This window comes from Centroberyx affinis, unplaced genomic scaffold, assembly GCF_046629955.1.
Source record: "Centroberyx affinis isolate AG114_WGS23_722 - 3 ecotype Tasmania unplaced genomic scaffold, CSIRO-AGI_Caff_v1 ptg004678l_1, whole genome shotgun sequence".
NCBI lineage: Eukaryota > Metazoa > Chordata > Actinopteri > Beryciformes > Berycidae > Centroberyx > Centroberyx affinis.
The window spans coordinates 169482-295618 of NW_027282261.1; the positions used below are offsets into that span (position 1 = coordinate 169482).

Genomic DNA, 126137 nt, shown 5'->3' on the forward strand with positions numbered 1-126137 from the left:
TCCTTGACTTCATAGTACTGCAGGGTTAGAAAGGTTAAGAGACTGATATCTAATAAGGTGTGTTACCGAAAGCACAATGAGCATCTTTTGGGGAGCATAAGGAAGAGGGACTATACAGCATTAAAGCTTCATCAACACAACACAGAGCTATTTTTTTGTTTTAAATAATCTGCTGTTTGGTTTATGGCAGTGTGTTGTATTATTTAGAAACACTTTTTTTTATTCATAAGCAACCCAGTGTGAGCATAGGTGGAAAGGTGCATCTTTGACATATGCATTCTCTACATCATGCTCATACTGCCCTCCAGTGTTGAAACGGTGAACATAGTGAGAAATGCATCTGGGTTGATATGTGAATACAACACAGACATTGACATTAAATCACTGTGAGTCAGCAGAGTGCTTTGTTCTACCTTGCTACTGTACACACTTTCGCTGGTCCTTAAGTTGGTCACTAAAACATTTATTTTGGCCAGGATCACCGCATACATCACTGTTCCAACAGCCATACTGGTAATGATTACCCCCGCCTCTGGTGTTCCTGAAATAAAAGAAGGAAGGGTAGGAGAGACGGCGTTACATTAAGGTTACATGGTACAAGGTTCATATCAGTGAAAGTGACAAAATAGTGTTGTCTTACCTCTGGGAAAGTTCTTTGAGCCATAGTTGAGAGCCATCATTTGACAGAGGGCCCTGAACATGGACTTTGTGTACTGGTATGTTATCGGTTCATCCTAATAATATAAAGTGTAATTATGTGAAGGGGAGGGTGTTTGTCTTCACAAATACATAGAATATCCAAAACAAGTGGATCTGCGGTCACAACAAAGTAACATACACAGCATGGGCAACTCACCAAAAGGCCATCCAGCATAACCCAGCTGTTTTCAGGGAAGTCCATGAGTTTTTCTACCAAGAACTGAAAGCAGGCGTTCCAATGGCACACAAGAGCAATACCGATAAACATGTGCATCAGTTTTAGAGCAGTGGCTATGCCCCCAATGCCTGCCATCTACACACACACACAAACACACACGGGAAAAAGTGAGGTGTCAGCCGACCCTTCGATCGAACAAGTTCAGTAAATAAGTAGAAGGTAGTAGAAGTGAAAATAGACATGCCTCCTCCCATTTGCGAGCGTATCGCAGCAGTTTTGAGAACCTCAGCAGCCGCAATAAACCGAACAGCCGGATCAGTTTGATCAAGCGTATCACTCGCACCCCGGCGAATTCAGCCACACTGAGATCTAACTGCAAAAAATACTACACACAATAGTTACATTTTCAGTTTGAATGGCTAAGGAATAAAACAAAATTAACTAATTAATATGAAATACAAAAAAGATAATTTGTGACTCACATCCACTACAAGAAGACAGTAGTCCACAGGAACTGCTGCAAGTAGGTCAGGAAAGAACCATGTCTTAAAGTAGCGGTACCGAATTTTCACCAGGTCCACAGTCTTGGAGAACATAGTGGAGAGGATGCACAAACTGTTAATGGACCCATGTAACATAAAACTGACTTGACTGTAATGTCTCTTTAAAGTGATGGCTGTCTATTGCTGTTAATAAATGAATGATGGACTGTATTTATTCTGAGCTCACCTCTGTGTCATCAGTTGTGCCAATTAGAAAATTGAAAATTATATCAGCTACGAAGACAGTGTCTATCAGGACATTAATCGCAATCCACGGTGTGCTGTAATAGTATTCCTCGGTGAAGAAACTCAAAGTCACTGGAATGATTATCACACTGATGAAAGTGGCAAACAGTATGATGGTGAGCCACCATTTCCTGTAAGAAATCACAGAATATAGCACAGGCCTAAATGAGAAGCAGAAAACAGAAATCATATGTTTCTATAATGATAAATCAGTTCATTTTTTCCCCTCAGTGCCATTAGCCCATTAAGTGTCACTGAAACCAAGTTGTTGTTTTTTTGTTTTTACATTTGATTTAGTTGTCCTATGAGATATAACATCTAAAATAATTGGATTACAATAGGGTACTCATCTTAGGTCTGTTTGGCTCTTGGTTTTCTTAGTCTGTTTCTATGATGATTCTTGGCCTCAAATTCCCAGAGGCCTTGTGCCACATATTCTATTCCTATGATCTTTGAGAGTTCAGTTGATATTTGCACACACAAACAACTCTCAGAAAAGCTAAAGCTAGAAATTAGTGAATCAAGGCTCTAATCTGTGAGGTGATCAAGAGAGAAAACCTGGCTGGTATAGTGACAATGAATTGGGGGGGGGGGGGGAATATTTTTTTGAGCTATCCAAATGACTTTTTTTTCACTGTATTGCTAACAGAATTCAATAACAAATTGGAGCCATATTCCTGTAAAATCACCCTGGGTCCAAACAGTGTCCCATTGATTGTCTCTGTAGCCTTGGCCTTAAAGAAACATACAAAACTAAACTTGGCTGTCTAGGTTCATAGGAATAACAGGTTATTCAGAGAAATGATCATCATATAATACTATTTCTGGGACAAAAGCTACACAGCAAATTTGTGTTCATGAGTGTTGATTTTTCCATGACAATTATTTTGAGTTGATTGATTGGAGTCATTGATTGGATTGTTGTTTTTCCATTCACAGAGCTGATATTGCTCTGGGGGCAGCTGTTCAAAACTAACAGAAGTGTTAAATTAACTTGGTTTTTATACTCTAACAGTGACTATTTCGCTGTGTAGGCAAACTGAAATAGGACTGCAACGTATATATGTATATAACGTATATATGTCTATGGGCCGGAACACGGTCCAGCCATATACTGATTTGACATCATCTGCGTTTCATTAGTCATTTAACCAGCCCTCCTTCACTTCCCCTCGGCACTTGGTAATACGTAGCACCATACGTAACGCGAGTGGCCACTTGCAGAGCAGAGGGGGGCGGGGTCCGAGGGGGAGCAGAATATTTGAAACGGAATGTACTTGCCCTTAAGTAGGCCTAACAATTAATAATAAGTAATAAAAAATACACAGAACAATGAGTCATGAAATATTGCAGATGAGTTCATTTCATAAATATGTATAAATCCTCTAAATATTGTTTGTTTAATTGCATTTAATATTTATCACCTATTCCTGCACCTGAATTGACGGGACGATCACAATGCATTCTGGGAAATATGCGCTTGTTAAGTCTACATCGTTGTTGACTCTATGTTATGTTATATCTCGATCTCAGAAAGTTCAGTTGAGTTATCAGAGTAATGGAAGATACTTAAGATGGCGACGGGGATTCCCCTGAGGGGAAGTGCCGAGGGGAAGTGAACGAGGGCCGGTTGAAACGACTAATGAAACGCACACCTATGGTTTTGTTATACGAAGCCTTAAATCCCACTTTGGGCGACAGTTACTTCATGTTGAGAATCGGCTGATAAATGGAAAAATAAGAGCTTTGAGTACATAGCCTGCACTTCTTACAAGTATCTGTAACATTGTGAATGTACACGAATGATTAATAAAGGGTTAATATCGACTAACGTTATATGAATACGGAATTGGATACGAATTTTGAATCTCAAAAATAGGTGCGCATTTGCAGGGACTAGAAGAAAATCAATTACAAGTTGAGGTAAAGGCGATATTAAACTTGCTGTCCGGAATTGGATACCCTGATGTTAGCTAATTAACGATAACGTTAGAGGAATGCAGTTTCCAGACAGGTAGTGTTAAGATGCATAGAAAACTCACCTGAACGCACTGGACGGGTGGACAACCCACGCGTGTTGCTTTTCTGCCCTGTCCATCTCTGTCGTGACAGCCTTTGCCCTCCTGTTCATGTTTGCCTAAGCTAACTCAAAACGCAACATCAGGCCTATTACGATTTAAATGTAAATCGCTTTTAAATAAAAATATTCTTAACAGTTATGGTGTTCTATTGGTGAGCTTTTAGTAGCCTGTCACTTTTAACTAGGCCTGTGATGGTTCGAATATTCTCAGGTTGTCCTTGCTATGATTTTGATAGAATGGACAGCATTACCTTTAAAAAAAAAAAATACAATTCCAACCATATTTCACTAGCATTTCCCTGTTTGAAGGTGGTCTACCTGGCTATTACGAATATTTTCTGCTACTTCGCACAGAACTGGCCCAACCTCCTCCTGCTAGAGGAAACATGGCATGAAAAAAGCTCTCAAAATATCATCCATTAATATTTATTATACATGGCCTGGATGAATACTTGATTCTGATTGGCTGCAGGGGTGCTGATTAATTTCAGATAACCACATGGCTCTGACACAGTAGGTTAGGTTAGGTTTATTAAATACTCACATGGCAGCTGGCAATTCATCTGAAATACGTGAGCATCACAATAGTGTTTGGTTTAAAATATAGGCTACACATCATGGTGAAAAGTAGTCCTTATCACTGCTCTAATTTAATGCATCACGTTGAGACTTGCTTGTGAGTTGAATGATATTATTGTATACCAGGGTACTAGTTAGGCGATGGGCATCAAATAGCTTTTAAATGAAAATATTCTAAATGAAAATATTCAGTCAGGGACTCCCAAATTAATAGGTAGGAATTGATAAGACTTTGTCCCAATGAACCCCATCGGGGAAAAATGTTGTAGTTGCTCATAATTTAGTACTTAATTACATTGTAACTGAGGGTGGAGAGGTGGCAGTGAAACCTATAATCAAAGCAGTCATATATTGACTGCTTTGGTAATATATTGTGAGTGAAATTATAGTGGAATTAAACAATTCCTCATTTTGCTTGGGACCCCCTGTGCCCCTGGACCCAAATGTGGGAGCAGCTAGCCTAGATGACACGTCGCTCACAAAAACAAAGCATGCAGCGATTGTCTTTTATGTTCTATGTATCTATTTATCTGCTTATTGTCCACGTTTCTGCTTTGAGGCGGAGTCACATATGCCAGCTCTGTGTGTGCGGTCATCAACACCTTAGCTGTGATCGGGGGCCCAGTTGTCCGCCGGCTGTCCCGCCGGGCCCCTGCAGCTCCACTGTATCACAGCTTCAGTAGCATGTGGAAGACGAGGAGGGGATAAACAAAATATTTTTGTTTATATTGGTGGTTGTTTGCCAGGCGTTCATAGTTTACTCACTTTATCATGACACGACACCAGCTTGATGGACACAGGATTGCATCACAGATGTTATTGGACTGAGATCACAATTGAAAAAAAAAAATATCATGAATAAAAGTTGATATGGCAATTGGAATATTAAGAATGTGCATAACTTTGGTAGTCATAATTGCACATCATGAGATTGATGCGTTAAATTGGGATTTTAGAGGTTGGTGATTTCATACATTGAAGTCTGTTTTGGCTAGTGTGTAACCCATGATGTCTACTCTGTTAAAAATACATGTTACACTAGTCATATGTGTTATTTTATTATACGATAATGTTGACATGTAAGTGTTGGGCATGGGCCTACATGGCATAACAAATCCATTCAAAGCCCTTATGATAGTCCTAAATAACCTACTCCTCCGAGTCTTGTAATCTGTAGCTCACATGATCTACTGTTGTATTCATCATTGTCTGTCCACTCTGGACTAGATCAATGGCTCGGTCCCGATGCTGTGCTCTATACTAATTGAATAAACTGCCAAGGAGGTGACTTTGCAGGAGCTGCAGGAAGACAGCAGACCAGCACAACATTCCTTTGAAGTATCTGTCTCTCTGTTTCCATAGCAGCAGACGCAGGACCCACATCACCACTGGTGTTTTGTTGTTGGGGTTTGTTTTTTTTTGGTTGTTTTTTTTTTTTTTTTTTCCTTTTTCGGGTCTGAACCGTTCTCCCAAGGTCAGCCGCAGCGGGAGGCGTAACTGCCACTCATCCGCCAAACCCTGGAGGGGAAGAGTATTTCCATCTCAACAAAAAGAGCTCCCGACACCCCCTGACCCAGCGTGGGGCGTGAACAGAGCCGCCGCTGACGACGAGAGGCCGCGGGGCCACGGGGTTCATTCCAACCAACAGCTGTGCAGCATCCAGCGCGGCCAAAACACTGAGATGATGAATTTCTGCCCTACAGTGGGCTAGGCAGGCTGTTCCTCACTCTACGCTGAGAGGATAATTCAATTAGCTCGACGTGTACGGCGTTGAAGTCTGAAGCTGAATTTATAATGAGGTGGAACCTGGGGTTATTGTGTGTTTATCAGAAGAGCCTGAGTGGGTTTCATGCTGAATATTCCCGCAGTAATGACTTTGCCTCTGCCCTCTTTTTCTAAATAATAAAAAGAAAGAAAAACAGTTTTTGCTCTACAATGAATGGACCATAACTGTGTGTTGTTTTGATAACATTAAACATTCATAACATCTCTGTTCAGGCTTGTTTTGTATGGCAAATATACACCATGTATTGTGACAGAATTTACTGCCAGAACAGAAGGATGCTCTGTTGTTCAAGCCAGGTAAAATCTACTGGTTTTTCACAAGGATGTTTCAAGGTTGTGAGTAGTATAGAGAAGAAACATGCTGAGCATGAATAATGGCGCTTCCTCAATGACTTGCTCCTCGTGGGAATACATCAATCAATAGTGTTTATTTATGTTTACTCTAAATAATACTGCACAGCATCATTACTCATGCTGACTGAAAATGTCCCCCTCTTCTGGCTGTGCTGCGTCATTGCATCAACAATAAACGGTTGTTCAAGGGCAAAGCAAAATCCCGCCTACTCCTATTTGATTGGTCGAGGTTCTGATTCTTGCAAGTTCATTGGATACGTATACGTCAATTTAATGACGAAGGCGGAAGTTTAAGAGGAAAGCGGCACTGGTGAGAAACGTGGGTTAACTTGTACATTTTTGGCTTTGTGTCCTTGTTTTGTTTTGTACACGGTTCATTACAACGGGCGCCCCAGTGCTTCGAAACAATGTGAAGTGTTCCGTCTAAATTCAAAGGCTTTTCCCACAGCATCTACAAAGACAAATGGACTGACAGGCTAACGTTAGCACGAAAAGCTAACTACTATCACAGAGTCAGGTCGTCACAGCTCAGTGCAGTGTGAACAGCAGCTTAAAGTTAACCGTTCAAATTTGGATTTACTTAACTGCTGGCCATTGTCAGCCCAGCTCGTCCCTGACAGATTAACAATGCTGTATTATTCAGATAGTGTTGCCTTAACGTTACGTACAGCAGTGCAGAAATGAGAATGTAATGTTCTTAATTGCGAATTAGATGATTGGTGTAAGAGCCTTTCATGGTATAACCTACTTCTAAAATGTTAATGTCTTCAAAGCTGTTTATTTTGTCAGAATGTGAAGTCAATGAGTAGCTGTCACGGATTTTTATTTATTAATTTTACTCATTTATTTTTCAGTGTGAATTGCAGCTTGGTCATAAAGCCACTAGGTGGCACACGAGATCGTGTAATGAGCCACCACAATGATAACATTGTCAGGCGCTGGACAGCATTATCAGTACACCTTGGTTAAGACATTGGAAATCGATTCCAATTCTGAATCGATAAGAAAGTAAATGGAATTGATAACGGTTTGCCTCCATGGAGTGCTCAGTCTATCTGTCATACTGTGTGATTTGCAACATGTTTATGGACAAACGTCAGTTCTGAATGTGTTTATTTTAAATGTTAAAATAAAATAAAGCCCACTCAGTAATCTTGCAGAATCATATTTGTAAAGGGAAATGACAAAATACATACAATACCCAACCCTATCCGTTCAGCTTTGCCCTGTCAGCCATAAAAATGCATTATTTTGCTAAGCATACATTTGTATAGGAACACATAAGAGTATTGATGTTTTACTGTTGTCATTATTAGTTGTTATTATTAGTACATAACCCTCAGACTGTGCTCTTTTCAGCAATTACATTTACACCTCTGAACCTCCAGTTTTCTCTGCTGCTGAAGAAGCCGATCAATCATAGTTTCTCTCTCACCTCTTGTATGTGTTTTTTCCCACAGTGTGCACTTGAAAGATGGCTGCCTCTGGGAAACTGGCATCTTTCCGCCTGCCCCCCCTGCCCACTATAGGCGAGGTGATAAAGCTGTACAACCTGCGAGCTGAGAAACAGCTGTCCCAGAACTTTCTGCTGGACATGAGGCTCATAGGTCAGTCAGCTTGTTCCCCTCTTTCTTTCTTTCTCTCTCTCTCTCTCTCTCTCTCTCTATCTGCAATGCACCAACACCTGCTAGCTACTGTACTTCGCTCCCGTGTCTACTCCGAGGACACAATGGTGCGTTCATATCCACTGCACTTGGCTGCACAGCTCCACATAGGCTTGTTCGTAGGCATCGAAACCGACAGGCTTTTCTGTATGGGCGAGGCTGAGTAGATCTCCTGCTAATGTGAACAGACCAAGTCAATTGTTTGCCGCCCATGCAGAGCTCGTGCCCTAATGTGATTATCAGTGATGCAGTGCAGGTCTGATCTGCTCTGGTGTCCTTGGACAAGGTGACTGTGTGTTAGATTAATCCATCCCAACTTCATCACGCAGAGGCAGACGGGTATTGGAACATCACACGCTATTAATCTCAATTTTGATACCCGAGACACTGATGAAGACCTTCGATTGCAGAGTATGGTCTAATTTGTATGATGCATGAGTCCACCAAACTTCATAACTAATTCACAAACCGCGCGCAGCAGTATTAGTGGAACGAGCTGCGTGAATTTAGCGCCGGTCATCCATCTTTTCAGACAAAATCGTGCGTCAGGCGGGCAGTTTGAGGGATGCCCACGTGTGCGAGGTGGGTCCCGGTCCCGGGGGCCTGACCCGTTCCATCCTGAACGCCGGGGCCGCCGACCTGCTGGTGGTGGAGAAGGATTCACGCTTCATCCCTGGGCTAAAGGTACACCACCAAGCAGATACGCTGAGACTGGCTGGATGTGGCTGTAAATGCACCAGGGTCCAGAGGTCATGAGGTCATTTAGCTCCCAGGGCTGAAGCAGCTTCACCAGTTAGCTACATGAAACCAGTTAGGGTCTGTGTTGGACTTGAACATCCTTAGTCTGCCTTAGCCAGCTGCAGACTGACTGATCTCATTGCAGATATCTGTCAAAACAGAAACGATAGACTGAAAGTTTGTAAATGACTTTGTCGTTTTCGTGAACACCTTTTCGCTTTGCTCCTTTAACGTCCGTCGTATCATATCCGTCTCCGCAGCTGCTGTCCGAGGCAGCGCCGGACAGGCTGAGGATCGTTCATGGTGACATACTCACCTACAGAATGGACCGGGGATTCCCGTCTAATGTCACAAAGCCGTGGGAGGAGGGTGAGAAAATACAATTTCACAAGCTGTTATAGAATTCTACAGTGTGTGGTCAGAGTGTTAAAATAGTAAACCCGTGGAACAAAAGGGTGTGTGTGTGTGTGTGTGTGTGTGGCCCCACAGATCCACCAAACCTTCACATCATAGGGAATCTCCCGTTCAGCGTCTCGACTCCTCTCATCATCAAGTGGCTGGAGAACATGGCCAACAGAACAGGGCCCTTTGCCTTCGGACGCACCCGGCTCACGCTCACTTTCCAGAAAGAGGTGGCAGAGGTGGGTGTGCTTCACTTTAGAATTAGAATCAGAATCAGTTTTAATGTGCTTGCTTCATTTTTGCTCATACATGACTCAACCTATCAGAATTGGTATTATGGCATTTCTTATGTGGCAGCATTTCTGTTCTGTGAATGGCTTCTTTTGTATTTTGCACAAATTTTGCATTTTATCTGCAGATATACATTTGTATCTGCAGGTTTTATTTTTTGTCTAAACAGGAATGCCTGGTTACATAAAGGCTGAATAAAATTTAAAACATGGAACATCAAATTTCTATATTTGAACAAAAGCTTGTACACCCTGAGTGCCAAAACTGGTAACGCATGACTTTAAGATGCTCTTTATCCATGCAGTCACTACTGTATGAGACCACTGCAGTAGTGAATAGCTATTATTTATGACCAATTATTGATTTGTTGATCTATAATTAATCGTAACATGCAGCTGAAATACATAAAACCTGACTGTCAATTAAAACTTGATCATCTAATGCAGAGCTCCTCAGCTTCATGGACCTTTATGGTTGGCGAGGCCGCACAGTGTGTCCATTTTACAAATTCAAATGCATATTTTTGTTTTATCATTTAGGCCACTAAAATCACTAAGAGCAGGATTTAATGCCAGTGGCTTTATTGTGTCTGGTGTTGATATCCAAACATTATTAGATTACAGTGAAAAAGTCATTTTGCCTCAGCTCCTGCTCTGTCTTTAATATGTTTCCTCTGCCTCAAACTCTCTGAGGTCTCCCTGACATCTCTGGATGTGTCGGACATCAGGTCGGGATCCGCTGATTTAAAACAACATTATGTGACCTCAGCGACTAACCCAGTCTTACATGTATTATTTACTAAGTTGTTGTGGCTGCCCCCCCCCCCCCCCCCCATCCAGCGGCTGACGGCCAGCACCAGCAGCAGACAGAGGAGCCGTCTGTCCATCATGGCTCAGTACCTCTGCACGGTCCACAGCTGCTTCACCATCCCCGGACGGGCCTTCGTCCCCAAACCTAAGGTACGACGCTTCTTCATGCGCCACTCACAAACACAGTGGATGGTAGTGTTGTCCAAATACCAGAATTTTGATTTCAATACCAGCGGTATTGAAATCAAGTTAAATATCTAGACAAAGTTAAATATCTAGACATTTGATGCTGCTCCAGTTCCACAGTAAATGTAATTCCAGTAATTCCATATTTGGCACCAGTTTCATCAACCAGTTTAGGTGGACTGGGATTCAGTTCAGGACGTGGTGGACTGTTTGACGCTGTTTTATTCTCTTGAATTTTGTGCTGACTGCTGCAGTCCACTGTCAAGAGCCAGGCTGTAGCTCTGTCTATTTCAATTCTTCTTCTTTTAACTATTCAAATCCACACATATACGCCTGCTAGAAGTGATGCTGAAATAGAATTTCATCTTGCAGAGCACATTTGGTGAAAATATTGAATGTTTATAAAATTCAGTATTAAATTGAATCTTTCGTAATGGTGTTGAAGTAGTATTTTGGCTCTCATGGCAGCACCAGTGGATGAAAACACCCACACACAAACACAGTTCTACATACAAACTCTCTACACACACACAGTCACTATTATTGCACACTTCCTACTCTAAGATAAGAACGGGACCGTCCTCACATCTCCTAATGTCTCCTCCTCTGGTCCCATGTTTCCCGTCACAGCCCCTCATCATGTCTCCATCACTCATCTCTCCTCGCCCTCCCTGCTTCAAGGCTTCATTAAGACTGCGTTGAATCACTGTTGTCTCTGCGCTGTCTTTGGACCCTTTCTGGGTTGTAATGATGCCTGGTGGGTATTTGAGATGTGGCGCGATCACACTGCGCCCCGTAATGAGGGCCTGCTTCTCCTTTTGCTTCTCTTTTAGGCCCAGTTTCTTCCCTCTCTCTTTCAGCCCACATGCCCGTGTCGTTGGTGAAAGAAAGGCGTTCACTCTTACGTAACATGAAAGCGCCAGGGTTTTTTATTTTAAGGGTGAGGATTTTTAGTTGGACTAGGGGGGTCCATTAAAAAAATAAAAGTACTACTGCAAAATGTGGAATATCAGTGCTGACTAATAGATAGCTCTGTCTAGATATATTTTGAGATGGGATCAGCATGCTTCTTTTGAAAGGCTCAGGAGCTCAGGACTCCTTTACATCCTTGTACAACTGAAACCATGTTTTTCTTTTCCTGAACTAAAGGATAGGCGTTAGGTTGATGTCAGAGACGGACTTAGGGTCCCTTGAAGATGTCGTGGCTCTTTAGGAGGCCCACTGTTGGTAAATATTTAATCCCCTATGTGGAGTAAGAGGCAGCAGAGTGAATGGGACCAGCGCTGATTGTTCATTCTCTTAGAAGAGATGGCTCCCAATGATTATTTCATCACATTCAGCCGCCTTTTATATAGTCTGCGCGTTTTTTTTCTCGTGAGTCTTATGTTTGTGTGTATGTCGAAATGTAGCCTAATGGATTTGAGCGTAGCAGCCTGTGTTTTAAGTGTGCACATGTAGTGTGTGTGTGTGTGTGTGTGCGCGCGCATTTGCGTGCATGAGTAAATGTGAGAAACGTGAGTGTATTCACACTGCACGCGCATGCATGCACTTTAGATTAATCGGTGACCCGCGCATGCCAATGCAGCCCATCTTCCTCTACTAAATGTTTTAATGGGCTCTTGGGAGAATTGATATCATTAGGAGAGATGATGGTTGTTTGATGAGCAGGTCTCCTACTGCCGACTTCCAATAAAAGACCAGACAGCACATGGAGTATATCAGTGCTGTCATGCTCTATGCATTGTGCATGCCCCTTTCTTACTTGTAAGTAATGTAGTATAACTCATAAAGTGCTCTCTGGCTCTGCGTAGTTTACTGGTACACACCAGAGTAATTACGCAGAATTGCATGAACAATAAAAATGTCTCGCCTGATTTAAGGGACAAAATCATAGGCTGGCTGGAGGGGGGTTGAAATTGTGATGCACTGGAATATACTCTTTAGTTATACCTAGAGCAATGGTTTTGTCTGTAAACTTGACCTACATTTTGTCTAAAGGGATATAGAAAATACTATTAGAGCTTCAAGTATATAAACTGTTATGGATACTGTGACACTGTACATTGCGTCTAGATTGTTCTGGTTAAAAAGCAGATTGGTGTTAATGGATGTTGTTCCCACAGCCAGGGTAAACAATGTATAACAGTAATAACAGCTTGATTCTCCCTATTATAGGCAGATTATTAATTGTAATAGGCGAGTAGCACTGCCAAAGCTGTTCTCTGTAAACTCTCTGTCTCTGTCTCTCCTCTCTCGGTCTGTGTCTGTCACTGCACAGTGTGTGCTTTTCTTAGGCAGTGCCATATAGCCAATAAATCGGCTCAGTGTTCTAATTGTTGGTATTATCTTGTTCCCTCTGTAGCTTTGGGATCACTAATTGTCTTCTTAATGCACAGGGATTTGTTCAAATTGAATTACAATTGTCCTTTCTTTTTGTCTGCTCTTGGCATGTCTTTGCCATGTCTGAACCTGAGGTTCTCTATTCTGCTGTGTTTTGTTTGTGTGTGTGTGTGTGTGTGTGTGTGTGTGTGTGTGTGTGTGTGTGTGTGTGTGTGTGTGAGAGAGAGAGTGTGTGAGTGACTCATGCCTATCCTGGAATTAGCAGGAACAGGTCAGCTCAAGCCTGTATTGATGAGTTAATATTTCTGTAATTATCCCAATCTGAGAACAACATTTCTGAGAAAAATCTGTCAGTGGTTTGCCAGCGGCTTTTGATGCCTCCTCCCACTACTAACTCCAGTTCTCACAGACCTTGGTAAACAAAATCAGAGGCGGCAGGTGCCATGCTACACTTGCAGCAATTAGTGGACTGACCCCCTTCACACCAAATTTAGAAAAAAACTAGAAGTGGTTTAATATTATGCTATCAAACAAACAGCAAGCCACAAAGAGCCACAGAAAACACAATGAAACCACTGGACCTTTCCAAATAACCATGATGAGAAAATAGCATCAGTTAAAGGCGGGGGGAGGGGAAGTGCAGGTTGATTGGCTGGTGGATTTCAACCTATCGGAGTGGGCCAATTCTAGTTGACGGGGTAATGAGAAGGGAAATGTTGAATCCATTTTACATTAGCGGCTGCTGGTGCCCATATTGACGTGCTGTGAGCAGATAGGCCCTTATCCTGGCTGTTTAATCTGTCTGTCTTGTTCCTCTCGCCCCCGGACTGCACCTCTCTCTGTCACATTGAGTGACTGAGATTGTCCTTGAAGGTTTCTGTGAGCGGCGATTGGCTGCTTTGATGGTGTTCCCCCAGGCTCCGAGTGCCCTAGGTCTGTCCTGTCGCGGATCACACCAGCCTCCCTTCCCTTATTAGTCACACGCCTTCTGTTAATTCTCACATACACAGATTGAGTGATCTTTAAATTGCTTCCGCCGTTCACGGCTATACATATATATCTGAAATTATCTCTTATGGGAATAAATTGAGAATAGAAGCTGCCTATCTGCAGTGCTCATGGTTGCTATAGGCTACACTGTAGGGTAGGCTTTCTAATTTCTATTCTGGTCGGGGGGGATCGAGGACTTTTAGAGTACCATCAAGAGGAATCCGCGTCTCCAACATGGACATCCACTCATCCAGATCCATCTTCACTGCCTCTTTACATCAGAAATAGCTGATTTGCAAACAGTGAATAGTGTGCGTTGGCTTGCCCATCTCTCTTCCCCCGCCTCCCCGCCTCTCTGCTTCCTGGGAGAATGTGATTAAAATCAGCTTCTGTCCGTCACAGACAGGTCTATAAGTCGCTCAATAGACGCTCCATCACGAGCAGACCGCCGTCTCTCCCAGAGCTCCTAGCTCCTCTCCGCGTTTTGCTTAGCTAGTATGCAACTATGTTATTCATTAGAAATGATGAGGCAGAAATGGAGGAATGGAGATGGGGAAAGAGGGAGAGGAGTAGAGAGAATAGGAAAGAGATGAAATGGTAGAGGCTAAAAGAAATGGGGGTGAGAGAAAGAAAATACAAGAGAGAAAAATAGAGAGTGGGAGTAGGGTGGAGGAGAAAGAGAAAATAAAAGATGGAGAGAATAGGAGACACTGGAACTGGAGTAAAACAGTGAGAGAAAAAATGGAAGCAATTATTGTTGAGAAAAAGATGGGGAACGAGCGTAAGTGAATGGAAAGGCAGTGATATATGGCATTTCTGTGATATATGGAATGGAAGTAGAGCTGGAAAACAGTATGAATACAGCACAGCCTCCTCCACACGAGCGGAGGGGTAAAGGAGTGCCCGAAGACAGATTCATGACAGAGATCGATCTGAAGGGAGAGTGAGGCGTACCTCCAGCAGATGGTTGTCTGGGCCAGTCGTCAGCCCTCTCTGAGTAATGGCTGCATCAGCCATCGCCCACCAACCGGCCGAGCCTCGGAGGAGGAGGGCCCTACAGATGTTTGCCTTGTACACAATCCTCTGCTGAGGACCACAGGCCAGATGAGCGGAGCCTAAATTAAATCTGTTAATGCTGCATTGCGCATCTATTATGGCTGGCGGTTGTCAGGCAGAGTTTGGACTTGCGCAGTGAAAATCCAGCAAATACATGAAAAAGTGATATTTTTTAGCTAGTGATTTTTCATGTCCTCTTGGTTTTGTCCACAGCTGAACTGGCTGCAGTTGTTTCCAATATCTAAGTAATTATAGCCTTCAAATTCAAGGGGCCATTTCAGAGCTGAATGTGACCCACCTTAGTCCACTATAAAGCAGTGGCAGGCACAATGATGGATACCTTCTCTGTGACCTGAGGTGGCCCAGCTCTCCCCTCAACAGTAACACTGAAAATCTATTCAGTGGGCCTGTGCTGCCGTCTCACCTCAAGCCACACACTCTACAGGCACACAAATCATCTAGGCCTATTCCTATCCCGTAAACGGGGTCAAGCATGGTATCAAGAGTATAGGGAAAGTTATTTCAATGACTTGTGCCGGCGCGGTAAATGCCTGAAGGCTTGGTCTCAATACATCACAGACCCAAGGTAAAGAAAGCTAAAAATACCCTCCTCCCCCTTTTCCCTTAAACAAAATGCCGAGGTTGGCAGAGTTGGCTTATCAACATCTCTGGAGATCTATTGCTCCTCCTAACAAGAAGCGGTGCCGGGTTCGCTGAGAGTCAGCGTTCAGAGTTTAGCAAATTCAGCGCTGTTTAGTGAGCATGCCAAGAAAATATGCAGGTATTTTGAAAACTAATGCTAAAACCCTGGCCAGATCCCAAGAAAAGAAGGTCGGCTTCAAATGGGTAAATCGCTAGCGGTGCCATGATACACCGAGATGAAATGAAGTCTGTGAAAATCAGCCTGCTGTCACAACGGCGAGAGGGATCAATCCATAAGCTATTAATTTGAAGGGTTTGTTTTGATGGCTCTAATTTCATACACTGTGATTTCATGACTTCATTGCAGGCTTTTTAGTTGGAGCTGAAGTTGTAGATTGGATTTAGCAGTCGTGTTGATGAGTATTTGTATTGTTCATAGGTGTAAAAACGAGAGAAAATATGGACTACAAGATTATGTTGCACTAGTAGTATTTCGAAAACATAATTATGCTAACATGATTGTTTTTGCTAATGATAATTATTTCCTTAATTGATTACGACAATTATTATAATTATAATTATGCTGTGGACAGCTCTATGTTAGTGAGAGCTGCTATGCTCTCATTTACACTCTGTGTCCCTCTAGTTAGATCAAAGTGAGTTCAAAACACCGCTAACAATACTCTAATGGCTCATTTGCAGCTTTAGAGAAGGTTGGCAAAAAAAGTGATCAGTGTCCACACTATAGCGTTTAGCCTCCCTCACCTCCAGCCTACTGAAGCATCCCCCAATGCTTGAAGCTGAAATATTAAAGGACCTCCTTTGAACTGTCAGAGTGTATTGTTTTCTTACAAGCCGCCCTTTTGTCATCTCCGTAGCCTATACTGCCTCTCTCAGCAGTTTACAGCCCAGCCAAGGTCATTGCTATTATTCCCCAGCCTTGCATGAGCGCTGGGACCGGGGGAGAGAGAGGCTCCGACAAAGGAAGGTCGTTCTCACCCAGCGTTGATGACCGCATTATATCTCCAATATGAACCTTCATGAGGATGATGCCTGTCCAAAACAAAGAGCCTCGCATTAAGTACGGTCGCTGACATACTGGAGCGATTTGGGCGGCTGCTGTGTTTTCAGCATCATGCTAATGAGTTTTGATGACCGATGCCGATGGAGAGTTCCTCAGTATGGTCTACGATCTGTCTTGCTCTTTGTGCCTGGGAGCATGACTGGTGGAGTGGATTAACGCTCTTATGCATCACCTCATTGTCTTCCACATCCACCGTATCTGTCATGCCCGTTCTTTCTCTGCAGTTGATCTTTGGAAACGCTAGATTCTAGAGTCAACTACAGGTCAGTGAAATGACCTGTGAGTTTGGGAAATTCGAAGAAAGGCTACGCCGTAGGCCTAAAGCGCGATTAACCCCTGCCTGGAATTGACAAGGTTCAAAAGCTCTCACCTCCCCTCATCTAAGCCCACATTCGAGATCTGTCACAGCAGCAACTCAGGGTGAAAGCCTTTGATGGAAAATGTAGGTTAAATACACAGAGGAGCGGATCTTATTAGCGTTTCCCCATGAGAGGAGTAGTTATTTGATCTCCACTCTTGTTGCATAACCAAGAGGAGCGGGAGAACGAGAGAGAGCCTTGAATAATCCATGTTTGTTTCAGGAAAGCACATTCTCACTCAGTCGTTGTAGACTAGGCTCCAATCAACTGTAATGAGAGCCCAGATTCTCTTGGAGAGTAACTATTAAAATTATGCACTCCATCTGCAGTCTATAGGCTACATAACACAGATATTAATCTTGAGGAACATACTGTATGCTACACTGCCTGTTTTGAAACAAGCTCTGCTTAAGGATGAAGACGTCTTCATGCAGCATTATCGAAGTCTGGAGTGAAAGCAGTGAAAGAGTTTGTTGTGGCCTTAGCATTGAATATGTCATTTCTGTCTGTCTTGGCAATTCCCTTGTTTATGTTAGGCTGATTTGGAGCCAGACAAGCTTGTTTTGATGCAGGCTAGATGAAGCTCCACTGCAGGATGGGATGTTGCAGAATTTACTCTGCTCTCCCCAATGGACTGTGTGTGCTGTAAATCTGTTTACCTGTGTGGTGTTTGTTAATTTTATTGATTCTTGTTAGTGATAAATTGCAGTTGCCACCTGTTTGACCCTCTGGCCCCCCCTGTTCATCCTCTTTAACATCCATTTTCGTTTCTTTTCGTTAAACTAAACTAGGCAAATAGAGTTCACCAGCTGTTGCTTTCTAGTCCTGTCTAATTGCATGTGTTCAGCAACTAGTCTACACATGTTGTCATTATGCTCATCACTTTGAGTAAGATACACCAGACAACTGAGACCCTCCCCATTCCCTTAAACTCTCAAGAGGGCTGTTAGTATTTCACTCATGCATTTCCTTATGCTTACATCTCAATAAGGAATGGCTGGAACAGGCTGGCTACGGTATTAAAGGGAAAAGTCCTTTTTCAAAACCCATTTGCACATTGTCGGTAATGTTTTATGGATACACATTTTAGTTGGAGTGAAACCACTCTCTCTATTTTCCTGGATGCTGCGTCAACTGTAGAGGCTATGGTAACACTAGGAACAGCCTGCCTGCCTACACTCAGCACAGCTTGTACCGTCCAAAAATCTGTACATTTGGCAGGGAGATGAGTGCCATCCCCTACTGATCACACACACACACACACACACACACACACACACACACACACACACACACACACACACACACACAAACAGACTACATAGGCATGTTGCTTCCACAAAATAGTTTTATTGGTAAAAAATATAACTACTTGCACAAGCACACTGAGACAATGGTACCAGAACTTGTGAACTGTTCATTATCATAAATATGCTCTGGCAAAGTAAGAAGTGCTAAAGCATCCACAAAAATAAGCTGCAATTATCAAAATGATAATTTTTGTCTTGGTTTATGCAGGAGAGCTGTAGCTCTTTACACATTTAGGGCCTAGTCACTTTGCACTCTGGCCATTTATAAGCTAATGAAATGGTGTGCTGATGATCAAGCTGCACAGCCACAGAAAAGAGAAATCTCAGGCTCCTATTTGCCTGCTGAATCCTATCAGACAGAAATGGTTAATTTTTTTTCCCAATTGCGTGCCAATTGTGTTATGTACATTTGTACTGGTCCATGGAGCTTGGAATGCTCAGTCACTTGAAACAAACCGCTGTCAAACCATGTAACACGAGCAAAGGTGCATTTGAGTAGTCTTCTTATAAAGAAGATATGGTATGAACATGGTATCTTATATTGAACAATGTGAGGGAATTCTGATCCCTCAGTAAAAACAAGGTACGATATCTTAGTAGCCTAGATACTTGTGTACAGCAGTCAGCAGACCTACAATGAACAGGAAATCCCAAAACAAATACGTTTCTTTTTTAAATTTAGAAAATCCACTACTCAAGTTTTCCCCAATGAAACACACATGGGCCTAAATGCCTCGTGAAGTGATGCTGTGCTTTGGGAAATAAGGAATAATGAGGATTGAAAATAACCCTCGAAAGCTGCGTGGACTGTACACAAGCATCTAGTTGACTTGAGACTTAGTCTGGCAGAACAAATCACAAATCCATAAAACATCTGCTAATGTATAATTCATTTACAAACAACGCAATAAAAAAATAAACAGAAAGAACTCCAGACAGTATTAAAACTTGTCATCATGAAGCGATTTGGCACATTCTCGAAACGCGTAACGTGTCGGTATTGGTTGACGACATGGCACATTCTTGACTTTGTTTATTGCATTGGTTATGGTGCCTGGGCAGTGAGTTATTGTCAGGAGGCCAGTTCTGTTGGCGGTGGTCTGTGCTGGGCATGATGGGTAGTCGGGGTGGGGTAGAAACCTGGCCCTAAGGGCTGCCAGGGCCAGCAGTGGAGCCCGCAGAGATGCCCCCAGCGTGCCGGCAGCAGCCTGCAGGTGGCGAGCTGGGCTTAGCCATCTGCTCTCCCCCAAGAAACTGCATGTTTATGAGAGAGAAGGAGAGAGAATGCACAGCTCTATACATCTCTGCCAGGGCCTGTCACTGGCGCAGCCATTTCTGTACGGAAACAACATACCTCCCACCCCCTCTTCCCTCAGAGAAGAGTAGACACACTCAGGAACATGACTGTGTGAAAGCGTAACAGTACTACTGACATATGAGTAGGTGGGAATTGGGTGTGTGTGTGTGTGTGGTGGGGGGGCATGCTTTCAACATGCATCAATGTTCTCTTGTCAGCGATCAGATCCATGTGACATGGTGAGAGAAAGCAGGAGAGAGAGGGAGCGAGTGAAAGAAAAAAGAGACTGACAGGTAGGGAAGGAGGAACGGTGGCATAGTCAAGTGGCTGCAACTTAAGACGGCGAGACCTTCTGCAGGTGCAGACCAGTAGCATATGCGCACTGCTGACGCACTTGGAAAACAAGTCACATATGGAGAATGACTCAAACCTTTTTTAGCTGCCTGCCACACAGCTACCCAGTCGACCATGACTCAAGAACCTTTTCTCTCTCTGCCTCTGTTTGTCTACCTCTCTCTCTCATTGCACCATCACACATCTTTTAATTCCTATGAGACTAGATGCATGTCACAGACACCATAGCCGTGGACACCAAGAGAGAGCATTTCCCAAAACCTCTGTCCATGTAACAGAGGGAAGTTGCCTCATGTCACTGGCTAATAAAAGGGATTAGTGAAAGTAGCCCTGCGTGAGCAGAGGCTCTGCAGAAAGCTTATGGACCCATGGAGAGAAAGAGAGCTGCCCCCCTAAACAACCTCAGAATCACTCGCTGACACACACAGACCCCCAGACAAGAAAGATATTTGGGTGCCGGATTCCGTTTCCATGGCACTGAGGAGGTGGATGGTGAGAGTGAAAAGCACATGCAAAAAACCAGCGTGTCTTAGGGTTTAGTATGTACATGAGCATCTGTGTGAGAGTGCATGGATGATGTTTGTGCCAATGTTTGTGGAGGTGGCTGTGCTGTCTGTATACTGCTGTGTGTGTGTGTGTGTGTGTGCGCCCCTGTGGGTGTAATCTGTATGCAAGTGTGTCTGTGGGCTTCAGCGTGTATGTGGAATGGGTAGCTGTTACTTAGGGAAGACAGGTTGTTTTTGTTTGGATGGAAATGGGAAAGCAACATATCAGAGTCCACTCTGCTGAGGGATTGAAGCTCTATCAATTTCTCTCCGTCTCTCTCATATTTCCACCTGCAGGGAGAGAAGCAGGCATCTGTTTGTCTGCATTTCTGTCTCATCTCCAGCCCAGCAGCCCACATCCACTCCTCCTGACAGTCCTCTTTGAACAGTTTCAGCAGGGTAATGTTTCTACAGCTTTTCAGGCACAGGCATTGTGTGGCTATGTCTCAGTCTTCTACCAGGCATTCCGCTGTATTAATACACAGACAGGCTCCACACAGCATGCGTTAGAGGCAAAATATCAACATCATTCTAGTAGCTAACAAAAATATGACCATTTATTTCAATCAGTTCCACCTAGCATTCTAGTGGATGAGCATACGAAAAACTACAATGGCTTGCTATGAAAGGGCTTCCACCTACTGCTGCCTCTTTGAGGCATCATATTGCCGACTTTGCCGAATGGGAGTGTACCAAACGATTGTAAATAGCAGCTAAATGATTGCTTTTTTTTTCTTTCAATTCAAACCTTTGGCGAGGGAAAAATATCTACACGGAAGGCTTCCTTAACTGCTTAATCCATTCCCCAGGGAAGTCTTCTGTGATTTACTGATGAAGGATATCTGCATTTGTTTAGCGGCTTCCTCCGATTCTGCAGCGCCTTATCCTGGCGCCTTACACATTCACACTCTGTCTGTTCCAAGGCGCTGCTTAGGGAATACCTCCACTGCTTGTGCTTGCAGAACAGAAAAAAGAGAGGAGCAAGATACAAGAGAGGGAAAAACGGATTCAAAGTCATTGCCCTCCTCTCTCCTTTTTTTCTCCACCTCCATCCGGAGCAGAGCCTGGTGTATGGTATAAGCCGTGATGGTTTCCCCCCAGGCTCATCTCCCTTTAGCCGTGGCGCGTGCAGCGCTGCTTTATTACACATAGTCCTGCAGGCTGTAGCCGGTCTTATTGTCTAATGGGGAGAGGGAGCAGTACTGGTGCTGGAGCTCCTGCTGCTGTTGCTGGAGCAGCTGTTGCTGCTGCTGCTGGAGCAGCAGTTTGTCAGGGGGGGGCAGCAGGACCAGGTCCTGGGGGCCGTGTCTCTTCCCAGAGCAGGACATACAGAAGATGGACCCCCCCACGAAGAGGAAGCCTGCCGAAACAAAGGCCACGTACACGGCACCCCCAGGCTCAAACTTATTGCTCTCGGGCACACTGGAGTCCAGGAAGTTGGTGATGACCTCGTTGGTAAACCATGAAGCGGGCACCAGACACAGGAAGCCGGCAGCAACAAAGCAGCCGCCGCTGGCAATTGCGGCGTGCCTTTTGGAGCGGCGTCCGCCCCCCCAGCGGGTGCACTTGAGTCCCAGGGAGGCAAGGCAGAGGCCCATGGCGGCCAGTACGCAGCACAGCACCATGGTGGTGCGGGCAGTCTGCAGGTAGGCAGGTAGCGACAGCACCGAGTACTTCAGTGTGCAGCTGAACATGCCGGTGCTGTACCATGTGCAGTCCATCCACAGCCCCTGCATCTGGGAGATGGCTGTGATGATGTTGGAGCCCACATCTGCGCTCACCTTCCAGTTGGGCAGCAAAGTGGCCACCATGGCACCCATGATGCCCAGCAGTGCCAGGACAAAGCCAAAGATCTGCATGCCCGTGGACGCCATCCTCCTTTTCAAGTCGACGCTGCTGCCGTAGCCCCTCTCCTCGTCGGGCAGCATTCACCCAGCGCCAGCCAGGCGCCTCGACCTCTCTGCCCAGCCGCCTCGCTCCCCTCCCCTGGTAGTACACCAGCTGCCAGTCAAATCCCCAGCTCCTCAACTCTTCAGCTGCGGCTCCACTGGACTGGAGGAGAGAGACAGAAATGAGAAATTGAATTGAGTCTGTCTGCTCGCTCTCCCTCTTCCTTTCTCCCTTCACTCAACCCCACACAAGCACAGACTTTTCTTGCTGGGAACAAAGGATTGTGTGAAGCCCGAGCGATAAGAGCTGTCTCTGGCTAACTACTGGTAAGCAAAACACTGGACTTGTGCATGTGTGCATTTTCTATGTGCTGCCTCCCTCTTCCCCGTACCGGCGCCCCATAGAGCTGTTATTGGAGAGGGAGAAATGAGTTTGTGGTATTTGCAATGCTCAATAGCTATGTGGACTTAAAGCTGCAGTGCCCTCACCCCACTCATATAAGGTTATTCTACCACTTTATTCAATGCTGTATACCCAATAAACTGAGCCTATCAATTTAACATAGTTTTACATTCAGCGTTATCGTCAATTAAATAATCAGATATATTTTCGCCAATCGCCAGAATAAAACTTTGTGATTGTACAGTTCTTTTTATTATTATTTCGTCGGACTTCACAGCCAATTCGTCGTTTTTCATCCGTTGCCGCTCTGAATAAGCGAACGAAGAAGCTCAATCAATTTGTTTATTGTTGTTTATGTTGCAAGGGGGGGTAAAAAAGCGATGTTGAAATAATTCCTTACCCCGGCTGGTGCAGAGCTGGCGGTGACGCGTCACGTTGTTCGCAGTGATTCCTGTAAACACACACAGACACACACTGAAAAGACCGTACGATGGTGAGGGGGCGAGGAGGATTCAGCCCGGACCGCGGATCCATTCAAGCCATCCATTTCCTTAGCAACAGTGTATGGGAGGACATCCCAGCTCTATGGACCACACATGCTCGGCCGGAGCCTGTGAGAAATAGCCGTAGCTCTCTCCTCTCTGTCTTTCTCTCTCTGCTGGAGAATAGAGTCTCTACGTCAGAGCCACAAGTTCACTACGGCAAAAAAAAAACAACCCACCGCCTCAGTCTGGCAGTCAGCCTGTCAGTCGGTGCTGATCACGACTGCTCCCGTACTACCGCCGTCTCCTTGTTTCATGTCAACAACCAGTGTTTCGAGTCGTTACTCAAAAAGTAATTAATTACTCGTTTTTCGTTACTCGTTCCAAAGGTAATGAGCTCCGTGTTAACTCGGCTGAATACTCTCTGGGAGCAGTAATTCGTTACAGTAATGGTCGCGCGCTTTTTCGTTACACCCCCACAAAATTGACGGTTGGTGTCCTCTCTCTTACCTTCAAAAAATAAGGGCTAATTTTCCTGTGAGTCATCGAAGAACCCAAATAATGTGGATGTGCGGTGATTAACGTTAATCCTGTCATCCTTTTGCTCGATAAAGTCAAAAACGTAGCCTACTTCCACACGGGGAAATTGAAATAGCAATTCTTACACCGCTCCTTACTGGAAAAAGTCATGACAGTACTGCAAACGATTATAAATTGAAAAGTTTAGTTAAAAACAGCAAATTTCTGCTGTGCCGTCCTTGCAGCCAGAGAATAGTAAACGAAATCTAGCTAATTATCCCTGTAAATAATTTCACGTGTGCAGTATTAACATGTCAATACAGGCTGTTATTACATTTATCTAAAGCGTGAATTTTAGTGAAAAAGACAGGATAGTACTTGAAAAATGCAGCTGAACATAATTTTTTACCTTTGTAAACATTATGGACATTTTGCAGCAAAGATGTGCTGTCAGTTAGAAGCCTTGTTTGTGCATTTAGCAAAACAGCCACAACATGGACAACCAGAGAGCTTAATTGAGTCGCTTGGTACTTCTGTTGAAAACTAAGCTGCATTTATACATGATTTACTCTCACAATTAAGTTGGCTACTGAGCGAGACTTTCTTGTTTTTGTCTTTACTCACTTTTTTTCTGGGCAGAAAAATCCAAAAACTCTTCTAGCAGTATCTAGCAGTGTACTGTAATCTATAATGGAGTCCATCCCATTTCTGTGTTGAGCTCTTCTGTAACCATAATAGGGTACTGCTGCTGTCAAAAGATATGAAGCTGCCAAGATGGAAAATCTAGATAACATTTCCAAACATAGCCTCACTACACAACTGGGAAGGGTAATCTAATCAAGATGGAAGAAAAAAAAAAAGCTGTTATCATTATGACCAGATTAGCTGCTGAGACGTCTGTCCTCTGAAGGTGTCTCTGTTGATGGTCCAGAGGGCAGAGGAGCATGTGTACCCCACCATGCCAAAAACTGACCCTCCCTGGGGCATCGTCTTCATCAGGCATCAGTCAACAGGAGGCTAAACTCACAGCTGCTCCCCCCCTCTCTTCCTCTCCCCTCTGTAGAGGACATGGAGCAGGGGGAGGGAGTGGCTAGGACGGCCTTGATTCATGAATGACAAAGAGGACAAAATGAGTGGGGGAAAAAAAAAAATCAGACGCGACTAATAGACGCGATACCCTTGAAAACGCAGATGTGTGTTACCATAATTTTGCTGCATGGGCAAATCAAAAAACAGCCAGCCTCAGGGAAATAATTTTGCCAACCCCCCACCTACAATATAATGACCAGGCATTGGCTGTAGTGATGTGTGGCCATTACATGTGGATAGGTTGGTGGTGATTGATTTGTTTAGCTATTGATCTGTTTGTTTAATATAGCCCAGTGCTCTCTCCATCCCCCATTGTTTCTCCTATACACAACCCCTAAGACACGCTTTCTTAACATGAGGTCCGGCCGGCATAGAGACGGTGCACACTACAGTGGTTTTACCTGGGGTTCGGTGGTAGTGCCGACCTTCAACACTACATTCTCAGGCTCCCTTGTGGGATCCCACTGCAGCAGGAGGAGAAATTTTCCACTTTTCTGCAGACACACACTACAGTACGGCGCGTGTGACTCGTAACCGATGAGATCCTAAGTGCTGATGCTGGTGTTGTTCTGTGGGGAATAAAATAAATAAATAAATAGATTGTAGAGGAAAGGGACGAAAGGGGGGGGAAAAAGGTAGGGGCAGAGAAGCGCAGTTAACATGTACCCGGTGAGTGCAGATGTGTGACGCTGTGATGTGTGAAGACATGGCAGGCTATTATAAGCATGGGCCCCTTTATTTTATCACCTCACAGCCGAGCGCTCTACCCTTTCCGCAGCGTAGCTCCGAGGCACAGCCGGACCCGGCCACTCTCCCTTTTGCCCACATGGGGGGGTTTTATTGTTCAATTTGCATTTTCCTCTTTTATGTCCTCCTCTGTGCGTAATTGGTTTTTGTGCTCATCATCTTGCAAAGGTGGTTTATTCACAGTCGAGGTGCGATGTGTCGTGTGATAACGGCGATAAGGCTGTCAATGAAGCCTTGTTGTGTTGCGGGGCCCATGTCCATTTTCACCATGCATAATATGTGTAAACCTGTCAGAGGCACAACATTTGTGACGTGAAATTGCAGCCATTGGCTTGTTTTAAGGGTCTCTTATGTTTCCCCCATTAAGACTGACTCCTGAGTGTACAAACATGGCGTAGCATTTATGAGCTTTTAAACATCCTATCAAAACAGTGGCCTGACTCCCTGCCATTTCCCACATTGTCCTCATTTGCTGTTTATCGTGCTTGGTCATTCCAAATTTTTGGGCAGAGTTCGAGACTTTTCGTTGTAAAACGTCTCTAAGGAGCTGAACACGTCAAAGACACAGGCTACAGTCTTGGTTTGCCTGTGTGTGCGCCCAGGGCGATTCTAAGAGCATGGGAAGTACGCTGGGCTGCCTGCACAGGACGCCAAAGCCCTCCCTCCCCAACCCCTCCAGCAGCAGCAGCCCAGTAGATTCAGTGGCATCGACTGCTGCCTTCTCCTCTCCGAGAGCCTGTCTTCCTCCACTGATGTAATGGAGGTTGTCTTCTCAAGGTATTGTCATGATTAATGCAGCTCTTCCCCCTTTGGTGTAGGATCTTAGTGGGCTTTTCTCTCTTGTATTCCCCGGCTGTATATAGCCGCTTCCATCCCCCTGCTCCCTCTCAGAACCTGGCGTTATGTAAGAGCAAGTGTTGGTTGTTCAGGTGGTATAGTGGCTGCTGCCCCGGGGCCCTGCCATCTCATCTTGGTTACGCTTAGAGGGACATGACAAATTACTGCTCACACACCATTGGGCAAGGACTCAAAGAAAGAGATGTCGGAGGTGGAAATGGGCAAGGAGAGCTGGAGAACCACAGGGCAAAACTGGGGTAATAGAGTTCCCTGCTGAGCTTTGGGAAGGTCAAACACATGAAATATGGTAATGCACAAGTGTATTAATATGGATGTGCGAGTATTCTGCTCAAGTGGGTCAGAATAGGTCTTGAGCTGCGGACAAAAGTAGACGTGTGACTTTTAGATAGAGATCTGTTATGTTTTGCCCTTTTCAAATGCCCTGCAAGGGGAATCTGCAGCATAAGGCCTACATTTTTAATGCAAATGCAAGGTGTGAGTGTTGGTTTATTAGATTGCTTAGCATACCATATAAGTATGCAAGAGGAGAAGCAGGTTCAAAGTCTATGTAAATGTTTGAAGTCTTTGTTTTAAAAACCTAAGACCAAATTAGCTGGATTGAGAGAGAGGGAGATAGGAATTTTTATGAGCTTGAGTATAGATCCTTATATAACGAGCCAATTTGGAGGCCGAATTCATGTAGAAATCATTAGGGGTTATGATTTGCTTGTTTCTCCCTCTTAAATAGCATGGTTTGTCTGAGCCTGCAAAACCTAATTACATTCAGACCATCTCCGATCTCTTGTCTGCTTTGTAGGATCCGTCCTGCCACCCGTATAGAGAGAGAGGCATGAGGGATGGGAGTCAGAGTGAGGGGGAGATATTAAGGTTGTCAGATAAGGGTCAATAAGTCAGTCTGCTGCCCCAGTTCAGGATCTCCCAGCAGATGCAAAGTATTTGAGGGGGCTGGAGGAGGAGGGGGGGGAGTGAAGGCATGCTCACAGCACCTGAGTGGAGGGCCTGGGTGGCGGCGCGTGATTTAAGATGGAGGTACCTTGCATGTTGAGGTTATCAGGGGAAGGATTAATGGCAGGGAGCGGGATATATTACAGCGGTGCTACCTAGTGAAGCCGTGTAGCAAGGCCGTCCATAAATCATAGCGGCAAAGTGACTTGGACAGGCCGACGGCTGAAATGCTGCTGCCTGTATAGTCCCAATATCGACTTTTCCCCATGCTCCTCTCTTAAATCATGAAGTACGGAATATAAATGGCCTAATTATTCCAGCAGAGAGCGAAATTAAAGGCATTCCTTTTTATTGCTTCTTCCTAACAGATGGTGGTCTGATCTTGCATCACCAAGGCACTGATAGAAGCATACAGCATCCAGATATAAGATCCTGACCAACATCCCTATGTGTTGATGTGACAGGTGGAGGAAATGATTCTCATAATACAAGCCTCTGTTCCAAATCAAATGAATCTCTCGCACCTCTCAAAGCTCACGATGACACCTGCCATGGCCCATGGTTACCCTTTGCATTTCAAATGTGTCATCTGAATGTAATGGGGTTAGCGCATTAATATTAGGCCTACCTAGAAGAATCCAAGGCCCTTACTGATTCTACAAATAAACCATGAAGTCACCTTAGAGTCTGTGTTCAGCATGACACAAATTTGCATTAGACTCGACTTTACTTAACAGCTGTGCATGCACCTATAGCATAAATTCATAACTTCATTCTTCCGTATCAAAACATTTCTTATTGAACTTAAACCCGTGGGTTTGCAGCTCTCTGTACCATTAGCCTAGAGGGGCTTTTGAGACAAACAGCCTCGACCGGCGTTGTCCCGCGACACGCCACTGCGGCAGAAAAAGCGAGGCAGCAGCCAGGCATCTCTGGGCGACACGGGGAGCTATAGATGTGATAAGAGATAGCGCTGCGGTTTACAAGCGCTGCTGAGCGGCCGCCACGGTCTTGTGCGCGGGAGAGAGAGAGAGAGAATCTAAACAGCTCATTAGAGATCCTTTGCGCGTCCTTGGACCACTTTAGTTTTCCTCCCCCAATTATCTGCGCCAGCCCCCAGCCCAGGAAAACAAAAGGCAGCTGTGAATGAGGGTGAGTCACACAATCCAGAAATACAAGCTTCAAGGATGCGCGAGGAGCTCCTCAGGGCATGTTGTCTCAACAGGAGGGCTGTTGTGCTAAGTTAAATGCCCTTTCATTCTACCTGTATGTGTGTTTGTGCCAGTAAGATAACAGAGCATGCATGCGCGTTTGTGTGTTTGCATGTTTGTCCTGCCTCATATTTTTAAGTGAACGTTTAACATCCCCTCTTCTTTGCCCTCTCCTCCATTTACATACCTGCATGTGTGTGTTACTTCTGCCTTCTCTGCCCAGCTTGTATATCCTTAAGCAAAATACATTCCATTTCACTTCCAGATCTCAATTTCTCTTCCATGTGGATAGACAAGCGAGCCACCACCAAACACCACTGACGTCGCTCCCCGGAGCCCCCTTGTCAGTCACTCCAGTCAACCAGTCAGTGAGTGGCCCCTCTCAGCGCTGTCTCACCAGGGAAATAAGGCTATTACAAACTATGGACAGACGGGCGACCGCTCTGCTCTGCTGCCCAACGTCTGGCTGTGCCATTGGTCCACACACTCGAGTATCTCCCCGCTGATTGCGCTGTAGCCCCTCAGCTGAAAAGTGCAGAACTGAAAGCCGTCATGTGAGACACCCTCCAAGTCCTATATAAGAGGAAGATGATGCTTCTTTTTTTTTTTCTTTTTGTTTTACCCTCAAGCGCTGCACGTACGCAGATCCAGAAACAGAATGGGTCGTCTATTAATGCGTCGCCGGTCTCTTGATCCCGTTGCGGCCTTGAGAAAAAGGAGCAGAGTGGATGATCCTTTACAGGAGAACAAGCAATCGAGTGCGGGGCGACGGGGAGAGCGCGTGAATGTATATGTGCTTGAGAGTTAGGGAGAGAGGGATCTGAGAGAGAGGGAGAGAGAGAGAGAGAGGGATCTGAGAGAGAGAGGGCTAGGCTCTGCTGAGTCTGGCACGATTACTTCAACAGTTTGTCATATCGGCTTAGGGCTGACAGAGGAGGGATCGGGAGGCGGCAGCTAGTGAGGAACTGGAGCCAAGACTCCCACCGCCACCACCACCACCAGCCCTCCGTTTCCTCCTCCTAACCCCAGTGAGGGCTGGTCCTGCCATGTTGACCCTCCAAAGACTCCACTCCTTGCGTCCACCTTATAAATTCCTACTTCCAAACATACCCAGTGAACTGACCTTTACAGAGCCAGTGTCTAGCGGGACTAGATTCTTCCATGACCACCTTCATTTGTTTTCTCTCAGAGGGAAGTGGGTATAAGAGAATCGATAATAAACTTTGACACAGCACCTGTGTCCCCCGAGTCTACCGCCAAGCAGGACTTCAGCATCGCTTGATCTATATGCTTACGCTCCATTACCGCCCCCCCCCCCCCCCCCCCCCCAGTGGAAACAGTAGGGCAGGAGGTACGAAGACGTGGGGGGAGGAAGAGAAGAATGCCTGAGTGAGTCAGTCAGACTCATAGGTATTAACAACCTTGGTGGTGATCCAGCGACAGGAAGAGAGACAAGAAAGAAAGAGAGAGAGGCTCAGTTTCTATGGTCCATCGCACAGGTGTTACTGTGGCAACCGGAACTGGCTCGCCAGCCAGCCACGCTGCGTCATCTTGTTTTCTGCTTTTCCTCTTTTTCTTTTTATCCCAGGCTGTTTCTCCCTCTTTTTCTCTCTCTTCTCTTTGTCCATCTTCGCTCTCCTTTTGCCAGGCTGCCTTTCTCCCCCAGCATTTTTCTCCACACCTCTCGTTCTCCCTTTATTCTCCTTTCTCCCCATGCGCAACTACTCCCCCCTACCGCTTTGTTTTTTTTCATCCCCATGAGTACATTCTCTACAATCTAGTTTTAAGGTCTGTGCTAACCCTCTGCCGCTTGTATTTCCTCTTGCTGTGTGTGTGTGTGTGTGTGTGTGCGTGTGTGTGTGTGCGTGTGTGTGTGTGTGTGTGTGTGTGTGTGTGTGTAGGTGGACGTGGAGTTGTTCACTTCACCCCTCTGGTTCAGCCGCAGATCCAGCAGCCCTTCAAGCTGGTAGAGAAAGTCGTCAGGAACATTTTCCAGTTCCGCAGGAAGTACTGCTATAAAGGAATTGAGTAAGCACTATTTCACTACTCCCTCTTCCCCTCTCTCTGTCTCTCTCCCTCTTTTGTCTCACTCTCATCTTCCATTCTCTCTTTTCCATTTTCCTTTATTCTCTGTGGTCTGACAGTGTCTTCATCTCATCATTAATTAGAATGTTTTTAGCTGTGCTTTTCCGTCTCTCTACCACTCTCACACACACAAACTCACAAATGAACACAACTTTAAAGGCTTCCAGTAACCAAAGTCTGAAAATCCGAGCGTCCTCACAGCTCTTGTTCAGAACCACTAGCAACAAACGCCCCCACACACATGTGCGCGCTGCCCATCGCCCCCATGCCTGTTAGGAAGTGTACGTAGGCCCGGAAAACAAAGGAACACTGGCTGCGCGAAAGAGAGCAGCAATTATGAGTCATTGAGGTGGCATAGGAAGACGAGGCAGCAGCATAACTTATGTAACTGCAGCAGGTTGGCAGCGGCAGCGCCAGATTGGAGAGGAGGCACCAGCGCCGAAGCGCCCAGAAAGCATCTGTACTGCAGAGTGTGTGAGGGGGCTAAGCATGGACTGTTGCACACTGACTCGCAGTGAAAGCCCACACAAGGGCATCTTCGGTTTGGAAGGTCTTTAGACATAAATGCCCCCCTGTACTTGAATATGCTGGAGGGCCGTGAAGGGTGAAAGAAATTGAAGCTGGAAATTATTCCTCTTATGTTTGAGAAGTTGGTGTCTGTGTAACTATTTTTTTCCTTGTATCAGTATCTTGGCATCCCATGTCTGTGTAGCATGGCAGTGAAACATTAACAATTCATGAGTGATTCCAGCTCATTGTGTGATTTCAATTAACTTCACAGATTTGAAATAGTTGCTGAGGGATCATTTCTTGCGGTTTGAATTTTATAATGCCATTAAACTTGCATGATCATTACGATATCAAAGCAACCTGAGTTTTGCAACACTGATTATCTCGCTCTCGTCTTTTATTCCCTCCCCAGAATGCTGTTCCCCGAGGCACGTCGTCTCGAGCTGGCAGGGGTGATGATGCGCGAGGCGGACGTGGACCCCACCCTGCGCCCTACAGAGCTCTCCATCCCCCACATCAGGGCGTTAGCGGACGCCTACGCCTACCTCTGCGCCCAAGATCCCGGTCTCTTTGCCTACGAGTTCAGAGAGGAGCTGAGGCTGAAGCACCTCGGTAGGCGATTGGGCGAGCCGACGGGCGCATTTATTGACACGGCAGCAGGCGCGCCGCCACCGAGCCCGCAGCAACCCTGCTGAAACACGCAGCACAGAAGTGGAGAGAAACCCACTAATGGCCTCTGTTCATGTAGAGAGACAACAGACTGCTCTTAGCCTTTAAATTTCCACCTGGCATAAGCATGCATTTTTAAAGCCTTTTTCTCTGCGCCCAAGAGGCAATAGGTAACTCGGTATAGGCTGAATCCCGGGACAGAGACGAGAATCACAGTGGAAATAAACGGGACGGGTGGGTTGGGATAGTAGCTGGGTTGGAACAGGTCCAGGACTTTGTTCCAGGCGGGGACATCTCAATGTAAAGCGAGAACAGTTGGAGTTGAGCCTGCCTAGTGGTTTGAGAAGAATGAAGAAGGCATGTTAGTTACCAGCTGGAGCTCTTTAAGTGTGAGGCGCATAATGCTTGGCTGCGTCCTCTCTCCCGATGTCCCGATTCTTACCTCAGATCCCACTCACATAACACCTTGTCCTGTGGGACCTGAGAAAGAAGTCCAATTGTGTTTTCAGGGCGATTTAGAGAATGGGAACAAGATGGCAGTACCATATCCAGGCCATTTTTTCCCCTCCGCTATGTATTGCCTATTCACGTGGGAGACGGAGCTGAAAGGCAGGAGGAAAGTGGCAGGAATTTGTCAGCTCAAGAGAGAGTCCTATAGTATCAAAGAAAGAGGACTCTATTGTTGATGCCTCTATTAAAATAGAAATTGCTGGCCATCTTGTTTTGCATGCTTTGTGTTTGATGTTAGCTTTGTGAGTTTGCCTACTGCTACTGTTCATCTGAACTCTTAAGTAACACCAAAATTACTTTTACTTTTGTTTTTTGTATCTGCAAAATAATTAATGGGTATTCATCACATACACATTTTAATTACATTTATTGTACAGAATATAATATACATACAATACAATATATTACACATGTTAAGTAAATCTGCCCTCGCTGTTTTTATTAGAGATTTTTATCTTATCTTATGGATAAAACCATTGTTACATGTTTCATATATTATTCCTCTTTGAATGCGAGAGCAGATTATCACCACCAGAATGAAGTAGGGCTGCTGCCTGCCAGTGTGGCAGATGGCACACTGAGATTGACTTGCCAAAGGGAAAATGAACTCACTTTCGGTGCATGGTGAGTGTTAATCTCCAACCACAATCAGTATTTCATCAGAGCTACATATGCCACAGCAGACAGGTGTGCAGGACTACCGCTTTGCCAGCTGTGATGCTGTGTGTGCTGCCAGAATGTCCAGTGACCCACAGGAAACCCGGTGGTTTGGCGTTACAGGATTAATGGCAGATTGTTGTGGTGGACTACTGCTCTTACAACCGTGATGCTAAGATGTGTCCAGATTCACCAAGAGGGAAGACTGTGGTCGGCCAGGGATGACTGAAGGACATTTCCAGAACTGGACTCACCCTTCCAACAAGACCATTGTCAGACAAGAGACAGCGTGTTGGGCAATAGGCAGCTTGAGTCCAGGGAAATGTCCCTCAACCTACAGAACCTGGACACCTCTCAGCATCACGGTTGTCATACCATTAGACCGCCACAGCTGTCTGTCATCACATGGAAATCTGATTAATCACACTAGATCTGAACCAATCACAGTTGTGTTCCTCAAGTCAGTTGACAACTGGAAAAAAACAATTGCCATCCGGCCCTCATGACAGATTTACTTGAAGTGATTTGTCACAGATTCTCATATGCGATGACGAGACAGGTTACTCTATCAACATTGCCTGTCAAGGTATATCTGGACGCTTCAGCATCACACTTGGCAGACCAGTAGTCCTCCACACCGGTTTACCATCAGATGAAATAGTCCTGTGTGGCTTGATCTGGGATGTTGCTGGTTGAAAAGTACAGTATATTGGGGTCATTACATCATCATAACATTCTCCATTTAGCACAGTGGAGCGTGTCAAGATGAATTGAGATGTGGGGGTGGCAGGAGGCCCCAAGAGTGTCTGTTCAAAGGAATAGGATTGCATTGACAAAATGTCAATATTTAAATGAATCTCATGACGAACAATTGTTTTCAGTGTCAGAATCAAAAGGAGAACATGGTAGGGCTTTCCTTGTGCAAGACGCCCCACTGAGAGTTACTCAGCAAATGGAAAATGTACCAACATTTGGCGCTTGGCGGATGTTTAATTTCAAACTTGCGTGTGTTCATAAAATCCCAGCAATGCGGTAAGGCTTACTCTGCGTTTCTCTTTGTGTAACCATGTCCCACTTCTGTCAGATAATTATGCATTGTATTGAGGATATACTTTTGGTTCCAAGACCCAAGATATAGCATTGTGCACTACTTATGACAGCTAATCAACGACTGGTGGCAAGTGTAGCCCTGGGACAGAGCCTGAGATAAGACATACTGTCTTCCCAGCCCTGCTTTACCTGTCAATGGAACATTAAGGATATGCAAAGCTGAACCGACAGACTTTGAAGGACTGGTTGAAAGCACTGTTCTCCAGGCGTCATTCACAGATAAAACTTTTATTTATAAAACAATTCCATAAGAACGGGGCATTCACATTCATTGGTATGCTAGCATTAAAGGCATGTTAAAGTTGAGAGCTGAGAAGGGAAAGAATGTACTAGTGGTTTGCCTTTTATAGTACCTCAATATGTACTCTATGCTACGGCAAACGCGTACCTTTACAAAAATATCCACTGCATTTATTGCAAATTCCTGCCTGATTTCCTACCTGTACAATGTCAAGTATGTATAAGAGGATATATAAATGTTTCAAATTTACAGCACAGTTACTTTGGAAAAGATAGTATATACAGGACACATACAAACATAAAAAAGAAACATTGGGTTTTAAACATTATTGCAGTTTAAATCATTGAATTAAGCAGTCATCTCAAAAATACCTGTACATTCCAATGCATGCACTGGAAATTACAATCCTTAGAGAAAGACAACCATAATCCAGTGGGCTACATTTAAAAGAATGTGAAAAATGTCACGCTGTATTGCATCGTTCTTTACAAGTGGACCAAATCTTTTGCCAACAGTTCAAGCCTTCACCCAAAAAGTTACTTAGCTAAGATATACAAAATCAAACCTATCAATAAATAAAAATTGCATTAAAAACAATAAAATCCTCATGATGTACAAATAGAAAAGGTTATTTCAAATATATAGGCAAACAGTGTATTTTAGTGCACAAAATACAGCAAAAAGGCAGAGTTGCGATAAAGTCAATCTCCTTCCTGTTCATTAAATCCGACTTCCTCAACACTCAGGAAGTCCGGCTAGACAAGCGCAGCTCTTTGGGAGGGTCCTGTTAGTCCGTAGCAGCTTCCACTCAGTGCCTCCTTTCCTTTCCCGCTATCCTTAATGTGTAACAAGCACGTAATCTGTGATAAACTGCACCCTGTTTGGCTCTGTGAAACCAAATACAAAAGCCTAAATTGCCAACCCCGGGATTAAAAACCCGAATTGCCCTACCAAGTCAGCTAAAGCACCAGTGCGGCTGCCTGAGAAACTTACAGGTATCAGGGCAGTTAACGGCAAACTCCCGATGGACATTCTCCCCCGTTCTTCAGAGAAAAGGAATCCAGTCAAAGAGGGGATAAACAAAGCCGGTCGATGTGAGTTGGGTGGGGGGGGGGGGACGAGGAGAGGAGTGGAGTACATCACCCGGGCAGGTTGTGAGGAGGAAGCAAACCCCAGAGAGCTGGGCAGAGCCGGGGTATGCATCAGTGCTTGGCAGATTCATTGCAGTCATTACCATCGGGACAGAGCCGCCTCGCCTCGCCTCTCCGGGGCGACGTGGGGGACCGCGACTCTCATGTCTCTCGGCCAATAGGCTTCTATCAGAGCGGATCATTTACACCTGACCCCCAACCGAGCAGGCAGGTGGCTTCCTAAATTAACTTCAGAGTTGAGGCACGGCACCGCAACCACCCACAGGGGGTTTCCCCTCTTCTGACGCAGGGGCTTTGGTCAGACCCCTCTCACCTTTCGACCGTTGACCTGTGGCCTAGGTATATTCATTGTTTTTGCGCGTCTGTCTCGGCCCCTAGGAGGTGGGGGCGTTGCCGGAGTCGGTGGCGCAGCTCTCGGCGGGGTCATAGAAACAGTCCTCATTGACCACTGAAGTCAGGCTCTGGACGCTGAACTCTCTCTCCAGCAGGGCGTTGAGGTCCACCGCCCCCGACGATGACACGGTGTCCGTCTGGCTGTCCAGCGACCTGCTGTGCTCCTTCATGCTCACCAGCGCCCCCTGGCTCCTCCTGAAGCTACTGCCGGTTTTCCTCTTCACAGGGTTGAAGAGGCCCCGCGTCAGTTTGGGCTGGCACTCGGGAGTGTCCACCTCCCCTCCCTCGGGTTGGACGCGGGGGGCGAGCGCGAGTCCCGACGCGGCTTCCTCCGACAGTTTGAGCTGGAGGAACTGAGCCTCGATGGCGCTGGTGGGCGAGCCGCCGCCTCCTCCGCTTTCCCTCCTCCTCCCCCCCGCCTCGCTAAACCCGTCGTCGTCCTCGTCACTTAAAATATCCGACTCTTTCACGGAGGTGGTGGGGGGTTGCTGGGACCAGCTCTGTTGGGTGGGGGAGAGGCGTGGGTCTGAGGTGGCGGCGCAGGGTGCAGGCGCCCCGGAGGAGCTGGCAGTCCCGCTGCTCAGGCCGCTCTCGTCCGAGTCTGGCCCGGGCTTGGGGTTCCCGGCCTGGGCTGGGTGGTCGACGAGGGGCTGCTTACACAACCAGGAGGCCCGAGAGGAACCTGGTGATGAAGGTGGACATGGAGGTCAGAGAAAGGTTTCTCTTATCTCACAAGAACACGCTGCCCCATAACATTTTATGACCTATAATTAAAAAGATCTGGGTTTTGAGCCAAGTAAAGGTCAACCTATGCTTGAACATTTTATTTACTGTTGAGATAAAGTAAGATATGATCATCTGTGCAGTACGTGCATACTTAACATTACACGCTTGATGCTTCATTTTCAAAGCCAAGTCATCTTAAAGGCTAAATTCCAGTCTGTATTAATCACCCTCATGCCCTGTGTGGGTATGTTTTCATAGGAAAGTTTCCCAGGGAGTAGCTCCTGGTACTGAGAGCAAAAATGTCAGTGTTTCTAATATAGATCTTTAATAGGAAAAAGACTTCTCTTCATGCAACCTGCAGTAGCTTAATGACATTCTTCCTATGTAGTTCCCTCCATTTTGATTGGGAAATAACCAAAGCCACTGATAGGACACTGTGTGACGAAGGCTGCTGGACGCTCACCTATCCTGGCGGAGGAGGGCAGGGTGCTGCGCAGGGGAGCCAGCCGCTCCTTGCAGGTCCGCTCCAACATGCCATCGCTCCTCAGGTTCCTCCTCACATTCTCCCTGAGGATGGAGCGGATCACCTTGATGATGTTGACCTTGCACTCCGGCACACTGGGGGGAAAACACAGCAGAGAGGCTGTCTTGAGCACAGGGTGTATCCATCCACATTTAGCTTCCATCATGAAGTGAAGTATACAACCCCTAGAGCCAGTGCCATTAGAACAGTGGTTGAGGGTTCATGACATGCCTTAGAAGATTCAATAAATGGACTGAATGTGACAAATGCTACCTAGGACAGCAGACAGAAGGAAGCAGTACTACTTAAACTAACAAATATTTCCTTATTATTGCAGTATATTTTATATACTGCATCAACTGTTCTGCTGGTTAATCCATTATCACTGAGGCCTTGGTTATACCTCTGTCCAACAGTGTTCCCACACTCACTTGGACATCAAATTAAAGATTTTTTAATGGCTTTCGAGGTCCTGTTTGGTGAAATTCAAGCACTCAAAATCAGCATGTTTTGAGGTAAGACATTTTCTACTCCTGATCAAGAAATCCTGATGATCTCCATCACAGGGTTTCCTCAGTATGAGAAGTGTTGATCCAGAGAGCTGAGGCATACTGATGAATTTGGGTGCTATATTTTAGTACTTTAAAGGCAAATCCACAAACCTTCAATGATTTTCAAAGTGCATGGGAACCCCGGTCCAACCCTACAAAGGCCTGTACAAAACGAGCTCTAGTACCCAAAATAGATCTGAGGTCACTTTCTGGTGAATAACGACATTTAATTATTGGTCTGTCTTAATCAGCCTGGGTCCTAGGGTATGCCTCCACTTATCAGGGCTGAAAAAACCCTATTCTCGAATGTGTGATGGGTAAGAAATCACTATGGAATCCAAGAAAAGTTTTATCTTTGCAGATTCCACCTGCAGGTTTGCTCTCTGACCTGCTGCACAGCTGGAAGACGGTCTCTGGTCTCCCTTCCACTTCAGACCTGGTATGAATCAGCTCCCAGATACAGCTGCTCTCTGCGCCTGTTCCTGGGAGAGCGGGGGGAAATAATGGAGAGGCTTTTAATCACGCAGTCCAAATATGGTTTATGGTTTCAAAAGGAGATAAGGGGGGAGGGAGGGGGGGAACTTGAGCTGAATAGAAATGCCAGAAGGGGTGTGTGTGGGCAAGGAGAATGAGCTTAGGTGTGCGTTTGAGGGGAGAGGGAGAAGGAGAAAGATTTAGCGGATGGATTTTGTAAGCGATTAAATAGTGACAATGCAGTGTGAATGTATGGGCGCCATGGCTCTTACCTGCGGTGTTTCCCAGTCGGACCTGCAGTGCAGACAGCGGGATGAGCCAGCGGAACTTAAATGGGTCCACATCTCCGTGGGAGAGCGCTGAACGAGGGTTGGTCTGGTCGTCACACAGAAAAACACCACAGAGGGGGAGAGGGAGACAGAGAGAGAGATATTAAGCTTTGCACCTAAGAAACCATTAGAGGCACGTGAGAGTAAATGAGCAACAACAGACAGAATCCTTACCATCTTCTTCTTCAGCTTGTTGTTCTCCCTGTAGACCAATATCACCGCTTTCTTGAACACTGATGAGAGAGAACACATCGGCATCTTAGTTTTGACTGTGAACGCCTCTTGGGGGAAACCGAGAGAAGGAATACATCCCACAGAAGCAGTTTAGATGCCAGCTCAAAGCCTTAAAGCATATATCTGTGCTGCAGCTACGGAGGCTGAAATTCACTGAAAAATCTACGTGGCTCTAGTGGAAACCCATTATGTTTGGTTTGTGCTGATTAAACTTTAACATCCACGGGCGACGCAAAAAACAATGGATCCAATAATTAAAACTGTGTCTAATTTGGTCATTTGTGTCCAAAGCCATTGAGACAACACCGCATGTGAAATTTGATAGGAATGCCAGCCAGGGCAGCGGTTGCCAAAAACCCTTCCGACTCTGGCATGGAGCGGGTGGGGTGAGGCGGTGGGGTGGTGGGGGATGGGGGACTCATTTTCCCAGAATGCAACAGCAGCGGCGGCGACGACTGGGGCAGTGTGCAGACTCACCAAACACGGTCATCTCAGGATCTTTTCTCATGCGGCCCAGCGACGGATGGGGGTTGAGCCAGACCGCTGAGGAATGCATGAGAAACTCTCCCATCGAGATTTCCGTGACCTGAGTGAGAGAGACGGAGACAGACAGGAGACGTTTAGGAGAGAGAGAGGAGGCAGGGACAGAGAGATAGAGAGAGTGTGGAAGAGAGAGAGAGAGAGAGAGAGAGAAAGCATGATGAGCCAGACTTTTAGCATTTTGCTCTAGTATACTGCTGTGTGAGATACATACTAAGTATCCATGTCTGTGAATGGAGCTCCACAGATACTACAAACGAGTGTAGTGCTATGCGGGCTGACTGTCGATTTCAGACTGGACTTTCATCCGGTGGACTTGAGATCAAGCTTGACTGAGAGCTGTTAAAAACTCACTGAAATCATACAGTACCTAGACAACATAATTTAGCATTCACTTTGAATATTTATGGCACAGTGGTTACCAACTAAATATTCCACTGACTTTTAAATTCGACTTGTAAATTTATTCGTTCCCTAGGGGCAATGCACAGTAGACGGCGTAAACAGCATGAGGGGCTAAGCTGCTCCGCTCTGATGTGCTGATATTTACCCCCACGACTTCGCTGGTCTGAAGTAGTTTTGACTGAATGTGCCAAGTATTAAGTACGGGAAATTGTGTAGAACGCATGGCATCGAATAGCAGCCTGCCTGCACCGCTAACACGACCTGTCTGCACACACCAAAGTGGATTTCTTTCATTTAGGCAATGCGTTAGTGGGTGAAATAAACCTACCTCCTTGTCGTGGCCAGTCTGCTCGGCCACCAGCTGGTCAAAGACAGAGCCGTAGTCCTCGTAGATCTTCTGCATCTCGTTGATGTGGCTGGCCACCTTCTCCATGGCTTTCAGCGCCTCTGCAGGCAGAGGGTTAACGTGTGGGCAAGTTTGCATTAGAAGATTTTTTTTTACAGTGAAACACAGATAATTGATTTCTTAGTGGCTTATTACGGCTGACTTGTCATTTGAACATTATTTTTCAGATTGGATTCTGAAGATTTTATGAGAACACATCGCTGCATGTCCACGCTTCGCCTGAAAATGACTATTATGCATCTCCTGTGAGGCTATTTCAGTCAGTGTCTCCTGTTTTTCTTGCTCTCTCATTCTATTTCTTTAAATTGCACATTATATGCACATTGTGACTGGAAATCATTCAGACTATGTAGAACTCTGATCACAATGTGAGCCTGACAACTTTCAGCCTGATTTGAAGATAAAAATCCCACTTTTTGTGCATCCAGGACCATGTGTGATCACATGATAAAAGTGACATAAAACTGCCAGGTGTAAACATAGCCTATATTTTTTAGTGCATAATCATCTTTGAGCATGTGTGTTTCCCCCCTACCGTTGAGGTGGTAGTGCTCCTCGCTGTCTGCGTCAGTGAGGGAGACCAGCTCCCGGAGCAGCAGGGGGTACTTGAGCACCCTCTGCACCGGCTTAATCAGGTAGGACTCTAGGGTGGACGAGTGCTGCTTGGTGGGGTTCCTCGCGTCCAGGAATTCCTTGAAGGCCTGGTCCGTCTTGGCTGAAAACACAACACGCATACAGAATCAATATGTGTCATTCGTTCACCGCAGTTTACCGTTTTTGTTCACTTTTTTCATTTATCTCATTACTTTGGTACATAGAGACAGAAAGTGTGGCTATGTTGTGTACCCATAAGTCAGATCTGAAAATAAGAATGAATGTAGGCTCTCCAATGCATACTACTAGTCCCACTACTGTGTCCTAAGCCCTGTAGAGCCCAGTGCAACATCCTGGTGCAATAACATCCCTCCAGCAGGGGGTAGCGTAGGCTTCTCCTCACCCTAGCATGACCACTGCAGTACTAATGTCCAAACATCTGCTAATAGCATCTACTCTGCACAGCATCATTGAGACTCATAATAATGTTAAGATAGAGTGTTTTTCCCATTGCCAAAGGAAAACTGAATCTAGCTTAACTGTGTCCGGTTACTTAAATGCCATGTGCAATGTGAAAAAAATATATAATGTCCTTAGTTTAGGCTGAAGCCGACAGCACGGTGTGAAAGGGCAGGTATAATACTGAATGAGACACTCTCCAGTCTTCTGTAAAGGTGATGACATTTTCCCTGAGCCGCGCAGCCACCCTCTGTTTCCACTACGCTGACTGAGGGGAGCCATTAAAATATTAATTATAGCACTCCCAGCCACAGACAGGCAGCCGCATCGACACCTCCTGGAGTAATTGGCAGGCAATTAACGAGCCGACAAGTAAACAGAGAAACTCAGGAAACCCAGGGCCCTTGGCACGGCGGAAAGGGGGTGGGGGGGTGGATGGAGGGGGTGGCATATAATTACTTAAAGGGTTGACAAACACCCACAGATTCTACTTTGTGTCCTTGCATCAGCTGGTTGTGTCCAGGCTGTGCTGTATCATGCTGTGCCAAGTATATACTCTGTGTGTGCACTGTGTAACTATTGCCTTGTATGCTGGGCCGTTCTTAGCTGCACTGTGCAATTAGAGTGCTGCATCGTGTTCTAATATTGGTTCATGTGTCACCAGCTGTAATACCACATACCCCTACCATTTAAAGCTTCGGTTAGAAGGAGAGCAGTGCTGTTTTTGACATGTGCAGCCTGTGTCATCGTTGCCTTGCGTCCGGCATCTTTTCCCCATCGCTGAAATGTTTGGAGCCATTTTGTGCTGAGGTGGCACTGCCACAGACTTCTACATCTACATCTGAAGAACTTCCGAATCATCAAAAATATCAAACTAGTATGCTAAGATCTGCTTTTTTTTTGTTTAAAAGTTTCTTAATGGTGCATCTAAAAAAAAGAGGAAGAGGAGGCTGCACCTCAGTGGGTGGATTGTAGCAAAATTGATCTTTTTACAGCATGAGGTTGGCATTTTCATCAATCAAATGTGATTTTCATGATCTTTTAAAATGTTAAACTGCACATATTCAGACACAACGGGAAAAATATCCTCTTCTTTCCTGCACCAATACAACCACTCTGTTCCAATGTTGCCTTGATAACCATGTTTACTGCACTTTATTCTACTCCAGGTAACTCTGACCCACCAGAGACTTTTCTGACTGTTTTTCTCCCATCCAATCCAATTAAATATCCATCCTGCTACCTACTTCGAGGAAAATCCCACGCAATCCCGGTAATGGGGCGGGTTTAAGCGGCACAGGGGGGCAATTTGCCCACCCGTCTCGTCGCAGAAGAAGCCAATTCTCTGTATGCTGGGCAGCGTTCCCGAGTAGCGGAGCGACGCTGGCGTCTTAGCACCCATAAATCAACTTTAACATTTCTACCCTGTCACTTGCTGAGGGAGATGTGAGGAATTATTAAGGCTCTCTGGCTGTCACTGTTGCATCTCTGCTGTTATTGGACAAGGCCTGGTAATGCAGCGTGACAATAGAGGTTATTTGTTTTTGCTCATCCATTTTGCGAAAGCAGTGAAACAGCCATAAAAGCAGCAAAGCAAGTATAAAATCGAGAGGCACGAAACCTGGAATATTCCAATAAATATAAGAATATTTCAATACAGCTTCAACTTTAGAAAGCGCAACAAAGGGAATAATGTATTTTGTGTGTGTGTGTGTGTGTGTGTGTGTCTGTTTGTGTAGGAGACTGGAGAACGCAACTGAACAGGCTGGGCTGCAGTAAATTGGAGTGGCATCACTTCACCTCACTTTCACTGGCTGTCTCACTCTAGGACATTTACTCTCGTCCATAATTGATTAGTTTCCCAAAACGGGAGGCCAAACCTTGAACGTGGAGTGCCGCGAGCGGGTGTCGCTGATGCAACGCGGGTGCAAGGGAGCCGAATTCAGCAGGGGTGCGGGATGGTTCTGATCAGTATGCGTCTGCAAGTGTATTTCCTATAGGCCGGTTTTGAGTCTCCGGCTCGCTGTGGGTGGCGTGTGTGTATTTAGGCCTTCATGTGCAGTTTGTGTGTTTACTGTACCTCTCTCCAGGACCTTCTGGACCTTGATGTGGTTGGCGCAGAAGCCGCTGTAGAGCTTGAAGTGGTCGGCGTAGTAGAGGAACGAACCCCCCAGAGAAAACAGCAGCTTCTGTAAACAGAGAGGGAGGGGGGGTGAGAGAAATCGTAAAAAAAAAAAAAAGACGGGGACTGAGAGACACACTGCGACGGGGAGAGTGATGACACAGAAAGCCAAGTGTACAGAGAGAGAGAATGAGAGAGTGCGAACATGTGAAGTCGTGACCCCGCCACTCTCTCCTGCCTCTCTGGGGAGACGATTCAAACGCCCCCTCTGTCCTCTCCCTCTCTCTCTCGCCTAACCTCCGAGCACACCGGCTTTCAGCGGCACACAATCCGACCAAGTCGACCGCCGCTTGGATCAATAGACCCCACACCTTGTCATGTCAAGCCCATAAATCAGCCTGCCATGCTCCTGTCACACCTCCTCAATTATTTATAAGCCTCAAGATGTCAAAGAACACGCTGTAGACTGGAATAGTGGCTAAAATCAACCGGATAGAGAGTATATGTTGTATGTGATCTGCTTCAGAGGTCAAGGCTGTGTGATCCTATGAGTGATTATGGTATTAAATTATCTTTTTTGATGTCATATTCTTGAAATGTACATTGATAATTTCCGGTCACTTCTTCCATCATGTGATATTTTATTGATCCCCATAGGGAAATTATCTTTTCACTTGGCAACCCCCCCCCCCCCCCCCCCAGGAAGGTCGGAGGTCAGGGTTGTGTAGAGAAGAGCTGGTCGTGGATTCAATGACTTGCCCAAGGACACTTCAAGCATGGCGGATGTTTGCCATGCCGACACGGAGCTCAGCACCTGCTGATAACCGCTTTAGGCCCAGGGTGTGTCGCTGTGTCCGTATCTCACCTTGAACTGTGCGGGGGTCTCCAGGGTGCTGAAGTCGGGCGAGGAGGCGATCCTCTCCTCCAGTGTCTGGAGGAAGACCCGCTGGAAGTCCAGCATCTCTGGCAGGCTGCCAAACAGGCTCTCCATCTGGGGAGAGGGGGGGAGACAGGGGGAAGGGGAAGAGGGAGGATGGATGTGAAAAGCAGTGGTTAGAATGGGAAAGAGGTGGAGAGAGGAGAGGGGATGAAAGCGGAGGTGTATGGGAATATAAGGGAGGATGTGAGAAGGAAAAAGCCAAGATACATAGCTTGCAATTTATAACAGTCAGTCAGACGGTCGCCCTGGAGTGTTGTAAAACCTCCACTCTTGATGGCTCATCTCTGACAATGGCACTTAGGGACAAGCTATGATGCTCTGCTGCAACACACAGTCACACAAGCGTGTGTACTTTTATTGTCTGCATCTCTCTAGCACTCCCTCTCGAAACACACAGACACACACACACACACAACACTTCCCTTCATTAAAAGCCGTTCGGAGGCCGACTCGCCCTTGTCCACTTTGCGCCCGGACACGTCCCAGTGTCCCATAATGGCCTTTTAATTTGCCCCAGCGCGCGGCGGCCTATCAACCGGCGCGTCTTGGGAGAGGCGTCCTGTGTTTGAGGTCACACGCTGTGCGCCGTGCTGCACAGCGGGCTGGGAACTGCTGCGCTAAGGTCATCAGCATTCTGCAGCTACTGCCGCATGTTGCCACAGGAGCGCACCGAGACAAAGCCTGACTTAAGGCATTTTAAAACAAGAAGATGAATCCTGAATTTGAGAGTTCTTGATAAAAAAAGACGGGAAAATCAGTGGGAGATTGTGGCTAAAAATTATAAGGTGAATCTTTAAAGGGTGGGTTTGCCTTCAAGCCGGCCTTTATTGGCGTGTCCCTCTGGGCAGCTGGAAGGTCAGTGTAGGGGAAAGCTAATTTGTCCTCCAGCCAGTCACACCGGTAATGAGGGAGATACGGCCTGGCAGAGTTCATTGACATCACCTCTGGGTAATAAACACTCAATGAATTCCATGTTCTATATAGCCTCAACCCCTCCCAGGACACTCCTGCTCTCCTCACTGTCGCCATACCTCATACACACACACACACATAACACACAACGTACCTCGTCCAGTGTGAGGAAGGTTTCATTCTGCAGGGGCTTCAGGTAGATCTCGAACAGGCAGGCCAGGTCCTACACACACACACACACACACACACACACAGAAATCCAAAAGAAGGTCAGTGACAGGGAATCAAACAGCGATGGCAAACATTATCCCTTAACCTTCCTGTCCTTTAAAAGCCCTTTGATCATCAGACTGGCTTTCACTCCTCCTCCTTTTCTCTGTGCTAACCTCCGTTCTTATCTCTCTCTTTCTTCCCTCCCTCCCTACCTCCCTCTCCCCTCTACCTTTCCCTCTCTCTCTCTCTCTTTCCCTCCTTTAATGTGGCTGCAGCTTGTCTTGGTATCAGTGGGGATATTCTCATTAGGTTGATTTATGAGCTTCCTCCTCCTCTCTCCTCTGCCCCCACCCCACCCCACCCCACCCCACCCCACACACACACAAGTACCTCAGGCGCTGTAGCCCAGCCTATGGCGCACTAATGGATACAGGCAAACAGGCCGCCACTATAGCAAAGCACACTGGGAAGACAATCTCCTCCCTTAACTACAAATCAATGCCATGTGGACGAGGAGGAGGAGGGTATACATACAGGAAAAAATAAACTTAATAAAAAAAGAATGAGAAGAAGAAAAGATGTAGTCAGAGAGAGAGAGAGATGCAAATTGAGTGTATGCTCTGAAAAAAAAAGAAAGAAACGCAGAGAGAGAAAAAGACGGCTTGGGGGATAATCAGCCAGCTCCGACAGGCTCTACAGAGACGATGTAAGATCATGAAAGTAGCTCTTTAATGTGCATCAGGGAAGAAAAGGTTGTGTCTGAAACATTAACTATAAGGGGCGGCTAAATGATGAGGCGGGCAGAAGATAAACAAGGCGAGGGAGGGAGGAGGGAGGGAGGAGGGAGGGAGGAAGGGGGGAGGGAGGGAGGGAGGAGCTTTCTCTCTCCCTACGTCTCAATGCTTGCTTTTTTATGTCCTGTATCTCTTCTGTGTGCTCTGCGTCGTATAAAATGTGAAAAGACATGGCAGCTGACGGGTATAGTGCGTTATTACTTTTTGTGATTGACGGCATGTGTGGCCAATAAAAAACATGAATCATGTGTGGGGAATGAGTTTCAGAGGTGCTGCGGTGCTTTCTGTCTTGATCACAAAAAGTCTGAATCTACAGAGTTTAATAACCGAGGAGCGAAAAGTAAAAGTCAAATTTGTCTCTTATTTGCGGAGTGTTGTGCATTGATATTACTAACTAGAGTTATGATGAAGTTATGAAACACTGGGAAGAGTTTCCCTTTAGGAGTCTTCACTCAAACCTTCACGTTAATCCCCTAATCTAAATCCTAATATGATAGGAATCCAAGCTCTCACCTTCACGTAGGACTTCTCCGTGTCCACCAGCTCCTGGATGACCTTGCGCAGCCTCTCGGTGGCGCTCATGTGCTTGGGGCAGGGCCTGAGCAGGGTGGTGGCCTCTCCCGTGGGGCCCGAGCCTAGCCCCTGCCCCGCCAGAGGCTCCTTGGCGTCCTCCATCAGACCCCCGGAGCCCGGGCCCGCCCCATCCTGAAAGGACTGGTAGAGAGTGCACACCGTGTCCACACTCTGTAGGGGGGCGATAGAGAGAGAGGGGGGGTGTTTAGGTTTAAGGAGGACAGGGATTATGACAGTCAGCAGGGTAAAATGAGGGAGATGAGATCGCATGTTATATGAGAAATGGCATTGTCCTCATTAAGAAAGGATAATACTAACTGTACCAGGCTTTACAGTGAGTAGGTTAATTGAAAATCTCTAATATTCCTCACACACACACACACACACACACAGCTCCAGTTCTGTATAAAATAATGATATATAATTCTACACACTGTACATGGACAGTTGTTCCCCTGGGTATGTACCAGTACTTACAGTGTTATGGAGATTTAGTCATGCACTCTATGCTAATGCACTCTATGCTAATTGGCTTTGCAGCAAAGATGTGACTGTACGTCTAAAAGATTAGCAGGATATCCCGGCAGATAGCATTATAGCACATTACATTATTTTTCCAAAAATCCATAGTGGACCGTTATGCAGCTTTGTGTCACATCAATTCCACTAAATTTGACACAGGGGGTGGGGGGCATTGCTTGGTCATAGCGTCTCAGTTTGCCTAAGTAGTCTATAGTACCTCTGCTCAATCACATCAGTACAATTTCCTCAAACCTGCTTTGTTCGCCTGTGATGGGTAGAACCCCATGAAGAACTCAGTGCCGTACCATTTACAGAGGAGTTCAATATGTAACCCACATCAGTTCATATTGGACTGTATTGCCCCGGGTTGGGAAATTAACATCAGCCGCCGGCAACACACTGGGAAATTTTGCCTGTGGCAGGTAAATTCCTCTAGTCTATGAACCACTGTGACAGAAATATACCATTATCAGAGTTTTTTTTCTGTTCCCTGGTAGGTAAAGAAGCAGTTTTGAATCCATCAGCCACTGTAGTCGATAGAGGGAAAAATCTTTCCCTGTCTTCATCATACAGTGTTTGCTAATATTTTACCAGTATGGCACGACCTGAGGCTATTCAAGTACAATATCGACTGCACTTTGGCACAAAGCCATCCGAATGTCTTCCCTGACAAGCTATTCAAACATAATATTGACCATCAACTGGACCAAGCTGGTCTAGGCTGTAACACACAAGCTTTGAATTATGATGTGATTTCTAAGTTAAAAATAGTGATATGGTGACTGATCCTTCTTTGTCCATGTGAATGACATGATGTAGCATTATATTCTGCGGCCAGTCACTGAATCCAACCGAGGCAGATAAGTGCCAGTAATAGCAGGTTTCCATCCGCTGCACAGCAACACAGCACTGTGGGATGGCCACCATGCTGGGCAAAACAGCTGCTCAGCACTATCCGCCTGCCTGTGTCTGTGCGTGTGTGTGTGTGCTGGTATTTAAAATACTGCATGAGCAAGCACTCAAGTGCGTCTCATCACTACAGACTGCACAGCAACACACATGGATCAATACACCCTTCATTCTGACACTTACAGACATCGATATATACACACACACACTTCCCAGGCAGTGTGTGAAAGCTCGTCGGAGTCATTCAGCTCGGATCCTAGTCCAGACTATATCCCCCCCACCCCCCCACCCCCACCCTGACCCGCCAACCCCCCACCTCCGTCCCAGAGCGCCCATAGACAATCATGGCTTCCATTAATAAGCCAGCAACTCATCAGCTAGCTCATTATAGCATGGTCACTCCAGAGACGGCCCTCCCAAGCTACAGTATAGACTGTGTGTGAGAGAGAAAGTGAGAGAGAGAGAGGGGGAGAGAGAGAGAGAGAGAGAGAGAGGAGGGGGGGTAAAATGCCCCTCCATGGCCTCTATGTCTGGGCTAGGCAGTCTGTTTCAAGTGATCCGCCGCCCACACCAGCGCTCGGCTCTGGGGTTTCTTCGAATGTGGGCTGATAATTATGAGGAGACTTAACATCTCCCTCTGCACTGGAGCAGGGGAAACCGCTCCGACTGCAAACACAAACACACACACACACACACCTGTACGCGTAAATACAGACCAACTGGGTTTACACAGAGCCTAACATTCCATTAACACTAGCCTAATCAGAATGAAAAATGCCTCAACTAGGAGAATATTAACGATGTAAAACACGTAAACCGACTACTTTCTGTGGTTGGAATACATAATATTCTTTGTGCCTATGTTCACCTACTTGGAGGAAGCGATGGAAAGGAAAGGAAAATGTAAAACATCCTTCTCAACATCGATTCTGACTACATGCTTTTGTGCCTGTAAACACATACCTCATCAGATCGCTTTAGTGTTCATGTAATCCATTCAACTGGCGTCCTCAATTGGGAGTAATTCATTAAGAATGATAAAATATTCCATGTAACCATAGCCGCCTGCTGACACATCGACAAACCCCCCCCCCCACACACACACACACACACACACACTGATGAAACCCACACGCGCCCCACACACGGAGCCAGTCAACCTTCACTCATTGACACACACTCACTCTAAAAACTCCATATTGCGGCGGGCAGGCAGACGGGGAGAGATTGTGTGTAGGAAGCACAGAGGTTGAAGGATATCAGAGCGACATATTCATCAAATAGCCCGCCGGTAGCTCCAGACAGGGGAGAGGCAGCCTTGTGGAGACAGATAACAGCAATATCTGCCGTTTATTTCAGCTACAGGCGTCCGGAGGGAGACGAGGCCTGCCTGGGTCTTTAGGAACATGTTTGTGCGTGTGTGTGTGTGTGTGCCAAATAGCATGCAGCGCTGCTCAACTGGTGAGTTAATTCTCATCACGCACACGCACGCACGCTCTGGAGGGATAGCGGCTCATGTTCACCTCACACACACACACACAAACGAGACAATTGCAGAGCTGTGCAGGCGGCAAAAAGGCATGGACATGCGAAAACGCACACACACACACACACACACACATGAACTTGCCACATGAACTTGCTGCCACAGGGAAAACACACACACACACTCTTTCTCCTCTCACACAGCTCCCTCACTAAATAACATTTTCTTCAACTCTTAAATGGCAGATACCTGCATTAGAGCGTGACTAGGAGAGGTGGGCAGAATGAAAAAGGCAGATGGAGAGAGGGAGAGAGGGAGAGAGAGAGACGGACCCACACACCGTCATGACTCAGGAATTGCGATAGCCTCACAACAATCCCACCAACACAGCCTGACAGCCAGCCCAAATAACCAATTAAGAGCCGGGAACGGGAGCCGGCGGAGGCGGGAGAAAAGCCTGGGAGCGCCGGGAAAGACGAGTGGATCCGACAGCGGCGCGCTGAATTCCTATTCAGGTTGTCTCGCTGTTTTCTCGCTGACACTTGACAGCTCCGGCTCGTGTTCCTACCTCCCCTCACTGTTTATGCCCTTTAGCCGATTTAGGAAAGAATTCTTTACACGAAGAAACATCTCTCCAAGCTTGCCTTAGCGGGTAAAAACTACATGAATCGAGAAGCTGTGAAGTCAGTTTTTCTCATTCTGTACAGTGAAAACAACTGTTTAATTCCATTGGGCTTCCATTGAGCATTTCTGTCCGTCTTAACTGATCATACAGAACTGACCACTGTTGACTAGACCATCCAGATCTCAAAGTCAACACAAGTAGGCATACTTATTTCTCTCAATCCACCCACAATACATTTTCAAACCGAAAGGGGAGATTCCCACAACTTAACAGCAGCCTGCCTACCCCCCTCTCTCTCTGAAATCAAATCACCTCTTTTTCAACAATCCACAAAGCCCTTATTAAATCTACTCTCTTTCAGTAGTGGCAACACTTAAAACACTGTAGAGTGCTGATAAAGACCCACTTTGACTTGCCATCCTCTCTACTGATGAGCCCCTCGCAAAAAAACAAAATCGCTGTCAAAAAAACAAAACGGTATTACAAAGCATCTCTCATCTCAGCAATTAATGATTCCCTTTGGATGTTTCCCATTTCCGTTTTCCCGAACAGCCCCTCTCACCATGAAGAGCAGCCTGTAGAGCAGCCTCCATGCTGCGGTGGCCTGCCGCTGGGTCCTGCGGGCCAGGGAGCAGCCCTTCCTCCGCAGCCTGCCAGTCCTGGAGGCCGGCATGAGCGCTCCACAGACGGCCCGGGGTCGTGTGTACCGACCACAGCTAGACTTGGACTGGAGTTAAAATGTGTATAGATGTATTCTATCCTGTCTGTCTGATGGTCAGTCAATGACCCCCTTCTTCAACTTTCCTCCCCCTCCTCCTCCCCTGCTTTCTTTCTCATTAGTGACCACCTGTCGCTCCGTCAGGCCCCCGGTTTTGAAGCCTCAGTCTGGAGTACACCTTTGCCTCTGAGTGGGGCTTTGACGGGGATCGAGCCCATTGATCCCGTGTCCTGCCGTTCTGTGGGCGTAGGCAGAGAGAGAGAGAAAAAAAAAAGTGCTTGCTGCCGGTTTGTTTTGCTAATCTGCATATCAATCAGCGGCGGACGGTCTGACCGCTCGGCTTGTGCAGACGGAGGGGAATTCCTCCCCTGGCAGCCACGTCCCCCCGGCTCTCGCCGTCTGTCTCTTTCCATCAACGTCGGCCTTTCTGCGTCTCCACCTCCCCATCCATCTTGCTTCCCTATGCTCTGTCCATCTATCTCCAGGTATCCCCATTTTTCCCTTCCTCTTCCTCTCTTTCTTCCGCTCCTGCTCGGCTCCATGTGACCCCCCCCCACCCCTCCCCCCGGTGTAATTTCCAAAGAGCTGAATGGAGAGGCCCTGGGCTGCGTCGGTGTCCAGTCTCTCAATAGCGGCAGTACAATGTAGACTGTTCTGGCTTGTTACCTCCACACAGAGAGGAATGGCTGACTCCAATAGGGGAGGCTCTGGGCTGGCGGGGGTGCTGATAACAGAGCAGGAATCTAAACTATGGTCTCGCACAAGAATGAAATGGGACAGCGTGGCTCTCACTGCAGGGGTCTAGTTTTACATGGGATAAGCACACAGACTCTATCCATGGAAATACTGTTTGTTTTTGCCTTCTAAACTGACTAAATTATAGACCAAATTGAGCCCTGTTGCCGGCTGAGGGCACATTCACTATCAGTCTAGTCCAATTAAGGAGAAGGATTATGAACCCTTGATTTAGCAGGTAAGCACCTGACTCAGATACTTTCCTGTCTGGTATCCCATAAGAGGACTACGCAGGCTCAAGGTGTGTGTGAAGGTGTGTGTGTGTGTGTGAGAAAGTCCTCGGTAAGGCCCGAAGAGGTTGGAGAGGCAGGTAAGGACAGGGCAGCCAGATTAAGAACTGCGGCCTACTGTCAACCGGGCTGATAAGCCTCATGAGCAGTTTCTATCTAGAGGCTGTGTATTGCCCACAGCACCTTACTGCCTTCATCTCATACACATGCTGAAATAAATGCCTCCTCCTCTACCTCCCCCCATGAATTCAAGGAAGATGTCGAATCCAACTACACACAAAATGATGCTCATGACACTCACTGATAAGCATAACCACATGTACTTACCATACAGTATTGTAATGACTTATAGACCCCACTCTATGGTGCGCACACACACACACACACACACAACAGCTGTGAAGTTACCAGGATGATACAACATGCCACCCCAGACTTATTCAGTCTCATTTGAATCATATTGCAATACTTGTTTTCCCGAGTGTTGGGTGTAAGCACTCGCAAAAAAACAACACCACCAAAAACAAAAAAAAAAGCCCTGACTGTCAAACTAGGAGGTTGCAAGATAAACACTAAACACTGTCACCATCTCCCTTCAACGCTCCGATGGAGTCATTATGTACAGAGCTCAGCCTACTTTGCAGATGAAACACTGCTCAAATCAAAGGAGAAGCCTTGCGCTTTCACCAGCGGAGAGGCCCTCTCTTCGCTGGAATAAACAAACAAAACGTGGGGCGGCAGAGGATAAAGGCGAGAGGATGAAATACAGGCGTGTCCCTGGGGCTGGCTTTGCCCATCCCTCATAGGAAAGAGCCTTGTCATTGCCACCGTGAGAGAGAGACTCAGAGAGAGAGAGAAAGGGAGAGAGAGGGAGGAGGCCCAGCGGCCGGTAGGCAGGCTTGGTGATTCATTTGCCATGTTAAGGGGCTATAGTGCCACGATGCCATCTTCTTTTCAAAGCTCAATAAAGGAAGACGCGCGCTCGTAAATCATACGGAGTGGAGGGGAGGAGAGAGGATGATGAGAGGGAGGGCTCGTCCCGTCGCGCTCCGCTCAAGCCCATTTACGCCTTTTATTATTCATCCTAAACAAATATTATTCCGCCGAGTCTCGGAGGACTTTGGGAGAAAGTGTGTTTTAATAATGAAGTCGGCCTCAGATTAAAAAACCCATTCTGCCAGGTCCCCTAGGCTATTCAGAGCCACTCCGCTGCGTGACTGCCAGCACAAAAGGCAAAGAAGCGGTATCGCGATCCACTATTCTTATTACACGAACACGCCTAAAACAAAATGAAAGCAAATGGAAGGTAAAGAAGAAACGCTTGTAACAAACATTAAATGTGACCCGATGAAATACAAGCCTGTGGAATAACTAATGGGGAAACCCTGCGCTGCCCACATTCCCCTCCTGACCTGGAAACAGCTGAGCCAGGGTGATTCAGGAGCAGGCCGAGCACCCTGGTCTACCTACACCATACAACATGATATCTACAGATAACAGACACACCGGGCAACCAAGGGGACAGTTTCAGAGAGAATACACGCCCATTAAGACAGTGCCCCCCTGACCTGCTCCATCTGCCTTCACTATAAACCTTACCAGAGGGGGTTGAAGCAGAGATGGAATAGGGTGGATGTAGGAGGACACAGTAAAAGCACAAACAAGTGGCGAAACGGTAACACAATTATACATGTTTCAGATACACTGTACATGTTACTATGCTGGAATTCATGAGGTGTTGCTGAAGATTTGTGTGAAAATTTGCTGCTACGGTGTGAAGTTAAATTATCACAAAAATACAACTTGATTTCTTTTCATAAATTAGATCACAGCCTGCAAACTCCCACAGGCAACCAGCCCATCGGCCCATAGTTACCGGTCGTTTGTCCCCTTTGCCGTCTCTCTGGCAAGACAGGCAGGCGGCCACGTCCTGGGCCAGGCAGGCCAGCTTGTCTTTGAGGAGCCCCCGCAGGCCGAGCAGCGCCGAGCCCAGGAACAGGTCCGTCTCCCCGGCCCCGCAGCCGGACGGCCAGCACCAGCACATGGCCAGGAGGGAGCACAGGGCCTGGGCCGGCGACTGGTCCCGGATAAACAGCTCGATTAAGGTGGTGTGGTAGACGCACGGCCGGGGATCCTCGTCGGCTAGGAGGACCACGACCGGCACCGGCACTACGGTGACGGCCGCGGCCACGCTGGGAACCCCCGGTTCGGCCATTACATCCAGATCTGGGTCATGACGGATCCGGGTCCCGGTCGGTCCCTCTGTCTATCCTGCCCTCTCTCTCTCTCTATATCTCCAGCTCTGTCTCGTTGTTTACAGTGGGGCAGACCGGCAAGGGCAGGCTAGCGTTAGCATTAACTCCACTGACAGCAGTAAACCCAGATTATTAGCCTGCTCGCGGCCAGATGGTGGCTGATGGGCTTAGTCATAACACACATACCCCCCTCCCCTCTCCAGCTAACCACCCCAGCCCGCACGCCACACACACATTCACGCACTCAAGGCGGGAGTAGGGGATTCTCCAAAATTTGGGGAGGGGATGGTCGCAGCTCCAAGGAAGACGGGATCGTGTTTGAAGGAGCTGATATAGCCTCATATCTGTAAGCATCTGATATATCTTTTTGAAGTCTAAAGCCTGTGACAAGAGAGGAGCAGTGGAACTGAATAATTAAACTTTCTTATATTCACACATTCTAAAAAGTGATAAAAACACCTCTCAGACTCTTTTCTTACGCTGAGACTAGAGGAAGAGGATTATTCAATAAGTAAAAAAAAAAAAGCATGGAACAAACCAGCTACTAACTGTATAGAAGCCTAGTTCTCACTCCATGGCACAGAACAACAACATCATCACCAGTTAAGTGAATCAAGCCGAGTCACTCTGTTTTGACAGACTGAGGAAGGGTGCAGTCACTGCTCTCTTTACAAATCCATTTAAATGCTCTTAGTTAAAGGTCTGGTCTGGACAAAGCAAAGAGGCTTAATATGCCTGTCTGCTGTTTAGCCTATAGTTTAATATAAGACTGTGACATTACCAGCTACTTTGACATTCAAGTAACTGGCAGAAGTCATCTAGCAAACCTTTACCTGATGATATATAATAAATAATAGAATTATAGTATTTAATCATTAAACTCCACACTAAATTACACTAAAACACACATATTCATCAATAACCTCATACAAGAAATGGACAGACTATAGGAATGGCAGCCTGCAGGAGTGGATGGAAAAAGGAGTTTGTGTGTTTTTGTTTTTTAGTGATGTAGACCATAAAGACAGTGCAGTGTGTTTATCTGTGTGTGTGTGTGCCTGTATACATGCGTGTGAATTCCCTACAGTGGACTGGTGCCATGTGGAGAGGGCAGACCACGCCAGATTACCTCCCATGTCCTCCCATCTGTCTAATGGGAGCGCCTGGTGTGCTGTATATACTGTATATATACAGTACTGTGCAAAAGTCTTAGGCACCCTAGATTTTTTATATACATTTCTTAGAAGTCTTAGATGTTTATTTGTTTTCTGCATTAGTGTGTCAGTAGACTGCTGTGTATCGTAAATTTTTGATATTCAGAAACTTTTCAATTCATTAGTTTTGAAAGCATGTGTGAACAATGTGGATGCTGGCATTCCGATTTTGCCAATAAGCTACGTTATACTGTAAGTGCATTATTTAGCTAAACCTACACTAGCATGTCAAATCAATTCAATTGGAGGTGCCTCAAGGGACTTATCTAGGGCCAAAGCAGTTGACTTCTTCAATCGATTCTTTAAGCTCATAATGGTTCCATAACATCGCATTAAACCGATTGCTATGGTGCTCTATAGCCAAATATATCATTAAGTAACACACAGCCACAGGAAATTGCATTCAATATCCCAATGGTAAACAACACTGTTAACTCTGCCTAGTAAGCACTTCCCTCTAAACACACACATGCACACACACACTAACACACAGCTCTCTGGTGTAATAAGCGCAAATTGGAATGCAACGGACCAATTAATCAAAGGTAGTCAGTCTAGTGAGGCAGCCGATTACAAGGTGTGACAAGAGGCTTGAAATGAGTCTTTCCCTCCCATCCGTCTCAATTGACTTTTCAGAACGCTGTGTGCATGCGTGTGTGTGCACCAATATGCTGATACATGGCTGATTTTCTACCCGGCGACTCGAGTTTTTTCTCCTTCCACCCCAGAGAACAACCTGACGGCAGTGCGGGGATTAAATTCGGCTCTTTGCGACGGCAGCAATCAGATCTACCGGTCTGTCAATATCTCACCCTGCGTTGTTTTTTTGTATTGCCTTTACAGTATCTGGCTCTATCTGATGGGAGCAAGAAGAGCTTCTTTCTCTTTTTCTCCTCCGGGGTCTCGTACACGCACCTATGCAGTGGCGCGTGCACACACACATTCATCACAGCATCCCTCCCTCCCTCTTTCCCTCCCACACACACACACACACACACACACACCTAGCTTCCATTCTTCCATTCAGCCCCCGTTCCCCAGTAAACGACAAACGGCGAGCCCAGAGCAGAGCACTGAGCAGCAGCAGCAGTGGTGCAGTGCAGATCCCAGCGCAGTGGGACTGACTCATGTCGCTGGGCAAACAAAAAGAGAGCCGAGCAGAGAGGGAGAACAGAGAGGAGAGAGCAGAGTGACTTGTCCTCTCTAATCCACCTCCTGGCTGACCCCGGGTCAAACGCTGCACAGCGTCTACTGACACACACAATAACAATACAGCCACGGCAGTCGCGCTAATTAGCTGTGGTTTCTGGAAATTTGGCTTGGATTAACCATCACTGGATCATTAAGGAAATGGGAAAACACTGCCCAGTCCCTTTTTCATTCAGCCCACATTGCGTAATAAGCAGATTGTTAAAAGTGTGCAGGATATGCTCACATTTTTGATGAGGTCTACGTGGCCTAAAGGACGCGGAGCATTAGATGAATGATGCAAGAGAAATGTGAACGCATGAACGCACATCTGCAGACGTCCTGGCCCTTCCAGCCACGTCCACATCATTAACACATGGCTTTTCAGGATGACCACACACGCTCATTACAGCTCCCCTCAATAAGAGCCGGCGCAGAGATTCTCCCCTATTACACCACCGCAACGCCGAGGGATAATTCCCGACGGGACGCCCACGCTCAATTTAATGACTTCAATAACGTTAGTTTACATATCAAAAACCTGACCGGATATACAGAATCGACAAAGGACAGAAATAGGCATGCAATCTGCCTAAATTCACAAGGGAAGACTATTTGGCATACTTACAGAGAAGTTCTTCTTGCAAAGTTAAATTGAGATGGAATTCGAGAGGTGTATAAACTGCAGGGTACCGTTTGCCTGCACTGGCATCCTCAGTTGTCTGTTTGAGACCAAAGCCAGGACTCCAAACTCAGTGCCAAGCACCAGGAAGAAGATGCATGAAAATGTCAGCTTCTTCCAAACAAAATGTCTGCCTGTCTAGTTCTTAATGCTACAGTGGAATACGTATAGAGGAGAGGAAGTGAGGATGACAGTGGAGTATTAGGCAACAGAGTCAACTGTGTTAACTGAGGGCTTTGGTCCATGCCTTATCATCAAGTGTGTGTGTGTGTGTGTGTGTGTGTGTGTGTGTGTGTGTGTGTGTGTGTGTGTAGGAGGCGGTAAGAGTATGTGCGTTAGGACAGCCTCTTCTCTCAGTCTGCATCCTGTCTACGTGACAGTAATAAGCTGTGTTTATACCAGTGGCTATGATGGAGTAGCCTAATTATGGTAATGCTGAGGATTGGTGCCAGCCTGGCTTCTGACAGCTCCACAGCTGCCACCGAGGATGGCCACACACACACACACACACACACATATAAACACACACATAAAATTGGGAGAGAAAGAGAGGGATGTGGATGTCTCTAAGACAGCAGCAATACTTTGACAAACACATCTTACCTTACTGTGTTGAACAGGCCTATGTGCATGATGGGAGTGACCATTCTCCATTCCTAGGCCCAGGGACTCGCCACCATCAGCCACAGTGCACACATCTGGAGAGAGAGAGGAAAGTTCACATTAGCTTTAGCATCACTCAGTGTGTGTGTGTGTGTGTGTGTGTGTGTCTGCTGTCATGCTCACACCACCCATCATTGCCTCTGAATGGGAGTGGTATTTACTACAGCACATCCTTCTGCAGACCACAAAACATAAACAATGCTGGCTGGTTACAGCCTAAGCCGTCACGGGCGCCCGCCAGTCGCTGAGAATTTAAATATGCCTCCATTCTAAAAATGGCCATGGCATACAGTCATCCCCCACAAAAAAACACAAGTCTTCCACTTGGCAATCCTAATAAAAGAATCTCAGTTATCTCTATTCTTGTTTGAATGAGAAACGCTAAAAAAAGCATCTGTGGATGAAGCTCACTAGTGGTTTTCCTGAAAATCCCACTTTAGAAAAATGTATATTTGCAAATGTGGCGTGCCGACTGAATGAGAGAGGATTTGATTAGAGTAACCGGGTGTGTTGAAAACATTTCCCTGGTTCTCCCTACATCTCATTACATTCAAGGTCCTGAGGACAACTTTCTAGCAGTTGGCGCATGAAAACAATTTTCTCCTGATTGTAGCCTGGGAGGCAGGCCAATGTGACGGCGGGAAACAAAAGGAAACTTCTGGACCTCATGTTGAGTTGAAATGCTCCTTTCTAAGCTGATAATCACTGTCAACCAAGGGTCTGATTACTAAAGCGGGGTTACAAAAAATATCTAGTCAGCTGCATCCCATTCTCTTGTCTTATCCCTTTGCATCGGGCTGGGTGCGTCAACATGACAGACAGCTCCCTTCTAGGAATGCCATCATGAAAGCCATTTGTGTAATTTGTCTCAGACAAAGTGATAATTCTCCACTGACAGCGTTTGCCTCCCTGCCTCCTCCTCGCCTGCCTGGGATCATACGCCCTCTAGAGGAGGAGGAGCGAACTGCAGCCAGTTTGTTCACATCCTGCGGTGAGGCCTTCCAGTCATCAGTCACACAGTGTTCAACTGTGGTTTTGGTAGGGGAAGTACAATACTAATGTATTACTGTAATTAAGACCAGACTATTAAGACTTTCACTCGCCCTGAAACCGACTCCCTGTGCAGTTTAGAAGTTACAAACTTAATGAGAGAAAGCAATAAAAAAGGCATAAAATGTTTTGCATGTTCAGGAGAACATCAGCAAAACAGCCCGATGAATTTTGTTTCATTTTATTCATTTACATTTTTTTATTGCTTGGACATCCTGTACATCCTGCATATACCTGGATTTTATTGCGACGTGGCTTTGAATCTGGCCCAGGACTTTAGTCATATGTCATCCCCTTCTCTCTCTCCCCCAATATTTCCTGTCTCGCTCTAGTGTGATAGTCTAATAGAGAATAAGACAAAAATGCCCAAAAATAATCCAAAAAAATATTTATTGTTTTTATTTTGAAGCTTGTCACTTTTTGCACTTGTCCAGATCTATTAACTGACCGTTCCTGACTAATTTGTGTATTTATTGCTGTCACTGATAATGAGTATTGTGTTAGTATTCGGGGGTATACATTATGTATTTGTGTACCTGATGTCCTGGCTTGTGTCTATCCTGAGAACACAGACAAATTCCCAGCAACCTTGGTTGATACGGCAATATAATCTGGACCATATCTATGAAAAAACATCTGATTCTTACAAACACCTGTAGAACTACAGTACATCAAATCCCAAACTTGCTGGCGGCGGCGCACTTCATTTGTCTTTGGCAGAATTTCCCTTACCTTTAGAGCGACCTTTGAAAAAGGACCGGATGCTTCTCAGCCAGACGGGCATCAGCTGTGTTTGTCCGGCTACACGGGCGACCTGCCTGTTCAGCTGTGACACCCCCGCGCTCACGCTGAGATTAAAACGAGCTGACAGGATACTATACATTCACAGCGATAATGAGCCCTCCGCGGTCAAAAGCACCTCCTGGCCTTTCTGCTCCCCCAGGACACACAGAGCCGTGAAACGTCATCTAGAGCTCTCTGCTGGTTCTTTTTTTTTTCACATTTTTTTGATAGAAGCCTGAGTGCAGTGAATGAGTTTTTTGTTTTAAGGAAGTAGAGGTCTCAACTGGAAGGGAAGTGTGGCGGCAAGCAAGGGGTGGGGATGTTTAAAACAACTATATCTGACTTCTCAGCAAACACAAAGATGACTGTGTGAAAGTCAAGACTGAGAATATGAAAGTTACAGCTGTCCATTTCACCAGCCGACTATTGATTATCTTGTACGATGAGATATATTGTACTTGGCAGATCTTGAGCACTGGCCCTAATATTGTGGCATGACTTCCAGTAAAGACACGCATGACTGATCACTGCTATGCAAACGCGATGCGGTGCAACAACAGCTTGCTGGTAGGCCACTTACAGAGAAAACTGTTGCCCACACACAAAGACACTTGTACACAGAACTGAGCAAGCACTACTCTGATGCCAAGTCGTGGCATTTCACAGGAGGTATAATATTCTCTCTCTCTCTCTCTCTCTCTCTCTCTGTCACCATCTGTCACACCCAGGGGCCCATGTGAAGCAAACCGAATCTACATGGTATCAATATCAAATGCGCTTTCAATTTTAAACTGAAGTCTCTCTCTCAGGCAAAAATCTATAGCCTCTCTGCGCAAATGCAGTTCCACAAATGACTAGGTTTAGGTTGACGCCCTGAAACAACACTCAACAACACGTTTCAGGGCGTCTGCCTGCAGCAAGCGTCCGTCGCTATGTTCGGCAAATGTTTCTAATCATTGTTGATGTGATTGCCATGCAGTGTGTGGTTGTTTGTATGGTTTTATCCACCTGAGGAGGACTTGGCTCGGTGGTGTTTGTTGTGGGCCTCCAGGTTGTGTCTGGGAGGGGGGGTGGGGTGTCCGGAGGCCAGGGCTAGCGGCACGGGGCCGTCCCGTCTCAGGCTCAGGTGGAGAGCCTGCTCGGCGAACAGCGTCTGGATCAGCGTCAGGTCCAGACCCGACACGCACCGGCCGTTCAGCACCAGGATCTCGTCGCCTGGCCGCAAACCTGAGGGCGCATAGGGGTGTGTTTTAGAGAAGAGCGAGTAGAAGCCACAGTGTGACGATTCTGTTCCTGAACAACGGCAAGCAGGTCGGTACCTTCACTGAAGGCCAGTCCATCAGGAAGCACCTCACTGACGAAGATCCTGCTGTTCTTCTGGCCGTCTATGTGCCCCGTTACTGCAAAACCTGAGAGGTAGAGAGATAGATCAGCAAATACACAGAGTTAAACTGATCCGCAAAGAGACAGGACGATTAACTGAGTGTTCATGTGACATGTGCATGAAAATGAATGCACAACTAGGCCTACATCAGTCTATTTTTACGGCTGACTCACCAAAGTCTCCGGTGCCACTCGGCTGCTCATGTGCAGAGTAAATACATCAATGGGACCACCTCCAACTGATCCTGTACCTATGGAGAGAACAAATCACAAACACTGTGTCAGACTAACAGATTAAATACAGCGCAGATGATCCAGATGATGCAGATGTGTGTGTGACTGTGCGTGTTTGTCCTCCTCACCGCATCGTGGAGGAGCTCGCCGGGAGCCAGGTATCGAACCTCCACATCCTGGCCCACTTGCCTGTGCAGTCGGAGGCAGTGCGAACCCGGGTCCAGCTGTTTCACCTATTTACACAAGAGCCTTAATGGTCAACAGCCTGCGTGCGCAAAAAGTCATGCATACATATTTCATGCACTGACGCTGAGCTTGACAGCTGCTGCGTGGCAAAGGTGTGAAATACAGCAGAATTACCTATTGACTTTACACTGGGTGACAAGTTACAGTAAACAAAATAACTTTGCCCAAGGGATTGTGGTCCCATGGGAGCATAATACAACAGGATCAGTGTACAAGCTGTTACAGACGCTCCAGCAATGACTATTTAACCTTTAATGATAAAGATGTGAGTGGATCACACACGCCCAAAGGGTGTGAATTGACACAACTGGTTATTACAACAGCTTTGAAGCAATAAATTATATTTGTATGACATGTATGTATGATGAATGACAATCATGTATTTTGGAATTTGGTAAAAAAATAAAACAATGAAAATAGGACAGCAACAGGTCTTTTATGTAAGAATGGCAGGATTGTGTGCCAAGACATGATCCAGAAAAAAAATCCAAATCACATTGCTGTTTTGCTACAATTATCTGGGATATCTTTCTCTCATCTCAGTGACAAGGCATCATTTCTCTGCAACCCCCCCCCCCCCCTCCCTCCCTACCTTGCAGGCTGTGGAGAGGAGCTCAGCGGCTGTCTGGTCTCTTCTGACAGGGACTTGGACCGTCAGGCTGTCTGGCATGTAGACGCAGGTCAGCACCTCTGTGCCACCGCTGCTGCCGTCCCAGACACCGCCCTCAGGGGGCGACATGGAGTAGATGTTGGTCAGCATGTCCAGCCTCTGTAGGGGGAGGGAGGAAGGAGGCAAAGAAGAGGGAGGGAGGGAGAGTAAAGAAAGAGGAGGGTGGGGTGAGGAGCATGAGAGTGAAGACGGAGGTAGGAGAGAGAGCAATGGCAACAGAAACAGAGAGAGAGAGAGAGAGAGAGAGAGACTGAGTTTGAGTAACACCACACAAATCAATACAGTTCCATTAGTCTAAATGCTGAGCTTGGCCGTGGATCAAGCCGTGGAGCAAAGATGCCATACAATTAGGCTTTCAGAAATTCATTTGACAACATAGATGGCAGTTGCTTCACATAATAGTCATCGTAATGATCGTGTACACAAGAGGATTGGCAGGGGGTCTATTGGCAGGTCCAGACGACAAGATATCATCTGCGCAGCTCTCCGGCGCTCAGACTTATTTGGTCCTAAAAGCCACTCACGTACTTCTGAGTCGAGTGACGTATGAGGCAAACGCATTCAAATTCTGTCAGCCTCTCAAAAGAGCCATTTGAAGGCGATTATTTGTCGGTGGCATTAACAGTGAGGTTTGAGCTGGGTATTAGTGCTGGGGTTAGCCAGCCACTGGGCCTCACAGGCGGCCATTTGGGGGTTTTGGTTGCGACTCTATGTCTCTGGAGGGAAAAGCGCCACTGTTTGCACTGGGGGCTGTGGGAGATGCCGAAGCGCGGCCTAAGACCACAACTATCAAGGCTCTACATCTTGACGAAACACTCACTCACACCAAAATGTACCAAACCTCATGGGTTGAAGCAACCAATGATTCAGCACTTCTGACAAAACGGTTTGGGCTCTCGGCTAGACTGAGAGGAATAATTGAGACGTGGGACCAAGAGGGATAATTGCCTTGGTGACTAGCTCAGGGTGTACCGTGGTCGTTTAACTCCATTATGGGACCACAAATGGAGAGTGGTGTGTGTGTGTGTGTGTGTCTAAGGCATTCTGTCTAATGTGCACGTGTGATGTGAGTATGTTTCTATTTCAGAAGCTGCCAGTGTGCCGTTGTTGACGCATCACTTTGTTCCATCAGGAAAGAGACCTCTTCCCCCTGAGACCAAAGGCCTGAGGGACAAACTGAGGTCTCTCTGATTCAGAACATTAGCTGGAAACACACATACACACACATACAGTCAACCCCCCCAGCAAACACACACATGGCACACTCTGGCAAGGACAACAAAGTAGCATTCTGCCCGGTGTGGCTCAGAAAAAAAGCACAGGCGTACAGGCAAACATTCACCTCGTTTTCCAGCAACACGTCCCCTCGACTGGTCTACCTTAGGAAGCCCTGCCAAAATAAAGGCCACCAATGTTCCAGCCAGTTGGTGTATTCAAAGGCTACCAATGTTCTTGCCAAAATGTTTCCCTAACCTTTAGGGATGGAGGCAGACAAAGTGCTGCTTCAACACCCACCTGTGTCCACCCCTTTGGGGATGTGAGGTCATGTTTACAATCCCAGGATGAAAAAACAGGCTGTCATGACGACTGGTTGCATAACCATCCCGCTTGTGTCTGAGCAACATGGCGTGACTGGAAAACTAAGATTTGGTTGCCTGCGGTGACCTGACCAGTGGCTGACTAACACTGTACACTCATTCATGGTCAGAGAGGGTTGAAACGGACTGACGGTTGCCTGGTCAACGTTCCACAGACGGCTGCCAAGACTCTGGTCCAGGCACGCGCTGGACTTCAACAAGTACTCTGTGTGGTGTGTGTATGTGTGTGTGAGAGAGAGAGAGAGAGAGAGAGAGAGAGAGAGAGAGAGGAGAGAGAGAGAGAGAGAGAGAGAGAGCGCAAGCGAAAATAGAAAAGCGCACCCTATTTAAGTTCGCATTCAGCCAAATAATTCAAACCAATACTTCAGTCTTTCCTCTGGAGTGTGGAAACAATTTCCAAACTAGCCGTCCTTCACCCTGGAGCTTCTAAAGATGGAATGCGGAGTAACGGACATTTGGTGACCGCTGTACAAAAACACCCTTTCTGTTCCACTTAGCAACTGAGTAATACAAATATTACACTGAGCGCAGACTCAAATAGAAACACCGGCATCAGTGAACAAGGAACAGAACGGCAGCTCAGGACGACTTCGGCCTGTTTCCATTTCCTAATTTTAAGTCTATTAAAGGGGAATTACACTTCGTTTCCTTAAAGCTCCACCCAAGGTTCCTCTTTCCGACGTTATGACACATACAAGACACACACACACACACAGTGACAATACACGGCAATGTGCAGCCACACTGGCTTGCATCGGCGGGTACTAATGGGTAGCGGAGTGTGGTGTGGGAACAGAGGTGCTGACAGAGACAGAGGGATCAGTATGGGACAAAGGTGCTGTGGAGATCATGACAGTCAAATAATAGAGAAAACAACAGCAACAGGTCTAAGGTGGTGCTTCCATGTCCCTGGGGAGTGCCACAGGGTGTGTGCAGGAACGTGTGCAGGAACGTGTCGGGGAAGGGAGCTGCACCATTAGCCTGAAACTTGCCATACTTACATAACCCTCCTCTGAACTAAAATAGGCGGAAATCCTGGGCAAAAACACATCTGCATACATTTCAAATATTTGCTTAAAAGTGGGTGTGATCCTGCCAGACACAAAGCCTCGAAAGTCAGAAACTCGCTTGTAAAACAAGATAAATCAAGCGTTCATGGTTTTTTTTTTTCCTCAAGTAGTCAGAACGTATTCAGCTGCTGCTTTGCCCCGGGTGTGACAGAAAGAGTGGGTGGATTGGGGGATTTGAAGTGGAAAACTATGCCATTCAAAGTGCATATAGTTGTCGCCTGTCTGGGGGCCAAGGGAGCTACTGTATTGAAAGGCTCATCCACTAATAATATCTTATAGACAGTGCAGTATGTAATGATCATGTAGGACGGAAGTCTACTATATACAAGTGCACACACATGGACATACACACACACACATAGAGCCGTGCACGTGTACACAGGCCATACAACCACATCCATGAGCGTATGTGCGCCCATACACACACACACACACACACACACACGCACCTCCGTACACTAAAACATACCCTTCACTTGACTTCACTTCAAAGGATTAGGGGAAGACGATTGCTTAATAGAGTAATTCCAGGGATTTAGGAGACCCAAGTAGGACAACAGAATCCGAGAGCGCAAAGTCATCAAGGCGGAGAGGATGAACTGTACGTGCTGGTAGAAATCAATACAGCTGTGCTAACCTCCTTCTCTCCCTACTTCCCACCCTGAAGGGTCTTAATCCCCACTAAATCAAAATGGATTCCGGAGACGAGTTACTTTTTTTTTCACGTCCAACTCGAGGAAAGATCGAAACGCTCAACTAAAGAGGAGGCTGACGCATCCCAAGCAACATTAAAGCATCAACCCAATAAAGGTCATCATTGTTTTTCTCAAGCCACTTCCTCTTCTGAGTCCGGGTCTAGGCCCTTAATGGTGGCAGTTTTGACACTGGCCACATTCACCACATGTCACCATAATATGAATCATTGCATCCGGTGGAACGGGGAGCTTCAAAACACCCGTCCTGCTCCGTCTAAAAGTGTCCGCTATGCTCGTCTTTGAGTGTCACACTTCATCGGTTCTTAAGATGCAGGCACACTTTGAGGATGAGAGTTTCTTTGAAGGAACAAGCAGTGACAGAAACCATCGATTAAGAGACACTTTATAGATCCCTGTAGGGATTCTCATCTTTTCGCGCCCCTAGAGCTGGTAGGGATTCATTTTCTTGCTCAACGACACTTCAGCAGGGCGGATGTTTGGGGGAATTTCTGCCCGGTCCCACTGCCGCAGCGAGAAAGGAAGAAAAAAAAAAAAACAGAAGCTGACCAGAAGGACAATGAAATCTCTGTGAGGAGGTAGCTGAGGGACGGCGAGGCATGGAGCCGAGAGCAGGCAGTATTTCACACTTCCCTGAAAAGAGGCTTGTAACCACCCAATAGCCTGAGTGAGATCCCCTAACGCTGCAGTCGCCACGTCTGGCTGCTCAGACGGCCAGAATTCACACCGCCTGACCATTCAGTGCTTTAACATACACACACACACACACACTTTCGATCAGTGCTTCTGTTCCAACACCTTGACTCGACACCTTCCGTTAACTCGGGACCCCTGTCCACACCGTAAATTAACACAGTATTCCAGCATCGTAAAAAATCTCTTGTTAGCTATGCTGTCCGTCTATTTATCTTGCAGACACCTGCAGATAAACATGAAAGGAATCTCTGCTTTGATCCTGGACGAGTACTACACACAGACAGATGCACACACTTTCTCATTATACCCCATCCCCTCTCACACACACACACACACACACGCACGCCCCATGTGTCTGAAAAATATCCTTACACAGCCCGCCGTCAAAACCATGAAAGACAGCAGAGGTCAAAGTAACAGAGGACCTGCTTCTGCTGTGGCTACTTTATGCTGAAATGCATCATTCGTCTCTTTGTAGTTTCCATTGAAGGATAGAACAACATGAGAGCAGCAAACACAAAGGCACCGCAGGAGGAGTATTACAGATGGCAGCGGAATTTTCAAAAAATATCAATGATTATTAAACTTTAATGTGAAAAGTCACTGAATGCTTCGACTCACCTCGGTGCTGCTGGGAGGCAGGAAGTACGCTTGACCCCCGGCGTCACTCTCAAAGATCTGAAACAGACAGACAGACGGTCAGAGGGACAGACAGTAAGGCACCGCGCTCATTGACTCATGAGCGAGTAAGCTCCCCGCCACCCATGGCAACACAATATTAGGCGCACACACTGCTATTATGTAGTTAATTAAAAACTATGCGGGGCGAGTTCAGCGCTTTGATACCGTTTCCACACGGGGTCTGTAGCCTTTGAAGGTCCGGTGCTGTAATACGCAGTGTGTGTGTGTGTGTATGTGTGTGTGTGTGTGTGGACATGGAGGCAAAGTTCCTGTGTGGCACAGAGATGAAAGGGGGAGCTGGTACGGTCACGGATGAGAGGAGGACGAGTGCTCCACCTCTCCATCTCTCCATCCACCCTTCTCTCCCTCTAAATCTCTCGCTTCTTGATCCGTTCCCTCTTCCTCCTCTCCCTCCAAGGCCTCCATTCATCCCTCTCTCTCTCCCTCTCTCTCTCTCTCTCTCTGCTGTGTGATTGTGAGGCGTGTTGTGGCAGGCTAAGCCCGGAGCTGGAAGGTGACTCTGCAGCCCCAGAGGGCTGACTGGGCTTTAACGGCTCTGTAACACAGCGCACAGAGCGTAGAGCTAACCGTTATCTGACGGCGTGACTCCAATCCTCGCTCAAAGAGGCTGCAGTTATCAACTTCTGCTGAGATAGTTTGTCAGCAGACAGGAGAGGCATGATAGGCAGTATAGCTGGTGGCAGAACAGGCCCAGGACGGGCATTTTGTCCTCAAGAGGAACACCGATTCATAGACTACAAGCTTAAAGAAGCTGCGTGCACAATATTGTACAACATTTTGCGGTGAAATTAACTGCGATGACTGCACTTGGAGTTCAAACTCAATTTCCTGAAAGAGATTCCTTCCGATAAGGAGTAGATTGGTACATTCCAGATCAAAATAATTCAACGTAGCGTTGGGAGGAACTACAAACCGTCATCACAACCCAGCATATCCATTTTCCTAAAACAGAAAATCCTACATTTATTTTTTTCCTCCCCAAAACAACCGAAAAGTTTCGTTCACAATCCTGGCTCCTGTGATGGCAGTGGGAACCCTTGTCTGACCTTTGACCCCTGCCTTAACTCTCCCTCCCACGCACGAGCATATTTATAAAAGTGGCTGTAAACAGCGCTGCCTCGCCGTAAAGCTCACTAATATTAGAACGCTTTAGCAACTCCGTCTCCCACAAATCCTTGGACCTTTCTGGCCTACTTCCCACAGCCGGCACCGGCCAGCTCCTTACTGTACACACGGCTCCTGCGCAAAACGGATGAGAGACGAGAGAACGAGGGGGGAAGGAGATGAGGCGGGAGGGGGGGAGCATGACTTTGGGGCAAGGCTGTTGAGTCGGGCGTCGCAGTGGTAAATGGGATTTAGGCTTAGTCAACACAGATGAGTCAGTATGGAGACTGTGGGAAGAGGACCGCTGGCTAACGCTCTGATGTTTATGCTCTGAGAAATAGGGGGTTGAAGAGGAGAGGAGGGGGCCGGAGAAAAGAGGGAGACGAATGGAGAGAGAATTTTTTTGAGGGGGAGAGAGTGAGAGAAACCGAATACGCTTGAGAGATTAGATGTGCGGGGACAGAGGGAGACGCAACAAAGAGGCAGTGTGTATTAGATGAAGGTAGGGGGATAAAGAGAGAGGAAAAGGGAGGAGAAGATAAACAAGCTATCAAGAAAACGGTAGAGAAATCACGGTCGGAGAGACCCGAGACGGTAACAACAGATTAAAGAGAGCGTGGAGGAGGGTTTGGCTCCTCGGAGAGCCTCGCTGTCCAAATCCCTCTCCAGTAAACACGTGTTGTGTCAATCCCACCGTGAGAGGACAGCCAGGGAGCGGGTGACGCCATCCAAAATGGCCACGACGGAATTACCCGCCGGCCGCAGAGAACGTTAGGAAACCAAAACTTACGCGACAATGATCTTTCACTCTTTAAAAACCACACAAAGACAGCAGATGTCCAGAAAGACCCATCGCTCTGACATTCCCTTGAAGCAATTACCAGACATTAGCTGTTCTTTATTAGCCTCCGTGTAAAAAAAAAAACAGCACCAAGCAGAGCCTTTAAGAGAAGGGGGTCCTGGCGGAAACAAAATAAAGGGAGGCTGTTTAATATTTAGCGTCCTTACACCGACCATCTGCTGGTGTCTGCGGGGCTGAGGCGCGAGCGGAGCCCACTATCTGCCACATATGGCTTTTAATAATTCATGCTCGTGCTGCAGCGCCACCTCGGCCTTCTGCGCTGCGAAAATGGAACCGGGCCTCATTAGGCGGGCCGGCTGGAGTTCCCCGGAAAAATAACAACGAGCGCGCGCACACATCCGCGCGCCGAGACACACGCAGAGTGGTGGCAGACAGACAGACAGACGCACGCACAACGCACAAACACAAAAATGTCACGGAGCAGGTGGCGGGGGGGGGGGGGGGGGGGCGGGGTGGATGGGGTAGATAAGGGCCAGAGAGACGTTTTGTGAGCGTTCGAGAGTGACGGCCCACTTTCTGAAGAGCGTAGACATGATTGGCCTTTAGCTGTGCCAGCTCTCAAACAATAAGACGCCACACAGACTTTCTACCGTAAGGCAAATGAAGGTAGATTGCGGGTGATCAAACGCACAACCCACTACCTTCCCATACGCTCGTCTAATGAATGGAGTTCCATAAAAGACTTGGGGGGGGGGAACATGAGCAAATGAGCGTTTCCTATAGCAATTCTTTAAATAGACCACCTAGTGTAGTGCCGTACCTTCAGGGTAGAGAGTGGTGGATTCCAACATCAATAAATAACTAGCCGGCATGAGTCTAATTACTAACCTGAGAGGATTTAGACTAGACCCCCCCTCTGCACCTGGGTTTGGAATGTTCCCCTGTGTTTACGTTGATGGGAGGTTTGCACTCAAATTCACCAGAATAGGGGAGGCTGGGGGGAGGTGAGCTTATATGCTTCTAATTAATAAAATCTCCTTAGGGGGAAAATGTGCTGAAAGCGGTTCATGACTGTAGTCATCTCGGAGAATTTGCTTTCGTTCACCTCAGTGCAGACACACAGTATATGTGAGTAAGCAATGAGCCGGTGTCTTTTCAGGTTGTTGTACAAGTACGTGCAGATATGTACAATGCATACTGGAGGTGTTCAAATGCATTTGTAAACAGTGCGTCCCAAGAGACTGTGATTATATGCATGCGTGTATGCCTCAAGAGTGTGTACGGATAGTGGGTGTACGCATGCATGTGTACTCTGCATACTTATGTATTATGTGATATGTGATATGGGCATCACAGTTTCCTCTAACATTGAGTAGGTGGGGTGGGTGCCTTAAGGAGCTACTAATCCACCTGTATGTATTTCATTCATATGGGTTTCAATGGAGAGTTCTAGTGTCATTTCATGGTCTAAACGCTGCTTAAACAGTCAACAGCCTTTTCCACCCTGACAAGAATACAACTATGGGAAAATACTGATGTGCGTGTGCACTGTAGTGGTTAATCTTACATCATCTTTCACCCAATAACCATACCTGTTCTGTACTAAAATAGACAGTGACAGCGCACAGTGCAACATTTGTCACATGAAAATAACTGTCATGTCCGCCAGCACCTCGAACCTAATGAAGCACAATGTAGTGCAAAATGTTAATCTGAGGCAAAGGAGCTGTACTGTGTTTGACTGCAAGAAAAAAACACTGACAAAAATAGCTTTTTTAAGACCATGTTCAGCCATGTTTTAAACCATGTTCAACTGCATTTTACATAAATGCATGGAGAATTTGAATTTGTAATAGTTATAATAAGGTATTGAACCTGATAGTTTTGGTTAATATATTAACCATTGATTTTTGACCAATTGCATTTTGAACAAATCAATACTTTGTGCATAAGGACTTGTTTTATACTGAAGAGTGAAGAAGAAAAATAAATTAATTACATTTTCACACTTTTTTCACACACAAATGTGATTTTAGTTGGGAAAAGTAATGACAAAAAATATTTACTCATCTCAGGTATCGCAAAAAGTACTGGTACCAAAAGTTTTGTATTCATGGTACCACTGTTGGTACCGAGAGTTTTCAAACAATACCCAACAATAACTCGACAATACCCAGCACTATGTGTGTGCCTATGTGCCTGTGTGTGTGTGTATGTGTGTGTGTGTGTGTGTGTGTGCTCAGCAGTACGTGTGATGCAGACGGCCTCTTGTCCCGGCCTCTCCTGGTGAGGTTGTCCAGGCCTTTGAGCGAGGAGAAAAGGCCTCTCTTGCGCTGTTTGTGAGTCAGCGACACTGAGCGCCTCCTGAGCGTGGCCTCGTCTCTGGAACAGATCTGGACAGATACACACGCTATCAGGACTGGGATCAATTAGCTCAACAAAACCACATCTAATCAGACCATCTAAATTAGTTTGTTTTTGCCCCAGTAATGCAAAAGTGAGTGTTCACAGGATGCTTTTCAGCATCTTGAGCACAGTTCAGAAAGATTAAAAGATTTTCAAGGTTTCTGGTAGACATCAAGCAAATTAAAACTGAAGTATTGCATACAAAAACAAACCCTTCATTCTCTAATTCTCTAATCATCTTCTTCACAGTTATATAAAGTGAGGGTGAAACCCAAGCTTGCTTCTCACTTCATTGTGATCGTGAGATTTGGACATAATGTCAAGCAGTACAAATACAGTATATTATAAAATGGACAGTTCTGGTCCTCACTTACATACACCTGTGACCACAGTTAATTTAAATATTAATGTGCTAATTGACAATCACCACTCATACCACTACTTATGTGTCGCTTAGCAACCATGTTGTTTAGCTACTGCTCAAAAACTATATTGCTTGGCAGAAGAATAGCGTTTATTATTCAGCAATCAAAAACTAAAAGATTGACTGAACATTTGCTTTCTCTTTGTTACAATGTGTGACTGCTGTTTTATAAAAATAAGAAGCAACTCAACTAAGACTTATTGCTTAAGAGTGAGAGGCGCTGTGAGGCACAATGCGTAGCAGCTCTAAAATCACTGTAAACACTGTGTCTTGTGGCTTATTGCTTAAGTAGATTCATCCATGCATAAATTATCTCTCCCTCCTCCAGCCCTGCTCTGCCCTATGTCTTCCTCACCAGTGCGTGGAAGGAGGAGACGGAGAAGATGCCGAGGCGTCCCAGCGTGGTCTTGGTGGGGCGGCTGGCGATGGCCAGCAGGCTCTTGGGGTTGGGCAGCTCTCCACCCTGCAGGCTGGCCAGGTAGCAGCGCATCCTGAACAGATCCATGTTGAACCTCTCCAGGTTCTGCTCCCACTGCTGGATCTGAAGGAAGGGGAGAAGCGTAATTTGGTTCACCAGAAGCCTTATTTCCACAACGTCCTTGATGTTAAATCCACAGTAGTTTTAAGGTGGTGGAGGAGGGAGGAGAGGCAGGGCGAGCAAGAAGGGTCAGAGGGGAGGTAAAGGAGGGACATTGGAGATGGGAGGGAAAGGGAGGGGAAAAAGGAGAGTGGGAGAGGGAGATTTGGGGTCAGAGGAATGCTTTCCATCAAGCTGCGATTGCTTGCAGATGTTGGTGGAGGGTGGGGGGATAAATTGTTGGAGGGTTGATAGTGAGGGGTGATTGCATATCTAGGGGAGGAGTGAGTGTGTGTGTAGTTAACCTTAATTCCCATATATAATAAACGTCTAGAGAGGGTGCTGACGTTACACAGACCACCCGTTAACCCCCCCACTACCACTCACACACACAAAAATTACAGTTGCCTTCACTATGTAAGTTATGAGAAAGTGCTTATTTTGTTGGCTGGAGACTTGGTTTAACGAGAACACTGAAGTTAAACAACCTTGTATAACAACACACTTTAATGGGTCTCGTCTGGACTTGGAGTTCATTTACAATAACGCACCCTATGGCGCTGTCCCATTAGGTCTCATTCACATTGATGGCATTCTTTAGGGTTAGGAACGACCTGAGGAGGGGAGGGTGGCGTGATGTGAACCTATGACTTTACAAACACCCCAAACAAAGAACCTGCGCAGAGATCACCATGGGACCGCACAGTGCTATGTGTTTAAACTGCAAAACAAACTGCTTAGACCCATGAAACCTGTATAGCTGTGCAGCTGGCCTCAGTTAACAAGCTTCCACTCAATGACATTCAACCATTATTTCCATACCAGACTTGGACCATGAAGACAATAGTTAGGAATGCATGTGGTTTGCTCCATTTGATCCACACAAACTGACAATGAATTCGGTAGGTATTCTTAAATGAAATGCAGATAAGTCTGGCAGTTTTGAAGAGGAGACTGGTAAAATGTATACCAAATATGACAGAAAAAGAATGTAGTATTTTGTACCAGGGGCTTCTTTGCCTGTTTCCATGGGAAGTGATGGTGGTGGGCAATGGGAGACTGTGTGCAGCTAAAAATTACTGTGCAGCGGATGAATATGTGGTTGATCACCTGGAATAGTTCCAAAAATAAACTTGGCGACATCAGCTATATTGAGTTAATGATACTGCATTTCATTTTTTTTTTTAAATGTATGAATCTGCAGGCCATATAATAAAAACCACTGACAACTAAAAGGTCAGTCTTCATTTCATCACTTAACAGGTAGGTTGACCAATGGAATAATCTGCCAAAAACGTAAGTATTCCTTAAGTATTCCTTTCACATTTCCATATTGTGTGACCCATCTATAAAATGTAATTCTAGGTATGATTAGGTGTTACTATTCTGAACCCCACAACCTACTGCATGAATCCTCTGATGTCAGCAAAGCACATTTTCCACCCTGCTATTTTTGGGTCATTATATATAATGAAGTGTTCTGGGGGAATTGTGAAGGAATTCCAGTGTGTAGGTTGGGGACGACTTTAGATGGGAAGGGAGGCATTACTGAGTAAATTAGATAAGCCTCTTCCTCAGAAGGAGGTAGATTAAGGAAAGATGCTGTTTTGGGAAACTGAAGTCTATGTTTAACTATCACATCAAGGTCACATGCTTCTGATCTGCGAGCCATGTGGATCTGTTTGTCAATAGTCAAATATACGCATCTTCATTCAGGCATGTACAAAAATAGATCTGAACATAATCATAATCATACCTAGAGTGCATACCATTATATTTGATGATTCATATCGGGGTGCATCAGTGTGTCTGTTATTTAAAGAAACGTATAGTTCAATCTGGTTCATGAGCAGAAAGATGTATTGATGCTATAGGCCTATATCTGTCTGCCTATTCCTTGGTGCGACTGGCAGGCCTGCATCTATGCAGTGAGCCAATCAACCAACATTATTGAAAAGGGACGGCATATTTGTGCCCATCTGGCCTCCATACACAACTTATTTACTTCCATTTCAGGGCCATTAAGCGAGGCAGAATTGGGCCTTTTTCTTAACAGATCCTCATCGCTTCTTATTTCCCCTCTTTAACATCTGCCCCGGTCTCTCCGTAAAAGCCCTGATGCATAGTAAGGCTTTCAATGCAACTCGATAGCAGTGTGCGTGTGTGCGAGTGTGTGTGTGTGTGTGTGTATGGGGGGGGGGGCAGACTTCAAAAGAGGTCTACTGGCACTGATTTTGGTGCACATGGGTGGGGGTGGGCGGGTACATCAAAGTGGTGCCCTCTTGGTTCTAGACAACCCCCCCCCGAAACCTTAAATCAATCATCAGCCCCGGGGCGCCTGTGTCGGAGTCCTGTCCCGTACCACTCTGACCCTATCATTGGCTCCATACCCGTCTGTCTCTTTGTCTACTCTGAGGTGGCATACAGGCTAATTGGAGACAGATACAAACACAGTCAGTCAGTCTAGTAGACAGGCTGTGACATCCCCATCGGTCATTACTGCAGTGAGCTACCCAGCGTCTATGTTGCTCATTATTCATATGAGCTTTGCAATTAGGCGTTGAGAAGGTACTTTAATCAAAGTATGGCCGACTGCAAGACCACTCAGAGGCACTTGAAGTCGCTGACCACCTCAGTGTGAGCGATGATGAAGCAGCCGTCATTTCCTGCATTCCGCCACCAATAAAGTTTTCTATGAATTTAGCTTCTCACTAAGCAATAGGTTGAGGGCTTAGATGCCAGTGTGTAATCCACTGTATGTAGGCTACAGCTCAGTGCTGGCTGTTATGGCTTTGGTTCCTCCCTCAGGCTGTGAGGAGGAGGAGGAGGATAATGCACACTGAGAGCCCATTACCAGGAAACATCTGGAATCCCAATCTGATGCTATGGGAGCTAGCTGCTCCCCTGGGCCCTCAGGATGCGTTTGGGGACTGATGCATTTAGGCCACTTTTCCAAACCACAGCCAAAAATACAGCACAGGCTTTTGTCACCGCAGTCACAAAATCACGAAAAATAAGTAGGGCACATCATGTGGTATCGTGTGGAATAATGGCACACTGAGGTTCTGGAGTCAAAAATGAAAACTTGGCGTGAAAAGAGCATTATGTACAGGGCCACTGCACCTCAGGTCATAACACACAGCCACCACTGTGACTTGTGGCCTCCAGTCATAAAACAGTCACATCATTTCATAATTATTGTTAAAGGTGCTATATGTAGCATTTTTACACCAGTACATCATTCTCAAATTAACTGTGATACTTGGTGTATTTACTATAAACAATTGAGACCGTGGTCAAGACAACTGGTAGCCTCAATCTCACGGCAGTAGTATTGTCAGTGTTTGTTAGTACTAGCAAAATGAATGTGGTACGAACTTATTGATATGAAAACGCTACATGGAGCACCTTTAATACCACCATCACCACCATCATTATCCCTCTATTCGCCCTCACCTGGTTCTCAATGGCCTTGCGGTTCTTGGGGTCGCTGACCACGGTCAGCTGCAGCTCGGCCATCTTCTTCATCTTGCCGTCCATGTCGATCTTCTGCAGCAGGCCGCGGACCTGGCTCCGCAGCAGACGCACCGTGTCCTCCTTTCCCTGGCGCTTGGCCAGCAGCGAGGCGCTGGCAGAGTGGATGGCTGTCACCCAGTTCTCCAGGTCTGTCTGGTTACTGGCCTGGAAGGGGACAGGAGAACAATGAGGTTAGATCTGATGGAGCAGCGAGGCCCATATTTCTGTTACAGGCCTAAGGGGAGAGGTTCGATTTAGAGATTTGAAGCCTGATAAATCTTCTAGGGTTCCCGATGCACTGCCATTGTATTATTCTATCATTGATCATAGTAAGTTCATTGTGTGGGAAGCTAGGCCTTGCTGAATCAATAAGAGTAAACCTGATTAACAGCGCCTTTATGGAAAAGCACTGGTTATGATTTGTTGCTGAAATGATACGTGCGCATTTTCCCTATTAATAAGCCATTTCATGATTATCGCTGTCTTTATAAGGTGACTCACTGCAAAGCAACACATGTTTGTTGTGAAATCAGATCAGCCCCCTTTAGATTGAGAATTACTCACGGCCATGTGAGAGGAAACCCAGGGATGAAACCCAGGCTGTCTTCATCTTATAGAGATGATTTTCTCCCTGCCTGCCTCTAGGGTCATGTCAGCTCTACTGCAGCATTTTATTAGATCTAGGTCTGGACACCGCGACTGGGATTTCACATTGTGCACTCTGGGAAGCTTGTAATCACAAGTGCAGCAGGCTACACGGTAAGCGCCGAGGCTAAGCCTGAATTCAGTGGTGAAATAGGTCAGTAAGCACAACGGGCAAATATGATGTGCCCTTAGCTGGAAAGTTTGGGCTTCACTCTTGTAGCCATTTACAGGCCGGAATTGGTGATTTACTGTGCTAGATTCAAGTGAAGGAACGCTAAAATGTGTGTGACTGGTATAATTTATAAACCACGACTATTTACTGCAACTATGCACTATGGGAACATGCTGTATCTATTTGTTCCCTTTTAGGTCTGTTGACAGTGTGTCTACTCCTATAGCAGATTACATGAGTCAGCCTGGACACGTCACCACACACACACACACACACTCACTCACACACAGCCGCACACACAAAGAGCTTGGTTACCCATACAGAAACAAACCCATGCTTAAACACATGGACACGCTACATCAAAACCATGCTATGCCAAATAACGGCTTCTGCTCTTCATTTGCGTATTGGATGGGGTGCAGCGTTTCGCACGGCAGCAAGCAAAACAGTGTGGCGACATGAAAGCCACAAAAGCACTGAGAGGGGAGACAGAGTGGAATCTGTGACTTTCTGTTTAACTGGAACTTCTGAAATTATGAGAGTGTGCGGTAGGGAAACTGATATGGGAGAGCGTTTTGTTATGTTGAGTTACTACATTCATATATTACACAACATCTGTCATTCATTGCATCATGTTGCAGAGCTTGGTAAAATATTCAACAACAATCAACTCTTCTGACAGACAACGTTCAAAAGATACAGCTCTGACGGATCTCCCGATTATCTGCCATGGGTTTGAGAGCAATGTTCATGTATTTCGTGGGCATTTTGTAAGAGTCGGTGTGCTTTACCTGGAAGAGGTAGACGTCTCCGTATGTGTTGCTGAGGCAGAACACGTTCTCCTTCTTGGGATGCTCGGGGACGGCCTGGACGATGCTGTCCTCGGCCAAGAGGGCGTAGCGAGGCGACAGCTCCTGCTCCGGAGAGCCTTTCCCGTAGGTCTCATAGAACAGCAATGTACATCCTGGAAAGAGGGAGGGAGTAGCGAAGCAGAAGTAGAGAGAGGTAGACAGGGAGATGGCTGTGAGCGTACATGTGTAAGAGTTGCTGAAAATATGTAGGTGTAAATCATCGAGCCAAGAGTGTCTCCATACTATAAGATCTGGGCTTTTGACAGCCATCAGCTAATGATTTACAGACACCATGTCCTTGTTATGTGTTATGTCTGAGAGGGGAAAGCGAAAAACATCTAAGAAATGCAGTTCAGCAGGACAGACATTTGCAGAAGCCAGTGGCATTGAAACATAACAAAAGCGCAGATGCTTCACATGCTTCTAAAAGGCCGCTTGGAACCACAAATATGAAAGACGGTCCTTGCTGGTGACTTTCCTTTGCTGCAACTTACATGAGGTGCTCTTCAGTAAATACTTAAAAGCAGCGTGGGTGGAAGGACAAACATGCACGCCTGTGCCAATGTATGTGCGTGCGTGCACACACACACACACACACACACACACACACACACACGTTTGCTGGCCTGACGCTTATCCATTTAGCCAGTAAATGCAACAGTATAATTCCCTGTAAGCTTTTACAGTAGCAGGGGAGGGCAGAGAATAAGTCAATGGCCAAGTGTCATGCCACGTTCAAGGACATGATTGCCTTTGAGAGAAAACCATGAGAGCAATGAGGAACTTGAGCTCAATAACAGAACTTGATTTATTAATCTGTTTTTAAAGGTAACATATATTTTAAGTATTTAAGTATTTATTTTAAGTAAGTATATTTTTCAACTCAATTTCAAGGAGACGGCTGTCCCAGCTAACTCCATTACCCTCCGACCTCCCCAGTCGCAGCTCACCTTTCAGGGTCACCCAGTACTGTTTCCACTTGCGGCGGGTCACCAGCTCCAGCTTCCTGTCCTTGTGCAGGGTGAGGAGGGGTTTGAAGGAGAGCCAGCCGGCCCGCCTCACCACCCCCTGCTCCTTCTCGAACAGCAGGTCCAGCTGCTCCAGGGAGCCCTCGGCCGACTCGCTGCTGCTGTCCCCCTCCTCGGTGCCCGTGGACGGGTCTCTCCTCTCCCCTCCTCCCCCTCCCCCGCCTCCGCTCCCCTGGCCGGTGCCCGTCTCCAGCTCCCGCATGAAGTTCTCGTAGATGTTCTGGCGGAGGGCATCGCTGGTCGGGTGGTGAAGGGCCCCGGACGACTGGGCCCTGGAGGCTCCCGGGAACCAGAGGAGGCTGGAGACCTGGGAGGGGGAGCTGGTGTCTGCAGTCAGGCCGTCGACCCCGCTGTCAAAGGCGTCGCTGGGGTCCTTGTACCTGGGCTCCTGGTGGGGCACACGGAGTGGAGGAAAGGTGAGAGGTGCGTGAGAGGTAGTAGAGGATGAGAGAGAGAGAGGAGTATGGAAGTTTTAACTCCAACCAAACACTACATCAGGTGATTTCACTGATTAGTTCCCCCGTCTCTCGTTGAAGGTGTTCAAATTAGTGAAATCAGATGCTGTCGTGTATGGTTGGAATGAAAACCCATAGACTCCTGGGTCACACGGAGGTGTAAAAGAGAAGGGAGATCATCTAGTGTCAAGAAAAGCCAAAGGGCTACAGAAAGGAGTGAAAGGGTGACACCGGGACAAAGATCAAACTATCCTCTTTTCAACACAGCCCAAGGCACTACAAAATTGGAGAAGAAACTTTTGAGAAATCTAGTCAAACCACTCAAACCCACTTCAAAGCCTGCATTATGGTCTCTAAATCTTTGCTAGGCTGAGAAAGTGGGACAAATTTCCTGTGATGGCACCTGGGTGGTTGGAACCCTCGAGGCTCAGACAATTTCATGTCATTTGAGGTTCGCCGTGGCTTCCCAATTCCCAAAAAGAACACTTGATGGAATTGCGCTCTTTCATGCCTAATGAGAGCCTACCTGCACTTGACTAGATTGCAGCATCGATTCTCCCCCAGGCAACTGAGTGGAGTGCTCTCAACATTCAGACACACAGGATCTGCCGCCATGCCGGAGCTCCATCACTGTCTGTGTTTGTTCCCGTGTCTCACTCCACTCTGCCCATGTCTCTCCCACGTCCTTGTCCTTGTTTCACCCTTTGTCTCATTTCTTTTTCTTATTGGACAATAAGAAAAAGATTTTGCGTTCAATTCAAAATGGCCTGAAGCTGCAGCATGAGACTGGAATAATTACCACATGTATAAACAATGTATTTGTTTACATTGATAACAATAGCAATGTGAACCTTTATTGATCCCTGCAGGGAAATTCTCTTTCACATGCCCCATCCAGGGAGGTCAGAGGTCAGGGTCAGATACAGAACATCTGGCAGGGATTCAGTGACTTGCTCAAAAACACTTCAGCAGAGCCGATGTTTGCCAACAGAGGGCTTGAACCCAAGGTGTCCAGTTGAAGGATAGCCTCTTAGGCCCCAATAATATATAGCATTGTAGTAAGAACATGTACACATTGGAGGTTGAGCACGGAGCTGGTCTTTTTCCAAGTCTCCTTTGTTTCCTTCAGCCTCCACAGCCCAACTTCATCCACCCTCTTTCACCCTCTCCCTCATCTCTTCCTCTTCCAGCTGCTTCTCATTAGTAGCAGGCTCTCGGTCTTCGGCTCTGGGGTCGCGGTGTGACCTTTAAACCCACAACAGAGCCCTGGAGCCCAGGTGGAGGGGAACCAGAGCTGGAGGTGCTCCTGGTTTTGGTCGGACCGTTGAAAGGAGGCAGTGTGACCGGCCCTGGGAGATATACGGCCGCGGAGGTTTGGCGGTCGACAAACTAGCCCCAGTTGGACTGAAGAAATCCAAACTCGAGACTCGGCTTTGGGCACCTCAGAGACTTTGAGATGATCTTGTTGCAAGCCTTGCCAAGTCACTCTAACTGTGAGAGACACACGTGCCATCACTGAACCTTTTTTTAAACAGCCCATAATTGCCCAATTAAATGATGTCAAGCTCAGCTGGAAATTCACCCTCTTAAGTGTTCACAGTTTGTTTTGATTCCATCAAAGAGAGCTTTTATTTCCAAAAATAGAGCATGGCTTTTTACAATTTGTACTGAGACCACGGGTTGGCTATGAATCTCATTTTATTGAGAGTCACAGGTTTGGGAATTTTTATTTTTTGAGTAACTACATCTCATTTGAAAGTTTCTTGGGAATTTCTGAAGACGTGAGCCTGAAAAGAAAACGTAGCACTCAGCTTTTCTGAGGGATAAGGAGTGCAAACCCTGAAGTAAATCTGTGGGTCCTAGTCTGCTCCCAAAACCAGTTAAGCACCAACACATGCCCATAGATTAGCAGGGCTTTCCAGTGAGCAGGAGGTCTAGAGGAGGACATTGCTAATGTAAAGTGAAAGCTGTGTCCCCAAAAGGCTTCCACTGGTCCAACTGTAACACGCACTGAATGCTAGTCTATATAGAATGCTGTATCCAAGTGCAAGTGTATAAGTAGATGTGGGCTTAAGTATTTCTCACTACAGGGGCAATATGTGTTTCTTTCACCATTATCTGCTCTTTAAACAAGGAGATGCTCACAAGTGTTTACTCAGAGAAGAAGGGAAAGTAATCTGAACACAACAATTGTGTTTTTTGTCTCTTTGTTTGCCGTCAGACCCAACTGACTGAACACCAATCCCTATTAGCAGATTGGCTCTAGGGGGGCCCAGAAAATCTCCACCACACAACAGTCAGAACCGCCATAAGTCATTCATTAGCATCAGAGGAGGGTGGGGTTAAATCTTCAGCGAGGATTTAGTTTCACTCTAACAGAGCTTCTCAAAGGCTTACAGCAATTCTCTTGGCACGGCCTGAACAGCATTCTTAAAACTTTTACAAGGCAAAGCTAAATGAATTAGTGCAGAAACAGTTGCTTTCAAGCCTCAAAGACTGAGAGGGGCATGACTTTGAGCTCACTTTAAACAAACACACTGTGTCAAATTAAAGCTACTAAGAATGTAGTGGTTGTAGTAGAAAATCACATGGCTGTGATATTTTGTACATGGGTTAAACTTGCAAACATGTGCGCAACATGCAGACAAGCTATGGTTATTTACAACCTCTCCTATGACCTGAGCCAGTATGGTACTGATATCATTTTACTACAGGGAGACGGTACGCGTCTCGCCTGTCTGACTGTCTTCGTATCTCAAATACCAGCCTTTCTCTGCAGCATACTCCACTCTTAAGTTACTGTGCGCTCCCCTCAGCCATCAGTTAGCTTGAAACATTCAAAAACATCTTAATGAGATGTAACACTTGGGTTACTGACCACGGATCATAACCATAGAACTAATACCACTGGGTTAGATCGATAAAATATATCCCAGTTCCTCCCTTGTAGCCTATACCAGATTAAAAACAACAGAGTCTTACATAAGAAATTCACACGCTGTGACATAGCGGCAAGTACATTTAAGGACTACTCTCATATCAGTGACATTCAATATTTCCAACCATGCCAATCCCGTCAATGTGCCAAAACCATCAACATGCTATAATAATTCAGATCTACCCACCCAGATACAGTCATCATTGTGACATCTGCAGTGCAGCCCTTGGCGTCTCCTCCTCGTAGGATCATCCATGTCTTACACTGCATTAGCAACTACCTCTTATCCCTATTCCATCCTCTCAAAAACACAAGACCCAGCACCGGCTGCGATACAAAATTCATTTTGCGCCACCCCACTGTGCCCTGTCCTCAGACAGCTGGTGTTGTGGTGCTAAGGACCAGGGGACGGTGGTTGGTTCCTGGCCATGCCAGGCCAACCGCTGTGGCTCACAGCTCAAGTAAACCTCGCCAGGCAGGAAACTGTCTGTGCATGGCTGTTACTGACGCCCTCTCCTGCCTAACAAGCTGGAGAGTTGCTCCAAGGCCAGTAGCAGTGAGACAACTAAAGGAAAATGATGAAAATACCTTTTGGCAGGGAGTGGGAAACTACAAAAGAACGGTATAAGGATCTATTAAAGTTATCTACTGTGTACTTTTACTATGAGGACTGCAGTGACTACAAACTCCACATCTGTAAGGACTATTCTTTACATACCAGGTAGGTAAGATCCCTGTATGAACCCTGTGAGAGAGAGTATGAGACATGACAACATGACACACTGCTTTGCAGCATGCTAACATAGAAAGACCTTCAGTCAAAGCAAGCAATGAGAAGACAAAAGCTGAGCTTCATCATCCATCCACCATCCCAAAAAATGTCCCAGCCTCACTCACCTGAGACTTCCGCTTCTTCCGGCTGAGGCTGCCCGTCCAGTCACTGAGGCGTCTGATGCGGTTCTTGATGGAGTCTTTCTTTTGGAAGCTGAAATCTGGTCCTGCCTGCTCCTGGTACTGGTCCGAGCCGGTGTACTGGTCCAGGCCCTCACTCATGGTGTGGGCTTTGGGCCTGCGGCAGGGCAGGGTGTACGATGAGTACGGCCGGGCCTCGGAACAGTCTTCCTCCACAGGCACGTCCAGAACTGATGCGAAGGAAGCTCGGTGTGGCCTCTGGCCTGGCGGAGGCTCCTGGAACTGGGAGGACAGGTCGCCGGCTGTGGGGAAGGTGGCAGCCATGGTGGGGTCCCTGTAGAGGTCTGCGATGGACACTGGGGGAGACTGTTCAGTGAAGGAGTCTAGCTGGTGGATGGGGGAGTGAACTAGCGTCCTGCTGGCAGTGCAGGGTTGGTCCGGTTCACAGAGCTCGGTGGCGGGTCCCCAGGGCGAGTCGTACCAGGATCCCTCAGAGCTCAGTGAGCTTCCCTTGCTGGTCCTGGCCGTGGAGGAGGTGGAGGCCGGCGGCGGGCCGCTGCGGTGAGCCTCGGGCCTCCTGCCACTGGAGCCCGGCAGACTGGGGGTGGAGGCGGACTCCAGGTTGGGGGAGAACTTGAGCAGCTGCACAGGGCCAGAGGCCTCGTCCAGGAGGAGGGCGCTGCCCGAGCTGTTGGTGAATTCCACCCTCAGGCTGCCGTCCTTCTTGATCACCACCCGCGGGCTGCTCTGCTCCTCTAAACCCTCATGCTCATCGCTGTGTCCATTCAGGGTGTGCCCATTAAGCTCAGCCCCGTATGGATTATCTTCATAGTCGTCTGGCAAATGCCGCCTCGGTACACCACATCCAGGGGATCGGTGCCAGCGATGCTCACCCGGACTGCCCCTCGCTCCCTTGGAGACGTAGTCATAGTGCCGAGTGGAATAGGGCTGGCGGCTTTTGGGAGGGGACAGACAGCCACGGCCGACACACCTGGCCTTGTACCCTGAGCCCCCTGGGGCATTTTTCCACCACGTATGGGGGGACAGGACTTCCTCTTTGGTTGAGCGGAACTTCAGTGAGCATGGCTTTTGTTTCCCAGGGAAGATAAAGCTGGTGCCCTTGGGGCCCTGGATGCTGTACTGGCTCTCTGAATTTCCCATTGCTGCCTGAAAGATAGAAAATAAGAAACTAAATCATTCTTATTGTCATTTACATCATGCTGCAAGTAAATTTCTGGTAATGTGTTTGGGATTCAACAACTTGAGTGATACTGACACTACCCACACACTATAGTGAAATATCATACATAATGCAGTATACAGATGGCCATCCTGTCTGTGATGCAAAATGCAGACGAATGTTTTGTGACATAATTCCAACTGACGTAAGTGCCATAATATTGACTTATGATTCATAAGTCACACAGACCATATGCACATAATCACTCTACTTTCAGTGGCTGTCTCCTGAGTCAAACAGCAGCAGGTCTAATATCTTATGCCTTACATAGAGCAAAGCTATAAAACAGAGTATAATTGCACCATACATTAGGATTTAAAATCTGATAATTAACCTATATGGTCTATATGGCCCGTTCTCATTTTACTATATTCTTCCATTCTTCTCAATGGAAAGTCTACTGTGACAAACAGGCTTTATGCTGTCATGGTTATTATGTGTGACGGGACTCAGGACAGTGCAAAATCACTTCCAGACTGTCCTAACACTCTTACATTAGTGATGGAGAGGCATGACCAGACAGACATTTCATTACAGGCTGGACGCTGGCCAAGCGTATTGTCACGTTCACATAAATTGGTGGGACAACTGTTGCATGTCGGAGACAGCGCTGTAGCTTCTGCCTTCTACAGTGTCATTACATAACAGCTTCAGTTAAGACAAAATACCTTAAACAGTATTCAAATGGAAGCCTCTGAATTGGCATGTTAAGTAGATGTTATGTGACGGCTACAGACAAATCTCTACAACATTTGGACTGAGTCTGAGTGCAACACTTTAACACACACTTACACCAGGCATTAACATGGTCCTGGGTGATTGTATTTGTAAAGAAACCAACAACCCTCAGAGATGGTTAGAGACATGGCCACATTAACAACAAGGTGTAAATTGACGTCCACATATAGCAACAACATAAACAGTTCTAACAAGGAAGTGCACACAAATCAAACAGGTGGCAGTTTGGATAGTTACATATTTGTAAAAACTGGGGGAGCAACCAAAAGGAGATGTTTTCTGTCGATTTTAATGAATGTAAATATTACAAGATCAAGTAACATGTATGGCAATTTGCGTTTTGGGGGGGAAAGAGAAGATCCGATTTCAGCGTGTATGCCAGAGACATTTTAATGTCAGGTGTAAATGCAATCTAGCAAGATCATATCTAGACACAATCCGGACATGAGACACATGTTTATGCCAGGTGTTACGAAGCCCATAGTTCTTTAGACTCACCTGTTTTGAAGTCTCTTCTCAGAGTGGAGCTCTCCTATGTTGACGGTTCTTTGCGCCTCATCTCTCAAAACACGCTCTTTCCTTCAGTGTCAGGCTGATCTGAGGGAGAAACACAGGGAGAGACAGGCTTAGCGTTCAGTCTCTTGCCACGGGGCAATGTAATTTGCCTTGTGTAATGAACTCCATGTTTGATAACAGGTGTGCTGGTTAAAGAGTAGTCCTAATCCTCTGGATTTGGGGGAGGATACTGTTTGGCAAGTACGCACTACAGTAACTTCTCATTAAGATACACAAAGCCAAAGTCTCTTAGGTGTCTGAGAGCGTCCCATTTTCAATACTTTTCTATACCTTGAAAAAGACCACACTTCTGATTGATGGGTCAGAAAATAGAAGACATCTGAAAGGCAAATAAAAAATTCTCTCAATAACATGTTGCTCCTCTAGCATAGTGAATGGGTCCAACGCTCTTGACTCCAACCAACATCAAATTCCCGGCAGTATCCATCCATCTCAAGTCAACTAAGGTTTGTACTGTAGAAGACTGCGCAGAGTGCCACCCTGGCACTATGACTACTGTAAAAAGTCACTCCACCCCTCCAAGTCTAACCCTTCTCGTTCTGCCCTCCAAACTAAACATTACTCGCATTTTTCCAACTCCGCACAACTCAATGACGTTGTCTTTCATCAGGGTTGGGAAAGTTTTTGAAAGCCGGCTACAGTTTACCCGGCTGTTTATTTTTAAACGCTGGAATCCTAGCTCACTTTTTTTTTTTTTCACTCCTCACCGCCAAATTTGTCCAGGGGCAGGTTTCCAAAACCAGAAACGGCTGGGGAGCGTTCTGTGCCGGAGCACCAGGCATCTTCTAAGAAGCAGCGTGACTCTGCCGTGTGTGTAATATAACCCACTTACATGCATGTAGCTCACGCTCCAGGAAGGCTTTCACATAGCACTAACCCCGCTGAGCCTCGCAGCACACGTACAGCATGTGTGAGGTTACAGTGTAAATAGCCCACTGCCAAAAGCCCTAACCTTCAGGATTAAGTGATCTACAGCATTAAGAGAGTTTATCTTTCCTGCTTAGATGCACCTTGACTAGAGAGGTGAGATTAAAGAGTGTCGGCTGACTGAGCAAACAGGCTACTGTACAGGAGGGTACGTATAGCACAGGGGGTGGGAATGAAATACCAGGAGGATTCAAATGTTTTAAATTTGAGAGTAAAGCAAATAAGGCACTAAATCCCAAGCTGTAGGATTGGGCAAAGGTCCAGTGTCAGAAAGAAATAATAACTGAAGGCATGGTGGAAGACCCTTACACTATTGCCATGGCGACACTTGGCCAGACACACGCAGGCCTGGTAATGAACTTGAACCATCACTCTGAGCTGATCACAGGATTAACCCAACACTTCCTTCCTTAGTCATGTGTGAAAGGGCGAACAAGAGGGAGGCGACAAGAAAAAGAGCAGTGTGATCACTGATACTGAAAGAGAAGGCTTGTGAGGCATGTGAACATCAGCCTGCCAACAGAACAAGGCACTAACCCTAACCGCCACCCTAACCCACCTATCAAAGCAGCATTCTTCACCACAGCGCACCAGCAGTTCCCAGCGTCGTCATGCTAGCCGAGCAGCGACCACCGGTCGCCAGGATCCCGGGCGAAGCCAAGCCGACAACAGTCACGGCTGCATGGTCACTGCACTCGGCTGCTCTAGCTCTAAACGCCCGACTCGTCCTCATTAACCTAGAAAGCTGTGGGAAAACTACAGTACTCTTACATTACTAGATTTCCCATTCCCCCTTCACATCGCATGTCTAAAACCCTGACTACAAGTCCACCATTTGACCCTGTGACTCCATTAGCATCAGCAGTTTGCGATGAGCCTAGCGAGCGGAAGAAGAACATTTAGCAATTTGTCTTGCATCTGGAAGTTAAGAAGTCTCTCCACATGAATAGGCAGAAAACAAACAAAACAAAAAGCTCTTTTTAGAGCAAAGACGGAGGAAGCAGCTGCCGACTACGCCAGAGGAGTCGGTATAAAGCCGGTTGTCGAACTTGTCACAATGACGGCTTTCTTTGAGCACTACTACTGACACTTTTCTTGCGAAGTTTATTCAGGCAAACCAAGGCTGCAACTTTGAAAGGCGTGAAGGCGTGCCAATACACACACACACACACACACAGACCTAAAAGACACGCACGTTTGCCTTCTGCTGCGGGTTGAACCGGAGTATTGTGCCACTGTTTTGGGAGAACAACAAGACAAGTCTTCCTTTTAGTTGCGTGCACAGCGCTCGGTCTGAACTCTCCCTCCCTCTTCCCCTTCACTCCTCTGTTCGCGTCAATAGGCTTCCCTACAGGCCATCTGCTCGGGGGCCAAGGGACCACTGCCACCCCACCACTCCCCTACGCACCCCATGACCTGGTATTCTTCTCCCACTGCCCCAGGATGACTCCCACGTAAGCTCCATGTTTAGTCTGGCGGTGTGTGTGTGTGTGTGTGTGTGTGTGTGTGTGTGTGTGTGTGTGTGTGTGTGTGTGTGTGTGTGTGTGAGAGAGTGTGTGTGTGTGTGTGTGTGTGTGTGTGTGTGTGTGTGTGTGTGTGTGTGTGTGTGTGTGTGTGTGTGTATGTCTTGGGTCTGGAGCCCAGGCTAACTTTGAGAAATGGACCACACCTCAACATGGTATAAACATAGTAGGTAGATGTAGACTGGGTGATGGGGAAGTCACTGTCTATGTCTACTATGCCTCTCTCTCTCTCTCTCTCTCTCTCTCACACACACACACACACACACACACACACACACACACACACAGTCTGGAGAACCAAGCTAGCAATTCTCACCCTCTTGTCCTTGAAGGTAAACTTGAGAAACAAAGCTGGAGGAACAAACTATTGACACAGCAGTGTGAAATGCAGGGCAATCCCCCAGAGAACGAAGCTTCAAGCCTCACAGTATATAAGATCATGATGCTGTTAGTGCAGTTTTTTTTTTTAACCCACTCTGCCCCAGTTCCTTAGAGATGGCAAAATGCTTACTGGACATTTCCAGAAGGTTGCCCCAAAGAGGACGTAGAACAATAACACTGTGAAAATGTAGGCTAATCACAATGGCATGTTCACACGGCTTGAAGGAGTATAATCTTCTGCATAGTAAACATGTGGTTTGGACACAAATCATATATCAACAAATGCAACAATGACGAATTGAGTGGCTAAAATAACTGGCACTAATGCTGCAATCTGATACAAAACAGAGGTTTCATGCCTTTTGAATTGTGTTGTTCACTAGGAACTATGAGGTCATTTGTTATTGGTAGTGACTGCTAGCACAATCGCGCTGCCTTCCTCCTGTCAAATCACGGCCCATGGGACTCGTCTCTTATCACTTTCCTCTGGCACCGGGACAACTGCGCTCTTAAAGGAGCAGCGCGCGTAATCCTGCATTCTTTTAGACGCGGCTTAAATTCTGAATAATGTGACCGACCCGCAAGGCTTTTTAGTACAAGTCAACAACAACAGCAGGAAGCGAATAAGAGTAAACAGTCTTATTAGAGCCTGAGACCGGGCCATCTCCCGCTGAGTTTTGTCATATGAAGTAGATTTAAAGTATCCTGTGGTCGTTTGCTTATGAGGAGAAAGTTCTATCTATGAATCACTCGCTGTAAGCCCATATTACAGTGTGGTGGATTCGACTACATTGCCAAAGCCGCCGAACATCCATCAAAGGGCTTGTTAGTGTCTTTTGGACTTTTTCATTATACATTTAGAAGCTCTGCGCCTGGCTCCCGACCAAAAATGACATGGCGCCCTCCTGAAAGATTTATACAGATATGCCATTGCCATCTCAGAGTGATGCCAAGAGAGTCAAGATATTTCCAAACACTGTCCCATAAAATGTGCCCCCACCTAGAGTACACCAGTAGTACTTCTGCCAACTTTAGCATGAGATACAAATTATAGACTGGGTGGTACTTCTCAAACTCAATTATGCTTATGTAAATGTGTGTAAGTGAGAGGGACCAAGGGAAAGAGTTGGGCATAAATTGCTGAGAACACTGAAGCACACAGCAGCAGCAGCAGCAGTGTGGAAGTGATAAAGTCTGACATTGTGAAAGGTCACTTTCTCGTGATATCAACATCTACAAGGCTACATGCTCAGGGCTTATACAGCAATGCAGATCACATACCTGGGATAGAAACTAAAACATGAACTATCAAACAGATACAGCTGGATGCTAAGCAGCAAACACACATACACACACACAGACAATGTAACCCTCACCTGTGCATCTGGACAAAAGAAGACACAAATCAACTTTTTCACACCAGCCTCCCTCTTAATCCAGTAAACAGAAGAAACAAAGGGAGAGGAAGATAAAACACAGACACCATAACATCCCTTACCTCTGCGGCCCAGGCTTTAATCTAAAAGCTCTTTGAAGAGCTGGCAAAGGAGAATCTAGCTGGTGCCCTCTGATCTCAAAGTGGATTCTCCCTGTGAAGGCTTGTTGAGTCTTAAAGCAACACACACACACACCGCCACATACACATACACACACACACACACACACACACACACACACCGATTGACTCACACACCCAGACACACTGGGACACACGTGGAAACTCCCTCCTGGCTTGGAAGCACAGCGAATCACAATCCTCCCAGGGTAACCCAGGGCAACAGAGCGCCGAGAGGAAAAGGAGCAAAGGGGGGAAAAAGTGAAAAGTGCTCCACAGAAGAGCTCCCTCAGAAAAAGAAGTGAGGATGTTTTATAGCTCTCATCCGTTTGGAGTTTGTTCCACAAAAAAAAAAACCTCCACTACTCACGGTGTTGTTTTTCCTATATGCTGCTTTTCCGTTGGCTAGGCTGGAGGATGCAGGGCTCGTTGCAGCCAAGGCGGTTTTCCATAGCTGTTTGAGGCGATTGGGCGAGACAAGCTGGCGTATAATGGCTGCAGCGCTGCCTGGGAGGCACTGGGGAGGGCGCAATGACTGGAGCTCTTGTCTGACCCTAAATACCACAATGACCCCAGGAGGGGGCCGGGGAGACAGCCAGCTACTGGAGAGACTTAAAGGGTGTGTGTCTAAGTGTGTGTGTGTGTGTGTGTGTGTGTGTGTGAGAGTGTGTGCCAGAGAACAAGAAAGAAAAAGTCGAGAGAGAAAGGCAGACAGGGGCTCAGTGTGAAAAAGAGCAGGGTCGTAGAGGAAATTACAGAGAAGGAGGCAGAGTTAGTGACATGGCTAAGCCGTTTCGAGGTTTCTGGGGGCCAGAGGGGCCAAATCTGCATCTTATTTTTAAGAGGCTAATTAAAGTGCAAGAAAATGAGTCGAAACATTCTCTGGAATTAGAATTTCTGAAATGCGCTTGAAATGTTATGCCTAAGCTTTATCCCGGCGGAGACAAACTGTGACCGCCGTCGGTCTAAAAACACACGCATGCCTCCATTTGTCTATGGTTCACATAGCTGTGGTCACATTCAAACTGGACCCATTCAGAAAGCCACACCAGAACACAGGATCAGAACTGGACACAGTGTGCCAGACCGTTCCCCAAAGCTTCTCCCAACCCTCTCGCGAGCCAGTTTCGTTTCAGAGGAACTGAGCGAATGTAATTGGTGTTCAAGGAACGTGTCATACCAAGAAAATACGGAAGCATATGTGACTAGACTGCTCACTCACGCTTTTGCACAAGAAGCTGTCTTTGTAGCTATTCAAAGTCATGTCCGTGCCATGCTGTTGTGAGAGCAGCTGTAGAAAAGACTTCCATCAGCCTGCTGCTTGGCATAGAGACGTCAGCTCCACAGGCCAGGACACAATATCGGCAGCGTTCACCAGGCCCAAACAACATTGTTAACAACACAATAGTCCCCGTGGACTATAGTCTGGGCTGCTCTCAAAGGCCTTTGTCCAGCTTTGGATGGAGACTGCTAAAAGGTTAGTCAACAACACGCTCGGAGAGATTGAGAAGCATAAAGAGAGCGAAGGACTGGGAAAGAAGTCGGCGAGGAGGCGTGCTGTGATGCATATTCATACAGAGCAGGTGCTGGGTCTAATTCCACCCAGCCAAATGGACTGACCCCTAATTAAGATCAATTACGGCCTCAAATGAGCTCTCCAGGGCCATATTAAATCCCTCCATAATCGGACTCTGCGCAACAGAGTCATGCACGCATCTCGACTCCATTTCCATTCGCTTGTCTTCAACCTCTGAACCAACGCAGCACTTGGCAGCTGAAACCGAAGGACACATTGTACTACATGATGAAAGCAACGGACTGCAGTCTACAGGCAACTGAAAGCACTGCTGAGTTACAAGCACAAGACAAAGAAATGTCCGACCCATTACTTTGCCTACACTAGAGCCTTACTCAGAGGGATATATAGGGAAAAGGCGCATCTAAAAGGATTTTACATGGAGAAAATCTCGAGCACGACTGCAGTATGAGGTGATGCTGGGTTCAAAGAGTGTATCAGCGAGGCTTTTCCTTTCCAGTAGACCACACTGACAGAAAGGCCTAAGATTCCCTCCGATGCCCCTTCTTTCACTCTGGTCCCCTCTGCTCAATAATGACAGTGTGACAAGCTCCAGGTCCAATGTTAGGCTTCCCCACCCACCGTCACCCCTGCGTGCCGCTCCCTAGACAGCCAATTTCCCCCTCACACACCTCCTCTCCTCCCATCTCCGACCACAATTACTACAGTTAAACAGACACAGGGCCATAAAGCAACTTCCGTAATGGCAGAGAGTAAAAGGTAAAGGTGAGTTTGGCCTCGGGGCTGGAGCGCATTTCCACGACTTTAATGTATTTCCAAACCTCCCACTTGTTTTGTAGACAGAGATTGTTTTGTACACAGTCTGTAAAGAACAGAGAATGAGCTCCATCTCACTGATTTACTACTGATTGTCCTTTTTCAAAGTGACATGAAAGCATTAAATGGAAATGGTGCATGCATCCAATGCATCGGCTACTTAGCACTTCATGTGTTTTCAGTAATTCAGACATCCAAAAATTGATGCGTTCCATTAATGCAGTGAAGTTGGAAAGGCAGGCACCTCCATTTTCCATGTAAACGATCCTGCGATGGCTTCAAATAGAGATGGAGGTAAATTATGTCACATTTAACCTCAGACCGATTAATAACACAAATCTAACTTCCATGAAAAACACACACTTGGACGGGTGATACCCATGGGACCCAGCCGACGAAAGGAAAGAGAGAGAGAGAGAGAGAGAGAGAGAGAGAGAGAGAGCGAGAGAGAGAAATATGAGTTTTCAGTCAGCATGCTAATACTTCTCGTCTCCCTCCTAAACAGCGTGCAGAGTCATTCTGCTAGCTGGAGGCTGTTTATGATTTGAAGCCATTGATTATCCTGCTCACTGGGGGGCGACGGTCTCCAGCGCTCAGCGGGCGCAGGCAATCTGTGAACAAAACTTCTGTTTGGGGAGGAATAAATTGATCTTAATTGCTCATTTTTGCGGAGATGGGTAGACTGCCACGCCCAGAAATATGGATCACTGGTGTCTAGAGATGAATTAAAAATTAAAAAGGACGAGAGAGGGACGAAGAGGCGGGGTAGAAGGCATGGACTGATGGAATTCATTTAAACTGGGATGCTTCAGATCAGGGTGAAAGGTCAAGTCTTTTGTTTGGTGCTCAGCTTCCACCCCCAAAACCCACCCCACTTCTTTAGCAATTGAGGTCTGTGGTTTTAGCAGTGTTCATGTTAATATCACCAATCTCCTACAGGAAACTGCAAGATTTGGCAGCGTATCATTTAAAATGACTCATCATTTAGCTTTAGAGCGTTCTCATTTTCTCACTTTTGACATAATGCTAGTCACCTACTATCACTCACCATACATGCATAAAAGTTAGCATGGAGCACCAGAGCAAATGATCTACCAGCAACACTTGGATGATTTTGGTGTTCATCATTTCATTCATCATGAGTAATTTTGACCAACAGGCCAATCTCCCAAAAACTTGGTGCATTCCTTTAAGTTCAATCAAAGCAAACCAAATGTAACATGTACAAAATTCAGTAATCAGAAAATGTTAAAAATGTGTTTCTCATACTTGGCAGCATTAAAAGGCTATCCCGCCCACCCACCACCCCCTCCTCCACCACCTCATCTCTTTCACTTCCTCCCATACAGTGAAATCTCCATTTTCTTCTTCTCCCATTGTCAGGTCTGTTCAGTTTCTACAGATTGGGGCTCCTGTCAGACGAGACAGCCCAGAACTCCCAGCGTCCGACACTCACTTCAGATTAACCGGGAGATGTCAGCACATACAGCCTCACTGCTAACAAAAGAGGGCTGATGTGTGCGTGTATGTGTGTGGGTGTGTGTGTGATTGCATTGATTTAGTCTGTGTGTGTGTGTGTGTGCGCGCACGTGCACGTGTCTGGTGTGTGCTGAGTGTCAGTGTGTGTACAACAAGGCAGCACCAGTGGTTCTGCTCCCTGCTGACAGGGGCAGTGGTGAAATCTGAAGTCGGAAATCGGGTGTAAACATTTTCTCATGCCTTGTTTAGAGGAGACATTGACTCTGAGCATCCTCAAGGGGGTGTCAGTATCCATCTTCCTGGCTGCTGTCAGTGTGTGTGCGTGTGTGCGTGTGTGTGCTCGTGTGCACATGTTGTGTGCTGTACTGTGTGTTTTTAATGGAAGAATGAGGAATAGAGTGACTGTTGTGAGATACTGAGTGTGGTGGAGAGAGTATGGGAGAACGAAATGGTATGTTGGAGTCATTGAGAGAGAGAGAGAGAGAGAGAGAGAGAGAGAGAGAGAGAGAGAGAGAGAGAGAGAGAGAGAGAGAGAGAGAGAGAGAGAGAGAGAGAGTGAGTGTGTGTGTGTGTGTGTGTGTGTATGTGTATGATCTAGCAAACAGCTGGAGGACTGCAGGTGCAAATCAGCTTTCCATCAGCTTTTCTCCTAATTAAGCAGCTTAATGGACAGAGAAAGGTCGTTTTGAGGGTTAAATCTGTGAAGGAAAAGACACACACACACACACACACACACACACACACACACACACACAAACACAAACACACAGAGAGAGTATGTCTTTGAACTAGTGCCAGAGCTATCTGGCTTACTCGCTTACTGATTGATATTCCCACAACTTAGTTGGACTGAGTTTCCAGCGCAATCAGTATGCTCTTACACACACACACACACACACACCTCATTATCTGTGCTGTAGCAAAACATCCCAATCCAGTTGATTTTCACATCTCTTAGAACCTTGTTTCTTAAATGCTGGTCGGGTCTTTTCTAGTCCGAAACGACTGAGTTGTGGTGCTTCCTGTGGGTTCCCACATGACAAAATCAGCGACATATTTCCATGAACCTGGGTGTCGGAGAGAGGGAGACACTAAACGTCTTATTTGGGTCATGGTATGCTGAAGAGCTTTCACAGCCCCTGTCTTCAAGAGACAAAGATGGAGAGAATGAGCCTGAAGGTGACGGTAAAAGTTAACAGAATGAGTGACAGGCCTCTCGCAGGAAACCAGTGGAGACGGAGCCTCCAGCGGCCAGAGGGTCAGATAAGAGACCCCGAGGCTCCTGGGAAAACGAGTGCACACCCAGTCCTGCCCAGGAAGACGGGGCATAGCTGTATAGCAAGACCGCTTCCTCCTCCACAGGGGAAGGAAAGATACCTAATTATCTCCACTTCTATAAGAGATAGGGACAGAAAAGAGCCTTTGAGGCAGAGAGAAGGAAGAAGGGAAGGGAAGAGAACGACATGAGTTGTCAAGGTCAATCTGAATCTCAGTAAAGGAAAAACCTTTTCCTCCTTCTCAACCTTTTGCCAAGGTTAACATTGTCTTTACGTTTGCACATATGTGTGTGAGCGGCTGTATAATACACCTGCATTAAACCCATCCGCAAACTGTATTATCTCCACTGAAATTGACTCTGGCTGTCCTTTGTGTGCTGCCGGATAATCTGTCACCCGGTACGTGCGGTGTGAGCTCCAGTGATTAATACGATCAGCCCGCGACTCACTCACTCATTACCATAGCAATAGCCGCTCTAGTGTACTGCGGAAGACAAGCAGGACACACTCTCGGCTCCCTAAGGTGATCCATCAGAGAGCATTGACCAGCGCGGTACAATACCGGTCACACAGAGCCAGCAGCTGGAGGTCAAACAGAATCACCGGAGGATTCAGCCAAACAATGATGTACTGGGGATTTGGGAGGAGATGGATACACGTGTGTACAGTAATCGATCCACACACACACACACACACACACACACACATACATACATACAGAAACACAAGTATGCTTCTGCAGACAATGACACTGCCGGACATTCAGAGAAACACACACACACTATCAATCACTGTACTCAATAGGAAAGGAAAACCTTTTCTAGGGTGCAGAAGTCGATTTACTGACAATTTGAAAAAGGACAAAGCGAATCGCTCCAAGTGCCCCAGACATGAACTAGCATGATAAAAACTGTGCCTTCTAATCAAAGTGACATGCTTGTAGTGAATACAGCTCTATCTAGGGTACTAGGGCAAACGACCAAGCCTGGCTTTGTCCCAGCAAACACACAAGCACAAACACACACACCTGCTACGCTGGCACATACTGCTGCAGGGGAGGGCCAAACAGTCTGCATCCAGATGCTCCGTGGGTATATGTGTGTGTGTGTGTGGCTCCCATCCCCATCTATCACTGCCTGAGACATACATTAATCCCTCTCTGCATTCTTGAGGAGCTCTGACGCCAGAGGGGGCTTGCCCTTGTGGCCTCCCCCACTGAGAGTCCCCCCTTCAATGGGTGAGGAACGCCGCTCGTGTCCCCGGATCGAGTTTTACCCACTGCAGGCCTAAAACTATATTCAGAAATCTGTTGGCAGCGCGCAAGTTGATGGATCACTAACGTGTGATTTGAGCTTGGACAGCCGGAGGACAGGTTGACGCTAATGGATATGGTAATTTACCCGTTACTTCCCTATGCCAAGGGGAGCCATATGTTAGCGATAAGCTAGGGCTCCAATTGGCAACGTCTGCCCTTTTATTGCCTATTAGGGGCCAAAGTGTGGATCACAGTCAGGCCACATAGAACATGAATCATTCAGCTTCCTCTGATCAAATTTGTGAGTATTATTCTCTTGGCTGTGCAGGTTACAAGACAGTCTGACAAATGTGACAAATAAGTGACCTGGAAAATAAACAAATGAAAATGATAAGTAGGGTAGAAGTACAGATGAAGGCGGTGACCGGGTCATAGCCATTGTTGGCGCTAAGTCAGCGCTTTCACGGCTGTGTATTCATCACAGTCATGTCTGCTAAGGCCTTAAACAGTGACAAACTGACAAGTAAGAGCCAAGATTGGGGTCTTAAGTCTATAAGAGGTGGTTAGACTAGTCTGGGCCTGTCTGGTTGGTTTGCTCATCATGGTCAAGGTTAAGATAGGTGACAAAGGAACTGGGCCCTCAGCTAGCCATTAGGGGCCATTACCTGAGGCAATTACAGCCTACATTAAATCCTTGCTTTTATCACACTGGCAGGTCTTAAGGATTGCATCTGTTAAGTGCTCACAGAGGATTTTACCTCAATGTTGAGAGCGTAACTGCCGCCATCTAAGATAGCAGCACAATCACTGCAAAAAAATATCTTTTTAAGTTAGAGTTTTAAAGTGTTATTTTTCTTAAATAAGTGAAAAAATCTGCCAATGGGGTGAGATAATTTTTACTTGTTTCCAATGCAAATCAACTTGTTTCAAGACTTTTCTTGAATCATTTTCTTGATACTAATGAAGTGATACTAGTGAACTAACTTATTCTGCCTTGTTTCAAGATACTGACACTTTCCAGAAATGCCTGTATGCTTTGAACATATTTTACGACTGAACATAAGACTAAATTACTTGTTAAGATGGAACATTTTCGCAGTGGAGAATCCAAATCACATTACAGAAGCATTAGCCAATGCTTGAATGCAATTCAATTTATTTTGTTTAAAAACCACTAGAAGGCATTAACGTAATGTTTCAGCGGGAAGGCTTTGGTATTCTCATCACGTCATTGCGTCTGCCTCTGTAACACATGCATACCCCCCCCCCCTCTGGCTGAGCCGAGTGGAGCTGCTCGGCTGGCTGGCTGTAGATGGTCGGATAAAGTGCTGAGTTGTCAGCATCAGCTGCTGGACCTACATCAGAGCCATGTAAACACAGGACCACAGTCAGGACGACCAAATAAACCATCTATCAGACCAAATCCACGTTGTTTAGATACAAGGGCACGCTGTACCTGGAGCCTATACGCTTGCCTGTTTACACACACATGTACTCAAGCACTCGTGCAGCCACTAATAAGGCAATATTCCAGTTACAGTAAAGCTTCAGTAAACAGTTCTGCCAACACTGAGCCACAGGCACAGAGAGCTCATGTAAATCTTCATATAAAGTAACCATCCACTAATATAAAGACGGGACACAGGCTGCGCACAGATACTAGCTCTCTACTTGAAGAAGGATAATATAGGAGGAGTACATGTAGCATTCTCTGTTGATCAAAGGTAAGAGAACACCCAAAGCAATAAACAGGTTATGAAATAAGACTCACTAAATGCAATCTTGCTTTGACAGGAACGCAGGCTCATTATTGCCCCTGTTATCGATGTAATTTCCAAATGATTCCTTTTATTGCAGCTTCAACCCCAATTGGCCATAATTCCCAGTATATCTCTATCATAGCGCTGTCCATAGCAGACTTACAGTACAGATAAGAGGACAGGGATCCGAGCTATTCTGCCTGATCAGCATCCTGAGACTACTGATGATGGGTGTGACGGCTGGTATGGAGTCAGACCCTAACACACACACACACACACACACACACACACAAACACCACAGGCAGACCAGGAATTTTGCTGATCCACCACTCTGGAGGTGTGAGACAACTTTGTGCAAGACCCTGACTCTTAATACATGCATGTATGGAATGAAGTACAGACATGTAACCATATGCACACGTGAACTTCAACTGCATGTACGCACACAGGCACCTAAAGAAACAAATGCATACAAAGCCACGCCACATTTCTATGAAATGTATCATAAGTGCCATCTGATTACAGACTTTATGTGTCATCTGCGATCGGACAGCAGATTTGCAACAATCTGGACAGACTTGACCTCATTCCAACAGGTCATAAACCACAGCTGGGTGCGTGAATTGGTGAGTGAGAGTTAGCTTCACGCTGTGGTGAGCAGTGAAGTGTGTGTGTGTGTGTGTGTGTGTGTGTGTGTGTGTGTGTGTGTGTGTGTGTGTGTGTGTGTGTGTGTGTGTGTGTGTGTGTGGAAAGGTGGGCCATTTCAACGGTGTGAGAAATGAGGCCACACTGGACGCATCCTGCAAAGGAGTGCTCAACACTCACAAACAGGTTTAACACCTGCTGTTAGTGTGTGAGTGTGTTTGTGCGTGTGTGTGTGTGTGTGTGTGTGTACATACGTTTGCATATGTCCTCTTGCTTATTCATCCAGCAGATGTTTAGTCTGTGCATGATGAGCCCATGACCTAGTTGGGTTCCTCCCAAAACTGTGTAATGGGTTAACATTGCAATTCATGCGAGTGTATGGTATGCTGCTTAAGTGTGATGATGGCAGGCAAGTAGTTTGATGTAAATTTGCTTGTTGCTGCTTGTGTGTGTGTGTGTGTACGCACGTGTGAGTTTTGTGCATTCTTCCTTGAAGCCCTTTCGCTCCAATTAGAAACACATTTTGTCTCCCAGCATTGTGGCAGGACTTTTATAAAACTCGCTCCAAAAGAGCTAAAATGGCTAAAACAAGATTGGATTTCACTGTTGAATTATCACTTTAAATAAGTTGGCAGCCTTTATATCGACCTATAATCCGGAGCAGGTGCTCGACAAAGCACTCAAGCAGCGCTGTGTTTAACTGGGGAAGTTAAATAAATGGGACTCAACAAAGACTGACCTGTGCAGACAACAGGAAAACACCTAAACCAGTTGCTCGAGTCACGAGAGCGCAGAAGCACGTGGACTAATTCGACTGACACAGAAAAGCCGCAGACAAATCTATGCAAAACAAACCCCTTTGTCCTGTTCGACAAAAAGGAATGCGGTTTCTAAAAAGCGATAAAGCAGAAACAAGTCGATGCGGGCACAGAATGGCACCTCCGCTAAGGGCACGGCGAGAACGGGCTAAGCGCTAGCAGCTGTGCCACATGTGCAGCGCTTTCACCGACATGATCAAATTAAGGCCCACGCCAAGTCATTATTACCCCATCCATACAGGGAGGCTCAAGAATGTCAATGAGGACCGCGCTCATTAGGCAGTCGTCATGCACCGTGCACAAAGAGAAACAAGCACTTTCGCACAATCAGATCGACTGTAAATCAACAGCACATTTGAGCTTGCACACTCTTTTTGTGAAAATTTAAGCCGGTCCCCAATTTTTATTCTGTAAAATGAATTCCTCCACCAATTGAATTACTGCTCGCGGGCAGATGTGACAGGCCCGGCGATCTCCCATAGGACGGGGCTGGTGGAATCGACAGGCAGATGCTCCCACCAGCAGAGGTCACGGAAGGTCAAGCTGTTCCATTATGAGAGGACAAGGGTGGTATTTATTCACAGCCTTCAGCTCCTAAGCAGGGGTGGGCTAAGGGGGAATGGAGATGGATATTTAACCCTTGAGGCAAACGGCTGACAACAAAACAGCCTCTGTTTCCCGCATTACTGGTGGAGATGTGGCAACTGGTCCGTCCACACCCAACGAGAGGAAGATTAAAAAAGAGAGAGTTGGAATGAAGGAAGGAAGAAAGAGAGAAAGACAAAGTTAGAGATTACCCAACTTCTGAATGATAAAGAGAAAGCTTCACCCCCCCCCCGGGCTCGATAATAACAGGAAAGGGCAGGAAATTGGGGGATCTGACAGCACACACTGCCAAGACTCATGCACTGCAACCCACTTTAAAACAGCAATAATAACCACAGAGGCAAATAGTGGTTTAAACAGTCTAACCTGATCTGACTTGTCTGCTGATTCTGTGCAGCTGTTTTGTCTCAGACGTGGTAAAAGCGACTCTGATGTACCACTGCATGTGTATATATATATATATATATATATATATATATATACACATATACAAAACGATACAGCACACATTGTTCATGCTATGCATGCATGCATGTTGGCCCGAGCCCCCTGTGGCTAGCCAAGGCTTATTGCACAGTATGCCAACAGCCCAGACACCAGGCATGATGACATGGATGCTGGAAAAAGGAAGAGGAAAGAATGAGTCTTCCAGCTTGTTAAAATACTTGTTGACTTAGAGAGAAGCCTGTGGCACTATATGATGGCATGATTAGCAAAAGCAGAGGGCGTGTCTGGCACAGAACATGCACACTTAAAACGACCCCCCTCAAACACACACACACATACAGACACACAACATTATCAACATCATCGTCTCAGAAATATCACACCAGAGCATGGCGGCTGCCCAATGTCTAATGGCCTACTTTCTCTTGGGCCAATCTCACATGTCATCTAAATGCCCATGCATGCCAATAAAAAAACACAAAGGGTTCAAATGTGTTCATTAAGGTTTAGATTCCTTAATGCAAGTCTCCTTCAGCTATAAGACAAATGGACATATGAATCATCAAGTGGATGGAATAAGAACACAGAGAGAGAAAGAGAGGGAGCGATAATACATGAGGCTGATAACACAACATGACTGTGTAAGTGCAGCTTTCAAACCAACTCCTTGAACTGTAACAACCGTCTAACTGTCAGGAAAACCCGGCTCCTGGCATTTCTCTACATTGTTATTATTAGTTAAGGCCTGGGCATGCCAGTGCGAACCTACACACTGTAACATATCGTTATTAGTGTTAAAAAAAGACAACCGCAAGTTTCCAGTGAAGCCGATTTCTCCACGCGAGCAGACCACAGGGCTTGCTGCTGGAAAGGAAACTCACACACGCACATACACACAAAATTACTACTCAGGAATAGGACGAGTGCCTAAAGAGACAAGAATGGTTTTCAAAATAACTGCAAGAAAATATCTCAGTTATTAAAGTCATTATGTTACTGTAAGATTTTCTGCCAGGCAGAAACAGGCATTTGGTCTCAAATGAGAAAATTGGCAGTCGGGAACAAAACTGCGATGCTTGTATGTAGGCTACAGCTGAGGCAAAAAGATGTGGAATTAAGCCTTCTAGTACTTGTTTCTATTGACAGACAAGATGAATTGCAATGCCCTAGACACAAATGTGTCACCAGTGTATGTCAGTGGGTTGAGTGACATGACATCAGCTACCTATTAGTCACCAGTCAGGGTGTGCTCCTTGGATCACTAACCTCGTGAGGCTGTGAATAAATGACTTCGCCCTCCAGAGGGGAAATTATTTATAATGAATGGCTTCACAGTCTCACGTATTCCTTTTACACAACATCCTGTCACACACATGGCAAATATCAATGAGGAGAAAAGAGGGTGGTTGTTTGATTTTGAAAAGTGGCAACATCTCTGGAGGAGGTATCTTTTTTCCCCGGCATGCTGGCAGTTGGTTTCCCGCCGTGAAAGCAGATGAGACGGAGATCAGATAGCCCAACTTTAACCCTCTGAAACCCAACAGCCGGTTCACACACACACTATTCCATCAACATGGATGACGATGGCTATGAGAGAGCTGTGCAATTTAACACAGTTCCTATTATTCAGCTAGAAAGAATGCAAGCAGAAGTGCGGCTACACATTTGTGCCGTGGTGGTCCCACATACTTCAGCAGTGATGTTCTCATATACAGTATGTACAGTACACGCATGCACGCGCACACATATACAAATACACACACGAGTTGTTTCACTGCACACAGGATAAGTCCATCCCTTGTGCTTGTGAGTCAGTCTTTCCCATTTCCCCAAGAGAGCCAGTCTAAACTGAAGACACCGTGCCCCTCACACATCCTCCCCCCATCCAGCGCAATCCATCTGGACCCACCGACAAAGGTCCCGTTGAGTGGGCCAAACCACCAGGGATGTTTGAGGGGGTGAGTGAGATGACCCATAGCCACTGATCTCAGGGGGCATTAAGTGTCAGGGCTTGGAGGTAGAAAGAGTTTGGGTCACTACTCCAACGGCTTAGGAAGCTCCAGCAGCAAAGTTCAGGGAGGCCAACATTCCTGCTTTAATACGAGAAAAGGCTAAACCACCGCCAGGTTGTGAATTTTAGAATTGAAATATTTCAGCATTCAAAATATGCCTCTGTGACTTTTCTTAGGCCCACTTTATGTACAAACCAGTGTTGTTGGATTTTCAAAACCGCGCAAGGAAATAGTAGTTATAATAATATTTACCCACTTAAATTGACGTCTTGTTGGCCTTCTCTTTGACCCCCCAAAATCCACTGGCCTTTCTTGTATTAAAGTGGCGGTGCTCGGACAGTGGGAGCGGGACCGGAGCAGCGGGAGTCTGTAAACCAAGCTCTCCAGTTTCTTGGCTCCGGCACCTTTAATAACATTAGGATTGAGCCGGAGGACAAATTAGGAGCCAGCTTCTCCTGTGACAGCTGAATGTCAGCTACCAATAATAGCCTCTGGTATAGCCTGTCCACACGCAGCAAAACACGTACGTGCAACGTTTACACTAGCCTGGTAAAGTTTGGTTGAATTCCATCTCCTCTCTAATATCACACCATAATGTATGGCACTGGAAGTTTAGTGACGTGTCATTGAGCTTCTGTGAGTGGCAACTTTAATATCGCTCTGACATGTCCGTGAACCCACTCTGGCTCGAACTGCTAAAACTTTTAAAAAGCAGCATTTAAGGCCAAATGGCAGCATCTGCTCCGACATCGTTTGGGGAACGAGAGGTATTAATATTGCAGGACTGTCCCGGGTTGCAACAAGCTGAGCAGCAACCCACTCTCAGTGTAATCTGCTTGGCTTGGCATGAACCCACGAACCTGCTAGCGATAATACTGACCTTCTTGACTTTGTATAAATGCTGCACCCTTATTCTCCATTGATGGCGAGCTCATTAGGTAGGAGATGTTTGGGAGCGAAATGTGTCCGAACTGGGAAGCAACAATAAACTGAAGCGCACAAAGCAATCTATGCCACACCGTAGCACTTGAAGGTACAGAAAGTGGAAAACCTGCTCCCATTTATCTGAAACGGCTTGTCTTCCCACCCACAGTTTGTAAAGGCCTTGTTAGGGAGACAAGTCCATAACACATCTTCCATCTTGCACCTGCACCCATCGACTGAGAAAACCGCCCCAGCTGCGGGTTGTGCAGGCAGGGTGGCATGGGGAGCCGGCCAGGCAGACAGCATGTTCGTTCCCCCCGGGCCGGAGAGAGTGAACCCTGGGCTAAACAGTTCTTACGTAACGGCCAAGTGGAGACCCTCTCTTGGCATCTGTCGAGCAGAGAGAAGTGGAGCTGGAGGTTTCTGGGCGAGGAGAGGGAAACCCAAGTCAACCGTAGTGAGAAATGGAGAAAGAGTAGTCAATCTTTGGGCATCCAGAGGGTGCAGTAAAAACAAGCAAGGCCACACACACTCTCTCCTACTGCGGCCTGGCTGGTACACCTCTTGGCTTCTCCTGCACCGACGCATTGAGGGAGTGATGTATATTTCTTGAAAATAATTCACAATTATTTCGCACAGGCATAGATGTAGATGTAGACTGCGAAAAGGTAGGCGAAACTATGCCAGACTACCAATCACACAATGTCAGATTTGGCCAGTGATTCTAAAATGTCTCTTATCTCAATGCGCCTTACAATGAGTTCTTCGGCTCACATATCCCTTTCCTTCTGGCAGCTGAGGCCTGCGAGCCAAACAGGCCTTGACGATGATATCGCTCCGGGAAGCAGGTTATTTGGATACATTTACCTCTTTGGAGAAAAGGGGCGAAAAAAGCATAAAAGCTTTAATTGAGCGTGTTCGGTGTGTGGATGCCAGGTTTGCTGGTGACCTAAAGCAATCAGGACCCCGTCTCTGTTTACACTGGCTGGACGCCAAGCGACTGAACAAACATGACAAAGCCTGGAGACTGCGGAGTGGAGAAAATAGTTAATCTTGCTCGGAGATCAAACCACCAACTGCTAATACGGGGGGGAGGTGGAGAGGGAGAGGAGTGCTAATGAGCCTGAAAATGTACCTCAACATACCACTAATACGATGGCTGCCAAAGACCCTCCAAAGTACTCTGCATGTCTGTAACAAAGCCCTAGGAACATAGCGATAAGGACATGTCATGCAGTCCAGTGCAGTGGGTTAACTAAGCAAGCACAATAGAGGAAATGGCATCAATAGATTGTAAGAGAGATTGTTGTGGTCAGGATGTTAGAAAAGAAGGTTAGAAAGTTACTAGGACTTTTTTGTGTTGTGATTAGTGGTATAAGGCAGCTAGGGGGAGTCTATTGTTGAGTGGATTATTGAATGTGGGTAGGACACCATCTAGGCATATGAGGTGACTGCATGGATTTAAATACATCTAGCACTATACTGTCACAGTTCTCTCTCCCATCTGCTGTTTGTAGCGTTATATAGTGATATTGAAATCATTTATTATGATTATCACGTATTTTAAATATAGGTCTTATACAAAATACAGTACAAGAGGATGGACCGCACAGTGCATAGAAAAGGCTGGAGCAAAGTCAATATCCACCCACTGATGAGCAGGTGGGATGTGCTGGAGTAAATGTGTACCCAGAATCTTCTCCATCCATCATGAAGAACAATACAGGACACATGGCGCCAACTGGAGAGCCCAGCACCTAGCACTTTGGCCTGTAGCACCAGCTGTGTTTGTCTTTCCAATAGAGGATGGCTGGTAAGTGAGGCCTTATGGCTACTGGACGAGGTAGGGGAGATCAATCACAATTGCTATTGTTGTTGGGTTTAACTGGTAAGCAGGCGTAGAGCCAAAGAGTGGGGGTGCGGCACGGGCCACTTTCATACAAGCAGGGCTGCTGGCTGTGTGGGGGATGTGAGGACACGTGCCTTCATTTGGAGCTGGAATCACAAACACAAATATCATGTAGGCTATACATGTGCGCACACACATTATCGCACACAAAGCGCAGACGTGATGCAACTTGACTCCGACTGGCTTGAATTCATAATCAAAGGCTCAACAGGGATCCACATAGAGAAGGCAACGCACTGAAAGAATGTGCTTTGAGCATGACAGATCACAGACGTACCCCTACCGGGTTCACCCTAACAGTTTTGACAAGCAAAGCAAGTGCCATATGTAGATCAATACACCAGCAAATCGCTACAGTACTCAATACTCCCAGTCCTACCCATCCCATTGTTCATACATTTAGACAATCACACTAGTGGCTCTATATTCACAGCTTGTAAATCATTTGGATGGGTTTAAAGTGCTGAGACAGCACCTTTTCCAGACTGAAATATTGTACACTGTCTGGCATGCATATAATATTTTACATCCAGTGATTCCTTATTGCTGCTATGGGGGCTCTTTGCTTCATGTTCACCAATAACCATGTGATTTATATGACCGTCAATAAAAGAATGGTAATGGCATCTCTATGGTTATTTCTTTGGGGTTAATGGAAGTCTGATTCATAAGTGAAGTCACCTGGCATGGTTACCTCTCTCCCCTCTTCACCTACACCTCAGTCTTCTGCTTGGTAATCCTTTATCTGATACCTCATTTGACACATCGTTCAAGTTCCCCTGCCATTTAATCTTCATTCCTCAGTACGTGACCCGAAAGGAAAACAATTCAATTTGGACCTATGCATTAATCTCCTCAAAGGCCTCCAATTTGTGGCTGTTAAGGGGCGTCGACCTGAACATGAACGGGCCACGGGCACATCTGTTCAGCTATGGGACGAGACCCAAGTCGCTCTGCTGAGCTGGAGAGAAGGTTTCTGTTTGTGCAGCAGAGCCGGGGATCTAACATTGGAACAGATAAGTGCAGCTAACTGAACAAATCCCTGAAAGTGGATGGGTGTGTGTCCGCCAGCTCGGTGGCCACAGCAAAACAAGTTAAATTCAGAATCACTGAATTATGCAGCGCACAAGGTACAAAGCGTCTCTTTTCAGCTATTTTTTTTTTAGTCGTGGGGCAGGGTTATTATTTTGGGCCTAACTGCCACTGTACAGCAGGATGGGTAAAGTCAGTGTCGAGCGGCTTGCCCTTGGGCCGATAGTGGTGGGTAACCGGAAGTGGCCGAGCCGCCCACGCGCCTTTTGGTTGGCATCACGGTGAATGTGGTAGCCAATGAAAAGTCCCGGCCAAGATGCTGTCAACACTGGCTTTGAGTTCACCTGCTTTTTATAGCAACCACTCCAGACGCTGCTGCCCATACACTACCAGCAAACACTTTGAAAGCCAAATATAATCTCAACCGCAGCAGTAAGAAATAGAAACATACAAGCGGCCATTATGCTCGCTTGACTGGACTGGCTACACTGAAACCTGGAATATCTTGAAAAGCCTTGAAAAGATGATTCATTCTAAATGAGGGATTCCAGCTGAAAGCCTGAAGATGTAGAATGGAATATGGTGAGAAACTGAGAAAAAAGAAAAGCCAATTGTATTCAATTTCCATCTAATCCATTTCAGAGCCCTTTGTCTAGAGGATGTGCGGTGTATAGTCAGCCATGCAGAATCCCTGTGGTTTTCCCCCTGCAGTGCCTCTCTACCTAGAGACAGTAAAAGGCCTTCATCCCTCCTTACGGAATGTGACAATAAGCACAGATGTTACCCATGCCTGATAAGTCACACGCACGCCACCTTATATGGAGAAAAATGTGCCGGGGAGAAGACATGAAACATTGGCGTTTCTCGGCCAGTGTGCTAGCACTTCAGAATTAACGATGACGGGCAACTCGCACACCGCCTTCCAGAGAGGCCTGCGAAGAGGAGGAGAGTTTCAAGTCTCTCACTTGACATCGGTCCAGGTTACACAAACTGCATCAACACATCAAAAGCAAAAAATTACTCTTCGCCACAGCTGGATTGTGCTTCTTTATGTAAATCAGCAGACTGCAAAACAGATTATTTCATGAGGAAAGATCTTGTTGCAATTATGTCACCGTTTCATAATGTTACCAAGCCCTTCAACTTAAATTAGAAGAGTCATGAGTTGTCTATGAAAGAAACTTTGTGCCACCCAGAGAGGGGGTAGCATTACACCTCCCTTTTGTCACCGGTAAACAACTTTGACAGCTGATAGTCCCGCCAGCTGAAAGGCATAACATGCACTCATGTCACAAAGGGAAAGAGTGAACAAGCAAAAAACAATCCACAATATTTTCCACTGAAAGACAATTACGGGCCACACGCTCTCTGTACCGTTCCGATCCAAGATCCCTTCTCCGAAAACAGAGCAGTAAAAAACAGAATGTTCCTCGTGGTCACAGATTTCTTCGTGAACCGCGAAGACCGAGGCATGTGCACGGTGCCTGGGCCCTCGACCCGCCGGTTTTTGGTTATACCGCTCTCTGGAAGAACAGGCTGCACACACGAGAACAACAGCAAATATTTCAATAAATACAGATTTCCGTAGAGTCCATTAAACAGGCAGGAGGGCTGGAAGGCCTGCTGAAATATAAACCAATCACACAGCCCCCCCCCCCTCCAGAAAAATAAACAGCACACATTCTTGGGTAACTCTGCTCTTGCCCTCATGCTGGGCTGAGCATAATTCTTGGATATCGTTCCTAGGAAAGGCTTAGTGAAGAACTTTAGAGCGAACGATATTAACATTGCATCCACTTAGCCAATTAAGGCGAGCATCCATCATTCAAGACTCATTAATAACAATAATTACCATCACAGCATGATTACATTTCATTGTCCGCATTTCCCCCCAAGGTTAATCTCCAGCAAGTTATGACTGCAACCAAGAATAATGGACAGAATCTATTAACCAGAGGCCTGCAGACTGACGGGCCAGCCAGCTTCTTTAAGTCAAACATTAGCCTGTGTTTTCATTACAAGCCTGCTCAGCGGTGTGCAAGGTGGCAGGACAGTCAAACTGACACCTTAAGGCTTGGGTTGCCATGGCAGAGGGCCCTCGATGCCAAAAGGCATGCCCTTCCCCTTCCTCCCTCTCTCTGGCTCTGTTTGCTCTGAGCAGGCCCTTCACTCCAGGGGTCCCGGGGCCCCTTTTGTTGTCTCTGTATGTGGCTAGAGGGCCCTTCCACCCCAGCACACGGCCACACAGCACCTCCCCAAACAACAAAAACAGGCCAGGGTGGGTAAATCACTTCCAAAACATACCCCAGCATTTACGGGGGAACGGCCGAATGCTGCCCATTTCTCCCTCCATAAATCAGCAGGGAGAAAGGGACACAATAAGCAGCTCTTCTGACACCGCTGTCGGCTACATGTTGAACATCTCCGCACTATTCAGGCTGTGACTTTAAGCACTTGCTGTGATCTATATGCTGATTTAAATTAGTCTCCAGGCTGAGCTCGCTGACAGGATGCAGTTTATTTAACAGTGAAATTTCATCATATACAAATATGTGTCATATGGACCAGGAGTAGCTTCATGTTGCATTTGATCTGATGAAGCCTTCATTTTAAGTCCGGTGGATTTTGGTTTTATATATATATATATTTTTTAGGACCGCTTACTACCTGGATGAATGAAATCAATCTGCACAGATATTAAAACATTTAGTAGGCCTAAAGTATTTTGTATTCCATTGAGTAAAGTGAAGAAACAACAAGACTCACGACTGACCTCTCTTTATACACCTGATGATAAAGACTATAAAGGGGGAAATCTCTCTCTCTCTCTCTCTCATCATAGCAGGCTAAGCGGGACACTGCATGCTGATTCACAACTACACTGTACTTTATACAGTGGCCCGCATCGTACTTTAACAATACAGTGCTTTTCAGTTCGAGACAATAATAATCACTGGCGCCAAATATATATATATATATTTTTTTTTTGCAGGAAAATGATTTCTGTATGAACAGCTGTACCGCTGTAGCCAGATTTATTACACAGAACAACCGACATAATGAGTGGAGAAATATTACCAAAGGTTATAAAAACATTCGCAAACTTTTGTCCGACAAAGAAACGCAAACTTAGAAATGCTCCGCTGTCTCTCCGGCTAATAATGCATTTAAACAGTTGCAGCAAATGAACTGGACACAAGCCGCTTCTTTTACAATGAACGGGACTGTAAAACAAGTTCGCTGGCAACTTACCGGTTAACGTTTGCTCTGTCGAAACATGCTATTCTTGTAGTCGTTATCTGTCAGCCTCCTCAAACCCGACAAATGTGTTGCTAATGTAGTTTTTAGAGACGGGAAAGCGGAATTTTCTTGGAGCGTACTTCCACGGTTTCCAGACCAAATGTTCCTGGGACGCAGCGCCAAGAGACTGCGGACTCCTCCCAGACACTGTGGGGTTAAACTCCTCCTTCCCACGGACACTGGGGGGATCAGCCAGCAGCTATTAGCATGGCCCTACTGGTAATTAGCACTACATGCTACACCGTGGCTTTAATGTATAGTACACTCAAATAAACACAGGATGTTAAACCAGAGGTTCCCAAGCTACGGGACCTCCAGGGGTCCTTTAGGGGGGTTCCAGAGGGTCCTCAGCGAAATGAGGAATTGTTTAATTTCATTATTATTTAACTCACTCGAAGTTAAAATAATGAGGTAGTTATGGCTGTTTCGATCACAGGTTTGCCAAAGTGAGGTCCGGGGACCTCCGGGGGTCCTTGAGGAGGTGTGTGAAATTAGGTATAATTTAGTTTAATATAAAGTTTAATTTCACTATTATTTAACTCACTAGAAGTTAAAGTGGTAGGATATATTAGGATGATTTCTGATAAGGTTTCACTGTACTCACTTGTTATTACCTATCCATCCACTGTACAAACAGCTATATAATCCTGTACCAAGTCATATCTAACAACAAACATTTTCTTAGATTTGGTTCCTTGGGATAAAGTCTTATAGAATACAGCAGATCCAATTAAACCTTGTGGAAACCTTGGTGTTAGATGTTTCCTGCCCTTAGGTTCTCAGCCAGCTGCTTTGCTTGGAAAGGTAAGCATATTTTGCATACCATTTACAACCCTGTCAGTCACGCAAAAAATGTCCTCGATGAACCGATAAGCAGAGTGAGGGGAAACAGGTTTGGGTTTCCTCAGACAATCAAACAGCATGCCATTGGTGAGAATAATCATTGTGATTCTTGGAGCTAATGTTGATGGTCTGTGTGTGTGTGTGTGTGTGTGTGTGTGTTTCCCCCCCTGGTTTTATGTCTATCACTCTAGATCAGCCATTCCAAATGCCTCCAGTCCCTGATAACACCAATTGTGATGGCCAGGCCCTCCTTCCTTCCCCGATGCTCATAAAGCACAATCTGGCCTTGCGTTTCATAATGTGGCTCTTTGGGCAGGCGTGTCTGCCAGCCCCATCTAATCTGCATGTCGGCCCTCTTTACAACAGCTACACCAGTGGGGCCCGAATGGAGATGCCTATCTCTCTGCTGTCCATTGTAGTGGCAGATACTGTAACGCTCTGCTCCTTTCAACAGAGACCTATCAAGATCTGTCCTCACAACAGCGGCCTCTCATTCCCCCTCGCCTGGATTTAGCTGCGGGGTGTTCAGCTGGGCGCAGCTTTGCAGTTGGCCGAGCGTGTCGTTTTGAAATCACCACGATATCTAATTATGCATCTTCGGGAATGTCAAAGGATTATGCAGACAAATTAGGTTGCGAAAGGAGGCGAATGAATGCAAATGTGCTAAAGACAAAGCTCGACCGGTCTTGGAGGTAATATAACTTGGTTATCGCTGAAGCAAACAGGTATTCTGCAGTTATGTGCTTCTCTTTATAAGGGCAAATGTAAAGTGTTTGGATGCATCATCATAATGCGCAATCCATGACAAGAGAAACAAAACTGTGACTAACTGCGTCTTGCAACCAACGTGCGTGAACTAGAAAAAGCTACAAAAGAAGAACAAATTCAGCTTCTCTTAGAGGCTGATGTTCTAAAAAAAAAAACGTCTCGAGGCTTTCTGCGGCAAACCATGAGACAAATGTCGTCAGTGTCACAGGTGACGTGCAGATCCACCCACCCAGTGTGTAGTGTCGTCCGACACAGTGGTCTGGATACGTTCTGGCCGCATTGAGGCTTGTCTGTGTGTTGTGTGTCGTCTGGCAGCTTTCAGGATCCGGTCACTCTGCATCTCATTACACCTAATTGGCTCTGACGGACATCCTGACACCCATCAGCCCTCTCTGTCTGTCTTATCTGTCTGTCTGTGTTTCCCCGGACCGGCCCTGCTCTGCTCTAAGGAGTGGGCGGGAAATACACACACACACACACACACACAAAAGAACTGGCACATATGCAAAAAGAAGACCATAATGTTGGTGAAAATATTGGTGTCACCAGTTTATTGCTTTAAAAAAAACACTAGCGGGAGCAGAAAACCAGTGAGCTCAGCAGACATTTCCTTTTTTTCTGCTGACACAAAATGAATACTCCACAGATAGGCAGACAGGTATGGCCACACACACACACACACACACACACTTATCAACACCTCAGCCTCCCCTATTCCCTCCTTCTCTCTCAAATGAGGCTGAGAGACTTCTCAACGCCCCCAGCCCAGCCAGCCTCGCTGTCACCACTTTGTTCTGCCATTATGGCCACTTTAATAGGGCTGTCATGGTAATTGTGTGTGTGTGTGTGTGTGTATGTGTGTGTGTATTTTACTTTATGTGTGAGAGAAGTGAAGGGGAGGGGGGGGGGGCTGGCAGATCCCCTGCTAAGTGATTTTCTCACCCTTCTCACTGCTGCCTATTGTACAGTGTGATCCAGCCATTATTACCACTGTATGAGGTGCTGAGCTGCACGGGCCGGCCTGCTCAGTGTCCGCATATAATTACCACGCTCATTTGTCATGTAGTCTTTAATGGGCTGGGGGTGGCTGGGAGAAATGACGACAGGCTTTGTCTCATACGGTCGTTTCAAAGGCTGGCGGGGAAGGGGAAGGTGAAGGTGCAGCGTGGCTGTCTGGGAGGGAAGACGGGTTTAAGTGCGAGGCGGCGTTTAGAGACACAGGGAAGGAGTTGTAAGAGACTATAATCAGACGCGCTCACACGCCACACCCTGAAACAACGCCTCGCTTGTTTCGAACCAGAGCTACCAAACATAAAAGCATCTTCCTCGCAGACAAACCACAAAGAGCCTGCCGCAGCAGCTCCCACAATAGACAAAGGAAATCTTTACATTGAAAGCCGATGGAGGGGCGAGAGCGGAGGCCAGGAAAAGATATGAAGAAGCCAGGCCCCCCTTTGAAATGGCTTTTAATTGAAAACGACAGGTCTGATCTGAGTGATAGCTCGCACACTCCTGAGGGCCTAACTAATGAGAAATCAATGACGACAAAGACCGGACTCCGTGTCCTCTCACGCCAAGTGTTATTTGGGTCTTTAAAAGGACAGACGGGGGCACTTAAAGCCCCTGATTTACCTTTGCATTCATTTGATCTCAGCTTACACTTACAGAACTATGGCGCATATCATTAGTATCAGATGAAAACCCCAAACCTCCCTCTACAGGGGAAAAAGAGTCATCTTTGTGTTGCGAAATTCCTCAAAGGGGTTTTTGAATGGATTCCTTGTGCTGTAGAGTCATGAAACTTGCTCAGCAAAAGGATCATGTAGGCTTTCGTTTTGTGCAAGAGAAGACAGAAACCTAATGGTGGGAGTTAAGGATGATGGTTGATACTCGCAAAAGTGAGCTCCATGCCTCACGGCCTGCGCCTGCCATCAGAGGATATAAAAACCTGTATGGATGCAGTGGTGTGGGAAACTACGTGCATGATGGATCTGTCTCCCATGCCTCACATCATCTGTCTGTCTGACTGCCTGTCTGCCATCCAATATGTCATTACTGAGAGAGGGAGAGAGAGAGAGTGAGAGAGACGGAGGGAGGGGGTTGGACGTGCCTGAGCTGCTGATTACTCGCGCTCTAGGTGAAGAAACTATCACCAAGGTGCGACAGAAAGAGAGAGAGAGAGCAGTTGAAGGACTTTCTCGTGTTCGATTGTAAGACAGAGCTGAAGCTTTAAGAGTGGGAGAGTGAAGCTGGCAGCAGTGTACTTGCTGTGGAAAAGAAATTCGGCTGGTCCGTACGAACAAAAGAACACGTTTGCGGACAAAAATAGGTTCGGCCTCCGCAGCGTGCATAGGCTTCGAACGAGTCAAATTCTCGTACACCAGCCACCAGTGCATGATCATCTGCAATTGGTCTAGTTGCCTCATGAGAAAGCATCTCTCATTTTGTGGTCAACTCTTGAAAATGAATCATTTTCAGGTAGACTTTCAGGCTTTTATTTGCCAAGTACAACGGCTACATGAGTAATGAGTAAAACCTGCTTAATTGGTGCTGACATGCTACAATACAGTTAAATAGCACAGGATTGATTCACTAGACCTGGACCACGCTGGACCTCACGTACGCAACGCAGATGTGCCATCCATGTACCTCGGCATTCCTGCTAATGAAAATACATGCCTGAAAACCCCACCTAAATCAGCCAGTGGTTCCAGTTCCTGGTCATCCAGCCAGTCCTGGATGCGGGTGCGTTTACATAACTGTGGTGCCATCCGCATTATTTCAAACTTCAGCTGGTGCATGATCGTGCATTTTTAACCTTGTGCACGCCATCACATCCAGCACCAACCAAGCTACACCAACCACTGATACAGTGCACACATTACATTACTACACATGCTCAAAATGTTCTTCAGCCTGAGGATTTTCTCTCTGGGTATTCCAGTGAATGATTCTGCAGTGAGTGACAAGAAAATTTGCCTGTCAGAAAAACCATGTTTGTCTTCCCATCAGGCCATGTGAAGTCTGGCACACGGGGGTACAGTACCATGTCCAAACATGGAGAAAGAAAATATGACGGATGGCCTGATGGCAGTCGGCTCAATGTGCGGTCGGCATGACATCAGACCCCGATCTAAAAATGCACCTAAGACAACACATGACTGCCCATTCTGATTCCCTTTAAGTGAATGTAGGTCAGATTTGACAATGACAAAGTTGAAAGTATGTAGCCAAATATATCCCACATGAGAAAGGAAGGGTATTAATGATTCAGAGACTGCGGGGAGACAACTTCATGAAAGAAAGAGCTGGACTGGACAAGCCCAGTCTTTTACAGACTCACTTCAAGTGAATAAGGAAATAGTCGGTAGCTCTGGTGTAGCGTGAGACTTTAAGTTGCCTCATTCCTCTTCACTCCTCGTCGAATGATTACAACCTCAGCCCACAGACTTCCAGTCAGAGGCCAGTAAAGGATATCCTAACCAGTGTGGCACAAACAGACACTTGATTGAGTTATCAAAAGTTAAAATTGACTCTACTGAGAATTGCACATTATAAGCCCATATATGTGTATTGAATATCAAGGCCCCTATTCAGTAAAAAACAGAGAAGGCTGATTCCAATGAGCTAAATGCAGTTATTCACTCTAAAGTGTAATGTGATTTGTACTGGCTGAGGTTAAATTCTGCCTATTCTAATTCAATAAGCATAACAGACAATCTCTTAACAAGCCTTTCTCTCATGTTGGAAAACAAATTCAGTAGTAAACAACTGGGTGCAAAAAGTTGGTTGAGAGACTGAAAGCTGGGAACAATACATTAGTATAAATTACATTGTTTAATTTCAACAACATGCAACTACAAGCGGTGGCAAAAATCAATGTGTCACAAAATCAGTAGGCTATAACATGCAACAATGCCAACTGCGGTCTTATTGGCCTCACAAGTCTCCAATGTAACAGCTCAAGTGTTGGACACAAATGGGTTCTTATTGCTCCATTAGGACGGTGATTGTCCCGCCATCGAGCCTCCTAAGGTAACATTCCCACACCCATTACCTCTGACTGCCCACTGGGAAACACTTTCACACCCATGTGAATGGAGTGGAGCGCAGGGCCGTTAAAAGTTACCTTGTTAAACCCACAGACTGTAACTCTGTTCATTTCACTGTCTTAATTAGAAACACACACCGCTCCGGGTCTTTTCCCACAAAATCAGCACCTAGGAGTACAATGCAGAGTAATAGAGAACAACAGACAGACCCAGGCCGCTTGTCTGTCTGACAGCTCAGCTTTCAAACAAGTAAGAAATGAATGACCAGCGGTTGTTAATGGAAAGCCGATACTTCCCCACAAACTGTCTGGACTGGTTTGTTTACAAGCCGCGTGGAGGCGTGCATAGCAACCATTTGGGTTTGTGTGTACATCCGTGTGTGTGTGTGTGTGTGAGAGAGAGAGAGAGAATGTGTGTGCATTTGTACAGTATGTATGCATGTGTGTATGTGTGTGTGAGTACGTGTGTGAGTGTTCCTCAAGATGAATGTGAAATATATTGATCCCTAGGGGGGAACTGGGTTGTTGCGGCAGAAAAACAATTAATAAAAAAATATTGAAGATTAAATATGCCTTCATCATGCTAATACAGAGTTCCTATTGGCTTGAAATAATTCCCTGTATGTCGACTGCTAACTACAGGCTGTCAGCAAGTCTCATCAATTTAAATGTAAATGACCTTTTTAATGCCAGTTAGAATGAACGTGTAAAATGAAAGCGACTGTAGACCTATGAGAATATGGGCCTGCATGACTGGGCTGTAGAAACAGAATTTTTAAAAAATGCTACATCTAACTATATTGAAGGCTTGAGTTAAGGTCATATAATTTAAGGCACGTTATATATTTATTATTTCGGTCTATTTCAGAAGCTGCATGCACGCTGGACTATTGTATCTATGCATGTGGGAGAGCGGTGGACAAAGGAAAGCACTCAACAGGTTCTCCTTTCTGTAAAACAGCCATTCATCCAGCAGCAGGTCTCCCCTGGTGTTTCTGCTCTCCACAGCCCTGTGTGAGCGTTTGTGTGTGTGTGTGTGTGTGTGTGTGTGTTTACCTATTAGCCTATTTAGCTAATAATAGATAATGGATGTGTGCATGTGAGACTCCTTTCATTTGGGCTGTGAAATCGGATTAGTTCTCCCAGCCGCAGCATGCTGTGATGTGTGTGTGTGTGTGTGTGTGTGTGTGTGAGAGAGAGAGAAAGAAGGAGGGAGGGAGAGAAAGTGAGTGTCTGTCTATGCGTGTGTATATGAAGTGAGTGTGTAAAGTTGGAGTCTCCTTGAAAAGGGCAGGGCATCCTCCTCTATCCAGAGTTCCATATATGAACATCAAGTTTCTAATAAGGTGCAGCGCCACCCTCTGCCTTCTGAACAGCTTCAGTCTTCCTTGCAATGCTGTCATACAAATCCTGAACTGTTTGTAGTGGGATACTGGACCTGTCTTCAAGAAGGAAAGACTCCAGTTCTTTGAGGGATGAAGGATGTGGACATCTATTTTCCATGAAGGTTCAAGGATGTTTCAGTTTGGTGATTAGAGGACATGCAAGGTGTTTGAGTTCATACTGATATCCATGAGTGAGAGTTTTGAGGCTGTAGTTTTGTGGTGTTGAGCAGCTATCCTGTTAACTGTCTGTCCATCCTTGCTGGTGAACTTCAACTTGCGGCCATGGATCCTTTCTGCTCCTTTCCTTGATGCAGTTTGTCTGTGTTTGATTTTTGAGTTTCTGGGAGATTGGCCCGTACTTACTTAGTGATGAGAACGCAGACACCGAAATCATCCACGTGTTCCCAGTGGATTGTTGGTTCCAGTGCTCCATGCTAACACTTTAGCAGACACTATGTTGAGTGATAGTAGGCCACTAGCATTATCTCAGAAGTCAGAAAATGAGAACTAGTAGCAGCTCTAAAGCTAAATGAGATTTTTTAAAAGATATGATTAACTCTGGCAGTTTTGTACAGATTGGTAAAATTTATATGAAATATGATACAAAAATAATATACCATTTTGAACTACCAGGGACTGCTGGTAGGTCTCTCTTCCTGCACCACTTGGAGTATGACTTAGTGAAGGAGTTGGGCGATGTACGGCTAACTACTACTAACTACTGTGTACAGCTACAAATCACTGCATAGAGGATGAATACATGGTTGCTCACCTGGAATAGTTCCAAAAATAAACTGTGGCTACATCAGTTATGATATTTCATTTTTATTATAATTTCTGAACCAACAGGCCACATAATAAACAACTTTTATTACTAAAAGGTCAGTCTTCTTACTTTGGATGATGCTAGACATAGTATGCACTGGAGACAACGATCTACCGGGGACACATGGATGATTTTGTTGTCTATGTTCTCATCATTTAACAGTAAGTTAAAATAAACCACCTCAAAATCTGGCCTGTTAGTTGCCTCGTGTTGCTTTGAATACTCACATATATTGTCAGCCCTCTTGTACAGCTGACACATACAGCTATAATTGGCATCCAGCTTATTATGAATTGCCTGTGTAGCCGCCTGTGTAATTATGATTTTGTCAAAGTTGAAGTCATTTTTCATGTGATGTTTCTATTATTTTGTCCACCCCTTGTATGTGTGAGTGGGATGTTCCCTCCCACCTGCTCACTGCTGGCAGGTATATACTGTATATATGTGGGTTTGAAACAATGGTGTGTGTGCGTATGTGTGTGGAGATAGTGCTTGTGGAGGGGAAAGAGACGGTCTTAACTGGTGCGTCTGAAGGCCAATTCATCAGTTCCACCACTTCTTCTACCCTATCTTTTCCTCTCTTTTCTCCTCCGCCCATCCTCCATTCTCCACCCTCCATCCTCCATCCAGCCCGCCAGCTTGATAAATGGGTGCAGTCTCTCCCCCCTTTTAGCCTCTCAGCATCTCACCCTGGCCCGGCCCAGTCTGGTCTGGTCTGACCCGGCCCACGCTTTACCTCGCTAACACAGTAACTCTTATCGGCGGCGAGTGCCAGATTCATGTTTCTCATTTTCGCCCGGGCTGCCCCATAGGACACCGGGGGGCGGGGGGGATCAGGTGGGGGAAGAAGAAGAGACTGAGAGAGAGAGAGAGAGAGTACAGAGTGTAGGCCAAGTGGTTGGCAGAAGGGCAGATCAGGTGGGGGAGGAAGAAGAGACTGAGAGAGAGAGAGAGAGTACAGAGTGTAGGCCAAGTGGTTGGCAGAAGGGCAGACTGCCTGCTTACTTATGTATGAGCTCCAAACCCCCACCACCACCCCCACCACCTGCCCCCTGACCTCCATCTCCCCTCCTCACCGCAGTTGTTTTAGTTTTTCATGTTCATAAATAAAACTTTGATTTCAAGTTCAGTCTAGTTTCCATTTTCTTATTCGGTTTTGTTTGAGTTAGTTTCAGGAATGTGTTAATTAGTTTTCGTTTTTCAAATAATTTACTTTCTGTTTAGCTTTAGCTCTCCCACAGATTTTAGTTTTTACCTTCGCGTTGGTCCTTTCATTTAGGCCAAATTAGGGGTAAAAAAGTGACCATGACACCAAAATCATCCATGTGTCCCTGGTAGATCATTCGCTCCTCTGCTTCGTGCTAACACTTTAGCATACACTGTGTTGAGTGATAGTAGGCGACTAGCATTATCCAAAGTAGAGATAATGCTAGTCACCTGCTATCATTCAACATAATGTATGTTAAAGTTGTTAGCATGGAACACCAGAGTGAATGATCTACTAGGGACACTAGGGATGATTTTGGTATCTATATTTTCATCACTTAATGGGTAAACCAAAAATTGGTATATTGCTTCAAGGTGAATTCCCTTAAGTTGGGAGAATAATTTGCTGTTGTAACAGAAATTATTTCTCTCGCCACATTCGGGACCAGATCATTTTTTTAAACTTCATTTTTAATTAGTTTTGGAACCCCATCTTCTCATTGATTCACAGAGGCTCTGTTACTACGAGGGCATCTGACCAGGGCAAGGGGGCATCTGGCCATAAAACGCTCCATTGGGGAGTTGAAAATGGCAGGATAGGAGAGAGGGGGAGAGCGGAGAACGAGAGAGAGAGGAGTAGAGAGATGAGAGGCAAGGAGAGAGAGAGAGAGGATGGGGGATTATGAGGGGAAAAGAATAATGAGAGTGAGGTGAGGGAGGACTGGAGGGTAAAGATAGGGGAAGAAGGGGAAGAGGGGGATGTGAGAGGAAGGTCCGTCCATGAGAGGATGGAGGGATGGAAGGAAGAGAGAGGAGGTGCAGCGCTAGATGGGACGGCGCGAGGAGTGCGGCATCAGCGCTCCTGTGCTCATCACTCATTTGTCATTTCGTTTGCAGACGCCGCGGGACGATATGCATGTATAGTTTTTCCACCGCATCAGAGGAGGACAAATGACCCTCGGGGATAAGGGGAAAAGTGGAGAAAGAGAGGGATGAAGAGGGAGAGAAGCAGCAGAGGAAGGAAATAAGAGAGAGAAAGATGAGAGAGAGAAAGGGGAAGGAGGGTTAACCAACGAAAATGGGATATTTTAAGGGGGAAAAACATAATGATTTTCGGAATGATTTTTGTTTATATTGGTGATTGACTGTATGATGACCACCGACTGGAAATCATAGTTTACCCACGTTTTATTTTACCACTACATCACCGGAGGAGAAAGGAAGGAAGGATAAGGAAAAGAAGAGAGCGTGAGAGCGAGTTCTTGACATAGAGGGTGTTTTCTCTAAAAATCCTCTCTAGGCCATGGACCTCTCAACCCTGACCAAGGTCTTGCATCTCTCTCTCTCTCTCTCTCTTTCACACACACACACACACACACACACCGAGCGCTAAGTGTGACATCTGCTGCGGATCGGCCCTGTCACACTGCGGTCTCTGCTGGGGCCGCCCGTCGCAGATGTTCTCAGCGAGGTCCTCAGTCCGCTCCTACACCCTCGGGAGAGCTGAGCGCGGCGGTCCAGAGAGACGCAGGGACAGGAAATCTGTGCTTTCTCTATTTAACAGGCGAGCGGATCCATATTTAGGGCCTTCTCACCCCCCACACACACACACACTGTCCCCCACACACACATACACACACACTTAGACCCTACTGCCAATGGATATTAAACAGTATGCAGGACGGAGAGGGAAATGTATTCACAAGTGTGTGGGTAGGAGTGTGTTTTGTAAATGTATGTGGATTTGGAATAAGAGAAAGATTTTGTAGGCATATGAGAGAAAGACTAAGTGTGTATGTGTAAGAAAGTGTGTGTTTTTGTGTATGTGTGTGGCTGACAGAGAGATTGTGTAGGTGTATATGAGAGAGTGAGAGTGTCTGTGTGTGTGTGAGAGAGAGTGTGCGTCTTCTGTACTGTATATGTGGAGGAGAGAATGATGGAGAGAGATTGTGAATGTGTGTGTGTGGGTGCGAGAGAGAGAGGCAGAGGGAGGGAGAACGTGTAGGTGTATGAGAGAAAGAGAGTGTGTGATTTGTATGAGTGTGTGTGTGAGAGTGTGTGTCAGAATGTGTGTTTCCTTATGTGTGTGTGTTTGAGAGGAGAGAAATCGTGTGGGTGTATGAGAGGCAGAGCGAGCCAGAGAGAGCGAGAGAGAGACAGAGAAAGAGAGTGTGTGCATGTGTGTGTGTGTGTGTGAGAGAGAGAGACACCCTGGAGATCCCAGATGCCTGCTGGCCATTAATAAACATGATCATGAATGTTTAATCCCCATCAGCGGGGTGGCGGGGGAACCCTCATGGGTGATATTGACGAAGTCTCCCACACACTCACACACACACACACACACACACACACACGACAGATTGGAGTGACGGCAGGAGGGAGGCTTGAAGCGGGGTTAATCACTCGTGAGCAGGACATTGGTTTTCTTCTTCTATGGATGGAAGAGAATGTAGATGCGGCCTCTGCTGAATCTGCTGATCAGACTTTTCCCTCCATGTTTCACACTCTGACCTTCAGATCAATCAGAATACGATGCAGGACTTTCCTTGTGTCTTAAGCACTGGGTTAGCATTGGCTGACTGTACTGAAGTCCCTCGTAACAAAGATCCTTTCTTTAAGGATACATTTCTCTTCAGATTTACTGTATGCACTTCAAACTAGAGTTAGACCGATATATTGGTTTGCCGATATTTGCCTGTTATTAAAAATTGGATATTGGCCAGTCGGTGTCGTCCACTGCCAACATGATGGAGGTTCCCCCCTGATCCTCGTACGGTACAGTATTTTATACAACCAGCTTCAGGGGAGGCAGACTGTAAAACCTGGAATGAAATATGCTTCATCTTGCTGTAAAGTCACAAGGAAACAGCATTTGGGGGCGGGACATAACGTGGGGACGGACTGTTCAAATGTGTTAAGAAGTTCAAAAATACTTCGTACATAATCTTGAGCGGTCACAAATTCTGGATTCTTCAAAATAAATGAATTTAGAGGACACCGCATCAGAGGGGGGACAGGGGTTTTCGTTTTTTTTCTTTTTCTTTTTCAACACCCAAAAATGCATCATTGTTTCTGGGATGGTACTATAGAATGCAATTTTTTATGTACGCCTACTGGTACGCAATGAACCGCTAAAATACGCTATTTTAGAGGAAGTAAGAATGACAAGAAAATAAAAATATTTTGTTTTTACATGTATAATTAAAAAGCTGTATGTCACGATTCTTTCACACAATGGTCTAAATGCTGTTTCAAAGGCTTTTCCACCCTGCCAAGAATACAATTCCAGGGAAAGCGCAATCATGATAAATTTTAGGGTTGTTTTTTTTTGCATGGAAATGATGAAATATTAAGATCTTCGATATTGGCACAGAATATCAGTCTATTGGCAGCTTCATTTAAAAAATATCAGTGTAACGTGAGGGTTCGATAGGTGGTAGTTGGATCACTCTCAAAGAAGAGAAACAGCCGGATGGAGACGGATATTTAACTGGCCTTTACTTTTCTCCACACATCACCTTTTACAACCACAACACTTCCTTGTTCTCACTCCCATGTGTCTGAATTAACCAATCAGAAGCAAGGACTCAAACTAAAGTAAATGTGAGAGAAACACAGAGGTAGATTCAGCAGATATAAGGATTTAAACCTGTAAATATGTAAATAATAATTGTATAAACATAAATATGTAAACTGTGTAAACCTAACAAATATATATATATATATATGATATAAATTAACTAAAATATATGAATTAACTTAACTAACATATGAATTAACTGCTAAACCTTACATCAGTATCGGCCTTTTAATGTACCCATATCGGTGGAAGCCCTACTTCAAACGCCTCCTGTGATTCCGTTTGGATGCGAGTGATAAAAAAACAGTTCAAAAACGCTGTAAGAGACACCTCAAGGTTTGATCACAGAACCTATTCTGAATCAAAGTCTTTTAAAAAAAATCTGTCACCTTTCTTCCATGCCCCCCCCCTCTCTCTCCTCCCCCCTCTGTGATTCTGGTGAGTCAGGGATTTTTTTCAATTTGACTCCGTCTGCTCCCTCTCTCATGCTCACTTCTGAGTGACGCCTCCGTTCTCAGGAGGGAAGCTGCTTCCACCGTCGTAAACAAACAGGCAGACAACAAGGAGGCCTTCAGGGCTAATTACCAGCTAGCTGCTGCACTGTGCTAACAAACAGCAGTGGGAGAGAAGGGGGGGATCGGGGGCGAGCAAATAGAGTCACATGCGTGGGCAGGTATACACACACACACACACACACACACTAGCACACTCTTGAGTCCCTAATGGAAACAATGAGACTTGCTGCGGTGGTTGATGAACCAGGTGTCACATCTGCAGGCAGAAGTTGAGTCATCCCATAATACTCAGCTCTTTTATAAGGTCTTCCTTCCAAATGATGACAGACATGTAGCCGCAGTGTGTGTGAGAATAAGAGGTTGCAAAACAAAGCCGATGTAAAATGTCAGCAGTGCATTAAATCTGTATGTGTGTGTGTGTGTGTGTGTGTGTCAGCAGTGCATTAGGTCTGTGTGTGTGTATGTGTGTGTGTGTGTAAGACTGAGCATGTGTGCCGGTGCAGTTGGATGTTTTATCACACGTGCTGCAGCTGCAGAAGTGTGCAAGAAAACTGATGTAAGTGTTCTGGGAGTTCATTAAACCTGTGTGTGTGTGTGTGTGTGTGTGTGTGTGTGTATGATTGTGTATGTACATGCACCCAACCTCAGGAGAGCAGAGAACTGAGTAGGGGAAACTGCATCCCCCTACCTGCCGGTCTTGCATGATACATTTCATGTTTCGAACCCCCCTCCCCCCAATTCTGAGCACAATGCGCTGCACTGTCAAACGCTTGCTCAGCATCTCCGCACACACACACACACACCTCCGTTTCTCCCTCCCTCCCTCCACCCCAACCCCTCTCCCTCTCCCCCTCCCCCTTCCCAGTTTGTGTTGGTAGATTTAATAAGCTCCCCTGTCTCCCAGATAACACACACACACACTCCACCCTGCTGTGAATTATGATTGGATCCTCTCTGAAAATTGGGAAAGGTGTTTGTTGCTGTGGTTGTCTCCTTGACTACCGCCCTCCCTCCCCTCCGCTTTCCCAGACTCCTCTGGGTGTCTCCGACCCGCTGAACACCGCGTGGGGTCGCGGCGACCTTTGACCCCTAAACCCTGATGACCTTACCCTCACCCGACAATAAGCGCCGACAGTTTGGAGACAAAAAAACAGAAGCGCTGAGAGAGATTGTCTAATGAGATTGAAATGGCCGCTTTTGGAAAACAGGCATTTTGGATAGATAGTCGTGTGTAAACAGCAGATGACGCATGTTTACTGATATTCCTTGTGTTTTAAAATGGGGCTGCTAATTGGGAAGATTAGGGGATAACAGTGTTAACGCAGACAATAGTCGTCGATATCAATCCTAAAATGTAAATGTACTGCGGTGTCTCTTGTCTGTGTGCGGCGTGTTTATAGCAATGGCGTCCATTCAGGTGGCATTGTGGCTCCATTGACACACCGCCAATACACAGTCATGTGTGCAGGACGGGGCATTCAGTGACAGGCATGTAGACCCCTGATAACACACACACCTCCTCAGTATGCAAATACACACTGACTTGGCAAACACGGCCCTTCCCTCAGCAGACTGTGAGCCGTCTTCCTGCTCTGAGCATTGAGCGAGAAAAAAAAAGAGAAAAAAAAATCACTTCCCACCGAATTTTTATCCTCCCCAAGAGAGGATGAAATTAAATATCCCTTCTGAGTGCTGGGGGAAAAAATAAACCCCTGCTCGCTGTATTAATCGGAATGTACCGAGGCTTTAAAAGGGCAGCAGTGTGGCGTAGTGAGAGTCTGAAGACCTGGGTGGCGGCAAGCATCCGCCCTGCAGTGTCTTTGAGCAAGACACTGAATCCCTACCAGCTCCAGCTGAACCTGACCTCTGACCTCCCTGTGGTGGGGGGGGGGGGGGGGGGGCAAGCAACAGGGCTCAATTAAGTATATTATCATTATTATTATTAAAAACTCTCCTTTGTATGATCTCCTTTCCTAACATTTCCCAGGCTACAGGAACCCAACAACAGTGATCCTTCCTTTGAAATCGCTGCCCCTCGGTCTGCCAATTTGCGGTCCGCAGTTGGGCCGAACCCGTGACTACGCTAAATTCCTGGGTGAGGGGGGGGAAATTCGGACACCTCTGCCCGGCCTCTGGGAGTCTGCTGGCCCCGATAAGAGGGGAGCCAGACAGGCAGAAGCTTCCTGAAGGCAGAGGAAAAGTTACACACACTCCCACAGTGGTGAGTAATTACCCCGGCTGGCCGAGTGCGAGCCGAGATAGGGGATTCCTCCTCTGCATAACTAGGTGGATGGAAGATAGATGGCTCTGTTCTTGCTCTAACTAGATCTCGCTTGCTCATGAATGCAAGTACTTGCACACACACACACACACACACACACACACACTCACATGCACTTTGTATCTCTCTACTTGGCACAGACTCCAGCATGTGCCACTATGATAGCTGGGTATTCTGCTACCCGTGGCAGATGGAGGCTGATTTTAGTCTGGGGGCTTTGGGACGACTAATCAATAGCTTTAATCAATTAAGAATGCAGCAACTGAGAAGCTGCAGAAAGGGGCCAAGTCTCACACAAAAAGGAGCTCCTTCCATTTATCACACTCTGCTCCTCTATCGATCTGAGAAAGGTATGGAAAGGGGTATCTGATGAATTAATTTCAGCACTATGGCACCGCAGAGATCTCCGCATGGCAGCAATTTTCTACGCCCTTATCTTTGCACCGAGTCTTTGTTGTTTCAAAGGAGGGAATTTCATGTGCCGAGATATTCGCCACGGAACTGGAGGTCTTTTTTTTTTTGTGTGTCTCGGCGAGAAGCGAAGAATAGAAGGTAACAGAGGTGAGCACTGCAGATTTTAAAGCTCTGTCGCACTCCAAGAACACAGTCTGCACAGAACACACTGCTCTGTCGGCCTGCTGCAGCACCACACTGACCTCACATGGTCAGACGGGGTACTGACACTACAGCTGCACTGACGGTGCTCCCGCTGATGGGAGGAGAAGTGTCTAGGCAAGAGCAAATGAATAGCAGATTGTCTTCACACATCACCATCCTCACAGTAAGAGAGAAGTGAAACATCCTCATGGCAAAAACTGAAACGTAAGTGACAATGTAACGGGGTCAAAAATGTCATTGTGGCCAT

At 46.3% G+C, this 126137-nt stretch overlaps 3 protein-coding genes across 3 annotated transcripts; 1 reads left to right on the top strand and 2 right to left on the bottom strand.

Moving 5' to 3' along the window:
• Positions 1-6748: 6748 nt before the first annotated feature.
• Positions 6749-31884, top strand: tfb1m (transcription factor B1, mitochondrial). The gene is made up of 7 exons (XM_071544827.1): positions 6749-6782; positions 7924-8070; positions 8660-8811; positions 9126-9234; positions 9355-9506; positions 10398-10517; positions 31681-31884. The coding sequence occupies exons 2-7, from the start codon at positions 7938-7940 to the stop codon at positions 31882-31884; spliced, it is 870 nt and encodes a 289-aa protein (XP_071400928.1). The 5' UTR covers positions 6749-6782; positions 7924-7937.
• On the bottom strand, positions 21673-22404 carry LOC139665826 (claudin-20). Its single transcript, XM_071544828.1, has one exon. The coding sequence runs from the start codon at positions 22402-22404 to the stop codon at positions 21673-21675; it is 732 nt and encodes a 243-aa protein (XP_071400929.1).
• Positions 31885-35971: 4087 nt separating the features above from the next.
• LOC139665823 (rho guanine nucleotide exchange factor TIAM2-like) lies at positions 35972-109869 on the bottom strand. Its single transcript, XM_071544823.1, is given in 28 exon segments — positions 35972-36681; positions 37189-37343; positions 38188-38281; positions 38546-38648; positions 38777-38835; positions 39314-39422; positions 40110-40228; positions 40723-40902; positions 43321-43429; positions 44228-44353; positions 45369-45437; positions 46735-46965; positions 58022-58116; positions 60923-61141; positions 61234-61323; positions 61472-61514; positions 61516-61548; positions 61660-61764; positions 62370-62546; positions 67146-67202; positions 71382-71525; positions 72318-72503; positions 75996-76220; positions 77664-77836; positions 78674-79139; positions 83042-84223; positions 85533-85631; positions 109767-109869. Coding segments are annotated over 26 exon segments (5244 nt in total). The 5' UTR covers positions 84218-84223; positions 85533-85631; positions 109767-109869; the 3' UTR covers positions 35972-35980.
• Between the last annotated feature and the right edge of the window lie 16268 nt (positions 109870-126137).

Excerpts from the sequence above, each read along its gene's own strand:
- tfb1m (XM_071544827.1), top strand. The coding sequence starts at position 7,938 with ATGGCTGCCTCTGGGAAACTGGCATCTTTCCGCCTGCCCCCCCTGCCC. Across the intron at positions 8,071-8,659 it reads GCTGGACATGAGGCTCATAG|ACAAAATCGTGCGTCAGGCG; the intron begins GTCAGTCAGCTT and ends CCATCTTTTCAG. Across the intron at positions 9,235-9,354 it reads CACAAAGCCGTGGGAGGAGG|ATCCACCAAACCTTCACATC; the intron begins GTGAGAAAATAC and ends GTGGCCCCACAG.
- LOC139665826 (XM_071544828.1), bottom strand. The coding sequence starts at position 22,404 with ATGGCGTCCACGGGCATGCAGATCTTTGGCTTTGTCCTGGCACTGCTG.